This window comes from Mobula hypostoma, chromosome 2, assembly GCF_963921235.1.
Source record: "Mobula hypostoma chromosome 2, sMobHyp1.1, whole genome shotgun sequence".
NCBI classification, from domain to species: Eukaryota; Metazoa; Chordata; class Chondrichthyes; order Myliobatiformes; family Myliobatidae; genus Mobula; species Mobula hypostoma.
In genome coordinates this window covers 132,595,129-132,739,307 of record NC_086098.1, presented here as the reverse complement: position 1 = coordinate 132,739,307, position 144,179 = coordinate 132,595,129, and the positions used below count along the sequence as shown (strand labels likewise).

The 144,179-nt window shown below is 40.9% G+C and overlaps 1 protein-coding gene across 1 annotated transcript; it reads right to left on the bottom strand.

The window, feature by feature from the left end:
• Positions 1 to 47,500: 47,500 nt before the first annotated feature.
• On the bottom strand, positions 47,501 to 140,627 carry LOC134342488 (regulator of microtubule dynamics protein 2). The gene is made up of 10 exons (XM_063040686.1): positions 140,137 to 140,627; positions 103,321 to 103,540; positions 101,885 to 101,987; positions 98,693 to 98,753; positions 75,120 to 75,195; positions 66,648 to 66,725; positions 55,772 to 55,870; positions 50,248 to 50,301; positions 50,037 to 50,114; positions 47,501 to 48,371 (listed from the first exon to the last, which is right to left on the bottom strand). Exons 1-10 carry the CDS (start codon positions 140,592 to 140,594, stop codon positions 48,318 to 48,320), a joined length of 1,281 nt encoding a protein of 426 aa, XP_062896756.1. The 5' UTR covers positions 140,595 to 140,627; the 3' UTR covers positions 47,501 to 48,317.
• Positions 140,628 to 144,179: the final 3,552 nt, after the last annotated feature.

Here is a 144,179-nt window from a genome sequence, read left to right as displayed (position 1 = left end):
TTCCCTCTATGTATTTTAGGAAGTTATGGCTTGGCAGCAGCTATCAGTGGAGGAGCAAAGGAGAAGAAACAGGGATTACCAAAAAAGCAGAGAGAGAAAATACATGGTGAGGCAGAGTTAAAGGAGGAATACCTGAGAAAGGAAAAGCAAAGATGGAAGAAGAGAGTAGAGGATGGGAAGATAAAAACTATCAGTGATTTGAATGAAAGGGAAAAGAGGAGTAAGAGAAAGGCATGGAAACGTAGACAGCTAGAGTCAAGAGAGCATAACAGTAAGGGCCCAGAACGTCCAGAAACTCGCCCAAGATAGTCCATTGGATCAGACTATACAGGAGCCAGCTCGCAGTAGGTAGTCTATAGCAGGGGAAAGGGAAATAAAGAAAACAAGAGCAAGATACTTGAGAGAGATGAAAGCTTTGAAAAATAAACTTCAAGAGATAATAAATGATAGGTACAAACTGAAAAACCGTTGGCGGCGAGAGCAAACTAGAAATATGACAGATATATCTGCTGCTGTCATTAATTGTGGAGATTGGCTTGCAGTTATTTATGATGAAGATTGGTGGTTAGCAAAGGCTGTCACTGTGGATGCTCATCAACAAGATGTTCAAATGGAGTTTTTCCACCCTCATGGGCCCAACACACACTTCCATCCAAAACCAGATGGAAAGGATATGTGCTTTGTAACAGTTGAAGATATTCTGGTCAAACTGATGGAGCCATCATCACCGGGTCGTGCAAGCAGGACAAGGGAGATCTACTACCCGTCTGCTGAAGTCATGGACTTCATATTAATTGTCTACTTCCTGATAAAGCTGACAATGTTTTTGAAGATCTTCAAGCCCAGAAATGGATGGAATATTTTTTTGGTTCCTGGTGTGTTTTCTGATATTTATTCTTAAACATTCTAGTTGTACTGTAGTTCTTATTTTGCTGTTTACCGTTGTTAATATTTACAGAAGAATAAAATGTACATGACAAATTGTTATTTGTTGTACCAAATTGTTAAATAAAGTTGTTAAGCAAGGAAGCATTGACATGAGTGGTGAAAAGGTTGGAATTACTTGTTGTAATTAGGCCACTGCCACCACCGTCAGGTCTCCGTCACCACCGTCAGATGGAACTTTCTTTGTTTTAAATTAATATGCTTACAATCTTTTTCTCCAAAACAGTTGATTTATTAAAATAATTGACTCTTTAAAATTAAAAATGTGTTTTTATGCCCAAAATTGTTATTTTGTATGTTTAATGCTAATGATAAAAGTTGCATGATGTAAGAGTTTTTAAAGGAGTATATGTGAAATAGTATAAAAAATGAACAAAAGTGAATATTCAACATTTAACAGCATGTATGTGTGTATCTATGGTGTAGACACAATGATTTAAAAGCTCTAAATCTATATAAGACTAAATAAATAGGAATAATTAGCTTTTTATTGGTCTGACTGTGTTGACAAAAACTAAGTAATGACAGGAAAAACACATTTTTATGAAAAAAATTATAAAATCAGAAGGTTGCTCCAACATATTGCTTGATTGCTGAGATCTTGTTCTATAAACATATAAGTTTAGATTTCTTAACATTTAAATTTTTTTCTTTTCAAAATTAAAACCTGTTTTATCCAAATTCTCAAGAAACAGTGAAAGGCAAAGGTCTCACTCTAAGTAAACCCTAACCAATCAACGGTTGCAGAATTATAGCACATGGATAATGAGCTACTACTTAGCCAATGAGAAATGAAAAGGTATATGTTACTGCTATACTGCCTTCTGTCAATGTGGGGACTAACCACAGCATATTGTGCAAAATACATCAGTCTGTTAAAAAGTATAAATTATATCAGTAGAAAACTAGGATTAAAACTACAATTTTAGTCTTACATTATTTCAAGTGCATCTTATAAAAAGTATAAAAAAACCAACTCTAACATTATTCTACAGATTTTTTAAACCACAAGAAAATTAATTTCAGGGTTGGATAAGGTGATGCATATGTACTTTGATAGCAAATTTACTGTGAACTGTGAACTTTGATGCAAAGATAATTAGGAAAGTAAATTTTAAAGAGAACATAAGGAAACTACAAAGGGATATATGTAGGTAGGTAAGTGTAAAGGATATAGGCTCTGCAAATGGAATATGATGCAGGTAAATGCAAAATTCTCCATGTTAGAAGGAGCAAAAAATGAAACACGTTAGGCAAATAGTCAGACACAGAGCAAGCAACAGAATTTTGTTGTTTATTGTGAGCGAGTTGAATGGAAAAGGAGGTGAGTTATGCTTCAAACATAGAGAGCATTGGCGATGCTTTTTCTGGAGTACTGAATACAGTATTGACTGCCTGCCTTATCTGTGAGCAGCCTATCACTGTGTGGCTCGCTGTGGCAGGCAGGTAGGCCTCTGTGCTGATGTGGAGTTCCTCTCTTTCAACGATGAAAGGTGATGTTACCGTGATTCTGCGTTTATGGATTAGATTATTGCATTTATGGACTGTGGACTTTTTCACTCATGGTTTTTATATTCTGTGTTTTTTGTCTATTCCTTTTCCGTTTTGTTGTGGAGTGGGTTTGGGGGTTGATGTTCTTGTTAAGTTCTGTTAGTTTTTTTTGTGTGGGGAAGGGGTTGTCTAGGGGTTAATTATCTTGTGTTTTATGAAGAAGGAGGGGGTGGGGGGTCAATATTCTTGTGTTTTATGTGGGGGAGGGGTTTTGGGGCTTGATGATCAGGATCCATTCATTTTTGTGTGGGTGGGGGTGGGTTGATGTGTCTCTCTCAATGACTTTCATGTTCTTTCTTGGTTTCACGGCTATCTGGAGAAGATGAACCCCAGAGCTGTATATGATACATACTTTGATAATAAATGAACATTTGAACTTTTATTTAAAGAAGGATATTAATGCAGTGGAAGCAGTTCAGAGAAGATTTATTAGAAAAAGCCTGGAATAACTGGTTGTTATATCTGGAAAGGTTGGATAGATTAAGCTTGTGATTGAAATACAACAGATCCTGAGGTATTCTACTGGGGTGAATATGGAGACAATATTTTCTCTTGTGGAGGAATAGAGAATTAAGTGTCTCTGTTTAAAAATAAGAGAGTTCCCTTTAAGAGAGAGAAGAGTCATAACATTTTCCCTCATAAAGGGTCATGAATTTGGAATCTCTTTTCCTCAAAGGGTGGTGGGAGCAGAGTCCTCATCCTTTTTTAAAAAAAATATTCAAAGCCTCTGCTTCCATCACTTTAATCAAGAACCTATTTCTATCTTTAAAATATTCAGGTTTTCAAAAAGCAAGGGAGTAAATGTTACCACAGGTAGATGGAAATGTAGATTTGAGACTGCAAGCAGATAAGCCATTATTTTATTAGTGGGAGCTACTATTGCGTCATTGCAGATTCCTGCATCCAAGTTTCTTCCATTGCCTGTGTCCCATGAAACTCAGACAAAACATCCCTTTATTTCAAATTTGTCTGACGTAAATGGTTCATAGTTATAGTCATAGTGATACTTTATTGATCCCGAGGGAAATTGGGTTTCGTTACAGTTGCACCAACCAAGAATAGAGTATAGATAGCAATATAAAACTATAAATAATTAAATAATAATATGTAAATTATGCCAGGAAATGAGTCCAGGACCAGCCTATTGACTCAGGGTGTCTGACCCTCCAAGGGAGGAGTTGTAAAGTTTGATAACCACAGGCAGGAATGACTTCCTATGACGCTCAGTGTTGCATCTCGGTGGAATGAGTCTCTGGCTGAATGTACTCCTGTGCCCAACCAGTACATTATGTAGTGGATGGGAGATATTGTCCAAGATGGCATGCAACTTAGACAGCATCCTCTTTTCAGACACCACCATCAGAGACTCAAGTTTCATCCCCACAACATCACCGGCCTTACGAATGAGTCTGTTGATTCTGTTGGTGTCTGCTACCCTCAGCCTGCTGCTCCAGCACACAACAGCAAACATGATCGCACTGGCCACCACAGACTCGTAGAACATCCTCAGCATCGTCCGACAGATGTTAAAGGACCTCAGTCTCCTCAGGAAATAGAGACAGCTCTGACCCTTCTTGTAGACAGCCTCAGTGTTCTTTGACCAGTCCAGTTTATTGTCAATTCGTATCCCCAGGTATTTGTAATCCTCCTCCATGTCCACACTGACCCCCTGGATGGAAACAGGGGTCGCTGGTACCTTAGCTCTCCTCAGGTCTACCACCAGCTCCTTAGTCTTTTTCAGATTAAGCTGCAGATAATTCTGCTCACACCAAGTGACAAAGTTTCCTACCGTAGCCCTGTACTCAGCTTCATCTCCTTGCTGATGCATCCAACTATGGCAGAGTCATCAGAAAATTTCTGAAGATAGAAAGACTCTGTTCCCTTTTCCTATAAAATCAAATTTGGCTTGGAGTCATCAAATCAATCTATTAACAAATGGTTTTCCATCTTACTGTAACACAACTGCAGGTGTAAGTCTTGCTACCTTAGGTTATAAACAGACGTACTGTATTGTTATAATAATGCAGGACAGTGAGAGGTAATAAAATTTCCATGTAGGCCTACTATAAAGTAATTCACCCATGCATGTATGCCATTTTCCTTTGATCATGGAAGTATCAATAAATCATAGCAAAAATAGGCAAATGTAAACTCAGCAAACTGCAGCTGGTCTTTCTGTTCTCCTTAGTCTTTTATTAATTTGCTTACGTTTACCTTTTGAACTCTTATTGCCTTTACAAACTACTCACTGGGTTTATCACCTCCTTTGAACTGTAGCAATGAACTTGCCTTAATCCCTTTAAAACTGTACTCAGCTTATTATCATGAGGTCAAGTACTATATATTGAGGTACTTGGGTAATGCTGACGCACATTCCTTCAGATCCATTGCAGACTGATAGAGGAGACATTGTCAAGACTTCGAACAAATATTTTGTGTCCATCTTGTAGAAATGGTGGAGCACCCAAATTCGAATGGGAGTTTGCAACTTTAAATTATTCGCCTTAAAAGAATTGTTCGAGAACCAATGGCACATAACAACAACTTTTTTTGTTATAGAAACATAGAAACCCTACAGCACAATTCAGGTCCTTCAGCCCACAAAGCTGTGCCAAACATGTCCTTACCTTAGAAATTACCTAGGGTTACCCATAGCCCTCTATTTTTCTAAGCTCCACATACCTATACAGGAGTCTCTTAAAAGACCCTGTTGTTTCCGCCTCCGCCGCCAACAGCCCATTCCACACACTCACCACTCTCTATGTAAAAACACTTATCCCAGACATCTCCTCTGTACCTACTTCCAAGCACCTTAAAACTGTGCCCTCTCATGCTAGCCATTTCAGCCCTGGGGAAAAGCCTCTGACTATCCACATGATCAATGCCTCTCATTATCTTATACACCTCTATCAGGTCACCTCTCATCCTCCGTCGCTCCAAGGAGAAAAAGCTGAGTTCACTCAACCTATTCTCATAAGGCATGCTCCCCAATCCAGGCAACATCTTTGTATATCTTTTCTGCACCCTTTCTATGGTTTCCACGTCCTTCCTGTAGTGAGGCGACCAGAATTCAGCACAGTACTCCAAGTGGGGTCTGACTAGGGTCCTACATAGCTGCAACATTACCTCTCAGCTCTTAAACTCAATCCCACAATTGATGAAGGCCAATGCACTGTATGCCTTTTTAACCACAGAGTCAACCTGCGCAGCAGCTTTGAGTGTCCTATGGACTCGGACTCCAAGATCCCTCTGATCGTCTACACTGCCAAGAGTCTTACCACTAATGCTATATTCTGCCATCATATTTGACCTATCAAAATGAACCACCTCACACTTATCTGGTTTGAACTCCATCTACCACTTCTCAACAACACACATCAAAGTTGCTGGTGAACGCAGCAGGCCAGGCAGCATCTGTAGGAAGAGGTGCAGTCGACGTTTCAGGCCGAGACCCTTCGTCAGGACTAACTGAAGGAAGAGTGAGTAAGGGATTTGAAAGTTGGAGGGGGAGGGGGAGATCCAAAATGATAGGAGAAGACAGGAGGGGGAGGGATAGAGCCGAGAGCTGGACAGGTGATAGGCAAAAGGGATACGAGAGGATCATGGGACAGGAGGTCTGGGAAGAAAGACAAGGGGGGGGGACCCAGAGGATGGGCAAGAGGTATATTCAGAGGGAGAGAGGGAGAAAAAGGAGAGTGAGAGAAAGAATGTGTGCATAAAAATAATAATAAGTAACAGATGGGGTACGAGGGGGAGGTGGGGCATTAGCGGAAGTTAGAGAAGTCGATGTTCATGCCATCAGGTTGGAGGCTACCCAGACGGAATATAAGGTGTTGTTCCTCCAACCTGAGTGTGGCTTCATCTTTACAGTAGAGGAGGCCATGGATAGACATGTCAGAATGGGAATGGGATGTGGAATTAAAATGTGTGGCCACTGGGAGATCCTGCTTTCTCTGGCGGACAGAGCGTAGATGTTCAGCAAAGCGGTCTCCCAGTCTGTGTCGGGTCTCACCAATATATAAAAGGCCACATCGGGAGCACCGGACGCAGTATATCACCCCAGCTGACTCACAGGTGAAGTGCCGCCTCACCTGGAAGGACTGTTTGGGGCCCTGAATGGTGGTAAGGGAGGAAGTGTAAGGGCATGTGTAGCACTTGTTCCGCTTACACGGATAAGTGTCAGGAGGGAGATCAGTGGGGAGGGATGGGGGGGACGAATGGACAAGGGAGTTGCGTAGGGAGTGATCCCTGCGGAATGCGGAGAGAGGTGGGGAGGGAAAGATGTGCTTAGTGGTGGGATCCCGTTGGAGGTGGCGGAAGTTACGGAGAATAATATGTTGGACCCGGAGGCTGGTGGGGTGGTAGGTGAGGACCAGGGGAACCCTATTCCTAGTGGGGTGGCGGGAGGATGGAGTGAGAGCAGATGTACGTGAAATGGGGGAGATGCGTTTAAGAGCAGAGTTGATAGTGGAGGAAAGGAAGCCCCTTTCTTTAAAAAAGGAAGACATCTCCCTCGTCCTAGAATGCCACTTCTCAGCCCAGTCTTGCATCCTATCAATGTCTGCTGTAACCTCTGACAGCCCCCCACACTATCCACAACACCCCCAACCTTGGAGTCATCAGCAAATTTACTAACCCATCCCTGTACTTCCTTATCCGGGTCATTTATAAAAACCACGAAGAGTAGGGGTCCCAGAACAGATCCCTGAGGCACACCACTTGTCACCGACCTCCATACGGAATATGACCCCTCAACAACTACTCTTTGCCTTCTGTGGGCAGTTCAGTTATTTAGCACTATTAATGGTTACTCACAGTCACACTGATGTAATTGGGGTTAGTACAGAGATGATAGATTCATTGGTAATAATCCTGCACTATTCCAATGTCTCTGTATCGGTTCCACAGGATTGATGGAAAGCAAATCTATCATTGTTATTTAAGGAAGGAAAGAGTGCGAAGTTAGGGATTTATAGACTAGATAATCTCACGATTTTGGAAAATGCCTAAACCTATTATTGGGAAGGTAGCAACTGGACTCTTACAATCAATGTGGTTGTTTGAAAGGAAGATAATGTTTGACAAGACACAGCTTCTTCAAAGGCACCAGTGGAGAGGTATGAATGTTGTGAATGTTGGAGTTGTGGTTGAAATCCCATAGCAGGGATTGGAGTTTGATCTGAAATGTCGGCAATCTCTTTCCCACCCGCCTGCCCCCCAAGGTGCTGTTAGACCCACTGAGTTCCTGCATTAGAGGTACACAAGATCATGAGGGGCACAGACAAGGAGAAAGCACATAGTTTTTTTCCAAGGAAGGGGTGCTAAAAATAGAATTGCATATGTCAAAGTCAAAGTTTAAATTGAGTTTATTGTCATATGCACAAGTGGGTACATATACAGGACGCACAGGTACAATGAAAAATGTGCTTGCAGCAGCATCACAAAGCAGAATTCACAAGAGAAACATAAATTACAAACACTCTTTTCTAGAAAATATAATTAGAATGAAAATAGCACCGTTAATTTTAGTGCAAGGTGGTCAAAGTGGGTCTCAGCAGTGCTAAACTGTAGTGATAAGGGTTTTGCTGCTTGGCTGAAGAACTGAATGGTTGAAGGGAAGTGGCTGTTGAACACGTTGGAGTGGGACGTCAGGCTTCTGTCTCTCCTTCCCAATAGTAGCTGCAAAAAAGAGGCATTGTCCAGTTCATGACAGAAGTTGCCGCCTTGAGGTTGCACCTCCTGTAGGTACTACTTAGAGTAGGGAGCAATGTTCCTCTACTGTATTGAGTAGGATTCACTAGTCCAGGGATTCCCGACCTTTTCCATCCCATGGAGCCTTACCATTAACTGAGGGGTCTATGGACCGCAAGTTGGGGGTCAGAGAGCCTGATTCCATGCTGCATGACTTGATGACCCTCTGAGTCCCTCCAGTGGATTCTCGTACTCACAAAAGGTTGTTACACAAAATCTATTTTAGAACATAACATTTCTGTCAAAGGTACAGAAAGGAGCCTTCAAAAAGATAAAAGACCATAAAACTGACATCTCCTTGCTTCTGCAGTGCTTTGATGTTCACTTTCTGAGTTTGCCATTGAAGGTGAGAACTGTAGTGTTATTCTCTTGAGTGCCTTTTTAAAGCACCAGTGCATTTGTAACACACTGCATCAAGAGACAATGACACATAAAGTAATCGACCAGGTATGATAATATTCTGATTATTAGACTACCAATGAATTGTAAGCATATAATTAATAAACAAATCCAAGAACTATTTCACAATGTAGATATGTAAGTGTTTTAAATTTTCTATTCCTTCTAATAGATAGCCATTAATGTTTTCTTGTATTTACATTAAATCATTACCACACATCAGTCAAAGCCACAATCTTAAGCCTTCCTGTGAATATTACCGTCTCATTAAATCACGTCAATCTCCACATTAGTCATATAGATTCTTGGTTTAACCTAAAATCAATTTATAATCCAGCAACTTTTTCACCTGGTGTGAGAAATAAAATGAACACCAAAATGACAGGGAAGTTCTCCAAATGGACCCTGTAGTTTAATTACCCCTTCAGAAAAAAACATCTATTTTATATAATCTTATGTTCTCAATGATATGTTAATACATTTGGCCAATCTGGCAGCAATTGTAGGTAGGTTTAATTCTCCCGATTCCTTCTATTGTGGAAGTTTACCTAATACTTTCTGAAATCCAATTATACCCTAGTTGTGGTTCATTATGTCAACTAAGAAGTAATCTCAAAATAAAGCAGCCTCTCACTAAAGCAATTGGTTTTCTTTGTCATGTCATCTCCACACTTGAAAACGTCTTTGTAGCCGCTGCAAATGAGAAACTGCTGGAAAAAGTTAGCAGTGCAGACATTTTATAGCACAATGCATGTTTTTTAAAGCAGAAGAATGGCAGAGTTCATCTCACTGATGCTACTACGTAGTACATTTAGTGCTACCAGTGGCCAGGATCACACACAGTTTCCACATGAATGTTCTGTTATGAAGCAGAGAATGCTGGAAAGCTTGGTTCAGACAACATCTGTGGAAAGATGAGTGCTGAGCCTTTCAAATCTGGAACCCTTCATCAAAACTGGGAATGAACCCATTTGGATAACTTACCCTGCTTTGCTCCCAAATAGAAAATCCCTAGCTTGCTCAACCTTTCTTCATAAGACATTTTCTCCAATCCAAGCAGCATCCTGGTAAATCTCCCCTGCACCCTCTCTAAAGCTTCCACATCCTTCCTATACTGAGGTGAGCTGAGATGAACACAAAACTGCAAGTGTGGTCTAACCAGAGTTTTATATAGCTGTAATATTATTTCATGGCTCTTGAACTTAGTCCCCTGACTAATGAGGGCTAACACATCTAATGCCTTCTTAACCAACCAATCAACTTGTGCATCATCTGTTCCTCCACATCACGAAGAAATTCTGCCATTAACCATATATTCTGCCTTTAAGCTCAACCTTCCAAAGTGTATTAAGGAATAAAAGCATAGACTATTTTCTAACTGGTAAGTAAACTCAGAAATCAGAATTGCAAAGGGACTTCGGAGTCCTCATGCAAGATTCCCAAAAGGTTAACCAGCAGGTTGAGTCAGTGGTAAGAAGGGAAATTACAATGATAGCATTCATTTTGAGAGAACTAGAGTATAAAAGCAAAGATGCAATGTTGAGGCTTTATACACATAGAAACATAGAAACATAGAAAATAGGTGCAGGAGTAGGCCATTCGGCCCTTCGAGCCTGCACCGCCATTTATTTTGATCATGGCTGATCATCCAACTCAGAACCCTGCACCAGCCTTCCCTCCATACCCCCTGATCCCCATAGCCACAAGGGCCATATCTAACTCCCTCTTAAATATAGCCAATGAACCGGCCTCAACTGTTTCCTGTGGCAGAGAATTCCACAGATTCACCACTCTCTGTGTGAAGAAGTTTTTCCTAATCTCAGTCCTAAAAGGCTTCCCCCTTATCCTCAAACTGAGACATTGGTCAGATCACACTAAGAATATTGTGAGCAGTTTGTACTGGCATTGGAGAGGGTTCAAATGTATACAGGAATAATCCCGGGAATAAAAGGGTTAACGTATGAGTCGCGTTTGATGGCTTTGGGCCTGTGCTCTCTGAACTTTAGAAAAATGAAGGGTGGGGGTTCTCGGTGAAATCTATCAAATATTGAAAAGCCTGGACAGAGTGGATATGTTTCCTATAGTGAGAGAGTCCAGAACCAGAGGGCACAGCTTCAGAATAAAAGGATGTCCCTTTAGTACAGAGATGAGAAGGAATTTCTTTAGTCTGAAGGTGACAAATCTGTGGAAGTCATTGCCACAGGCATCTGTGGAGGCCAAGTCATTGGGTATTTTTAAAGTGGAAGTTGATAGATTTCTGATTAGTAAGGGTGCCAAAGGTTACAGGGAGAAGGCAAGAGAGTGGGGTTGAGGGGGGGATGATAAATCAGCCATGATGGAATGATAGAGCAGACCTGATGGGCTGAATAGCCAATTTCTGCTTCAATGTCTTGTGTTCTTATGGTATCACTTTAGATTTTTCTGCATTGAATACCACAGCCCAGCTCTGCCTTCTGTCTATGAGCTTTTGTAACCTACCACAGGCATCTACACCATCGACAATACCGCCAACTTTCACATTAACCCCTACCACTTCTGCATCCAAGTCATTTATAAAAATCACTAAGAGCAGACATCCCAGTGAAATGTCTCATTGACTTCTAGGCAGAGTACATTCCATCTACTCCCACCCTCTGCTTTCTGTGGGTTAGCCAATTCTGAGTCCGCGGTTTCAAATTTTCAGGGACTCCACGTCTCATCTTTCTGGATTAGCCTCCCATGTCAAATGCCTTACTAAAATCCATATACACCACATTGATCACTCTACCATCATCAATTTGTTTTGTGCAGAACAACTCTGAGTAAAACAAAACACCCCTTGGATCCCCTCTAAAAATAGCACAGTGGTTAGCACAGCGCTATTACAGCGCGGTGTGTTCTGGAGTTTGGAGTTCAATTCTGGCACTGTCTGTAAGGAGTCTCTGAAAGTCCTCCACGTGGAATACATGGGTTTTCCCTGGGTGCTCTGGTTTTCTCCCACAGTCCAAAGACGTACTGGGTAGGTTCACTGGACATTGTAAATTGTCTGATAATTAGATTAGGGTTAATTGGGGTTTGGGATGGCTGGGGTGGTGTGGTTCAAAGACCGAAGGTCCTACTCCGTACTGTATTGTTAAATAAATAAGTACACCTCTTCCTAAAACTATGTCCTCTATCTTTTGATATGCCTACCATGAAAAAATGGATTCTCATAATCTTAAATACGTCTATCCACCAAAAATAAAGGCTTTTTTCCAATGTTCCACTTCTCTATTGCATTTTCATTTTCCTAATGCCAATAGCTAACTCACAACTCTTCCGACAGAACTACGTAGAGTGAGTGTGCCAAGCAGAGGCAAGGCTAGGTAGGTTTTTCAAATGGCACAGGAACAAAATAGGAAATGTTTAAGATAAATTTGCTTATGCTGAGTATTATCTTTTCAGTTCAGTACATCCTGAACTTTATAAGCCAACCTTCAGATTGTCGTTGCGTGACAACATGAAATATGTGCAAATACCGATAAGCTTTTTAAAAGGTTTTGGTTCACGCAGCTATTGTGAAAAGAACTGAGGGCAGTAAAAGTTATCACGTACTTCAAATACAATAAATAACAGTGGCATAGAAAAGGCTGTTTGCATTTGAAGTCAATTAATTTGCAAACATTTGTTGGACCTTCAGCAATGTGACTGCTGAATGTAGCTGTAGAATTTGGAAACTCAAGTCGAATCAAGAAATGTTTATTGGCACGTTTATCTGCAACTGGAGCAAGCCAAGGTGAACATTGCTCCAATATTGAGCTGGATTTCAAGATTTAAAACACATATCAAGAAAATAACTGTCCCTGTAACAATAGGGTTACCTATTTGAATCCTAGATTTAATGTTATTTTAAACTACGCTTTTGCAAGATCAAAGAGTGGAAGAGAATCAGTAAAGTTTTCAAAATGTCTGCTGTGACATGATGTACACAAAATTTATTCTCTCAATGACTGATATGATTCCAGTGATCAGCCAATGATCAATACACTGGTATATGCCTTAATATGTAACCAAGAGTTCCGAAGGTAGAGGGGCAGTTTTATGAATGGTTAGCACTAGTTCAAGTTGATAGAAGCAAGACCACTCCTCCCTGATACCAGAAATCATTCTGGAGGACGCTATAGTTACTTGGAAGCCATAACGGAGCATGTGTGAGACAAGAGCCCTTCAGCTTATTACAAGACTCTGGCCGTAGTGGATGAGATAGATAGGTGTCATCTCTACAGATACATAGCCAAGCAGCAAGGGAAGGTGACAATCTTCAAAGTCAACATCAGGAGTAAAGTCTCAAGGATGTGGGCCATGTATCGCAGGAACTTTAATGATTGCACTCAGGAATCCTGGGTTGGTGAAGACGTCTTCAAATCCTGTCTACTATCAGGTGCACCAATTTTGTTATTTTGTTCAATAGAATGCCACCACTCATGGAGTCACAGTTTTAGAGCACTTTGACTTATAATGTTAATGGCAACCTTTTTATCCATCCTCTTTAATGAAGTAAATACAATTGTTTAAATACCTCTTAAATGTAGTAAATGCAGCCAATTTCATTATCTCCTCTCGCAGTGTATTCCAGATATCAACCACTCATTGGGTAAAAATCCTATTCACCAGGCTCCCTTTAAAATTCACTTTATAACTATGCCCTCTTGTTTTTGATACTCTACCATAAGAAAAGAATATTAGATTATCTAACCCATCTCTGCAACTCAGAATTTTGTACATGTACTTCTGTCAGATCACCTACTTATCCACCAATAATCAAGTCCCATATCCAATATACTAATTCTTTTATTTTCCTAAACTCAATACTTAACACATAACTCACCCTTTCCACTTGACCAGATCATTTAAATTCAATGAGGGTTGCCTCCCTCTTTCAGAAGAATATAGAGCAAATCTTCAGCACCAGCAAACTAGCAGAGGACAAGAATGGGTACAAAGCTTATCCTGCTGGAGGAGAAAATATTAGCCATCACTGGAGTGATCATCCAACTCTGTAGACTGCGGCAGCATAGATATTACTGAAGATGATTGTTTGCATATTCTAATCCACTTCCTCACCTCTCATATTCTCTACATCCAATACCGACTTCTAACTTGCAAGCCACAGCTGATGACAGTTCACATCTCTTTCTCTCCTCCCCTCCATCAACACATCCCTAACCTTGTACCTTTCTCCTTAATAGGTCAAGAAACAGGGTTTTAGTGAGGAGGCACCAATGATGAACATTTTTGTACAGAACTTTTTTTTTAAGATGGAGCTGAGCTGCAGTCTCCATTGAGTCCGCAGCTCAGACTTAGATTTTTATTGTGGTTTGTGGTTCATAGGGATTGTTTGGGAACAGGGAGGGGAGTTAGGGGTCAGGTAAAGATTTAGAATTGGGGATGTTGGGTATTAGAGGACATGCTGGAGTCTAAGCCTCTGCCCTGTGTTTGAAGGCATGGTTGGATGGTGGGCCTAGAGACCAATGAGGAGGTTTGGGGTCCCACCATTTGTGAGTCTACTGTCTGATGCCTGGAGTTCATTGAGGGTCCTCGAACATCATCATTTATAAGTTCTGCATTGATACCGAAGATTAAGGTTGATGAAAGGTCCAGCTTGAAGCCCAAAGGTCGATTGGAAGGCCAGATAAAAGCACAAAGGTCAATCAGAAGTCTAGAAGTTTAGGCCCTCTGGCTGGAGCCTGATTCTGCAATTCTCTGCAGGTCCACTGGAGGGGTTGAGGTCCAGGGTCTGCTAATCCATGAGTCCAATGGAGGCTGTAGAATTACAGCCTGTCCTGGGGTAGGAGGGAAGGAGGAATAGGTCTTGTTTTTGTTTTGTTGTTTGGTATGTTCTGTGTTGTCCTGCCGAGCATTGTGGGCATGCTATGATAGTACCAGAATGTGTGGTGATACTTAAGTGCTGCCCCCAGCACAACCTTGAGTGTGTTGGCTGTTAACGCAGATGACACATTTCAGTGTATGTCTCAAGGTACATGGGGATAAATATATCTGTATCTGAAATCTGAAAGCACACCATCACATCATCTGTCTCTCTCATTCACCAGTTCGATGCTGGTAGACACAATAGTGAATTTGGAGAGCATCCTGAAGGTGGAATTCTGCATAGGGTGAGACCCTGGGCACAAATGGATTGCAGGCAGGAAAGATTATCCCAGTGCAGATGGATGAAGACTTCAAAAGGGGCAGCTTACAGAAGGTCAATGAGCACAGGAAGGCTGATACTGGGGCAAAGGCAGGTCTGATTAAAATGTCGCAGAAGATGGGGAAATTAAATTTCAAATCTTCCCAAATCAAATCGATCCTCAATGTGATCAAAACGAAAGAGCTGGTCATTGACTTCAGGAAGAGAGGGTGGTCCGCATGTTCCTGTCTACATTATGATGTTGAGGTTAAGAGAGTCAAGAGCTTCAAGTTCCTAGGAGTGAACAGCACCAATAGATTGTCCTGGTCCAACCAGATGGACGCCATGGTCAAGAAAGCTCACCAAACTCACCAAAGCCTCTAATTCCTCAGGAGGTTAATGAAATTTGGCATGTCCTTGTCAACCTTTACCAATTTTAATCAATGCAACATGGAAAGCATCCTATCAGAGGATGAGAGGTGTATAAGATGATGAGAGGCATTGATCGTGTGGATAGTCAGAGGCTTTTTCCCAGCACTGAAATGGCTAGCACAAGAGGGCACAGTTTTAAGGTGCTTGGAAGCAGGTACAGAGGAGATGTCAGGGGTAAGTTTTTTTTTAATGCAGAGAGTGGTAAGTGTGTGGAATGGGCTGCTGGCGACGGTAGCGGAGGTGGATACAATAGGGTCTTTTAAGAGACTCCTGGACAGGTACATGGAGCTCAGAAAAATAGAGGGGTATGGGTAAACCTAGGTAATTTCTAAAGTAAGGACATGTTCGGCACAGCTTTGTGGGCCGAAGGGCCTGTATTGTGCTGTAGGTTTTCTATGTTTCTATCTGGATGCATTGCAGGTGATATGGCAACTGCTTTGCACATGACTGCAAGGAACTGCAGAGAGTTGTTGACACAGCTCGGCACATCACGGAAAGTAGTTTCCCCTCCACAGACTCTGCCTCGGCCTCTCACTGCCTCAGCAAAGCAGCAGGTCCCACCAACCAAGACATTCTCTCTTCTCCCCTCTCCCATTGGGCAGCAGATTAAAAAAACCTGGAAGTACATACCACTAGGCTCAAGGACAGCTTCTATCTCACTGTTTCAGGACTGCTGAATTGTTCCCTGGTATGATCTTGCATCTCATTGTTTAGCTGCACCATGTTCTCCCTATATCTGTTGCATTTTATTCTGCAATGTCATTGTTCCACCTCAAAGCTCAGTGCAGTGATCTGATCTGTACGATCAGTAAGCAAGGCAAGCCGTATCTTAGTGCACGTCACAATAATAAACCAATTTCAATTCAAATTCTCTTTCAAACCTCAAGTATTATGTCCTGTTATGATCACCCAACTATAGGAAATTTGTTATTAAACTGGGAAGAATGAAGAAAAAATTTACAAGGATGTTGCCAGGGAGAGTTTGAACAGGCTAAGAGGTCATTCTTGGGAGTGTAGGAAACAGAGGGGTGATCTTATAAAGGTGGATAAAATCATGAGGATGAATGCATTCAGTCTTTTTCCCAGGGCTGGGGAAACAATATCTAGAGGGCATAGGCTTAAGATGAAAGGGAGCTTAATAGGAACTTGAGAGACAGCGCTTTTTACACAAATGGTTAAAAGTACAAAGTAAATTTAATATTGTCACTATATACTATCCTGAGATTCAGATTCTTGTAGGCATTCACAGTAGAACAATGAAATACAATAGAACCAATGAAAAATTACACAAAAACTGACAAACAATCAATATGCAATATAAGACAAATTAGGTCACATCTGGAGTATTTTACACAGTTCTGGTCATCCCAGTACAGATTCCTTCCATTTATCGACTCCATCAGGAAGAGGGCCTGTTCCCCCTCCGTGATATCGTCTGACTCCAGGCTGCCCTCAGGTCAACTGCTGCTAGAAACCTCTTTCTGAATCCCAGTGCATCTTATCATCCAGGCAATATTCCACTGGGCATAGTAAACACTCTCCAAGTGTCATTATCCATGCATTAGACCTACACTGGCCCCTGGATTTTAAAGCCCCCGTGTTCACCTCTCTCCACAGCCTTATCCCTCTGCTCTCTGGGATCACACACATCCCAGTTTTAAATATTCCAACAATGGCAGTCATTCCTTCTGCCTCTTGGCAAATTCTTGACAAATGTTTCCATCTCCCTGTCATTGTTTGTTTATTTTTAAAAGGAGCTCATTAAAATGTATCAATCACTTCAACAAAGTTTGTAGAACACCTGAGGACACTTTGTTCATTTAAAGCTGCTATGTAAACACAAGTTGTTATTTGTTATTACACAATTCATCAGTAGTAGGTGCATTTGATGTTAATATGAGAGCTTTGTCCTTTTGATGGACATCTAGGAAAAGGCAAGGCCAAATATATTCTGTCAATAGGATCCAGGTCACTTCATGGTCCTCAGCACTGAATCCTGGTGGCATGGTGCGTACAGGACGTCACAATGTTGCTGCGTGCCTCAGTCAGAGGTCAGGAGTACGAGCAAAGTCTGAAAGGAAATGAGGAAAATTCCAGCTCCTCAATAGCAATCAAAACTTGATCAGCGGAACTTTGGACAGAGTTTGATTTCAGCATACCAGCAGTTGAATTAATGCAAATAAGATTAGCTTTATCTGTCCTGAGTACTTTGAAATAGTTTTGCAATTTTGGAAACTGTGTGTTGTGCAGCCAAGGAAGTCCAAATCATCAATACACATGCAGTGCCTAACCCTTGGTAACTCCATTCCAAACAATCACGCATAATGACATCCTCTTTCTTTTTGGAACTCAAAAAGCAAATCTAAAATGAATCAGAAGATGCTGGAACTATTCAGCATGTCAAGCAGCCACTGTAGGAGGAGATGGCTTCAATGTTTCACGCCAGAGACCTTTGTCAAGTAGGATGAAGGGTCTCACTTTTTGGTTTTACTTGTCAAATTTTCTACGTATACTGCAAAGGACAGTTATTATCCACAGGAATTAATATTGACAATCTCCACGTGGGTATGACTTGGAAGTCCATACATAGCACATTAACTGCTCCTCCCTCTTTGACTCTGTTTTTTGTTAATCAATGGACAATAGATGCAGGAGTAGGCCACTCGGCCCTTCGAGCCAGCACGGCCATTTACTGTGATCATGGCTGATCATCCACCATCAGTACCCAGTTCCTGCCTTCTCCCCATATCCCATGACTCCGCTATCTTTAAAAGCTCTATCTAACTCTTTCTTGAAAGCATCCAGAGAATTGGCCTCCACTGCCTTCTGAGACAGAGCATTCCCCAGATCCACAACCCTCTGTGTGAAAAAGTTTTTCCTCAACTCCGTTCTAAATGGCCTACCCCTTATTCTTAAACTGTGGCCTCTGGTTCTGGATTCCCCCAACATCGGGAACATGTTTCCTGCCTCTAGTGTGTCCAATCCCTTAATAATCTTATACGTTTCAATCAGATCTCCTCTCATCCTTCTAAATTCCAGTGTATAGAAGCCCAGTCACTCCAATCTATTGGAGTAACTTATATCAGCTCCATCATGGGTACCAGTCTTTGTAGTATCCAAGACATCTTCAAGAAGCGATACCTCAAAGAGGTGGTGTCCATCATTAAGGACCCCCATCACGCTGGTCATGCCTTGCTCTCATTGCTACAATCAGGAAGGAGGTACAGTGCCCAAAGAAAAATTACAACCCCATAAGTTTCCATGTTTTATTGTTTTACAACATTGAATCAGTGGGTTTAATTTGGCTTTATTTTTGACACTGATCAACAGAAAAAGACTCACGTGTTAAAGTGCAAACAGATCTCTACAAAGTGATCCAAATTATTTTGAGTTTTATATTGGTAATTAATTGATTGCACCTGTTTTCACCCCCTTCAAGTCAGTATTTAGTAGATGCACCTTTAGCAGCAATTACAGCCTTGAGTCTGTGTGAATAGGTCTCTATCAGCTTTGTACATCTGGACACTGCAATTTTCCCCCCATTCTTCTTTATAAAACTGCTCAAGCTCTGCCAGATTGCATGGGGATTGTGAGTTAAACCAGTCTTGTGTAGCTTTGGCTTTATGCTTGGGGTCATTGTCTTGCTGGAAAACAAATCTTCTCCCAAGTCACAGTTCTCTTGCAGACTGCATCAGGATTTCCCTGTATTTTGCTGCATTCATTTTTCCCTCTACCTTCACAAGCCTCCCAGGGCCTGCTGCTGTGAAGCATCTCCACAGCATGATGCAGCCACCACCATGCTTCATGGTAGGGCTGGTGTGCGTTTGATGATGCACAGTGTTTGGCTTATGCCAAACAGAGTATTTAGTCTGATGGCTAAAAAGCTCAATTTTGCTCTCATGAGACCATACATACTTCTTCCGGCTGAACTCAGAGTCTCCCACATGCTTTCTGGCAAACTCTAGACAAGAACTCGAGAATTTTTTCCCCCCACCAACAGTGGCTTTCTCTTTGCCACTCCCCCATAAAGCTGCGATTGGTGAAGCACCTGGGCAACAGTGGTTGTATGTGTAGTCTCTCCCATCTCAGCCACTGAAGCTTGTAATTCATCCAAAGTTGTTATAGGTTTCCTAGCAGCCTTCCTCACTAGACCCCTTCTTGTAAAGTCACTCTGTTTTTGAGGATGGCCTGCTCTGGGCAGATTTACTGCTATGCCATGTTCTTTCCATTTCCTGATGATTTACTCAGAGTGTACTCTGAGGTTTATTCAGTGACTTGGAAATTTTTTTGTATCCATCTCCTGACTTGTGCTTTTCAATAACCTTTTCACAGAGTTGCTTGGGGTATTATTTTGTCTTCATGGTGTAGTTTTTGCCAGGATACTGACTCACCAGCGGTTGGACCTTCCAGATTGTTAGAGAATTTAGTACCGATCAAACACAAAGTAGGGAAAGACCTCAAAGCTTGTTACTGCCTTTATTTTGTGAATTCTTGGGGAGCTGTTCCGCGCAATGGAACACAAGTTACAATTCAAGTTTATATTGTAACACACATAAAAGTTGCTGGTGAACGCAGCAGTCCAGGCAGCATCTCTAGGAAGAGGTGCAGTTGACGTTTCAGGCCGAGACCCTTCGTCAGGACTAACTGAAGGAAGAGTGAGTAAGGGATTTGAAAGTTGGAGGGGGAGGGGGAGATCCAAAATGATAGGAGAAGACAGGAGGGGGAGGGATGGAGCCAAGAGCTGGACAGGTGATAGGCAAAAGGGGATACGAGAGGATCATGGGACAGGAGGTCCGGGAAGAAAGACAAGTGGGGGGGGGTGACCCAGAGGATGGGCAAGAGGTATATTCAGAGGGACAGAAGGAGAAAAAGGAGAGTGAAAGAAAGAATGTGTGCATAAAAATAAGTAACAGATGGGGTACGAGGGGGAGGTGGGGCATTAGCGGAAGTTAGAGAAGTTGATGTTCATGCCATCAGGTTGGAGACTACCCAGACGGAATATAAGGTGTTGTTCCTCCAACCTGAGTGTGGCTTCATCTTTACAGTAGAGGAGGCCGTGGATAGACATGTCAGAATGGGAATGGGATGTGGAATTAAAATGTGTGGCCACTGGGAGATCCTGCTTTCTCTGGCGGACAGAGCGTAGGTGTTCAGCAAAGCAGTCTCCCAGTCTGCGTTGGGTCTCGCCAATATATAGAAGGCCACATCGGGAGCACCGGACGCAGTATATCACCCCAGCCGACTCACAGGTGAAGTGTTGCCTCACCTGGAAGGACTGTTTGGGGCCCTGAATGGTGGTAAGGGAGGAAGTGTAAGGGCATGTGTAGCACTTGTTCCGCTTACACGGATAAGTGCCAGGAGGGAGATCAGTGGGGAGGGATGGGGGGGGCGAATGGACAAGGGAGTCGCGTAGGGAGCGATCCCTGCGGAATGCAGAGAGAGGCGGGGAGGGAAAGATGTGCTTAGTGGTGGGATCCCGTTGGAGGTGGCGGAAGTTACAGAGAATAATATGTTGGACCCGGAGGCTGGTGGGGTGGTAGGTGAGGACCAGGGGAACCCTATTCCTAGTGGGGTGGCGGGAGGATGGAGTGAGAGCAGATGTACGTGAAATGGGGGAGATGCGTTTAAGAGCAGAGTTGATAGTGGAGGAAGGGAAGCCCCTTTCTTTAAAAAAGGAAGACATCTCCCTTGTCCTAGAATGAAAAGCCTCATCCTGAGAGCAGATGCGGCGGAGATGGAGGAATTGCGAGAAGGGGATGGCGTTTTTGCAAGAGACAGGGTGAGAAGAGGAATAGTCCAGATAGCTGTGAGAGTCAGTAGGCTTATGCTAGATCAAATGGTCTCCAGTTCTGCAATTTACACATTAGCACCTATACAATCAGTTCCTCATTGATCTATTGTTAATTAGTACAAGGAGGATAGACCTATTCTGTTTTGTTTTAAATCATGCTCTCCCAATGATTCTGCCAACCCCCAGTCCTCAAGCTTAACCCCTTTCTTCCACAGTCCCCTCCTTTTTGTTCAGCAGATCAACCCCACACCTCCTCATCTTCCGGATACAGGGCTCCATAAGCTGGGGCAGAGGCCGCATGCTTAAGCGAGCGTCTTCATCATACTCAGGATCAAATTATTCTGGTTTCATTTGAGGAAACATCCCCATGGGTCTGGGTTGGGACTTTGGCATTAAGGCGCGAGTGAATTGGATTACCAGTACCAGTATTACAATTAACACCAATATCAGCCCATAATCTGTGATAGTTCCCCACCATCCTCCAAAAATATTCCTTAGTGACCACCAAGGCCCTGGGGAATTATAATTATGAAATTCTTCTCTTTCCTACCTTTATCTTTTCCAGTTTTTCCGTAATGTGTTCTGTCAGATTAGTTATATTCTTTGACTCACACTGATACTAGAAAGTTTGTGAACCCTGTAAAACTTTCTCTTTCTGCATAAGTATGACCTAAAATGTGCTCAGATCTTCACACAAGTCCTAAAACTAGATAAAGAGAACCAAATTAAATAAACACAAAGACATTATACTTGTTCATTTATTTATTGAGAAAAATGATCCAATATTACATGTATTTGTTGGAAGTAGTATGTGAACCTCTGGGATAAAGCCTTCTACAAAAGCTATTTGGAGTCAGGTGTTCCAATCACTGAGATGAGATTGGAGGTGTGGGTTGTAGAGGTGCCCTGCCCTATAAGAAAAGACACACAAAGTCAGGTTACTGACAGAGCCTGCTCTTCTCAAGAAAGATCTGTTTGTGTGCACCATGCCGCGACCAAAACAACTTTCAGAGGACCTTAGAAGAGTTGTAGAGATGCATGAAGCTGGAAAAGACTACAAAAGCATTTCTAAAAACCTGACTGTTCATCAGTCCACACCAAGAGAAATTGTCTACAAATGGAGGAAACTCAGTACTGTTGCTACTCTCTCTAGTGGTGGGCATCCTGCAAAGATCACACCAAGAGCACAAGATGCAGTGCTGAAGGAGGTGAAAAAGAAACCAATGGTAACAGCAAAAGACCTGCAGAAATCTCTAGAACTTGTCTCTGTTCATGTGTCCCATGTGTCTACTATAAAAAAACACTGAACAAAAATGGTGTTCATGGATGGACACCACAAAGGAAACAACTGCTCTCCAAAAAAAAACATTCCTGCACTTCTCAAGTTTGCAAAGTATCACCTGGATGTTTGACAACACTCCTGAGGTAATGTTCTGTGGACAGTTGAAACAAAAGTTGAACTGTTTGGCAGAAATGCACACAACTATGCTTAGAGAAAAAAGGGCACTGCACACCAACACCAAAACCTCAACCCAACTGTGAAGCATAGTGGAAGGAGCATCATGGTTTGGGGCTGCTTTGTTGCCTCAGGCCTGGACAGCTTGCAATCGTTGACGGAACAATGAACTGAAACACGTATCAAGACATTTTACAGGAGAATGTCAGGGTAGCAGGGTATCTGAAGCTTAATAAAAGTTGGATAAAGCAACAAGACAATGATCCAAAAGAGAAGAGTAAATCAACAATGAAATGGTTTAAAAAGAAGAAAATTTGTGTTTTGGAATGGCCGGATCAAAGTCCTGACCTTAATCCTATAGAAATGTTGTGGAAGGACCTGAAGCAAGTAGTTCACGCAAGGAAGCCCACCAACGTCCCAGAGTAGAAGCAGATTTGTGAAAAGGAATGACCTAAAATTCCTCCAAGCCGATGTGCAGGACTGATGAATAGTTACTGGAAACATTTGTTTGAAGTACAAGAGGGTCACACCAGTTACTGAAAGCAAAGGTTCACATACTTTTTCCAACAAATACATGTAATTTTGGATCATTTTTCTCAATAAATAAATGAACAAGAATAATGTTTTATGTGTGTTATTTATTTATTTGGGTTCACTTTATCTAGTTTTAGGACTTGTGACCAGATCTTCATGTATTTTAGATCATATTTACACAGAAATAGAGAAAATTCTACAGGGTTCACAAACTTTCTAGCATCGCCTAAGTACTTGGCATTCCTGTCCTATGATGGCACAAGTGCCTTCTGTCTCAGCTAACAAACTCTAGGGCCATACCATTCTGCAAAGCCACAGTTCTGGTAGCTACTATTTCAATTCTTTTATCTGCAGTTGCATACCCTCCAGGGCCAAGGTAGTGTCATTAGCTAAGTTTGAGGGCTGAAGCCATCCTCGTCAATTCTTGAGCTGCCCTGCCTGCTCCACACATCGGAAACATAATCATCCAGAACGCTGCTGTATCCGTAATTGCCCTCTTCCTTTGCGCATGGGCAAAGGGGTACGAGTCACGAGAGTGACGTACCCGCAGTACTACAAATCCAGGGTAACGACATCTGGTCCGGTGAAGAGGTAGCCAGGGATAATTTGGATCCCCAAATATCCACTATGTGCCATTTAATAATCGCGGGGACCTTTCAGAGGTGCTGTGGCTGCCCCATGATAAATCTGCTCCTACTCCTTCCCATTAACTGACCCGTCTTGTTTTCCCAGCACCAGTACTTTTCAGCTGTTTGAGTAGCTACTTGCAATCTAGGCACATTATGATTTGTTAAATTATAGTTAGGCATCATCCCTCAAAGCAACATCCCTTAAAGAATACCAATTCGATTGACATCCATGTAGCCTTGTTCTTCTGTTGATTATACCTATTCCCTCCTGTATCCAGTCCTTCCCGTATCCATTCCTTCCCTTTGTCTGGCCAGTAATAGCTTTAAAACCTGCTGGTTATTTTATCGAAGGATTCTCGCTGCTTCTCATTGAAGGGAATTGGCCATAAGGGTACACCTCTTGTCCCATGTATAGGAATCCCCATACACATCCAACAACTAACTGCATTAGTCCATGTGGCACATTCATGATATTCTTATAGGTTCTCCCTAGCATAATAAACCCCATTAGTCCACACAACAAAAAGCAATTTCTTCACAACTCAGTTTTCCATTTTCCCTTCTTCAGGAGAAGATAACTTGCACTTGGTTCCATGTGACAAGAATACACATATATTAAGATGTAGCTGTCCTGGGCTGGCACCAGTGGAATCAGCAGTTGGTCTGCCACCTGTCTTCAGGAGAGAGAGAGATAAGGAAAACAATGAGGCAGCATTTGGAGATGTTAATGAAGGGACGGGAGAGAGAGTAACAGAAGGAGTGAGCTATCAAGAACGGTTCCCCCTTTGAACCCTGAACTGTTTGAAGTGATGGACAGGCGATACCCCAGCAGGGGGATAAAAAGGGACAGGTTCGCTAAGGCAGGACACGAGGTAACGAGACCCTGGAAGCGGTGCGTCTCTCACAAGTCGGTGGGAAGTACTGGGCCATAGACGCACAGAGTGGAAAGGCACGATTGGCGGGAACCTGGTGTGTGTCCACGCTTGCCTGGGTGCCAGGGTCATCGCAGGGAAACGATCGTATCTGGAAACGGAGGGGTCACAGTCGGTGACCTCAGATGACATCACAAAGGACTCGCCCGAAAGCTGACTGCGAAGGTCTGTGTGGAAGCCTTGAATATTCATTTGTTTTTGCTCTCTCTCTCCTTCCCCCCACTGTCCATCGCCACGGCAGCGATTACTGCGAACTGAACTGAACTAAATTGAACTGAACTTTGCGTCACTTTGAAACTGGTCATTTACCCCTAGACAACGATAGAGCTTGATTGATCCTGTTATCTGAATTCTGTGTACATGTATGTTTATCATTGCTGAACTGTTGCATTCATTATCCTTTTGATTAGAGTACTGTGTTGCTTGTTTCTTTAATAAAACTTTCTTAGTTCTAGTAATCCAGACTCCAACTGAGTGATCCATTTCTGCTGGTTTGGCAACCCAGTTACGGGGTACGTAACACCGTGTATCCAGTCAGACTTCCCCTGGACATTCACAGCAGTCCTTGTCACTCGGATCACCTGATAGGGCCCTTTCCACCTAGGAGAAAGAGAATCTTAAGTCTCTTTATATAGACAGTCCCCAGGTTTAAAGGGATGAGTGTTTTACTCCCCCAGCTGAGATAATGTAGCAGCTACCTGTCCTCGGTTTGCTCTTATTGCTTAGCCTGCGCCTTTAACAATTTCTATGGTTTTCTCATCAGTCCAGATCAGGAACGCTTGTGCACTGGTCAAATGGGGCCAAGACCTCGCCGGCATTGACCTTCCCATTAACACCTCGAAGGAAGTCAGTTTAGTTGTCCAGCTCACCTGATTTAGAGTGTATAATGCCATAGGAAGAGCCTTTGGCCATTCCAATCCAGTTTCTTGACATACCTTTGCCAATGTATCTTCTCATACTCCATTCATTCTTTCTACTAGTCCTGAGGCCGGGGGCTGATATGGAAGATGATATTCCCAAGTAAATCCTAATGCCTGACCCAATTCCTTAATTAATTTACCTGTGAAATGTGTCCCTCTATCACTGTCAAATGTGTATGGAACTCCAAATCTGGGAATAATTTCCTTCATTAATGTCTTAACCACAGTTTGACTATCAATTTTTCTAGTGGGAAACGCCTCCACCCATTTGGAGAACATGTCCACTATTACTGACAGGTACTTATAACCCCCACTGGCAAGCATGTGCACAAAGTCCATCTGTAATTTAGCAAATGGTGCCTCCGCGGGTGGCAAATGCTCTAGCGGCTGACTCTCCCTGGCAAGTCTCACAGCTTCGCACAACCTGCCCCGCAATTACTGTTAACCCAGGTACAAACCATTGCTGTTGTATTTGATGAATAATCCCCCCCTTTCCCAGGTACTAGTCGAACAAAGGCATGTAGGAGATTCCCAGGACACACAGAATGATGACCCGGATGCCTCCACACCCCCTCAGAGTCCCTAAAACTCTGCTTTTCCTTCCATGCTCCCTTCTCCTTTTCTGGGGTGCTGACTTGGGCAGAAATTAAAACTCTCAGATTTGAGGTAGGGGTTACAGGGGGGCATTGTACCTGCATATGCACCAGCTGCTTTTCTAGCAGCTGTGTCGGCAGCAGAATTTCCTTTAGCTATGGGGTCAGAGGCATTAGTGCGAGCTTCGCACTTAAGGACAGCAATTTGTTCAGGCAACTGCACTGCTTGTAGCAGATTTTTAATGAGATACTCCTGCTGGATGGGTTTACCCGTGGACATAATGAACCCCTAATGTTGCCAAAGCAACCCAAAATCGAGCTGAGGGTCCTGATGAGGGCACTTTTGCTGTTTGCGTATTTCATTTTTCCTCTTCTTGGGTTTAACCTTTGGAGGCCGGTGTTGCTTTAAGGCTGGTTTATACTTGTGCGTACCAGCTTACACCGTAGCCTACGCAAGTGGGCTATGCCGTTGTGAGCATTCATACTTGTGCGTTGGTGTGTCTGCGTCGCTCTGCAATTCACCACCAAAATGCCAGTTGGCGGTGTTGTTTCTATGCCACTCTGTTGAGTTTCTCCGTGTTGAAACTCAACATGAAGAAACTCAAACTTCAAACAATGGCGACTGAAACTGAAGGAGGGTGAATTTTCTGTGCTTGACCGGCCACTGAGAGACATGGTCGAGGAAATGGATTTCAAATATTTTTGGATGTCAGCAGGTAGATTTGACGATTTGGTTCATCGTCTCCAGCCATTTATTTCTCATCAGTGTACGCACAGTATACTCAGAGACTGGCAATCACCATTTGAGTTTCAGCTTCAGGTGGAAGTCAACAGGCTGTAGCAGCTAGCTACAAACTGGCGTTGGGCACAGGGTCCTCCATAATTTCGGAGGTCTGTAAAGCTTTATGGAAAGCATTGCAGCCAGAGTTCCTTCCCTGCCCTTCAGTCGCCCAATGGGAGGCTATTGCAGCGTAGGAGGAAATGCGATGCTACCAAGCGGACCAATCACAGTTGTTGTGGTCTGCATCGCCACGACGTGTAGTTACATTTTTGGGAAGGTGCGTGTCAGGCTATGGCGTAGGGTATGTCGTAGGGTATGCAGCTACGCCATACCTACGGCGTCGATTTGACGCACAAGTATAAATCAGCCTTAAGCCACCTCTTCCCAATTGTTAAAACAACATGTCATATACGCTAAATCCCAATGAGGATCTCCGCCCCCAGTTTTTGTTTTGTTTTTCCAATTCTGAACCTTTCTTAGATCAAAGAATCCGGTATAAAGCTAATCCCCACATCTCCACCCACAGAGATCCTGCTATCACAGAGTACCTGCTATCTCCTGTTTTCAACCAAACCTCATCCACAGGTGACCTCGGGGAACCAACAGGTCCCTTTAAGGGCTGTTTCATCCTCCTATATTTTTTCTACCTTCGTTCTGGTGTTTTTGTTTTTGTTGTTAGGGGATCAGCAGACCGAGTCCTGGCATGTGGTGTTGATCCAGTACTGCTTTTCCGTTTCCCTTACCGCTTCTGTTATCCATCTTACCAACCTGTTAATTGTTCTCTGCAAAGGACGTAAACACTTCAAGTCAAGTCAAGTCACTTTTTATTGTCATTTTGACCATATCTACTGGTACAGTACACAGTAAAAACGAGACAACATTTTTCAGGACCATGGTGCTACATGAACAATACAAAACTACATTGAACTACGTAAAACAACACAAAACTACACTAGACTACAGACCTACCCGGGACCGCATAAAGTGCACAAAACAGTGCGGGCATTACGATAAATAATAAGACAATTGGCACAGTAAAGGGTAGTAGGTTGGTGTCAGTCCAGGCTCTGGGTATTGAGGAATCTGATGGCTTGGGGGAAGAAACTGTTACATAGTCTGGTCGTGAGAGCCCAAATACTTCGGTGCCTTTTGCCAGATGGCAGGAGGGAGAAGAGTTTGTATGAGGGGTGCATGGGGTCCTTCATAATGCTGTTTGCTTTACAGATGCAGTGTGTGGTGTAAATATCTGTAATGGTGGGAAGAGAGACCCCGATGATCTTCTCAGCTGACCTCACTATCTGCTGCAGGGTCTTGTGATCCGAGATGGTGCAATTTCTGAACCAGGCAGTGATGCAGCTGCTCAGGATGCTCTCAATACAACCTCTGTAGAATGTGGTGAGGATAGGGGGTGGGAGATGGACATTTCTCAGTCTTCGCAGAAAGTAGAGATGCTGCTGGGCTTTCTTTGCTATGGAGCTGGTGTTGAGGGACCAGGTGAGATTCTCTGCCAGGTGAACACCAAGATATTTGATGTTAAGACGTACAAAGGTGTACACTCAAAAGCATACAATTTTATACTTTATTTAATCCCCTTATCCTTTTCCATTGGCCAGTGGGGCAGGTTCTAATCTGGAGGTATTAATTGCCTTCGTTGTCGTACCAATTTTTAATCAGAGCTCCCAAGCCCCATCTTGTTCCATGTCCAAACTTATGGGTGATCACCGGCCGGTATGGGGCAGCTCTGCTCCCTACCCCACTATTGTCTTCTGTCCTTCAAGCAAGACTCACTGGTGGGTACCCTGGTCCCTACACCTGAGCGCTGGATTGTTGGCATGGACACTCTGTGTGCCAAAGGGCTTGTGAGATTCTATAACATGTGCAATAAAGAGACCTTTGGGTCCCTGCAGATTGAAGGAGACATATTTTGCCTAATACCACTACAAGTTTCTCGGATAGGTTTGTTGGGATCCTGTAATGTTATAATTCAAATTTATATAGAAAATCGAATCACACTAGGTCTCCAGACACTGTTTCCCCAATTTACACATTAGCACCTATACACCGGTTCCTCATTGATCAAAGTACCAACCAAGCTGTTAATCATGTTGCCTGTCTGACGGTTAGCACCTACACAATCGATTCCTCTTTGATGACATAATCTATTGATAGTGCCAGGAAGATGGATGTATTCTGTTTTTTCCATGATTCTGCTAAACACCCAGTCCTCAAGCTTAACCCCTTTCCTCCACACAGATACAGTCGTATTTTACTACAATCAATTGAAACACCTTGGCTGCACACAGGCGATCTCCATTTAACTAATTATGTGACTTCTAAAACTAATTGGTTGCACAAGGGTGACTGATGATTTGGTGAGTCATATTAAAGGAGTGACTACTTATGAAATCAATTATTTTGTTGTTTATATCTGTAATTTAGATCACTTGGTTGAGATCGGTTTTCACTTTGACACGAGAGTCTTCCTTTCTGTTGATCAGTGTCAAAAAAGCCAAATTAAATCCACTGTGAAACAATAAAACGTGAAAACTTCTAAGGGGGATGAATACTTCTAATCAGCTCTGTACAGAAGCATGAAGGCACAGACTCAAAGATTCAGGAACAGCTTCTTCCTCTCTGCCATCCATTTTTAAATGGATGTTGAACCCATGAACACTACTTCTCTACTTTTATTTCTATTTTTGCACAGCTTATTTAATTTAATTATTTCATGTATAATTCACATTTTGTTCTATTACTATGTATTGCATTGTACTGCTGCTGCAAAGACAACAAATTTTGCGACATAGCCGGTGATATTAAACCTGATTCTGATTACTTATCAGGTAACGTAATTCTGACTCAGATGGATTAGTTGTGTTATTAACAAGCCTTTACCTTCAATCTCATGCAGAACAATCTGTTAATCAATTTCCTTTGCTCTTCCCCATCACACCTTCGTTCTCTCCACTTCTCTACAACTTAAAGCATGTCTGATTCCTAACTTTTTCTAGCTCTGATAAAAGGTTATTGTACTGAAACTCTGCTTCCCTTTCCACAGGTTCTGTCTTGTATGCTAATAATTCCCAGCATTTTGTGTTTTTACTTTGAATTCCAATTTACCCATATTAAATTTGATCTCAGCCCCTGGAAACTGGCCCTTCTCCAGTTGAATGTTTTCACATTGCCGTGGTCAATATCTTTTTCCATATATGTTCTAAACATGATGATTGCTGCTGTCTAGGTGTGGTACTGGCTCAAGTGGCCTGACTTCCTTCGCAAAACCAATTTATGAGAAGCAGCTTCCTCATTCCACCAGAAAAGCACAGATTAAGCTCCTCCTCTCTTTATTGCATACGTTATAGAATCTCACAAGCCCTTTGGCACACTGAGTGTCCATGCTAACAATCCAGCACTCATATGTACTGATGCTGCACTAATCCCATGTTATCCTCACTCCAATCCCATCAACTGCTTATGGGCAAAACATCGAAGTGGTATTAGGCAAAATATGTCGTCTTCATTCTGCAGGGACCCAACTCTTTTTGTCTAACACAACTTTACAAAGTCAAAAGGCAAATTTATTGACATCTGCACAAGTACCTGCATGTACAGGTGCAAAGAAAAACTTAACTTTATACTTTATACATTATTGTCACCAAACAATTGGTACTAGAACGTACAATCATCACAGCGATATTTGATTCTGCGCTTCACACTCCCTGGATTACAAATATTAAATATTAAAATATTAAAAATAATTAAAATTAGTAAATATTAAAAACTTAAATTATAAATCATAAATAGAAAATAGAAAAATGAGAAGTAAGGTAGTGCAAAAAAACCAAGAGGCAGGTACGGATATTTGGAGGGTACGGCCCAGATCCGGGTCAGGATCCGTTCAGCAGTCTTATCACAGTTGGAAAGAAGCTGTTCCCAAATCTTGCCGTACGAGTCTTCAAGCTCTTCTTGCAGCAGCATCACAGGCGCAGAGCATCAGGTAAGCAGCAGTCGCAAGAAAAACTTAAACATAAGGTAAGGCAAGTTTATTTGTATAGCACTTTCCAAACACAAGGCAGTTCAGTGTGCTTTACTTAGAACAAGATATAAAATTCAAACATCAAATTTCAGACAATATAAAAGAGAACAAAATCACACAAAAATAGATATAATAATCAGATTAAAAAGGAATAAAAGTTAACACAAATTAGACAACTTTTACAAGAAAGAACATACTTGAAACAAAAATGTCCATTGTAGTGCAAGGCGATCAGAGTGGTCAGAGTGTTACACAATGAAGTAGAAACTACAGTTGCTTCAGCTGATTCAGAAACCAAATTTTAGAAGGGAAGTAGCTGTTCGTGAACCTTTTCTAGAACTCAGTGAATGACTAGTTCAAGTGCCAACATCTTGTAACTTTTTCATTATAGTATCTCCCAGTAATGGCCTAAAATCAGGTCGCTTGCATCCTATCTGAGCAATCCCATTCAATGGACCATGAAAATAAAGGTCACTGACCAGGCTATCATCTTTGTATTCCACTTTTCCACTTATCTAGCAGCAATGTTCCATTCATTTCCCACCTCAGATTTACACAGATTCGCTTGAGATCAGTCTCTGGTTTCTAAGACGCTAAATATCAAATGCTACTGCAATGATTTCTCCTTCCAGTAAACAAATCTGCCCTCCCTTTTCTCTGTTACCCACACTGACCTTTTACCTGTTCTCACCTGCCTACCACTTCCCCTTGGGTTCCTTCCTCCTATGGCCCACTCTCCTCTCCTACCTTGATTCCTCCTTCTCCATCCTTTTACCTTTCCCACCCACCTGGCTTCACCCACCACCTAACTATCCTCCTTCCCCTCCACCCACCTTTTTTTATTCTGGCATCTTCCCCTTCCTTTCCAGTCCTGAGAAGGGTCTCAATCCGAAATGTCTTTGATCATTTCCAGAGATGCTGCTTGACCTGTTGAGCTCCTCCAGTATTTTGTGCGTGTTGCTTTGGATTTCCAGCATCTGCAGATTTTCCAGTGTTTATGATTTGCTAATGGAAGATTTCTTATTGAACAGTAATACACAGAAGAGTTGTCTATTTGAATTTTAATCTAATTTCCTTTCTGTTGCATTTCTCTCAGCTTCTGACTCTAAGAAACTTTCTTCTTCTTGCCCATAAATCTGCATCCCTTTACTTACAATCTGTAGTTCCAATCCACTCTGACTGATGTCTTACACTACACAATACAAAGACAATGCGCCCTCCTCCCTGACGTGTAGTTTGTCAAAAATGATGACCAAAGGTTTGAATAAACGAGTCAGAGGAAGTCATTGTGCTATCTTTAGTTGAGTGCTTAAAATCCTGAAAATCATGCATATAAGTTCCTGCAGAAAATACTTACAGATCTCCCAGCTTTTTATTCTTTACCAATTTTACTGCAAAATCTGATAAACCATACTTATCATAGAATCTTAGAAATCTACAGCACATTACAGGCCCTTTGGCCCAAAATGTTGTGCTGACCATGTAACCTACTCTAGAAAATGCCTAGATGTATCCTACTGCATAGCCCTCTATTTTTGTAAGCTCCTATTTTTCTATTGTATCCGCCTCTACCACTGTTGCTGGCAGTGCATTCCATGCACCCACCACTCTCTGTGTGTAAAACAAACTTACCTCTGGCAACCCCCTCGTATCTACTTCCAAGCACCTTAAAACTGTGCCCCCTTGTGTTAGCCATTTCAGCCCTGGGAAAAAGCCTCTGACTATCCACATGTTCAATGCCTCTCATTATCTTACACTTCTCTGCTTTATGTTCTGTCTGCCACATGTCTACCTAGGGAATATATCTGGATCCCTTGCAGTCCCTTGCATCCTCCTCAATGTTTGCTTTCCTGGACAACTTGCATGTATTTCTTTTGGGTTGCTATCCACATCATCAATATTGATTACAAATAGCTAAGCCCTGACCTTTGTGGTTATCTTATTTACTTTATCCCATGATAAATTATATTGATAAGCGGAGTATTTGCTTTGGCACAATTGTTGTTTAAAAATACTTTTTGGTTAACACACAGACATTTCATTGCACAGCAAGCTTTTCAGGATCGAGTTTTCAGGTTAGCAAGGCATTTCTTAAATGTGGAGACATGCTATGAGAATTCAGTCTGTAGAACTGTAAGAGAGAGATATGGAGGGAATAAATCTGTTTCAATTGTCCCTGAATAACAGGAAAAACTTCAGAACTTCTGTAAGAACAAATTGCCATAACTCCCAGTGAATATGAGAATGACTATTTTAATTGTTTTTCTAATGTTTTAGCAAAGATTTTTATTGGCTATTTAATGTCTCTCCTAAATCTAATTGTTTCATGAATTAACTGTCTAGCCACTTTCACTGAAGTCACACATTGCTCTTGGCACCTCTGAATAACTATGGTCATCGGGGAACTCCTGCTGCAGAGTCAGGATGAGTTTATGGATTTATAGCTATACCTGACATTACATGGTCTCCATATGAGTGAACTTTATGCAACACTCACAAAACGCTGAAGGAACTCAGTAGGCCAGGTATCTATGGAAAAGAGTACTGATGAAGGGTCTCAGCCCGAAATGTTGACTGTTTACTCTTTTACATAGATGCTTTCTGACCTGCTGAGTTCCTCCAGCATTTTGTGGGTGTTGCTTGGATTTCCAACATCTGCAGATTTTCTCTTGTTTGTAAGTGAACTTTATGATTCTTTACGCAGGATAAACAACAGGCAGCACAAAATAAATTCCTTAATGTAACATAACCAGCACACTGGGGACAGGGTAGATCTAAGCTAGGCAAAAATTAAATCAGAATTTAAATGCATTTGACGTCAATTGAGTTGACAGGTCGGATCAACTGTGCTTATTAGATTAGTTTGACTAAAATCTGAGTTTTGGTATAAAGAAGAAATGATGAAAAGTTTGGCAGGGTCAAATTGACAATGCTTATAGGATTAGACTGATAAAAATCTGAGTATTTGTATAAAATATTGAGAAATAAATCCAACTCATTGATTTATGTGCACATATGACTTTTTGGCTCCACCCCTAAACTGGCACAATGCTCCACGGTTTCTATGCAGACAAGTTGCATCATGTATCACATGCTCTAACTTCTGGAGGAAGCTTGGGATCTAACTTGTAAAATATGTAATTGAGATTTAATTTTGCCCCAAGTGTGACTATTGCAGGGCAAGGCAACCCTGAGGCTCGTCATCTCACTATGATTGTGATTGGAAATTATACCATGACAAGATATGAACTATTCACTCAACACCTCATATGATAACGTTGTACGTGGGCACATCATAATTCACAATAATGTCAATGGCAACCTTCAGGAGGTCCAATAGCACACAGTATGTGCTGAGAGAAACATTTTTAAAAAGTTTTTAGAGATACAACACAGTAATAGGCCCAATGAGCCCTCACCCCCCCCATTACACCTGTGATGCTACTTAACTTACGAACCAGTACACCTTTGGAATGTGGGAGGAAACCACAGCACCTTAAGGAGACAACCAGATCATGGGGAAAACGTACAGACTCCTTACAGACAAGCGGTAGGAAATGAACCCGGGTCACTAATGCAGTAAAACATTACATTAACTGCTACTCTACCATGCTGCCCAAACATTCATTAACATTTAAAAAGTTGCCCTCTCATTCAGACTAACTAAAGATTATAAATTGGGGGCACAAAAGGGAGAATGAAGAGAGCAGATGAGTTCATCTGTGATATGTTGGATAGCAAGAGATTAAGTGATAACATGCGGAGATTATTCAAAGTGAGAATGCAATAATGTAGATTAAGAGAAAGGTCACTGACCTGAAATGTTACTTCCATTTCTCACCTCACAGTTGCTGCTTTACTTGAGCATTTCCAGCATTCTCTCTTCTGACTTTAGACATCAACCACTTTCATATGTTTCATGGTAATCAAAGGTTCAATGGACACTGTTTAGCATTACTTTCCTGGAGATTAAAATGTGGGTATCTTAACCGGTGCTGGATGAACTGAAGTGTACTCTACATGCAGTTTGAATTGCCCTTCAACAAAATAGTTCACTATGAACATTAATTAGAACTGAATACTTTAAAATAGTTAAAGTCGACAACAGATTTTTTACTCTTTATGGCATTAGCAATATTTAGTCGTAAGTGTAAAGCACTACTCCAGTGCCACTTTCACGTTTGCTGGTGACACCATTGTTGTAGGCCGATCAAAGTGGTGACGAATCAGCATGTGGGAGGGAGATTGAAAACCTTTCTGAGTGGTGCCACAACAGCAACCCTCTCACTCAATGCCAGCAAGACCAAGGAGCTGATTATTGACTTCGGGAGGGGGAAATCAGAGGTCCATGAGGCAGTCCTTGTTGGAGGATCAGAGGTGAAGAGGGTCAGCAACTTTAAATTCTTCAGTGTTATCATTTTGGAGGACATGGCCTAGTGCAATTATGAAGAAAACACAGCAGTGGCTCTACTTCCTTAGGAGCTTGCAGCGAATTAGCATGACATCATAAACTTTGACAAACTTCTATAGATGTGTGGTGAAAAGAATATTGACTGGGTGCATCAAAATCTAGTATGGAAACACCAATGCCTTTGAATAGCAAATCTTACAAAAAGTAGTGGATACAGCCCAGTCCATCATGGGTAAAGCCCTCCCCACCATTGAAACGTTGTTGGAGAAAAGCAGCATATATCATCAGAGACCCCACCTCCACCTTCGCCACCCAGGCCATGCTCTCTTCTCACTGCTGCCGTCAGGACAAAGGTACAGGAGCATCAGGACTCACACCACTAGGTTCAAGAACAGTTACTACCCCTCAGCCATCAGACTCATGAACTAAGGGGAAAAACTTCACTCAGCTTAACTTGCTCCATCATTGAAATGTTCCCACAACCTATGGACTCCCTTTCAAAGACTCTTCATCTCATGTTCTCGATATTTATTGCCTATTTGTTATTATCATTTCTTTTTTTTTTGTATTTGCACAATTTGCAGTCTTTTGCACATTGGTTGAGTCCCCAATTTGGTGCGGACTTTCATTGATTCTGTTATGGTTATTATTCTATAGATTTATTGAGTATGCTGCAAGAAAGTAAAGATCCGGGTTGTATATGACAAATATGTACTTTGATAATAATTTTACTTTGAACTGAATATTAAGCAATAACTGGCTCCTTAGCAGTACATTGTTCATACTTCTAGAGAGAAGACATGTGAAAATATACTTTAGGCTTTTGTTTTGAGTTCCTAAGGATTCAAACAATGGAAGGAGAACACAATCCCAGCTTCTCCTGTTACCGCGAGCAAATCTAGTTTGAGCACAATGTGTTGCAGTGATAGCAATTAATGTAATCACTTGGCACACATGCAGGTCTGCATCACAAACCTATGTAACATAAGCAAAGGTTTTAGTTCTTGCTTAGCAACTCTTCTGATATTTTGGCAACTAAAATTAATTTAAGGAGAAACCATGCTTGAAATGTTTGGATTCAGTCAGCCTCTGTGCAGAAGGGTACTGTTAACTATTCATATCATTACTAGGAAGGGCTACAGGGAGAATCCAGGGAACTAAAAGCTGGTTAGCGGGAAAGTATCTGGAAGGGAATCTGAGGAACAATATTTACTTGTACTTAGAAGGGCAAGAACCACTCCCTCAATGTCACAAAAATGAAGTAGCTGGTTGTGGATTATAGGAGGAATGACATCAATGGATTTGGGTTTTGAGAGGGTAAACAGCTTTAAGTTCCTCGGCATCCACCTGGCCGAGGACCTCACGTGATCTGTACACACCAGCTGTGTGGTGAAAAAGGCACAATAGTGCCTCTTTTACCTCAGACAGTTGAGGAATCTTGGTATGGGCCCCTAAATCCTAAGAACTTTCTACAGGGGCACAATTGAGAGCATCCTGACCGGCTGCATCACTGCCTGGTATGGGAACTGTACCTCCCTTAATCGCAGGACTCTGCAGAGAGTGGTGCGGACAGCCCACTGAATCTGTAGATGTGAACTTCCCATGATTCAGGACATTTACAAGGACAGGTGTGTAAAAAGGGCCCGTAGGATCACTGGGGACCCAAGCCATTCCAACCACAATCTATTTCAGCTGATACCACCCGGGAAACGGTACCGCAGCGTAAAAGCCAGGACCAACAGGCTCTGGGACAACTCCTTCCACCAGGCCATCAGACTGATGAACTCACGCTGATTTGAGTGTACTCTATATTACATTGACTGTTCTATTTATTATAAATTATTATAAATTACTATGATTGCACATTGCACATTTAGATGGAGATGCAACATAAAGATTTTTACTCCTCATGTATGTAAAGGATGTAAGAAATAAAGTCATTTCAAAAGAACAGATTTAGGATTGTCAGCGCGGCTTAACTTTTGGGAGATCATGGTTCACAACTATGAATTTTTTTCAAGATAGGACCAAAGGGATTGATATGGGCCAGGTGGATGGTGATGTCAGAGTCCTTGCTTTTGTAGACAAGATCCCGCATGGTAGGCTGGTCTAGAAGGTTAAATATATATATAGTGGCACAGTAACAGCAGTTATCACAATGAAATTACAGTACCAGTGAGCAGCATTTGGTATGTGGTAAATGTCACACCACTGTTGAAGAAAGTAGGGAATTATAGACAAGTTAGCCAAACATCAGTTGCGAGGAAAATATTGAAATCTGTCATCAAGGAAATAGTACAGGTCAAAATATATAAGGCTCTGATGAAATGGTATACGGAATATATTTTCCAGCATACTACAGAAAATAAGACTTGCAGCAGCTCGTAATTGAAGATGATCAGGAAGTATTTAGGAGGGACAGGGATCACTGCTGTTTAGCTCTGTATAGGTTTTGTGCTATACCTGAGTTCATGATCTTCAGATGCTCTTTTTCAGAAAGCCATAGCTATGCTTTAGCAACCTAGTAGCTATAGATTAGTAACTGAAAACCACTAATTACTAGGCTGAAGTATTGCTATCATTCTTGAAGTATTGGGTAACACTGTTGCTCTAAGGATATTAGAAATCAGAGGTTCCATCCTTTTTGATGCCATGGACCTCTGCCATTAACCGAGGGGTCAGTGGACCCAGGTTGGGAACTCCTGTTATAAATGGTTTGTTAGCCTTACATTGAAATTCGAATGGTAGTCCATGAATTGGAATTTAAAAGAAGGACTGATTTTGAGGCCCCAAACACACAAATGTTCTCAGATGCTTTGGGCAAGGGAAAATCAGTGCATTAAAATTGTCTATTATTAAAATGCCTGATGAATGCAGGATAAAACTTCAAGCTAGTGAAGGGAAGAGGCTATAGGAATCGTAGAAAAAGGCCAGGCATAAGTGGGAAATCAGGAGGGCATAAAGAGGGCACTGGATGTATTTGGCAGGCAGGGTTCTTCAGTTACATTAAGAGTAAAAGGGTACCTGGGTCCTTTTAAAGACCATCTGTGCTGCCTATGTGTGGAGCCACAGGAGATGGCTGAAATTTTAATGTCTACTTCTCCTCGGTGATTACTAAGGAAAGTATCATGGATGCTAAAGGAAATGATAGTAATAGGCAGTGAGGACTTGGATCATTTGTAAATTATGAGAAAGAAGGTATTTGCAGCCCTGAGATGCATTAAGATGGGCAAATCATCTGGGTCTGACTAAGTGCACCTCTGAATCTCTTGGGAGGCCAGAGAAGAAATTGCGGAGACCCTGGTAGAGATATTTGGGTGTTACAGTAGTGTAGTGGTTAGCGCGTTTCTATTGCAGGTCAGAACATCGGAGTTCAGAGTTCAATTCTGATGTCATCTGTAATGAGTCTATACAGTATGTCCGCCCAGTGGATTCCTTGCGTTTCCTCCAGGGGCTCCAGTTTCCTCCCATAGTCCAAAGATGTACCAGTTAGTAGGTTAATTGGTCATTGTAAATTGTTCCAATATTAGGCTAGGGTTAAATCAGGTGGTTAATGGTCGATGTGGCTCTAAGAGCCGGAAGGGCCTATTTTGAGCTGTGTTTCAATAAATAAATATTTGCTTTGTCGTTAGCCCCTGGTAAAATTCCAGAAGACTGGAGAGTGGCTAATATTGCTCCATTGTTTAGGCGGGTAGCAAGTACAGGCCAGGGAACTACGGGCCAGTAAACCTGACTTCAGTTGCAGGTAAGTTATTGTAGGGAAACCTGAGGGACAAGATCTAACCATCATTTGGATAGTCAAGGCCTGATCAGGATTAGTCCGCATGGTTTTGTGTATGGGAAGTCAAGTCTGGGGAACCTTTGTTGTTTTTTTAAAGAGGTCACTAAGGGAATAATGAAGATGGGGCAGTGGATGTTGTTTACATTGACCTTAATGAGGCCTTTGACAAGGTCCCACATGGCAGGCTGATCTGGAAGGTTAGGTCATATGGTATTCAGGGGGAGCTAATGAGATGGATTCAGAGCTATTACCTGATAGGAAGCAGAGGGTGATAGTTAAAGTTTGATTCTTCGACTGGAGATCTGTTACCAATTGGGTTACCCCATGAGTCAGTGCTGGGACCTCTGTTACTTATTATCTGCGTAAATGATTTGGATATGAACATATAGGGCATGATTAACAAGTTTGTTGATGATAGTAAATCATGACTTTTTGATCGTGAAGCAGGTTCCAATGAAATGTGAAGGAACCTTGAGCAGTTAGTGAGATGGGCTAAGGAAGGGCAAATAGTTTTTAACTTTTAAGTTTGAAGCCATGCATTTTGGACAATCAAATCAGGGTAGGACTTGTCTGCTGAATGGCAGGGCATTGATGAGAGTTGTGCGATGAGGGACCTTGGAATACAGGTGACCGGCTCACTGAAAGCCACTGCACAAGTAGACAACATGATGAAGAAGGCAGTTAGCATGCTTCCGTGGAATCGATGAGTCGACGTTTCCACGGATGCTGCCCGACCTGCTGAGTTCCTCCAGTGTGTTGTGAGTGTTGCTTTGACCCCAGCGTCTGCAGATTATTTTGTGTTTACACTGAGCTGAGGAGTAGAGGCATTATCTTGCAGTTTTGTAAATGAGGCCATGTTTGGAGTGCTGTGTACAGTTCTGGCTACACTGTTTTAGGAAGTACATTGTCAAGCGGCAGAAGAGATTCATAAGGATGCTGCCTGGACTACAAGGCCGCGTTAAAGGGAGAGGTTTATTCCTGGAGTGCAGGAGAATGAAGGATGACCTCATAGAAGTTTATAAAATTATGAGGGGTATATAGACAAGGTAGATGGTCATAGTCTGTTCCACAGAGTTGGGGAGTCCAAAACTAGAGGACACAGATAAGATGGGAAAGATTAAAAGAGATCTGAGAGGTAATTTGTTTACACCGAGTATCAAGGAGGGTATGATTGCAACATTTATGAAGGCATTTGTATAGGTACATGGAGGAGAGGGGCTGCATGGTTATGAACTACACATTGACAACTGGGACTAGCAGTGAGGATGCTGTGGGTAGGATGGACCAGTTGGGCTGAAGGGTCTGTTTTCATGCTGTATGATGCCAATACCAGGCTGAAGGGAAACGAAAGAGGAAAACTGAACATATGAATGAATAATAAGGGAGGCAAGAACAGGAGCAAGTGTAGAGCAGCCGGAGTTTAAAAAGGTTTTTTCATACTGTCAGAAGATCTTACTAATTATTGGGTCAAAGTTAAACTGTCCATTCAGCTTGCACAATATACACTTAAAAGCTAGGATCATACTCAGTCATAAAAATCAGACAAAAGAGGGATTTGGTGAGATTTCAGAAAAAAACAGGGCAAAGAATAAAACATTTTACAGTATAATGTATCATAAAAAGTTACGAAGAGTAAACAAAGAGAGTTGTAGTAGTTATCAGTGATCATACAACAATATTACAAAAAAGATGCAGTTTTAAGTAAGACCAAAAATAGAATCCAGATAGATAGAGGTAAAAAATAGTAACAAATCAAAGACACTAAAAGGTATAGTTTACAAGCCACTTGGTAAGTTCGAAGAATGAGGGATGATCTCATTGAAATTTTCCAAATTGTTATCAAGTTTGACAGGATGAAAGCAGTAAGGAATACTTGCTGTGAATATTAGTTCCAGTGAGTGAGTAGTAGTAGTAATAATGATATCCTGATAGTAATGTCTACAACTGGTATCATCTCAAAGGCACTACACAATAGCATTGAACAATTAGGGCTACACAGCAATATCTATGTAAATCTTCAGACTAAATGCCACTAGAATAGTCCAAAAATTCTTAGCAATTGACAAATGAATGTTCTTGGCTATGCCCGCACCTCAGGTTTTACCAGCCTGAGCTGAGAAAAATTAAATTACAATAACAAGATTGATAGCAACAACTTATTTATAGAGCACTTTTCAAGGTACTTTACAATAAGATAAAGTGCAAACATGAAAATAAAAGATAAAAAGATGTCAGTTAAAAGCAAGGTTAAATAAATAGGTTTAGAGCTGGTACTTAAAAGTGTCAGCCGAGTCTGCATCCCTTATAGTTTTAGGTATTGAGTTCCACAATTTAGGAGCACAGTTCAAAAACGCTGACCTGACAATTATCTTCTGAGGGAGATTGTTTTTAAATTTAAGAGACTGACTGAAGACAATCTAAGAGCTCGAACAGGATTATAAAACAAAAGTGATTCTGTGATGTACTCTGGTCCCAGACAATAAAGAGCTTTAAAAACAAGTATGAGAACTTTAAAATCAATTCTGAAAGATACAGAAGCCACTGCAGAGTAGTCTGGATGGGAGTGATATACTCTCTCATCCTGGTTTTAGTTAAGTCTGTCTGTCTGTCTAGGTACCATATCCGATGCGGACTTTGGTGACCATGGTTTTCCATGTAGGTCTATCCTTCACTTTTTGGATGACTTCCATTTCCTCGATGTGTAGCCACCTGGCTATGCTTTTGATGTACATAAGCCGAGGTCTTCCTTTAGGTTTGCTCCCCTCAATCTTTCCAGAGAGTATGAGTTTTTCTAGTTCATCTTTTCACATGATGTGTCCTAGGAATCTGAGTTGTCGTTCTCTTATTGTTGGTTTGAGTGATCGAACTGCTTGGGCTCTTCTGAGAACTTCTTCATTTGATGTGTGTGTGGTCCATGATATTTTTAACATTCTCCAATAGAACCATAATTCAGCTGCTTCTAGTCTCTTTTCCATTGCTGGAGAAATGGTCCAGCATTCACTTCCATAAGTCAGGATAAAATAAATGTAGCCCTGCAGTATTCTGTTTTTAGTGTACGTGCTCATCTTTCTGTCTGTTAATATGGTCTTCATTTTGTGGAAAGCTTCCTTCGCCATTGCTATTCTGTATTTGATATCTGTGTCACACCTGCCATTACTTGTTATTAGGCTGCCAAGATATCTGAATTTGTTGACTTGTTTGATGTTTGTATTTCCGATCTTGATCACACATTGTGGGATGTTTGTCTTTCTGGAGATGACCATGCTTTCTGTCTTCTTGGTGTTGATTGAGAGGCCTCTGCGATTACTTTCTGCTGCCACTATAGTGAGCAGTTCTTGAAGTTTTGTTTCTGAGTCAGCTATTAGTATGATGACATCAGCATATCTGATGTTATTTATATTATGGCCTCCAATTGTGAATCCTTTGACGTCTTTGATAATTCTCAAGATATTTTATCTCTACGGGTTGAATAAGTCTGGCAAGAAGACACAACCTTGCCTGACTCCTCTCATGATATTCACATACTCACTCACTTCTCCTTCTATTCTGACGGATGCTGTCTGGTCCCAGTACAAGTTTCTTAAGAAATGAATATCTTTCCCATCGATGTCTAGCAGCAGTATTCTGAATGAGTTGAAGTTTGTCAGTAGATTGCTTTGGAAGGCCAGTAAAAAAGTGCATTGCAGTAATCTAGGCTATTTGATATAAAGATGTGAATAGTTTCCCAGCATCAATACATGACGGAAATGAATACACCTTTGCAATATCTAGTCACCTTCTTTATTTGGGATTTGAAATCCAAATCTGATTCAAGGATAACAGCCAATCTTGTTCCTTCTGATTTTACAAGGGTAGCCAAGTTCTGAAGTTTATCTTTTTTGGCTTGGGGACAAGCTAAACGTATTTCCATTTTATCTTCACTTAGTTTTAGGAAATTATTGCTCATCTATTTGTTTATTGCAGCCATTGAAGTCAGAGAAGATAAAGTGTTATCATAATCAAGTTCAACCAAAATATACAATTGTGTTATCTGCATAACTGTGGAAATCAAGTTTATACTCTCTAATGATGTCTCCTAAACAGAGATGAGTATAAGGAGAAGAGCAGGTGACCAAGACAGCTTCCCTGAGCAATACCAAAAGGTACACTGTACCCTTTAGAAATATTGATCTCCAAGACAGATAAAAAAATTCTCTCTAAGGTGCACTAAATATGTGAAACAAAATAGGCACTACCAAAGAGACCACCCCAGTTCTCAAGGCGATCTAGAAGACCGTTGCAGTCAAATACATCAAAGGCGGCACTTAGATCTCAGAGAATTAGAACTGGGACCCTGTTGGCCTAAGATCGCTGACAATTTTGGTAAGGGCCAATTCCATTTTGTGGTTTGCTCTAACCTGACCAAAACTTTTCTAGAATATTGTCCTCATTCAGAAAGTTGGTTGGTTGAAAATGACTAACTCAAGAACTTTACCCAGGAAGGGAAAATTAGATAATAGATTAGATTAGATATTAAACCCCTGGTCTCTGAGTAAGTGGCAGGCTGTTTAAGTCTAGGATGAGGAGAAATTTCTTCAAAGGATGTGAATCTTTAGAATTATCTATCCTGAAGGGCTATGGAGACTTAAGTCAGGGACTTTATTTATAAACAGAGATCAATAGGTCTCTAGATATTCAAGGAATCAAGAAATGAGAGGATATTTCAGGAAAATGGCTTTCAGATGGATCATCTATAACATAAACAGTGAAAGCTGGAAAAAACAGCTAAATTGAGCAACATCTGCTGAAAGAGAAATAGTCATGGTTTTGGGAGTCTGATTTTTCAAAACTGAGCATCATTGTTTAAGAGTTGTGATCTTGATAAATGGGGGAGGAAGCTCTAAAAGGACAAATAGCATGCTCTGGCTCCTTATTTCATTTGTTCTTTTGTTAGAGAGTTGTAGGACAATTTGGTGAAATAGTAATAATAATACAAGATTTCAACTATCCTGATATTAATTGAACCAAAAAAGTTAAAAAGGAATAGAGGTATGAAGTACTAACATCAGATACAGAAACGCTTTCAGATAAGAGGTTAATAGGTAGGCAAGTATAATAATACTTTTTATAATACAATACAGCTTTTCCAGACATTATGAAACATATCCCAGGAATTAATAAAAGTTAACGCCAGAAATCTTGCCAATAGCTGAAGTAATGTTTCTGTTTACAGAGGGGAATAGACTACGTCCAGAGAACTATGAACTGGTCAAATTAACCTGCTGATGGAAAATCTAAGGGAATTCTTAATAGAAAGTAACATCTAAAAATGAAAAGTATAATGGAAAATAATCAGCATGGATTTCAAAACAAAAATCTTACTTGGATAACCTTAATTTTTTGAGGAGGGTATAAATAAGACCACAATAATACTGAACCTTTAGCTGTTTGGTGTTGTCAGACAGGTCAACTTTCCGGACTATCGCATGTAACTCCTGCTAACACACAGACATACTTTTATCTCACTTAAAAAAAAATATTAATGGGTTAATTCTTTTTTTCAGTGAACACAGTGGGTTTAAAGGGAACAGGGTATTGAATCTGATGAGTTTCAGCCTGTAAGCTTCAAATTGCCTTAAATTTTCCTCACTCTAACTCTGGTTTTGGTTGCACAATTTCCTCTGTCGTGATCCTCCCTCACATTCTGGATCAATGCCTAACCACTGGAATTTCAGAACAATCACTTTTCCAAATTATCCATCAAAATGTAACTTGCTGAGATTTTCTAAAAGCATTTTTGTCTTGGGACCATTGCTAATCATAATCATTTGGGAAAAAAAGAACATAATTTTTAAAATTGAATTTGATATGAAATTGGGATGAAGTCACTGTGGGCGGAATAGTTAGCACTGCAACAACTTGTGTCCAACAACAGTGCCCAAGAAGAACGTGATAACCTACCTCAATGACTATCATCCAGTAGCACTTACAGCCACTGTGATGAAGTGCTTTGAGAGGTTGGTCATGAAGCACATTAACTCATGTATCAGGTGTGACTTGGATCTGCTCCAATTTGTCTACTGTCACAATAGCTCGAGCAGCAGTTGCCAATTTATTGATCCTTCACTCCACTCGGGAACATCTGGACTCTGTGAAGATGTAAACATCAGGAAGTTCTTCATTTACTACAGCTCTGCATTCAACACCAACATTCTCTCAAAACTAATCAATAAGCTCCAATAGCTAAGCCTCGGTAACTCCTTAGGCAACTGGATCCTCGATTTCCTCACTTACTGACTCAGTCAGTACAGACTGGCAACATCTAAGTTTGCAGATGATAAGGTGGTGACAAATCAGCATATAGGAGAGAGGTTGAAAATCTGGCTGAATGGTGCCACAGTAAGAACCACTCACTTAACGTCAGCAAAACCGAAGAGCTACAAGAGGAGGAAACCAGAGGTCCATGAGCCAGTTCTCTTCAGGGGATTAGAGGTGGTGAGGTCAGTAACTTTAAATTCCTTGGTGTTATCATGGTAGAGTATTTATCCTAGGACCAGCTCGCAAGTGCCATTTTAAAGAAGGCTTGGCAATGCCTCTATTTTTTTTTTCCAGACACTGTGGAGTTTCGGCATGTCATCTAAAACTTTGACAAATTTTTATAGGTGCACAGTGGAGAGTATCCTGACTGGTTGCATCATAGCCTGGTATAGAAACACCAATGTCCAAGTATGGAAAAGCCTATAAAAAAAGTGGCGGATACAGCTCAGGAAAAACACCCCCCACCTGACGAGTATCGCTGCCACAAGAAAGCAGAATCAATCAAAAACTCCCCACTCCTCTTCTCACTGCCACCATTGGGAAGGAGTTACGGTAGCCTTGGGTGCCACACCACCAGGTTCAGGAACAGTTATTACTCTTCAACAATCAGGCTCCTGAACCATTGTGGATAACTTCACTCACCTGAACACTGAACTGATCTCTGAACACAACCTATGAGGCTACAACTCATGTTCTTAGTTTTATTCATTTGTTTTTATTTGTTGTATTTGCAGTTTGACTTTGCACATGGTTCGTGTGTGATTTTTCATTGCTTCTATTGTATTTCTCTGTTCTACTGTGAATGCCTGCGAGAAAATGAATCTCAAGATAGTGTATGGTAACATACAACTACTTTGACAATACATTTACTTTGAACTTGTAAGGAGGACATAAATTTACAGAAAGGGCCAATGATGGCTAGATTTATCATAGATAATTGTGAAGTAATACATAAAGGTAGGAGGAACAGGAAGACCATATCACCCAAAAGATGAGAATCCAGGTGAGGTATAGGAACAAAGTGATTGTGTAGTCTAAATGTATCAGTCATTGAAAGTTGTGTCATAGGTACTAAACATAATCAAACCAAGCATTAGCTTTTAGTTCTAGATGGGTTGAATTAAGCAGATGTGACAATGCCAAAGATATATCAAGCTTTAGTTAGACCACATGGAGTAATACATATGGTTCTGAAAAGGGTGAATGTTAATGAAGAAGATGCAGGGAATATTTACAAGGATTGTATCATAAACATAGTTATACATATGTAAAAAATTATACACAGTCAAGGTGATATTCTCTTGGGAAAAGGCTGAAAGGTGAACAAATAGTAGAGCTTAAAATGTAAATGGTTTTGAGTGAGTGAATACGGAATGTTGTATTGAGGAAAAGGCATGACAAGAGGCCACACATCTACAATGATCATCAGAAGATCATAATGAGTCTGGAATAAACTTGGCCTAGGGTGCTGAGTGTTGAGAATGTGGGTGAAACAAATGAGTATGATTGATCTTACAGAAAACTGCACAAGCAGGGAAGAGGGTTAAACATAAACATTTAGAGAAGGAGTGATGAGAAAAAGCTCTAATGAAGCAGAAATGTTGGCATAGTTTGAATGGGCAGAATGGATCATTTATGTGTTCTACACTTTACATAATTCTGTGTAACTGCATTCTAATGTCATCGTGGTTAATATTTTCATTCAAATTCTAAAATATAAATGAAAGCCAAATACAAAAGATAAAGTTATCAACTTTCAAGGTGCTCAGCCTTAACAGGAAAATAATAAGGTAAATTCTTTAGTGGGATATTGTATTACGAACCCCTCATAGCCAGAATCATAATTAATGTCACTGGCATACAGTATGTCTTGGAATTTGTTGTTTGCTGCAGTACAGTGCAAAAGATAAACAAAAACTATAAATTATAATAGGAAATATATGATTTTTATCATAGGATTTCAACAAGACAGTTATTCTAAGAGCATGGTCACTTACAGCTTAGCTGCTAAAAAGTCAGCATTGTAAGTAAGAAATATTTTGATGTATTTTTTCTCTAAAAGGCTGGAGACAATAAAATTAGGATTATTTAGCTTTTATTTAACATGTATTCACTTTTGAAGCATGTATGTATCAGAGAGGTACACAAAAAATTCAAAATCAAGTCAGTCACGGTGATGGGTGCACTCCCGTGAATTTGACTTCCCACAAACAATAAATTTTATCATTTCATAATTATTTTAAGCAGGAGATGTGAAAATTAACTTGTGATGATAAACTTGAATTTGAATTGTGTAGTAAAGAAACCTTCAAATTCTCTCTCCTGCACACAGTTTTATTGTTTATAACATGAAAAACAGAAACTTTGGAACCAGTGAAATCTTTATTAATTTTTGTAAAAATTGATTAAATAAAATCAAAGTAATTCTTTTGAAATCAATTATATATGTTCATATTTGTGTTCTTTCAATTAAAATAAAAAAAGCAAGCTCACATTTAGACTTTTTCTTACTTTGGACCGCTGGTAACATTTATAGTAAAAGGCAAGTAATGGCATCTGCAAATTATTAAAAAATCTCACAGATGTTATAAAGATATTATAGATATATTAGAGTAATTATAGAAATTATACAGTAAATACAATTAAAATTGTTTTTAAATATAGTCCATAATTCTTTTGAATTTGTAACTGTTATAGCATGGATACATTCACTTTTGTGCTTTAACAGATTAAGGTTAGGATCAACAAATTTAGCATGATTCAATAAATAAATCTATAAAGCAAAATTCAGTGCCAGTCAAAAGTAGTGATCCTCAGTGCTGGTTTTTGAATGTAACAATTATGTCCCTTCCCACAAAGACAAATTATAGTGCAGTTATATCATTCAAACATTTAACCCATTTTCAGAATTGTATTCAAAGGAATAAAATTCATTGCTTGAGGACAGAGAGAAGGCTTTCGAATTCTTCTTGAAGTTCTTGTTCCTGTGGAGAAGGAAAGGAAAATACCCATGAGAATATTCTAGAAATGCCACTTCCTGTGAACTGGTACTTTTATACCTGCTTCTCCTAATATTAAATTTTGCCAATCACCCTATATGTGTTAGGGATTTAAGGAGTGCAATTGAAGTAATATTGTGGGAAGTAAGAGAGGGAGCATGCTGAAAGGTCTTAAGGAATTATAATTAACAAGAAAATTGTCTGAAATAGAAGCTGAAAGTAGAGTTATTATCAAGAGTCTAGGGAACTGAGATTTTGTTGAGGTATGATATGGAAAGATAATAAAAAGCACTGAGCATCAAATTACATAAATCATTAACATAAAAAGTTCAAAAGCTTCCAAATTTCTGCAGAAGTTTTGGAAATGTATATTGGAAGGAACACTGACTACCACACACTTGCTATGCATTGTGAAGGAGTAGGCAGGGGTTTTATTAAGGCCTTAGTAAACAATGTGAACTAAATACTTAGTTATACTGATTAATAAAAGTTATACTTTTAAATAATTAGAAGCTGCCACATTAAAATTGAACACTGCTTTCATCAACTATTTTTTGTTTTGATCACTAAGACAAAGGGGAAATTTTCAAGGCATGAATCAGTCCTTGATTAGTAAGGATGTCAAGTTTACAGGGAGAAGGCAGGAGAATGGGGTTGAGAGGGATAATAAATCTGCCATAATGAAATGGCAGAGTAGTCATGATTGTCGATTGGCTTAATTCTGCTCCTATAATTAATGCTGATATGGCCTTAATTCTTGGATTTATCTCAAGAGCCAAATTATTTAATTAAAAGCAGAAATTTTACAAACTGAGGCTCTACATGCACCCTTAATCAGAATATAACTTGCTATTACTTCCTTCTTCCCTTTCTCCTGTGGTCCACTCTCTTCTCCTATCAGATTCTTTCTTCCCCAGCCCTTGACCTTTCTCACCCATCTGGCTTCACTTATCACCTTCTAGCTATCCTCTTTCCCCATCCCTCCTCTTTATTCTGACATCACCCCCCCCCCATTCCTTCTCAGTCCTGAAGAAGAGTCTTGGCCTGAAAAGTCAACTATTTATTCACTTCCATAGACGATGTCCGATCTGCTGAGTTCCTCCAGTATTTTGCGTGTGTTGCTTTAGATTTCCAAGATCTGCAGACTTTCTCATGTTTTTGTGGTTAATATTAAAGGCACCTCAGCAGCACAATGCAGCTGCTGGCGTAGATCAGTTTCGGTCACAAACATATCTAGATTCCCTCGGAATCTGCCATCCACATTCACAGACATACATTGTCATTATGCACTGGGGATTTGGGAAAGCTTTCTCTCCCTAAAAGTTCTTTCAAAAGTCAATTACAACACCATTGTTGCCATGCAAGGGCACGTGCGTACTTCCAGTCAAAGGAATTTGATTCTCATTAGGTCAATCTCCTACAGGTCATCAAACTCAACAGTAATACTGATGCTTCGTCCTCAGGAGGTCAGACCCAGGTATTGATAAGATCATGTCACTGTATCACAAAGCACACCATAAACAACCTCAGATCAAATTTGGCTTGCAAAATATAATTAGAGTCAGTTCATGTATTCTCACAATACTTCATGTATATACAGGAAAAGGTTAAACTGCTTATTTTAGTGGCATTAATTTCAATATCTAGTACCTCTACAGCATCAGGAAAGGAAGCAGCCATGTCGCACCATGTTTGTGCGTTAGTGTTCTGTCCAAGTTCTTTGTAACACTGCAAGTAAAACACAGGGAGGATGTGCAATGTATCACAAACAGCATCGGGAATCAGTACGTACACATAGTTGGGAAATTTAAAATGGCTCTATAATTATACCTCGATGACATAAGGAAATTATAGTACCTACCTTTGTCAAATAAATACAGTTAGCTTTGGAATATCTTGGGTGTATTTCCTCTACCTAGAAAATTCAAGACCAAACACATTTACATAAAATTTAAACTGAAAAGGAAATAGTTAATTTGAAGAATGAACAATGAGACTCCACTAGAGAGACTAGTAAATTGACCAGCAGATCTCTCATACTGATGCCTACGGATCGGAAGATAGCTGGGTTGTATACAGCACAGACTTCTATTATCTCATTAATGGCAGCTATGCTTTCAGCTGCCTAGGCTTTATCTCTTTCAAAATCCCTGTCATTACCTCTCTTCCTTCTTTAAATCACCCTTTTTCCTTAATTACAGATGTCGTGGATTGTCTTAATGATACCTTATTGTGGGTTAATTTTTTGATTGAAGACCTCTCTATGAACAGCTTTGTAATGTTGCTAGTGCTGAATGGTGGGGGGAGAGACGGGTAAGAGTTTAAACTAGAGTTGCAAGGGGATAGGAACCAGAGCACCAGACCAGACAGTAAAGTGGTTGTGGAGCAGGATGTTGTTAAGCCTACATACAAAGTCAGAAATCAAAAGATTGAACATGGTGGGACTAATATCCAGAGCTGCATATACTTCAATGCAAGCACTATTGTTGGAAAGGCGATTGAGCTTAGGGCATGGATCTGCCAGTGGAATTATGACATTGTAGCACTACTGAGACTTGGTTGCAGGAGGGGCAGGACAGGCCTCTCAGTGTTCTGGGGATCTGTGGTTTTAGACATGATAGGGGTTATTAAAAGGGGAGGGATGGCATTACTAGTCAGGAAAAATGTCATAGCAGTGCTCAGTCAGGACAGACTGAACAGCTCGTCTAGTGAGACTTTATGGGTAGAACTGAGGACGAAGAAAAGTATGACCATGTTCATAGGATTATATTATAGACCATGCAATAGTCCACAGGATTTAGGGGAGCAAATTTGTAGCAAGATCGCAGACTATTGCAAGAAACATAAGGTTGTGATAGTAGGTGATTTTAACTTTCCACATATTAATTGGGACTCCTATATTGTAAAAGGACTGGATGGGAACGAGTTAGTCAAACTTGTTCAGGAAAGATCCTTAATCAGTACATAGAATCCCAACTAGAGGGAGTGTGATACCAGATCTCCTATTAGGGAATGAGGGCAGGTGACAGAAGTTTGCATGGGGGAACACTTTGCATCTCATGATCATAATGTCATTAGTTTCAAAATTCTAAGCTGGAGAAATTGGAGTTTTTATGTTCCTGTCACGATAAAAGGCAAGGATAAAAGGATACAAGTTTTAGGGAACCTTGATTTTTGAGAGATATTGAGAATTTGGCTAAGGAAAAGGAGGTGATGCATAGCAGGTATAGGCAGGTAGTAATGAATGAGGTATTTGAGGAGTATAAGAAAGACATGGAAGGGAATACTACAGAAGGAAATCAGGAGGGATAAAAGGAGAGATGTAAGGTTGCTCTAGCAGACAAGGTGAAGGAGAACCCCAAGGGTTTACGTGAAGAGCAAAATGAGAGCAATGGACCAAATTGGTCCTCTAGAAGATCAGAGTGGTAATCTATACGTGGAGCCTAAAGAGATGGGAGAGATCTTAAAAGGATTTTTGCATCTGTTTTTACTCAGGTGACGGACACAGAGTTTATAGACCTGAGGCAATGCAGCAGTGAGGTTATGGACCCCATTCAGTTTACTGTGGAGGACATGTTTACTGTCTTGAGGCAAATTAGGGTGGATAAATCCCCATGGCCTGACAATGTGTTCTCTTGGACCCTGTGGGAAGCTGGAGAAGAAATTGTAGGGGTCCTAGCAGAGATATTTAAAACATCCTTAGCAATAGTAAGGTGCCGGAGTATGGGAAGATAGCTAATGTTGTTCCGTTGTTTAAGAAAAGCTCTAAGAATAAACTAGGAAATTAGAGACTATTGAGCCTGACATCAGCAGTGGGAAAGTTAATGGAAGGTACTCTAAGGGACTGGACATTAAATATTTGGAAAGACAAGGACTGATTAGGAATAGTCAACATGGCTTTGTGGAAAGTACATCACGTCTAAGCAATCTTATAGAGTTTTTCCTGAAATTACTTGGAATGTTGATGAAGGCAAGGCAGTGGATGTTGTTTACATGAACATTCACGAGGCCTTTGACAAGGTCCTGCGTGGGAAGTTGGTCAAGAAGGTTCAGTCGCTTGGCATTCAAGAAGAGTTTGTAAACTGGATTAGATATTGCCTTCTCAGAAAAGGCAGAGAGCGGTAGTAGATCACTGGCTCTCGGATTGGAGGCCTGTGACTAGTGCTGTGCTGCAGGGATTGGTGTTGGGTCCATTGTTGTTTGTCATCTATATTAACAATCTGGATGATAATGTGGTAAACTACATCAGCAAAGATTGGGGGTGTAGTGGACAGCAAGGAAGACTATATCAAAACTTGCAGCAGGATCCGGACCAGCTGGAAAAATGGGCTGAAAAATAGCAAATGGAATTCAATGCAGGGAAGTGCGAGGTGTTGCACTTTGTAAGGACCAACCAGGGCATATCTTATACTTTGAGTGGTAGGGCACTGAGGAGTGCAGTAGAACATAGGGATCTGGGAATACAGGTCCATAATTCATTGAAAGTGGCATCACAGGCAGATAGGGTCGTAAAGAAAGCATTTGGTACATTGTCCTTCATAAATCAATGTACTGAGAACAGGAGTTGGGATGTTATGTTGAAGTTGTATTAAGACATTGGTGAGGCCTAATTTGGAGTATTACGAGCAGCTTTGGTCACTTACCTACAAGAAAGATGTAAATAAGATTGAAAGAGTGCAGAGAAAATACATAAGGATGTTGCCAGGACTTGAGGACCTGAGTTACAAGGAAAGGTTGGATAGGTTAGAACTTTAATCCCTAGAACGTAGAAAACTGAGACGGATTTTACAGAGGTTTGCTAAGTTATGAGGGGTATAGATAGGGTAATGCAAACAAGTTTCTTACCCCCACTGAGGTTGAGTGGGACTATGCTACATCAATGACTGCATTGGTGCTGCTTCCTGCACACATGCTGAGTTCATCAACTTCATCAACTTTGTCTCCAAAGTCCACACTGCCCTCAAACTTACCTGGTCCATTTCCAATACCCCTCTCTCCTTTCTTGATTTTTCTGTCTCTATCTCTGGAGACAGTTTATTTACTGATATCTTTTATAAACCCACTGATTCTCACAGCTACCTGGACTAGACCTCTTCCCACCCTGCCACTTGTAAAAGTGCTAACTATTTCTCTCAATTCCTCTGTCGTCGCCACATCTGCTCTCAGGATGAGGCTTTTCATTTCAGAATGAATGACATGTCCTCCTTCTTCAAAGACAGGGGCTTCCCTTCCTCCACCATCAATGCTGCCCTGACCCATGTTTCTTTCATTTCGTGCATGTCTGACCTTACACCATCCTTGAAATAAATGCATTTGCCTTCTTAACCTTTTGGGAGTCTTGCACTAGGACTCCTAAGTCCTTCTGCACCTCTGATGTTTGAACCTATTCCCCATTTAGATAATAGTCTGCTCTATTGTTCCTTTCACCAAGTTGCAATATCATACATTTCCCAACACTGTATTCTATCTGCCACTTTTTTGCCCATTCTTCCAATTTGTTAAAGTCCTGCTGTAGTCGCATTGCTTCCTCAGCACTACCTAACACTTCATCTATCTTCGTATCATCTACAAACTTTGCCACAAAGCCATCACTTCCATTATCTAAATCATTGATAAACAACGTGAAAAGTAGTGGTCCAAATACTGATACCTGAGGAACACCACTAGTCACTGGCAGCCAATCAGAACAGGTCCCCTTTATTCCCACTCGTTGTCTCCTGCCTGACAATCATTCCTCTATCCATGCCAGTGTCTTTCCTGTAATGCTATAGGATCTTATCTTGTTAAGTAGCCTCAAATGTGGTACCTTATTAAATGCCTTCTGAAAATCCAAGTAAATGACATCCACTGACTCTCCTTTGTCCACTCTGCTTGTTACCTCCTTGAAGAACTTTAACAGATTTGTCAGGCAAGATTTCCCTTCACAGAAACCATGCTGACTTTGACTTATTTTATCATTAGTCTCCAAGTACCCCAAAACCTCATCCTTAATAATAGACGCCAACACTTTCCCAACCACTGAGGTTAGGCTAACTGGCCAATAATTTCCTTTCTTTTGCCTTCCTCCCCTCTTAGAGTGAAATTTGCAATCTTTCAGTCCTCTGGAACCATGCCAGAATCAAGTGATTCTTGAAAGATCATGACCAACGCATCCGTTAATCTCTTCAGCAACCTCTCTCAGGACTCTGGGATGTAGTCCATCTGGTCCAGGTGACTTATCTGCCTTAAGATCTTCAAGTTTGCCTAGCACTTTTCCTTTGTAATAACAATGGCACTCAATCCTGCTCCCTGATACTTACAAACCTCTGCTATACTGCTAGTGTCTTCCACAGTGAAGAATGATGTAAAGTACCCGTTAAGTTCATTGGCCGTTTTGTTTGCCTGGCCTGCCGAGTTCCTCCAGCATTTTGTGTGTATTACTACAACTAGAGATCATGGATTTAGGGTAAAAGGCAAAATGTTTAAGGGAAATTTCTTCACTTAAGGGGGTGGCGAGAATGTAGAATGAGCTGCCGGTACAAATGGTGGATGTGAGGTCGATTTCAACATTTAAGAGAAATTTGGATAGGTACATGGATGAGAGGGGTATGGACGGCTGTGGTCTTGCTGCAGAAAGATTGGACTAGGCATTTTAATGGTTCAGTACATACTAGATAGACTGAAGGGTCTATTTCTGTACTGTAGTGTTCTTTGACTTTATGTTCTATCTTCAGTATTTAAACACAGCATATTCTATTAGTTTTGAATATCTGCATATGATGTCAGCTTGAATTATATAGACCATTAACTGTAAAACTATGGTTTCAGAGTAAGTGAAACCAATTTTCAAGTTCGTTTACTGTTGTCAAGGCATATATACAGAGGTATAGATGCCTAAAAATTAGCCTTTTGCAAAAGCAGCACGCAAGATGAGGACAGTCATAAATTAACATAAATTATGTGTAACTTGCACAACAATGACACAACTGCCAGAAAGCATAGGTTTCAAGCGTATAATTAATTATATGAAGATCATAATTTCACTAATGACTGGAACCATCAGCCACACAGAATGTTAAAAATGAAACAATGAGCTAGCAACAAAAATCTTTTCTGAAATGCCCATTTTTTTGTCTTGTATTGTTATATTTGGAACAACTGAACAGAGTCCTGTAACTCTTGTTGGAATGCACATTTGGGGACTGGGTCAGGGACTATAAAAGCTCAAAACTAAAATTGCAGATATCGATACACAAAGCATAGGCATTTCAATTTATCTTGCTGTCTCTATCAATTAATCCCAGTCTTCATAATTGACTAATACAAGTAATACACTCCCCAGTATAATTGAGCAACCTAAATTGCTCATAGGATACTGAAAATTGAGTAACTGGTTGGTTTATTACCTTGAGAAAACATTGCAATGCATCTTGTATGGTTGAAGTTGGTGGCTCTCCAAACAAGGCTGTAGCTACTTTTCTTTCAATCCATGTCAACTGAGAAGCCTGCAAACCAAGCAACACAATTCTTATAAAGACAAGCACTGAAATTAAATATTAGTATTAATTTTGGAATCAGCTTACAACAACTCTAACCCTTGACAGAGAAAACCTTTTAAATTCATTATACAGAAGTAAAACATGAAACCAAACCAATATCTAGGGAGATGTTATGGTGAGTGACAAAAAGCTTGGCCGAAGAGGCATTTTTCATGATACGTCTTTGAGAAATGGAAGCCTAGAGGCTAACAAAATTCGTGGGTAATTCTACAGCTTAATGTCTTGCCAACCAAACAAATGCTTGGCAAGAGTGTAGCAATAAATCAGATCTGTTGAGGGACAAGTGTGAGGTGTTGCACTTTGGGAGTTGCATGGTAGGTCTTGCACAGTGAACAGCAGGACACTGAGAACTGTGGTAGAACAAAGATCTGGGAATACAGATGCACACTTCCTTGAAACTGGCGTCACAGGTAGATAGCATTGTAAAAAGAGCTTTTGGAACGTTGGCCTTCATGAATTGGAGTACTGAGTACAGGAGTTGGAATGTTCCGTTAAAGTTGCATAAGAGGTTGGTGAGGCTGAATTAGTTGGAGTATCTTGCATGCTGTTCTGGTCACCTACCTACAGGAAAGATGTAAATAAGATTGAAAGAGTACTGAGAAGATTGACAAGAATGTTTTGGGACTTGAGGACCTGAGTTATAGGGAGAGATTAGGATTTATTCGTGCAAGCATAGGAGAATGAGGGGAGATTTGACAGAGGTATACAAAATTATGCGTGTAGATATTATAAGGTGAATAGCCTTTTTCCCCTCAGGTTGGGTGAGACCAGAACTAGAGGTCCTTGGTTTAGGGTGAAAGGTAATTAAGAGGAACCTGAGGAAGAACTTCTTCACTCCAACGGTGGCGTGAGTACGGAACAAACTGCCACGGAGTGGTGACTGCACGTTCAATTGCAACATTTAAGAAAAGTTTGGATAGATACATGGATGGAGGGGTATGGTGCGCGTCAATGGGACTAGGCATAATAGCACTCTGTGATACTATTTGAATTGCAAGTCAAGATATCTGACAGAGTTGTATTACTGAAGTTGTTAATGAATCTATTGAAAGATTTGAAAACAAAAAAAAAACATTTATAAGTGAGCACAGGTAATGTTCCTGGTGCAAATAGTAACACAGGTAACAGTCTATTGGATGACTGCAGACTTATGGAGAGTAAAATGGGTGTGTGACCTACAGTGTGTTATAATTATGGGTTATCTTTGCCACTTTCCAAACTGAAGGAACTGTTCCATAAACTACAGCACTTTGGAAGAATGTCAGCAAATTTATCCACTATTTCCAAGGCTATCTTTAGGGTGGAGATTATTAGGCCCCATGGATTTATTGGCTTTCTGCATCATTAATTTTTCTAGGACTTTTTATGTTTGTACTAATTGCCTTTATTTCTTCATATAAAGACTCTTGGCTTTCTCACAACATCCATCATGAAGGACTCTCACACCCAGGCCATGCTCTCTTCTTGCTACAACCATCAGTCTGGAGGTATAGGAGCCTTGGGTCTCGCACAACCGGCAACATTTAGTATCCCACCACTATCGGGTTCCTGAACTGTGGATAACTTCATTCACCTCAACTTTGAACTGATTCCACAACCTACAGAATCACTTTCAAGGACTCTACATCTCATGTTCTCATTATTATTTATTTGCGCAATTTGCCTTCATTTGTTTTGCCAGTCTTTATGTATGGGTTTCCACAAAATAACTTGTATTTCTTCATTTTTCTGTAAATGTCTGCAAGAAAATTAATCTCAAAGCTGCATCTGGTAACATATACACAGTTAGATAATAAATTTACTTTGACTTTTCCAACATTGTACACACTAATTTGCTACTTAGTACCAATAACAAAAGAAAAGTTTAAATTGCTGATATGACATCCAGAGCATATCCATGATGTGGTCCGTTTAAGAGAATAATGAAAAGAAAACATTTCTGGGAAAAATAATTTATCTATAAAGGGCTTTGTGTGAGTCTGCCAAACGAGGAGCTGATACAGCCAGTCTGATGAATGACTTCATTGTCAATTTCAAAGTTGTGCAAGGGAACACAATTGAGGTATAAGAATAAGTCAACAACTATAATTGATAGTTTACTATCATACCCTTAGATCTGCTATTAGGATGGCCAGATACAGACTGCCTAATGTAGGGTCGTGCATTTCCATTACAATTTAGAGATACTCACTTTCAGTGCAACTTAAAATAAATTGTCACTAGACACCGCTTTGTGTTCCTCCATCAATATGATACAGAACCAATAATTTTGTGTTTTTGGGCATTGGACAAGAACATACTGTCACATACCCCGTGACGGGTTAAAGAACCAGCAGAAATGGAAAACACCTTGGAGTCTGGTATTGCTGTAAACTAACGGTATTTATTAGTAACTATGCAATACAGCAATATAAATACAGATATATCAAACAGGTTAGCAATGGTTATATATACATATATATATATACACACACACATATATATACATATATATATACACACACACATATATATACATATATATATATACACACACACACACACACACACACATATATATATGTGGAAATATATAAAAACCAAGCTTCTTCTTCAAGCCTAGGGGATAAATGGATACAGTCTTACAATGATGAGTAAAGGGAATCAGTTCAGTTCGTAGTATTGAGTTGAGTAGTGATGGAGAGAGAGGTGTTGTGGTTGTCTGAGTAAGCTGATGCCGTCGATTCTTCCCGTTGTCCTCCGAAACTTCCAAGTTAGCCAAACTTGACCAACTTAAGAGCACCGTCTTCAAGTGATAGTCTACCAACCCAGGCAAAGGTTAGACACACTAGCAGACTCCACCGGGTCGCTCTTTCACACATTAATAACCACAGATCGATCCCTCACAATCGATCCTCAGTCCCACACTCGTGGGCACCTGAACAGGATAGTGGTAACTTCACCACACCTTAGTGCGTCTGCGTGTCCTGGGAAACAAGCAATTACGTTGGTTTAAATACTGCTGTGCTGAACACCAGCTGTCCACCAAGTAGCTCCTCCCTTCTCTCTCTGTAGGAACTCAGAAGCAGGCAGTGTCCTTGCAGAAATTCCAAACAAACTGTGAGCAGTCTTTGCCTCTCTCGCACTCAATAACAAGTTGTTTGTGCTGTACAGCTCTCAGCAGTGCCTCCACCAGCTGCACGCTCTCTCTCTTTCTTTATAAAAGCACAGTTCATAAGGGATAATTCAGAATCCCATCACAATACGTAATTAGGAGTAGTATGTCACCAGGCACCTTAAGTCTGCCTCAATATTCTATAACATCATGGTTGATCTATGGTGGCCTCAACCCCTCTATCTTGTTGGTTCCCCAAAACCCTCAATTCCTTGACCACTTTAATTTCTATTTTAAATAATTCAAATGATGTTGTCTCCACTACCTTGGTGGGGGTGGGGGCAGAGAATTCCAGAGCATCTCTACACTCAGAGAAGAAATGTTTATGCACCTCAAACTAAGCAGCCACTTAGTTTGTAATTATGTCTCCTAGTTTATGACTTTCAACATCTACGTTACCGTGAAAACATTTCAACATCTACGCTATTGATCCCTTTGGGATTTTATATATTTGAATAAGGTCATTGTTCATTCTTCTAAATTTACTTTGGACTGCCTCCAAATCCAAAGTCCTTCTTCAGGTAAGGGATCCAAAACTGTGTACAGTTTTCCATCCATGGCCAAGGTATCACTTTTACAACTGTAACAAGACCTCTCAGTTTTTAAATTCTAAAACCTTCCAGCAAAGGCCTTTTATCTTACAAAAGGAGATCGTGCCAACAATCAACACTACCAATGGTGGAGTCCTTTAGACAGTTCACAAAACTATTTCTTTTATATCTTCTTCTTCTTTCAAATATAATTCTGCTACTGTTTGAACCTGTGATTTACATTTTTGATGGTGCGTTTTTAGGCCAGTTGAGCAAATCTGGCGCTTTGCAGTCTCTGAGGGAGTTCAGTGAGGTTTGGAGCAGGGGTGTGATTACTGGAGACGGGGTGAGAGCTGCTGCTGGAGAAAGATGCCTGTGTTTGATCAGTCTCTCCCTTCCTCTCACTCGATGCTGCCGGAATCTTGGGTCTTGGGGAAAGTTTAATCGATGTGGATTGGATTCTGTAGTTCATGTTTTGATGTGTTTCTGGTTATTCTTTTACTAAATTGCTATTTTGTGCAATTTTGATCAGGGTGGTCTGCAGTCAATGAATGACACAACGCTAAATTGAACTGAACTGTGGTTTGATGTTTTCCATTCTGTGTTTTTCACTCACTTTTTGCAATTTATGCGATATGTTTGCATGTAGGGTGCTTGACATTTTCTTTGAATGGTTTCTATGGTGTTATTTGTTTTGTGGCTGTCTGTGGGAAGATAAATCTCAGGGTTGTATACTGCATACATACTTTAATAAATTTAGTTTCAATTTTTGGTCGTACAGTTCTCTTCCTGTTCACAGGGTAATTGAATATCTAAAAATATTTTTTAAATATTCTATGTTACTTTTTTCATGCTCTTTCTGCTTTCTTTTTAAAAAAATTCCCGTCATTCCATAATGAATGTGGTTCCCACTTCTGCTCCTGCTCAACAAGTTTCATCCCCACTGCTATCGGACGCCTGAACCTCTTTCAGATCTCCTTCCCAGTGATGTGAAGCTGATGTGATCACAATGGCTAACGCTGACATTTCCTGCATATAAGAATGAATGAATTCAGCTTTGTGTTTGGGATTTAGCTGGCAGTACAATGCTAAAACAAACCTTTGTACTAGATCATTCACCCATGACTTCACCATATCTAATTGACCATCACACCCTCTGCAGTTTGTCCTAGTGAGTTTTCTATGCAGTGCGTTTGGGCTAAGGGAATGGTATGGATTGTATACCACTGTCCTGAATGGCCCACTCCTTTTGAAGTTAAGAATCTAGGTTCTGGGCACTCCATTTGGAGGAATTATCATCCTCATGGTTACTGCTATTCTGTGTGTTTCAATGGGATTGCCTCTCATTAAGCATCATAGACTTATACTTTTGCAACCCCTCCTCTTGTGTCCATGCTGACCATAGAGTATTCAAAGCTAATCCCACTTACCTGCACTTAGTTCCTATCCTTTCATGCCTTGGCAGTTCAAATGTTTGTCTAGATAGTTACCACTGACTCAAGTGCTAGATCCCCATAACCCTCAAAGGCTACAAGAGACAGCTAAGTGGGTGACTGTCAGGAGAGGGAAGGGAGAACTTCAGATAACGGAGAGCACCCCTATGGCAGTCCCCCTAAACAGTAAGTACTCCATTTTGAGTACTGTTGTGGAGGGGATGACCTACCTGGGGGAAGCAACAGCGGCCGTGCCTCTGGCACTGAGTCTGGCCCCATGGCTCAGAAGGGTTGGGAACTGAAGAGGATGGCAGCAGTGATAGGGGACTCTATAGTCAGGGGGACAGACAGGTGATTCTGTGGATGCGAAAAAGAAACACAGATGGTATTTTGCCTCCCAGGTGCCAGGGTCTGTGATGTTTCCGAATGCGTCCATAATATCCTGAAAAGAGAGGATGAGCAGCCAGAAGTCGTGGTAGATACTAGTACCAACGACTTGGTAGAAAAAGGGAGGAGGTCCTGCAAAAAGAATATAGGGGGTTAGGAAGGAAGCTGAGAAGCAGGACCTCAAAAATAGTAATCTCCGGTTTCCTGTCATGCCGCGTGACAGTGAGGATAGGAATAGAATAAGTGGCAGATAAATGTACGGCTGAAGAATTGGAGCAGGGGCAGGGATTTAGATTTCTGGCTAATTGGGACCTCTTCTGGGGCAGGTGGGATCTGTACAAAAGGGACAGGTTACACTGACCAATATTCTTGCGGGCAAATTTACTAGAGCTATTGGGAGTGGTCTAAACTAATATGGCAAGGGGATGGGAACCAGTATGATAGAGCCGAGGATAAGCCAGCAGGTTTACAAGTACAACAGGAATTCTGCAGATGCTGGAAATTCAAGCAACATACATCAAAGTTGCTGGTGAACGCAGCAGGCCAAGCAGCATCTATAGGAAGAGGCGCAGTCGACGTTTCAGGCCGAGACCCTTCGTCAGGACTAACTGAAGGAAGAGTGAGTAAGGGATTTGAAAGCAGGAGGGGGAGGGGGAGATGCAAAATGATAGGAGAAGACAGGAGGGGGAGGGATAGAGCCGAGAGCTGGACAGGTGATAGGCAAAAGGGGATACGAGAGGATCATGGGACAGGAGGTCCGGGAAGAAAGACAAGGGGGGGGGTGACCCAGAGGATGGGCAAGAGGTATATTCAGAGGGACAGAGGGAGAAAAAGGAGAGTGAGAGAAAGAATGTGTGCATAAAAATGAGTAACAGATGGGGTACGAGGGGGAGGTGGGGCAAATTTTCCGTCTGGGTAGCCTCCAACCTGATGGCATGAACATTGACTTCTCTAACTTCCGCTAAGGCCCCACTTTGTGGATGGAGTTAAGAAACTGAGAGGGTGAAAAAAACATATGGGAATCGTATATAGGCCTCCAAATAGTAGTCAAGATATGGGGTTGAGATTGCAAAAAGCTGGAAAAGGCATGTAATAAGGGTAATGACACAATTGTAATGGGGACTTCAATATGCAAAGGGATTGGGAAAATCAAGTTGGTGTCGGATCACAAGAGAGGGAATTTGTTGAATGCCTGTGACATAGGTTTTTAGAGCAGCTTGTGCTTGAGCCTACTCAGGGAAAGGCTATTTTAGATTGGGTGTTATGTAACATCCCAGTTCTCATTAGGGAGCTTAATGTAAAGGAACCCTTAGAAGGCAGTGGTCATAACGATTGAATTCATACTACAATTTGAGAGGGAGAAGCATAAGTCACATGTATCAGTATCGCAATGGAATAACTGGAACTACAGAGGCATGAGAGGGGAGCTTGCCCAGGTGGATCATAGGAGGATACTGGGAATAATGGGAATTACAGAGGCACGAGAGGAGAGCTTGACCAGGCGGTTCGGACGACGATACTGGGAATTACAGAGGCATGAGAGAGGAACTTGCCCAGGTGGATTGGAGGAGGATACTGGGAATAACGGGAATTACAGAGGCATGAGAGAGGAACTTGCCCAGGTGGATTGGAGGAGGATACTGGGAATAACGGGAATTACAGAGGCACGAGAGGGGAGCTTGTCCGGGTGGATTGGAGGAGGATACTGGGAATAACGGGAATTACAGAGGCATGAGAGGGGAGCTTGCCCAGGCAGATTGGAGGAGGATACTGGGAATTACAGAGTCCCGAGAGGGGAGCTTGCCCAGGTGGATCGGAGGAGGATACTGGGAATAACAGGAATTACAGAGGCACGAGAGAGGAGCTTGCCCAGGTGGATTGGGGAAGAATACCGGAGGACTTGACAGCAGAGCAGAGATGGTTGAAGTTTCTTGGAGTAGTTCACAAGGCGCAGGATAGATATGTCCCACAGAGGAGGTAGTTCTCAATGGCAACTGTGGCTGACAAGGGAAGTAAAGGACTGCATAAAAGCCAATGAAAGGGCATATAAGGTAATGGGAAGTTGGATAATTGGGAAGATTTTAAAATCCAACAAAAGGCAACTAAGAAAACTATAAGAAGGGAAATGATGAAATATGAGGGCAGAGTAGCGAATAATATAAATCAGGATACTAAAAGTTTTTTTCCAGTTATGTAATGAGTAAAAAGGAGGTGAGAGTTGATTTTGGACTACTGGAAAATGATTCTGGTAATGTAGTAATGGGGAACAAAGAAATGGCAGATGAACTTAACGGACACTTTGCATCAGTCTTCACTGTGGAAGACCTAGCAGTATGCCAGAGGTCCGTGAGTGTCAGGGAGCAGTAATGAGTGCCATTGCTATTACAAGAGAAAAAATGCTAAGCAAACTCAAAAGTTTTAAGGTGGATAAGTCACCTGGACTAGATGGACTACATCCCAGAGTCCTGAGAGAGGTTGTTGAAGAGGTAACAGATGCATTGGTTGTGAATTTTCATGAACCACTTGACTCTGGCAATGGTCCCGGAGGATGGTAATATTGCAAATGTCACTCCAATCTTTAAGAAGGGAGGAAGGCAAAAGAAGGAAATTATAGGGCAGTTAGCCTAACCTCAGTGATTGGGGAAGTGTTGGAGCTTATTATTAAGGATGAGATTTTGGAATACTTGGAGTCTGATAATAAAATAGTCAAAGTCAGCATGATTTCTGTGAAGGGAGATCTTGCCTGACAAATCTGTTAAACTTCGAGGAAGTAACAAGCGGGCTGGAGAAAGGAGAGGCAATGCATGTCATTTACTTGGATTTTCAGAAGGCATTTGATAAAGTGTTACACATGAGGCTGCTTAAGAAAATAAAATCCTGTGGCGTTACAGGAAAGATACTGGCATGGATAGAGGAATAGCTGACAGGCAGGAGGCAGCGCGTGGGAATAAAAGGGGCCTTTTCTGGTTGTCTGCCAATGACTAGTGGTGTTCCTCAGGGGTCAACATTGGGGCTGCTACTTTTCACATTGTTTATCAATGACTTGTCCTCACCTACCACCCCAGCAGCCTCCGGGTCCAACATATCATTCTCCGTAACTTCTGCCATCTCCAACGGGACCCCACCACTAAGCACATCTTTCCCTCCCCCCCTCGCTCTGCCTTCCACAGGGATCGCTCCCTATGCGACTCCCTTGTCCATTCGTTTCCCCCCATCCCTTCCCACCGATCTCCCTCCTGGCACTTATCCTTGTAAGCGGAACAAGTGCTACACATGCCCTTACACTTCCTCCCTCACCACCATTCAGGGCCCCAGACAGTCCTTCCAGGTGAGGTGACACTTCACCTGTGAGTTGGCTGGGGTGATATACTGTGTCTGGTGCTCCCGATGCGGCCTTCTATACATTGGCGAGACCCGATGTGGGCTGGGAGACCGTTTCACTGAACACCTACACTCTGTCCACCAGAGAAAGCAGGATCTCCCAGTGGTCACACATTTTTGATATTCTGGTATCCTATCCACGGCCTCCTCTACTGTCAAGATGAAGCCACACTCAGGTTGGAGAACAATACCTTACATTCCGTCTGGGTAGCCTCCAACCTGATGGCATGAACATTGACTTCTCTAACTTCCGTTAATGCCCCACCCCCCCTTCGTACCCCATCAGTTATTTATTTATTATTAATTTTTTTTTCTCTCTCTCTTTTTTCTCCCTCTGTCCCACTCACTATACTCCTTACCCATCCTCTGGGCTTCCCCGCTCCCTCCTTCTTTCTCCTTAGGCCTCCCGTCCCATGATCCTCTCATATCCCTTTTGCCAATCAACTGTCCAGCTCTTGGCTCCATCCCTCCCCCTCCTGTCTTCTCCTATCATTTTGGATCTCCCCCTCCCCCTCCCACTTTCACATCTCTTACTATCTCTTCTTTCAGTTAGTCCTGATGAAGGGTCTTGGCTTGAAACGTCAACTGTACCTCTTCCTAGAGATGCTGCCTGGCCTGTTGTGTTCACCAGCATTTTTTATGTGTGTTGCTGGATAATGAAAATGATGGCTTTGTGGCAAAGTTTGTGGATTATATGAAGATAGATGGAGGGGTAGCTAGTGCTGAGGAAGCAAAGGGATTGCAGCAGGATTTAGACAAATTGTAAGAATGGGTAAAAAGAAGTGGCAGATGGAATACAGTGTTGGGAAATGTACGATGTTGCATTTTGTTAAAAGGAACAATAGAGCACACTATTATCTAAATGAGGAAAAGGTTCAAACATCAGAGGTGCAGAGGGACTTTGGAATCCTTGTGCAAGACTCCCAGAAGGTTAATTTATGGGTTGAGTTTATGGTAAAGAAGACAAATGCAATGTTGACATTTATTCCAAGGGGAATAGGATATAAAAACAAGGAGATAATGCTGAGCCTTTATAAGACACTAGTCAGGCTGCAATTGGAGTATTGTCAACAGTTTTGGGCCCCATATTTCAGAAAGGACATGTTGTTATTGGAGTGAGTCCAGAGAAGGTTCACAAGGATGATTCCGGGAATGAAAGGTTTAACACATGAGTAGTGTTTGGTGGTTTTGGGCTTGTACTCACTGGAATTTAGAAGAATGTGTGGGGGATGTTGAAAGGACTAGATAGGGTGGATGTGGTGAAGATGTTTCCTATGGTGGGGGTATCCAGAACTAGAGAGCACAGCCTCAAAATACAGGGGTAACCTTTTAGAACAGAGGTAAGGAGGACTTTTTTTTAGCCAGAAAGTAGTGAATCTGTGGAATGCTCTGCCACACACTGCGGTGGAGGCCAAATCTGTGGGTGTATTTAAGGCGGAAGTTGATTGGTTCCTGATTGGTCACGGCATCAAAGGCTGTGTGAGAAGGCAGGGGAATGGGATTGAGTAGATCCGGGATCAGCCATGGTGGAATGGCAGAGCAGACTCGATGGGCTGAATGGCCTAATTCTACTCCTATGTCTTATGGTCTTATAGCATCTAAGCCAAATATATTCATCGTTAAATGAAGAGATCTAAACTGCTCACAGTACTTTACATGTAGTTTCTGAAGAGCCCTATACGTGAGTTCACAAGAAAAGTTCCTCCAAATAATAAAATATTATTGGTAAAGGAATGCAGAAAGTGAAAAGTACAAAGACAGAGTGAAAGACTATTGCACCTCTGCCTCACTGAGCTACATATTATCCCAAAGGTAGGTTACAAAGTTTTCCAACTTACAGCATAGCACCATCTTCCTAGAAGATAGTGCAGATTGGGATCTTGTGGCCTCAGTTGAATTGCTTTATCGATATGTTCCTATTTTAAAACAAAAAGGAAGCAACTAGTTAGTGCAGAATATCGATGTGCAAATATTGCCTTAAATATAAACCATTTCAAAATATTTAAAAAAAAAACAAATCAAATAAAATAATTCCACATTCTCAATCAAAATTCTTTTCTGTAATTTTCTGGTCTACATTACATAAAAAAGCTGGAGGATGCCATCTGGTTCTCTGAGTCTTTTCCACCATTTATTATTATGATTGATTTACCTAAGCACCATCTTCTAGACTTCCCTATTCTTTGATTAATGTCCTGAATGAGAGGGGATCTCATTGAAACATTTTGAATGTTGAAAGGCCTGGACAGAGTAGATGTGGAAAGGATGTTTCCCATGGTGGGAGAGTCTGGGACAAGAGGGCACAGCCTCAGGATAGAGGGGTGCCCTTTCAAAACAGAGATGTGGAGAAATTTCTTTAGCTAGAGGGTGTTGAATTTGTGGAATTTATTGCCACATTCAGCTGTGGAGGCCAGGCCGCTGATGCAGAGATTGATAGGTTCTTGGTTGGACATGGCATCAAAGGTTACAGGGAGAAGGCTGGGAAGTGGGGTTGAGGAGGAGATTTGAAAAAAAGGATCAGCCATGATTGAATGGTGGAGCAGACTTGATGGGCCAGATGACCTAATTCTGCTCCTATGTCTTATGGTCTTATATTAGGCATCTATCAATCTGTTTTCAATGAACACAGCAGAGCCTTCACACTGCCACACAGTAAAAATTCCCAAGGTTCTCTACACTTTGCATGAAGAAAGTTCTTGTCCTCCCAATCCTTAATGACTCACCCCTAATTCTGAAATTGAGCCCCTGATCCTAGACTTCTCATCAAGGGGAAAGATCTTTTCTGCATCCTGCCTGATAAGCTGGGAAGTATGACATGTAGTCTCTCAGTAAAACTATTCACATGGACCGTGAATAAGACCATAAAACACAGCAGCAGAATTAAGACATTTGGGCCCATTAAGTCTCCTCCCCATTTGATCATGGCTGATTTATTAACCCTCTCAACCCCCTTTTCCTGCCATCTCCCTGTAACTTTTGATGCCCTTACTGATCAAGAATTATCAGCCTTCACTTTAAATATACCCAGTGACTTGGCCTCCACAGCCATCTGTGACAATGAATTCCACAGATTCACCACCCTCTGCGTAAATCATCTCTGTTCTAAAGAGATGTCATTCTATTCTGATGGTGTGGCTGGTTGTTTCTGATTTTCTGCATGTGCCCGACTCTGACCTCACCCAGAACGAGTGCCGTCCCCAGGCACCTAGCAAAACGCCGTGAAAGAGGCTGTTGCCCCCTTGATCATAGGCAGATTCTTCACCACAAGCCCCCACCTGGGAAAATGCTAAGGATGCTCAAGAGGCTTTCAAATCAGTTAAACTACAATAAAAAAAAATCAGACATTTCACTTTACATCCCATTCTGATTTGTTTCCTGGCTGACTACAGGGTGAGCTTTACCATATCTAACCCATACTGTCCCTATATTAGGAGATTATATTTTATATATGTATCAATGTGAGTGTGCGATGGAACAGTTTTGAGGGAGCTTCACTCTGTATCTAACCCCTACTGTCCCTGCCCTGGGAGTGTGTGATGGGACAGTGTAAAGGGCACTTCATTCTGTATCTATCCAATACCGTCCCTGCCCTGAGAGTGTGTGATGAGACAGTGTAGAGTGAGTTTAATCCTGTATCTGACCCATGCTGTCACTGCCCGTGGAGTACGTGACAGTTCGATGTAGAAGGAGGTCCTCTCTGTATCTAGCCCACACTATACCTGACCTGGGACCGTTCGATGGGGCATGAGATGTTCTAGTTCAAATGGAGAACCAATAATTCCTGTTACAGACTTTGAAAAGTACTGTAGGAAAATTCTTGAATGGAATGATGGAGAGTTGCTATCGGGACTCAAGCACCAATGCCTATGATAACTAACTAGTCACTGACCACCAACTTGAGAATTAATTTATTCTTGATAGTGCATTCCATCATATTCCCTACCAATGAGAGATTAGTAGTCCCTTGTTTTCTCCCTCCCTTTTTGCATAAATAATTGCATCCCATCTGGTACCTTCTGATCAGGAGTGAAAATTCTGCAACCAATAGAATTCTAAAAGCTAATAACCAAAGAATCCATTACCTCTAAAACTATCTCATAATAGATCATTAGATGTTTGGGATTTCATGCAATATATATTAGTCTATTTATCTCTCTTTCCATACTTATAACTAGAGCATGACTTTGAAATTGTGCCTTTATCCTACAGGATAGTAACGTTTCTAATTCTATAAAAAATGTGCAATATGACAAAAAAAACTAGTCTAAAACGTATTGACGTAACATTTCAGTTCTCAAACAAAACTTAAAAACTATCATTTCAAAAACCATTTCCAACTTTTCATTCTGAAGACATCCACTGCAATATTCATTTTTTAAAATAACCACAATTTAATTGTTGTAAAACCTCACACACAGTATCTTGGCTGAATGTCCACAGCTTAGTCAAACTCCTTGATCTGAAATTCAAACCATGCAGTATCTGAACTCTCATTGACAACTCCAGCAACAGCACCTAAATACCTCACTGTTAACAAAGCTCAAGAACTCATCTGCCCTGGCACTAATATCACCTCCCTGAAAGAAACATAGTAAGATGGACAGCTCATAGAAAAATATGGGGAGTACAACAATTTCTTCTGAAAGGACAAACAGGAAGAGGAACACCATCTTTAGGGAGTGAGTTTTACTGTCAAGAATAAAATTAATCTAGCCTCCCAATGATTCTATGATAGAAGAATTCACTCATGGTGCTTGGTTCAGTAAATGAAGAACCTCGGGAACAAGGTAGAGCAAGATTTTCATTGCAACCTTGAGAAAACTGATCCTCCAGGGCAATTCAATGCCAGGATTGGAAAGGAAGCAACGTCCCCTTCCAATCATGCCGTCCAGGTGTATGGAAAACTAACCAGTGAATTTCTCCTTCTGGAAAACTTCTTGAAACATGACGCTCTCTTAACTAATAACATTTTTGCTAGAGAGACAAGCTTAAGACCTCATGGCAATACCTTCCTTTAAGATAGCAGCACATGGGCGCAGAGGCATCTCTGGGTCCAACCAAAGGTGTTACTGCCTTTTTAAAATTTGTGTATGTGATTCTTGAGCATAGTGTTCATCAAAGCTACAGTTCACTAGAAGGGAGTTAAAGCTACAGTTTTTATAAACTGTGTTGCAGCAGTACATGGTACTTTTTTATGTAAACTTAATATTATAGGAGCAGGTATTGACCACTGTTGGATGTTAAGAACTTCAAGTACTGCAGGTGTACTCCATCAAAGGAGGAGCTGGACTTGGTGTGGAACGTGTTGCTGCCTGCTACAGAAAGGCATCGGAGTCAGTGCATGAGGGCGGTGTGCAGTCTAACAGCGAGTGGTGGTCCTGGCTGTTTTTCTTGTGATCGCAAGACCCTGTTGGACATTGGTAATGTAGAATATTGCAAGACCGACGGTGGGGGAGCTGCACGGCCTTGGTGTAATGCAGACTAGGACTCACCGCAGGGTTGCCTGTTGCAGCCACCCAGGAGCGGAGATGCTGGAGGCAGAGTGGTGTGGTGTCCACACTGGATTGGGGACTGTCCCCTCCCACCAGTGTTCACTCAGTGGAAGACAAGCTAGACTGCATTTGTCTATGGACTGCTGTGAGCTTGTTCTTGCCAACAACATCAATGCACCATCGATCTATATTATAGACTTGGGCTATATTATATTTTTATGTGACTGTATGTTTACTGATATGTGCTTTGTGCTGTGTATGACTATTGGTATTGTGTTTTGCAGAGGACCACCGTTTTGTTTTGCTGTATTCATGTATGGCTGAATAATATTCAACTCAAGCTTGAATCTTAATATAGGTACTAGCACATTTTAGACTACAGCATCATCCAAGCAAGAATCCACAAATATCTCATTATTTGAGCTACGATTTACTGAGAACTGCTGTGCTGACCATTGCCTAATCTTTTGGATTATCTCCATCAATCTGGCCCCAAAATAACGTCAGAACAGAGAGCTCCACTGAGACAGCAGCCAAACGCCTCCCAACCAAAAGGAGCTGAGCCAGTCTTATAAAGCTGGCTGAGACTCACAGAGCACCACTATGTAAAACATTCTGAAAGTTTACTGAGAACTACAAATACTAGGACATGTTACAAAAACTACAAAAGAATGTTATAGGATGACATGAAAGAAAATATTACAAACTCTATTTTCATAACCTTTGACCCCAATGATTTTACCCATCTTTGAATTCCTTATTGCAATGCAATCGTCTCTAATGCTGATTATGAACACAACTCATTCTGCAAATGAAACAAAGTAATTGTCCCCTTCGATACTGATTAATTTGACTGGTTCAAAGCTTTTTTTAAAAAATCAATGTGGTCCAATAATTGAAACTATTCTCCTTACAACATGAAAGAACGATACCTGAATAACACAAATCTTTTCCTTGACAATTCTTGTTTGCGTGCCCACTTTACTTCTTTCAAGTTCATCCATTTTAATCCAGTTAGTCCCTTGACATCAATTTTCACCAAAATGCTGCGATGGGGAAGAACTCTGAGCTTATCAATTCCTCGGAAAGTTGTTTTTACTGAAGGGGAAATTCTGCTGACAGACTGCAGTGTCAGTGAAAAGAACTGATGATGTAAAGTGCCCTTGTGTTAGTATTCAGCTTCCACTCTGATTATTTTAAAGTGCTTTAAAATGTTCCATAATCTCTCATAATGGGTGGCGGGGTGGAAATACAACTCTATCAAAGGAGGTGTCAGATGCTCCTTCCCTCTGCTAGCCTGCAGGACACCCTTGGGCAAAGTGTAGCACCTGCATCAGGGTCTTGTGAAGCCATGGGAGCAGGTAGTGGATGGCCGTATGAGCAGCTGGTGCATATCACAAGTTCTGGTTATGTGACCACTTCAGGAAGACAATCTCTGAAGAGTATTGATAATGGCTGGGGTCACCTGTCTTGCAAAGACTCTGCTTAGAAGAAGATAATGGCAAAAGACTTTTGTGGAAAAATTTGCCAAGAACAATCATGGTCGTAGACCATGATCACCCACATCATATGACACTGCACATAACGATAATGAATCTCTTTTGGCATTTTGGGATAGGACCTTCTGTCAACTTTTGACCAACGTTAACTTATCGGGAGTTAAATACTACTGAGGATATCTGCTTAGTGTGACCATAGCGCTTGGCTTGTTTTGACGACAATGACTAAAGGAACTGGAGTTAATTAGCCACAAATGCAAGGAGTTCTTAGATGAGAAATTTCAATATGCCCCAAAGAGGAAAATACAGCTCCACAGGCACCGGAAGGACTACATCCAATAATAAAAAAATAGATGAAGGTAATAAACATCAAGGGACAGAAAACTTTGGGATGCTGCTTAGAGACCCACCAAACATAGTGGTGGTGTAGGGAATAATATTTAAGATAGAAATAAGAGATGCATGCAATTTGGATACAGTTGTAACTATGGGTGATTAATCCATATATAGATGGGGTAACTCTAAGTCACAGTCTGCAGACAAGGGGTAAGCCACACAGAACTGAGATGAAAAGAAATTTCTTTACCCAGAGAGTGGCAAGCCTGTGGAATTCATTACTACATTAGGGCACACTGTTAAATAGATTCAATGGCAGTTAGATATACTATAGTTCTTAAGGTTCAAGGATATATGTAGTGAAAGCAGGTACACAGTACTTTATTTGGATAATCATCATGATCATACTGAATAGCAAAGCAGGCTCAACAAGTTGAATGGTCAATTCCTGCTCCTATTTTGTTAAGTTTACATAGAAAGTACCATGTACTGCTGCAACACAGTTATAAAACCTGTAGCTTTAACTCACTTCTAGCGAGCTGTAACTCTGATGAACACAACAATCAAGAATCACATACATGACAATAGCTGTTGCAAATCTTTCCCTCTGAGAGTCCCTTCCATACTCAGTTTATTCCTGATAAGTTTATGTACATTAACCCAATCAGTGCAATTAGTATCATGAAATAACAGTTGCTTTGATGAGAAATGATTTTTGATGAAAATGTGAAAAGTTCCCACTCTACTGAAGTTACGCAGACAATCAGACTGTAAAGAAAACTGTCAATGCAAATTATGTCCTTGAGTAAATCTTGTTTGTCATTGAACTTTTCCTTTGCACCTTCTTCGATGTGCAGCCTATTTTTTTAAAGTGGCTTCCAACAAAGGTTTAGTGATATCTCATTGCATGCAAGGTACAAATCTGATCAAGCTTTGGTCGATGTCAGCCGATAAGAAATTACATCCACAACCTCTGCCCACAACTATTATACGAGGGCTGATTGATAAGTCCGTGGCCTCGGGGAGAGATGAGTTATACAGCTTTCGTTACATGCACATGCAGGTCAACTCCTTGAGTGATTATGCAGAAAGTTTGAAGTTAATAACTCATCAGGGGTGACTGATAAGTTCGTGGCCTAAGGTAGAAGGAGATGAGTTATTAACTTCAAACTTTCTGCATAATCACTCAGAGTTGACCTGCATGTGCATGTAACCAGAGCTGTATAACTCATCCCTTTCTACCTTAGGCCACGAACTTATCAATCACCCCTCGTATATGACCTTTCATTATTCTGCAAAGGCATTTTACTTTGTTAAGCAAGTGTGGTTGAGAAATCACCTTAAATTTATTTGAGGAATTCGACATTATTCTATTATGCTACATTATGGTTTGCAATCCGTGATTCTAAGAAAATGGTCTGGCAAAGACCCAATATCAATGCAGACCAACACAGCTGTGTTTGACCTCAATCACTCCAACCTCTTACCCAATCTTTCTTGCCACAATATTGTACTCTCCTCCAATCAGTTTCTTGCTGGTGTGGAACTATTCCACAGAACAAAACAGAGAAGAGAGCTTACAGTGAACATGCGTGGAGCAAAACTTCTCTACTGGTTGCCCCCATTGTTCCAACAATAAAGATTCAGACACGACCACAGGATATATGGATTATTTTCCACCTCTCAATATCCATGTCTCAGCAAAGGCAAATTTTGATGATGAAATTCACTCTACTTCCAGTGCACAAAGATAGCTTTTGGCTATTCAAAGAAGAGTGTTTGAAGTTCAAGACCTCAAACCCAATACAATGCTTATATAGTCTATCAAACAGCAGGGCACCATAGATTCTTCCCTGGGTCATGGGATAGAGATACGTCTCTACCAAAGGAGGTGTAAGGCGCTCCTTCCCTCCACTAGCCTGCAGGTCACCCTTGGGCAAGGAGTAGCACCTGCTTAGCCCCCCAGTCAGGGTCATGTGAAGCCATGAGAGCAGGTGGTGGATGGTCGTACGAGCAGCTGATGCATACCACAAGTCCTGGTTAGGCGAACACTGGAGCCAAGCAATGTCCGAAGAGTATTGATAATGACTGGGGTCACCTGTCTTGTAAAGACACTGCCCAGAAGACAATGGCAAACCACTTCTATAGAAAAGTTTGCCAAGAATAATCATGGTCATGAGAAAAGGATCGCTTACGCCATACAACTCAGCACATAACGCTGATGATGGTGATTACCTTTTCCACATTCACCAGGAGAGTAAAAAAACCGAAGTAACTTTCTGCTCCCAAGATATTCCCAGTGCTAAGGCTCCAAATGCTCACAGCTAACTTCAATAAGCCATATTGTTCAATGCCCAACATTAGACTCCTATAACAGACACTCTATTCTGAGCCCATTACGCCAAAAGATGACATGAAGTTCAGAGGAAATACTTTAAAGGCGTCCTCAAAGTCTCTCTAACAAATGGTAACATTGACCCAATGGAATTCCTGCCGCATGATCAATCAAAATGAAGTAGCAGCGTTCAGAATGGCTCTGTAGTATCACCTGTTGCAGAAATAGCGGATAGATTGCACATCTCCTAAAACTATCCAATCACACTCTCCATTCGAGCACCTCATTTCCCAGCAGTGGCAGAGTCTTCCCATCTTAAAATAGGTTTTGTTGTGGCTGCTGAGCCCAAAGAACAGGAGTAGACCCCAAAGGACTACCAAGGGTGATGCCTCAGAGATAGCGTAACTATCTTTACATATGATATATTGAAAACAGATCCTTTTTTTTTACACTACTTTAAAATTCAAATGTTGTCTTCAGAATTCTGTTCCAAACAAACCGAGTATTCCATCAATACAGCTTACTAGCTATTTCAAGACATCACACTTTTGGCAAAATATTGGACCACTTTAAGGTTAACTACATCGCCAATCTTAAAAAACAATGCTAATTAACTGAATAGTTTTCCAATCTCTTTGACTCACTTACCTTGAATAAAAAACCATCCTTTATTTTTGTCTGCACACTTCCATACCCGGAAAGATGGCCACAAGTAATTGCAAGCCTGCAAATATTAAAAATCTCAATCATTCAACTGAAGCATAAAATGTATAAATATTTTGACAGTCTAACTGCAAGAAAAATAACAGGAAAAAAAACATAAATACATAAATTAATACAAATTGCAAACAATAATATTTTAGTTATCAGAATGCAAGGAAAAAACTTCTCCAGCTGGTTCACTTAAGGCAACATAAATAATTTATAATTCTGTATAAAGGTAAAGCTATTTACAGCATGCACTTCTTCCCTTCCCTTTCAGTATTTCTAAGGGGCTGCTCTCACTCTGTCAGGACTTTCCCAAGCATCTGCAGAAGATTTACCCTTTCAGTTCTCCTTTCCTGCATTCTGGGGACCAAAAAAGTTCCTTCCAAGTGGAGTAGCAATTCCTCTGTACTTTAAAAAAAAAATCTGATTCTGATTAAATGCTCACAAAGTCATCTCCTCTTAGAAAGACTGGATGATTGACAAAAATATCTCCATTTCAGTTTGCAAAAATGACCCATTTGCCTGTTATTTTAATTCTTCATCCCATTTCCATTCTGACCTCAAGGTCTTTGGCCTCTCACACATTCTAACAAAGCTATATTTTGACTAGGCATTTTATAATTCAGGATTCATCATCTACTGTACTTCAATGATTTCAGATAGCCAGCTGGGATTGTAATGCCAAAGGTATGTACTGCCTTGTCCTAAATGGTGAAACCACTTTGAGTGTTGTTGGATCCCTTGTCCATTCGTCCCTCCCCACTAATCTCTCTCCTAGCACTTATCCCTGCAAGTTGCATGCCCATTCACCCCGTCCTTCACCTCCATTCAGGTCTCCAAACTGTCCTTCCAGGTGAGGCAACACTTCACCTGCGAATCTTCTGGGGTCAGCTATTGCATCCAATGCTCATAATATGACTTCCTCTACATTGGTGAGACCCAGCATCAATTGGGGGACCATTTTGTCGAGCATCTCCGCTCCAACCACCTAAAGCAAAACTTCCCGATGGCCATTTTAAGTTCAAAGTTTATAGGACATTTATTATCAAAGTATGTATACATTATACAACCTTGAGATTCATCTCCTTACAGGCAGCCGTGAAACAAAGACACCCAAAGAAACAACTATATAGATATAGATTATATATATATTCTTAATGTCAAGAAGGTGCAGAGGATGAAAACCACATAATGCCCATAAAAAAGAACCCATAAAAATAAAAAGTAACCCATAAAAAAGACAGTTGAACACCCAATGTGCAATGAAAAACAAATCATGCAAATAGTAACCACAATCAAATAGTGTTTCTGAACTAAAGTTTGCAAAGAGGGTGCCATAGTTCAGTACAGAGGTGAGTAAAGATCATAGAACAGTGATCTGAACCCACTCGGGCCCCAGTACCATGACCTTTTCAGTCGGGCCCAGTGTTTAACTCTCCATCTCAACGTTAGGTTCTGCTGCTTTGAGCAGTGATCAGAACCTTAACTCTCTATCCAGACAATGGGTTCCGCCACTTGGATAAGCTAGACTTCAAAGCCTCGATTCGGTCTGTAGATCTCTGTCTGAACATAGTGATCAATCACATCGATATGATTCCCATGCCCATTCTGACATGTGGCCTCTTCTTGTCTCTTGAGGACACCCTCAGAGTGGAGGAGCAGCACCTTATTTAAAGTCTGTCTGGATAGCATCCAACCTGATGACATGAAATCAATTTCTCCTTCCTGCAATTTTTTTTCCTTCCCACTTTGGCCTCTTACTGCTTCTCACCTGCCTATCACCTCCCCCGGTGCCCCTCCTCCTTCCCTTTCTCTTACAGTCCACTCTCCTCTCCAATCAGATTCCTTCCTCTTCAGTCCTTTATCTTTCTCACCTGCCTGGCTTCACCCATCACCTTCTGGCCATCCTCCTTCCTCTTCCCCCACCTTTTTATTCTGATATTTTCCTCCTTCCTTTCCAGTCCTGAAGAAGAGTCCCACACTGAAACATAGGCTTTTTGTTCATTTCCATGGATGCTACCTGACCTGCCTGCCTGGATGCTTCCCTGGTGTCATGGATTCTTGATTACCTGACTGGCAGACCACAGTATGTGTGCTTGCAACACTGTGTGTCCGACAGAGTGATCAGCAGCACTGGGGCTCCACAGGGGACTGTCTTGTCTCCTTTTCTCTTCACCATTTACACCTTGGACTTCAACTACTGCACAGAGTCTTGTCATCTTCAGAGGTTTTCTGATGACTCTGCCATAGTTGGATGCATCAGCAGGGGAGATAAGGCTGAGTACAGGGCTACGGTAGGAAACTTTGTCACATGGTGTGAGCAGAATTATCTGCAGCTTAATGTGAAAAAGACTAAGGAGCTGGTGGTAGACCTGAGGAGGGCTAAGGTACCGGTAATCCCTGTTTCCATCCAGGGGGTCAGTGTGGACATGGTGGAGGATTACAAATACTTGGGAATACGAATTGACAATAAACTGGACTGGTCAAGGAACACTGAGGCTGTCTACAAGAAGGGTCAGAGCCGTCTCTATTTCCTGAGGAGACTGAGGTCCTTTAACATCTGCCGGACGATGCTGAGGATGTTCTACGAGTCTGTGGTGGCCAGTGCTATCATGTTTGCTGTTGTGTGCTGGGGCAGCAGGCTGAGGGTAGTAGACATCAACAGAATCAACAAACTCATTCGTAAGGCCAGTGATGTTGTGGGGATGGAACTGGACTCTCTCATGGTGGTGTCTGAAAAGAGGATGCTGTCTAAGTTGCATGCCATCTTGGACAATGTTTCCCATCCACTACATAATGTACTGGTTGGACACAGGAGTACATTCAGCCAGAGACTCATTCCACCGAGATGCAACACAGAGCATCATAGGAAGTCATTCCTGCCTGTGGCCATCAAACTTTACAACTCCTCCCTTGGAGGGTCAGACACCCTGAGCCAATAGGCTGGTCCTGGACTTATTTCCTGGCATAATTAACATATTACTATTTAACTATTTATGGTTCTATTACTATTGATTATTTATGGTGCAACTGTAACGAAAACCAATTTCCCCCGGGACAAATAAAGTATGACTAACTAACTAACTAACTAGAGTTCTCCCAGCATTTTGTGTGTTTTGCTTCAGATTTCCAACATCTGCAGAACTCGCTGTGTTAATATTACTCCTACCTTGGTCTATGGCTAGAACAGTGAGCACAAGCTTTTGATAGTATCCTTGGTAAAGTAACGGCATTGCCTCTCAATCAGCAGAAGGGCTACATAATGGAGCTCTGTGAATGTGCTCTCCTCCTTTTATGGTAGTTAATTCCCCACCCAAAAAAAGAGCAGCAGCAGTGAAAGAGCAGCAAAAACTTGTATGCAATCCAATTAGACTTAGTTAGACTGAGTGTGAAAAATATCCTCTTAGATGCCCTCAGTAACTACAAATTGTAAACCTGAAAGTAACCTGCAAATACAGAAAAATACTTTAAAATAATACAAGGAAGGAGACGTTTATTAACATCATATTTCAGTGAGGAAGTTCAGCACTTCACTGAATTGTAGGCGACGTCAAAAATGAAAATGGAACATAAACTACTTCTCAACATTCCCTGTACCGAACTCCTTAAAATTAATTTTCTTTCTCTTGAGAGAGCAGGCGTAGATGTCTCACATTTTCCGAAGTCAACATCTACTCCAATGACTCATGCATTACGTTGTGCAAGTGGAAGCTGTTCAGTTATAAGCTGGGCACTTTGTAATGGAGCCATATATGAAAAATCAAACATTAAGGGAGTAAAGTGGCCCATAATTCTTAGCTTTTATTGGGTAATTGTGTTACAGAGTTAGGGGTTCATCTGCGTACTCCTTTCCACTATGGTCAAAGGTGAGCAGATTACTTTTCAGTTAAAGGACAGAATGACATACAGACATGGAACATGGGACAGTGCAGCACAGGAATAGACCCCATGGCCCACAATATTGTTCTCAACTAACTAAACTAGTGATGAAACACCCAACTAAAAGAGACATTTCTGCCTACATAAAGTCTACCCTCCATTATCTGCATAAGAACTAAGAGAAAAAGAGTTCAATTGTACCACACATTCCTCCTTCAATAATATTGGATATTCATGTCCTCTTACACCTTGCACATGACTACTTTAATGGGAAGAGCGCTCTTTTTCTGGATCTAAACAACAAACCATTAGATTAAATACTGTAATTGTTAGCTATTTGTCTGAGGCCAATGTGCAGCAGCCTTCAGGAGGGTGAACCCACGAAAAGCATCCAGCCAAGGACTAAAGACCTGTGCTGATCAACAGGCTGGAGTGTTCAATGAGATCTCTAACCTCTTACTTCGACTGTGTGTGGTACCCACATGCTTCAATTATACTGGTGCCCAATAAGAGAGTGGTGACCTGCTTCAATGACTATCGCTCAGTAGCACTTACATCCACAGAGGTTGATGTTTATCATCTCCTGCCTGTGAAGTGACTTAGATCCACTCCAATTTGCCTACAAGAGCAATCGGTCCTCAGCAGATGCCATCTCACTGGCTCTTCACTCAACCCTGGAACAACTGGACATCAAAGATCATCAGGATGTTCTCTATTGACTACAGCTCAGCATTCAATACCATTAATCTCTCAAAACTAATCAATAAACTCCAAGACCTTGGCCTCAAAAATGCCTTGTGCAACTGGATCCTCGCCTCAGAGAGGCGGCGCCCATTATTAAGGATCCTTCTCCCCCCCCCACCCCCCACAATTACCCAGGACATGCCCTCTTCTCATGTATTGGAGGGGTCGTGACCTATGTTCCCTCTAAACTGTGCGCGTGTGCGCGTGCACACACATTTTTCAACCAGCGCACAAAGGAAATTAATGTGCGCACAAAAGGTTAGTTACCTAAAATAATGTAGTAATTAATAATTATACTTATTGAAAATAATCTTTCAGCTAAATGTTTCTGTTAACTAGTTAGTCGGTTTTTCAAATACCACAGTGCACGTCACTAATTTACATCACCTCACCTATCCTGTTCTGGGATCTGGGAGACAATGTTTTGTGGAGTGACAAAGTTAAAGTTTTGCTAAGCCAACAACGTGAAAAAAACATCACAGTAGATACAAGTTCGCTGTTGACCTTTATAAATAGTCTGTTTTCATTTAGAAGAAAGGTTTCCTGAAGATGAGGTACAAGAATGGTCAGCTTTTGATTTCTCCGCAATTGCAGATTGTGACTCCACATTTGGCGATGAACAAGTTAATGCCTTATGTCTAAAATATCATGATTTTCTAGCTGAAAATACTGTAATAGTTAGAAAGTTTAATTATTTCAAATTTTCTGTGCAAGAAAAAATTAAATCCAAACTGATTTCAAACTTTGCTCAAATGGTGGCATTTGTACTTCAAAATGAACAGTTTTGTGACCATGCACAGTTGATGGACATTGGGAGAACCTTTCTTGCATCTAGTGCGGACTGTGAGCGAGGTTTTAGCCTCATGAATCAACTCAAAACAAGCTGAGAAACCCTTTAGGTGAATGTCATTTGGATATGTTAATGATCGAATCTGTTTCCTCACTTACATCTCACTGTTACCATCAGGAGGGAGGTACAGAAGCCTGAAGGCACACACTCAGAAACAGCTTCTTCCCCGCCGCCATGCGATTTCCAATAATTTTGTGTTCCTACTGTTTCAATGTAACTATTTAATATACATATATATACTTAATGTAATTGATTTAATTATTTTTTCCCATATTATCATGTATTACATTGTACTGCTGCCGCTAAGTTAACAAATTTCACAACATATGCCGGTGATATTAAACTGGATTCTGATTCTTATTTCATTTTCTCACTTGCAGACGCCAGTCAGTTTGGATTGGCAACATCTCCTCCATGATCTCCATCAGACAGGTGCTCCCATAAGGCTGCATGCTTAGCACCTGCTCTACTTGCTTTACACTTACAACTGTGTGGTAATCTCCAATGCCATAGTCAAGTTTGCTGACGATACCACTGTCGTAGGCCAAATCAAAGGTGGTAATGAATCACCATGTAAGAAGGAGATTGGAAATCTGGCTGAGCAGTGCCATAACAACAATCTCTTTCTCAACGTCAGCAAGACCAAGGAGCTGATTATTGACTTCAGGAGGGGGAAACTAGAGACCCATGAGCCAGTCCTCATCGGAGAATCAGAGGTGGAAAGAATCAGCAACTTTAAATCTCTTGGTGTTATTAGTTCAGAGGATCTGTCCTGAACCCAGCATACAAGCGCATTATAAAGAAAGCACAGCAGCCCCTCTACTTCCTTATGAGTTAGCAGAGATTTGGAATGAAATCTAAAACTCTTGACAAATTTCTTTAAATGTGTAGTGGAGAGTATATTGACTGGCTGCTTTAGAGCCTGCTAGGGAAACACCAACGTCCTTGAATGGAAAATCCTACAGAAAGTAGTGTGTATCACAGGTAAAGCCCTCCCAACCAATGAGCACATCTACATGAAAAGCTTTCACAGGAAAACAGTATCCATCATCAGGGACTCCCACGCTTCTCATTGCTGCTATCGGGGAGAAGGTACAGGAGCCTCAGGATTTACTGTACAAGAACAGTTACTACCCCTCAATCAACAGGCTCTTGAACCAACGGGGATAACTTGTCCAATCATTGAAATGTTCCCGCCACCAATGGACTCACATTTAAGGACTCCTCATCTCACGTTCTCGATATTTATTGCTTATTTATTTATTATTATTTCTTTCATTTTGTATATGCACAGTTTGCTGTCTTCTGCACAGTGGATGAACACCCAAATTGGGTCGTCTTTCATTGATTCTGTTATGGCTATTATTCTATAGATTTATTCAGTATGCTCACAAGAAAATAAATCTCATGGTTGTATTTGGTGACATATATATATTTTGATAATAAATTTCCTTTGAATTTTGAAGCTCATTATCAGGAATTATTAATATTAATCAATATTAATTCTGCTGTGATTTTCTGCTAGGCTTTGATTTTGGTTAAAAATAGAAAATCCACCCACCTGCTTCCTGTAAATATATGCACTACTGTGTACGTTTCATTCTTGCTTTTCTGAGAATAGCAGACAAATGAAGCATTCAGCTTCATTAGCATTGAATATATCCGTCAACATGTCAGTGAGTGCATACAATATCATTCTGCAGGTGCTACGTGTCAGCTCAGTCTTGTTTGTGAACTGAATTATTCTAGTCACTCAACATCCAGCTGATGTATGGTCATTGACAAGGAATCATGTTCAAGGTAAATTTATTATCAAAGTAAATTAACGTCACCACATACAACCCTGAGATTCACTTTCTCAGAGTTGATTATTGCCTGAATTTCAGATTGGCATCATGTTGCCTTATTTCTGTGAAAGTCACCTTGCTTGCGTTCAGTTTTCAGATCTCCCATCCCCAAAGATGTGGAGCTTAAGAAGCTAATTAGTTAACATAAAATATCTTCAGTGGGGGGCAGGAGAATCAGGGAAGGGGATGTGTTGATGGGCAGTGAGAGAGTATACATGTCTGGCTTTCTATCCATTAACAGTCTTTATCTGCAAAAGAAAGTATGTAAACAATTCCAATTCCATACTGGAGTTGGGTCAAGCATGACTGTGCCATCAGACCATTCCTTCCCTCAATATTTCTTGCTGCAAAAATATATCAGGACTCCAGTAAAGCTCCCACTTGAAAGGTGATCATGGAGAGAACGACATCCTAAACATTGAACAAGTCAGGATTCTTTCCAAGCTCAATGTCCCTGGCATCAACACTCCCACCACATTCAGCCAGCACGATGGAGCATGAGATATCAAGGAATTCACAGAAAATGCACCAAGGAATTCCTTGAATAGAATCTTCACCAATTCATGGGAAATCCTGGTTTGTGACTGGTCAAAATAAAGGACCATCCATAAAGTACAAGCGTCTCAAGTCTCTACAACAGCAGCAATGGAAGCCACAAACACGCCACGGAGGAAGAATTAAATATTTTGCTTGTTCTATCTACATGAAGAACAGCATCCCAGCTGTGCTAGAGTTTGCAGATCTTGCACGGAACCCTCAGACAACAGAAGTTTGATCTGATGCCTGTGCCAATCTCTTGTTAAAAATCCGGACGAGACAATTCCTGTTGTGATTCAATCCATCTTTGGTTTTTTTTGCTAATCATGTTTCTCTTGCATGGCTTGTTTTAATGACAAATTAGTTTTAAAAATTTTTTACTGGGGGCCTTCAAGATTTAGTTACAATAAAATAAGGAATTTGTGATACTAAAGCACATTTATCCTGCTTGATTTAAAAATACAACTAGAATATCAGAGTCAAAGAAAAGAACAGCACAGAAGCAGGCTCTTTGGCCCATCTAGACCATACTGAACCATTTAAGCAAACAGCCTACTCCCATCACTATTACATTTAAAAAAATACCTGAATGTGTCATCCCTCTTGACGCAGAGAGGGCATTTGATCGTGTGGAGTGGAACCATCTTTTTACGGTTTTAGAAAAATTTGATTTTGGACAAAATTTTATTACATGGATTAAATTGCTATATTCATGTCCCAGTGCTTCTGTTTTGACCAAATCAGCAATCCCAACCTTTAACATTAAACGTGGCACCCAGCAAGGGTGCCCTTTAAGTCCCTTACTTTTTGATCCGGCCATACAGCCATTGGCGATTGCGTTTTGTAGCTGTTAAAGTAGTAATTAATCAATTTACTTACCTCGGTATTACAGTAACAAGGAACTTCAAGCGCCTTTTTCGAGAAAATTTCACTAATCTTTTAAATCATACAAAACAGAGTTTGGCACACTGGTCACCTTTGTCTATATCTCTGGTAGGTCGAATTAATGTTGTTAAAATGTATATCCTTCCTAAATTTTTATACTTATTTCAATCTTTACCAATTTTTATTTCTAAAGATTTTTTTGATTCGTTAGATTCTATTATTTCATCCTATCTACAGAAGGGCAAACATTCCAGACTTACCTTAAAAGGGAAGGTGGCATGGCCTTGCCTAATTTTCACTTATATTACTGGGCAGCCAATATACGTTGTCTTACTTTTTGCTCTTTCTTTTACAATCAGTCTGACTGCCCAAAATGGGTGGCAAAGGAGTTGAACTCTTACAAGGATTTCTCCATTTCCGCACTTCTTGGTTCTGCATTTCCTTGTCATTTGCCCAAACTAATTGTTAATCCTCTCATTAGACATACTCTGAGAATATGGGCTCAGTTCAGAAGATATTATTGGTCTTCACGGTTTCTCTCTCTCTAGTCCTATTTTATATAACCATCTTTTCTGACCTTCTATGTAAGACTTAACATTTCATGTCTGGTCAGGCGTTTTGAAGATCTTTTCATAGATAATTGTTTTACAATTTTTGAACAACTGTCTGCAAAGTTTAACCTACCTAATACTCATTTTTTTTTAAGATATCTTCAAATTAGACATTTTATTAATCCTTTAATACCAAACTTTCCTGAGATGCCCAAAAGAAAACATTGTGGACTTGTTTCTTTGTATAAATCCATTGGGTAAAGGTTTAATATCTACTATTCGCGATAACAGACAATAGACAATAGGTTCAGGAGTAGGCCATTCAGCCCTTCAAGCCAGCACCACCATTCACTGTGATCATAGCTGATCATTCACAATCAGTACTCTTTTCTTGCCTTCTCCCCATATCCCTTGACTCCGCTATCTTTAAGAGCTCTATCTAACTCTTTCTTGAAAGAATCCAGAGAATTGGCCTCCACTGCCTTCTGAGGCAGAGCATTCCACAGAACCACAACACTCTGTGTGAAAAAGTTTTTCCTCAACTCTGTTCTAAATGGTCTACCCCTTATTCTTAAACTGTGGCCTCTGGTTCTGGATTCCCCCAACATCGGGAACATGTTTCCTGCCTCTCGCGTGTCCAATCCCTTAATAATCTTATATGTTTCAATCAGATCCCCTCTTATCCTTCTAAATTCCAGTGTACACAAGCCCAGTCGCTCCAATCTTCCAACATATGACAGTCCCACCATCCTGGGAATTAGCCTCCTGAACCTACGCTGCACTCCCTCAGTAGCTAGAATGTCCTTCATCAAATAAGTTAGCTACCTTGAGGCATGCCCCCTTTGATAAAATTAGAACTGCCTGGGAGCATGATTTAAATATTTCTCTGTCCAATGAGGTTTGGGATTCAATTCTTAAGTCAGTTAATTCAACCTCTTTATGTGCTCGCCATTGTCTTTTGCAGTTCAAGGTTGTTCGAGGCTCATATGTCTAAAATTAAATTATCGCGGTTCTATCCTGATATTAGTCCCTTTTGTGACAAGTGTAAAGGGGGTGAGGCTTCTCTTATTCAGATGTACTGGGCTTGTCCTCGTTTGGAAAAATTTTGGACAGAAGTATTTTTAACTTTATTCCATATTCTTAATTGCCACTAACCCTTTGATTGCTCTTTTTGGCACCTCGGGTGAAGTTGACATGCATTTGAGTCTGACTAAACGTCGAACATTATCTTTGCCTCTCTTTTGGCTAGACGTTTAGTTCTTCTTAGGTGGAGAGATGTTGCCCCACCCACTCATGCTCAATGGCTTGGAGACATTATGTCCTGCTTAGACCTTGAAAAGATTCATTATTCACTTCTTAATTCGGACATAAAGTTCCATAAGGTGTGGGGACCTTTTCTTGAGTATTTTCATAATTCCTCTTTAGATTAAAAGTTTATCCTTCTTTTTTGTATTTTATTCCCTTGCTTTCAGTTGTTTTTTTCTGGTTAAGTTTTACGGCTTTTTTCATGTGAAATATATTACAGTTTAGGTAGTAGGCAATATACTTTTTTTATATTTACAGATCTGTGGTGACAAAAGCTCTGTTTAACTTTTTTTTACATGGAAATGGTTGGCTTGGAGTTGCGTAGTGGGAGGCTGGGGAGGATACTAACTATATATGATTTTATTTTGGGTGCTTTTTCTTTCATCATCATCATCATCATCATCAGGTGCTATGCCCAGTTTGAACTTTAACTGCCATGGCCCACACACTCCTGTTTCGGGTCAAGTGGATCAATTCATTGGTATTCATTTCCAATTCTCTGGCTGCTGTCTCCATCATCATTTGTCTTTGTCTTCCTCTTGCTTTCTTCCCATCAATCTTTCCCATAATTACCGTGCATTCTAACTCCTCTTTCCTAATCACATGTCCAATGAAGTTATGTTGCCCTTTCATGATCTCATACATTATTTCTCTTTTTGTGTTTGCTCTGTTCACGACATCCTTGTTAGATATTCGTTTCATCCATGATATTCTTTGCATCCTCCTCAAAAACCACATTTCTGCTGCTACAATTCATTTCCTCATGTTACTTGATATTGTCCAACATTCTGAGCCATATAACATAACTGGATAAACGTAACATTTCAGTACTCTGAGGGGGGTTGTCATGCCTGGTTTAGTATTGGTCAGTATACTCTTCATTCTCGTAAAGGTGTCTTTTGCCATCCCTATTCTTCTTTTGATGTCCAAGTCACACCTGCCATCTGATGTCACCCAGCTTCCTAAGTAGCAAAAGTTCTGTACTTGTTTTATGTCTTCCCCGTTTATTGCTCCAGCTTTCTTAGGAAGAGTGATAAATACTGATTTTTTCATCTCTTCTGGTATTATTCCAGTCTCATAAATGTCATTGATTAAATCAGTAAGTTTTTCAATTTCATAATCTTCAAGGGCAATAATTTGTTCTATTACTAATTCATCAGGACCTGCTGCCTTTCCTTTCTTCATCTTATTTATTGCATTATGAACTTCAGATTTGAAAATACTTGGACCTTCAATGTTTTACTTAATTTCTGGTTTTTCGCCTCAATCGTCTTCTTTTTCTTTACTGTTATGAACTGTGTATTAGACATATTTGTTTTGCACTGTGTAGATCTCTTTTTTGCTGGTGGTTTTTTTTTGTTGTATTGTAAATGGGGTATATGGGGTGTCAGGGAGGGGTAGTACCTCTGGCGGGGGAACATGTCGCATTCTTTTCAAGGCAGTTAGTCCACCTTTGGTCCCCACCTGGCACTCAGCTCTCACCTGTGGCTCCCCGTAGCTGTTTGCATGCGACAGCGGCCACACCCCGGGCAACAGCTTCGACAAGCCGGCTAAACCAGGTGAGGGTAGGCGACGGGTCTCAAACCCTCGGTGAGATAGGGAGTTGTCTATCCCAGCATGTGAAGACAGACTCCGACAGATTGAGTGGACGAGACCAATGGAAGGTGCAACAGTCAAGAAGGCAGTCTCTGCAAGCATCGTGGAACGTGTAGAGCAGGACAAGACACAGAAGACGTCCTGGTCATCCACTGCGCCTAGTCCCATCTCCAGCCGTCTCGACTCTGTCTTGCCACTGGATCCAGATGGGAATTGGGAAGAGGGAGTGAGGCTGACGCTGCGCAACTCTCCCTCACTTAAATCCAAATCACGCGCTAGTCTCGACACCATAATGGTGTCGAGGTTCTCATCGACATTGACGATGGACGAACCCACATATTGTAGGAACTCATAAAAAAATTAATAAAAAAAATAAAATGCTCACCGATTTTCTACATATTTTGTTATATTAAGAATTCTGTCATGAGTGAAAAACCCATTCAGAAGAACCATTATTGAAACATGTTCTATGCGTGCCAATGATGGTTACTTCTTGGGAAATGATGTAATAACTTCCCCAGCAACATTCCAATGATTATCAGCCTGACAGCAAATGAACTGGAAATCACATCATCAGCACTGGAATGAGTAACAATTGAAATTTCTCAATTAGTTATCTGGACTGGTACAGTTTAACATAGATGTGGGAAAGAATGAATTTTCAGCTGCATGGCTCTTGGGGGGGGGGGGTGGGGAAGCAGCAAAATTCAATTTCTTGGCCAATATATTTACAATGCCGCCAAGTAAATGTCAAAGAAACCTCAGACATAAAAGTGCAGTGTTTCAGTTGGATCGTAAATGAAATATTTCCACCATTAATGCTCAGTATGTTCTTACAAATACATTAGTAATAAATTTAGTTTGTAGCACTGAACATTATTAAATATATTTAACTTTTTCTGGAAGTTACCCATCACTTTAGTAGACTTTGAATACGTATTGCATGTATGAACAAGACAAGGCTGTACCTAAAGCCAACAGCAGAAAAATCTGATGAAACAGTTTAGCAGATTTTAAGTCATGTGGTACTCAAATTATAATTTATGATCAACAAAGGTTTCTGTTGAGGTCTCACCCATCACCTGCTGTTGGGTTCATGTTCTACAAAGCCCTTAACTCAGGAGATTTTAAGGCCTCATCTGGTATCTGCAGGTACCCTCACTACAGGGAGGTTTTACTATTACCATCCTCTTTAAAGACCAGCTTTCAGGGGTAGAAGCACAAACTGGCAGGTGATAGGCAAGATCAGGTGAAGGAGAAGGTGGGTGGCTGGGGAAGGGGTGATGACGCAAAAAGCTGGGAGGTGATAGGTGGAAGAGATAACGGACTGAGTTGGAATCTAATAGGAGAGGACAGTGGACCATGGAATAAAGGGAAGGAGGAGGGGAACCAGATGGAGGCGATAAGGGAAGAGAAGGGGTGAGAGGGTAACTAGAATGGGGAGTAGAAAAAGAGAGAAGGCTGGGAGGGAGGGGAGATATAATTACCGGTAGTTAAAGAAATCGATGTTCTTAACAACAGGATGGGGACTACCTAGACAGAGTATGAGGTGTTGCTTTTCCAACCTGAATGTGGCTTGTGAAAGCAGACGAGGTCACGGACAGACCTGATGGTATGGAAATGGTAAGTCTAAATGAAATGGATGGCTACCAGGAGATTCTGCTTTTTGTGGCAGAGCGAAAGCTCTCTGCCACCCAACCACCTTACCCCTCACCTAATCATCTGTCAGCTTGGGCTCCTCCCTCTCACCCCATCTTCTTATTCTGGCGTGCCCACTCACTTTCCAGTCCCAGTCAAAGGTCTCAACCTGAAACGTCAACTGTTTACTCCCCTCCATAGATGCTACCTGACCTGCTGAGTTCCTCCAGCAATTAGTACGTGTCTGAGATTCCATAGCTTTCGAGTAGAGAATTCTAAAGGTTCATCACCCTCTAAATGACAAAATTTTCCTCATTTTACTCCTAAATGCCTGACCTCTTTTCTTGACTACATCCCTTAGACTCTTCAAAATTAAGGGAAATATCCTTGCTGTCAAAACCTATTCTGTATGTCCCAATGAGGTCAGCTCTCAATATTCTAAACTATCCTCTAATCTCTCCACATATCTCGGTTGTAACATCTCAGTCCAAAGAAGCAGCTGGATTAGTCACGTAAATATTATGGCTACAGAAGCAGGTCGGGGGCTGGGTATCCTGCCACAAATTGCTCATTTCCTGAGACCACCCCCCGAGGCCTTCCGCATCTAAAACAGCCCGATGGAAGACTCTTTACATGTATGGATGAGTACAGTGCCAGCAATCCTCAAGAAGATCAACACCAAACAGGGCAAATCAGATTACTTGATTGGCTCCTAATGAATCACGCCAATTTTTTTTTGATTTTCATCCTAAACATTCCCTCCAACTCAAAACACAGTGGGTGTAGCATGCACCATCTACAAGATGCACTGCAGTTACACATCCAGGTTACTCCAGTAGCACCTTTGAAAGCCCTGAACTGCAACACTGAGATGGAAAAGGGCGGTAGATAAATTGGAACAGACCCTGAAAGGCTTCCCTCCAACTCTCATACCATTCTGACTTGGAAATATATCACAATCACAAGAAGCAATAATAGGCTACCAGATCTTTCAAGCTTGCCTGCCATTCATTATAATGATGGTTGATCTATTCTGGTCTCTTCTCTACCGGTCCTATTATCCTAAATTCCTCGATCTTTTAAATATTTATCTACTTCCACCTTAAATCTATCTAAAGATCTGATCTCCAGCACATCCGGGGGCAGAGAATTCCAGAGATTCACTTGTCTTCTGAGAAAAGATATTTTTATGCACCTTAGTGTTAAATGCTGGCTTTTATTTCATAGCCATCTCCCCTTGTTTATGGTTCTCCCTCTGGCTGAACTACCTCAACATCTATCTTGCCACATCCTCTTAGGATCCTCATGTTTTAATAAGGTCACTCCTCTTTCTTCTAAACTCTAAGGAACAGAGACTCATACTGTCTAATCTCTCTTGACAGGACCATTCTCTCATCATAGGAATTAGCCTGGTGAATTTTCTTTGGAGTGGCTCCAATACAGCTGTGTCCTTTTATGGGCAAGGAAACCAAAACTACACACATATGCCAGATATGACCTTACCAATACCCTGTACAACTGTAACAAAACTTCTCATTCTTAAACTCCAAACTCTCCGCAATAAAAGGCAACATGCTAATTGCCTTCTTAACAAACTAATATTTTGTGATTCATAAACTGGAACATCTAGATCCCTCTGAACTGCACTCATTTGTAATCTATCTCTATTTAGATAATAATCAGTTTGTATATTCCTCCTATTGAAGTGTTTGACTGCGCGCTTAACCACATTTAAGCACCTTTTGCCCAGTCACTCTATCCTGTTGCTGAAATGCCATGCCCTCATCACAGCACGTTTATTTTCATATCGTCAGCAAATTTGCAAACCTTGCATACTGTCCATTCCTACAACGTCGAAAAGTCAAAGTCCTGTTTATTGTCAAATGGACAAGTGCAATGAATGGTTGAAGAGAAGAAGCCATTCTTGAGCCTGATGATGTGGTGATGTCCTTGAACCTGAACCTCAGGGTTCTGTACCTCCTACCTGATGGTAGCTATGAAAGAATGATATTGATGATAGATGTTACCTCTTGAGGCAATCCCTGGCGTACTCCGCAAGTTTCATCCTTCCAGCCTGAAAAATCACATTAGTCCAACTTTGTTTTCTGTGACACTAGTTTTAAATCAATGCTGACACACTTTCTCAAACAGTCTGGGTCTTTAATTTATGCACCATCCTCTTATGTGGCATCTTCTCAGATACCTTTTGCAAGTCTAAATATGTTACATATACAGATTCCCCTCTGCCAACTCACCCTTCTAAAATTACAGAAGAATCATTCTACAAATCATCGAAGAAAATGAAAGCAGAACCTAGTAACCATGGTATTTAAAAGGTGCTCTATTATTACATACTTTTACGTGGAGGCACATTTAAATGTCTAAACATTTTCTAAGAAGATTTCAAGGATATATCTTTGGGAGTGAAACCTATGTGATGGATGATTCACGGATGTAATGTCAGTAAAACATCATGTACAATGCAAGGGGGCTCTGCAAATGAGCTGTGTGATACATTTTCAAGCTTTACTTCAACTTGCTTCTAAAGATTTAATGACTAAGACTCCATTAATATAACCATGGGTAATTGGTGCCTCTGAGTGATTACAGCATTGACATAAAAATAGCATGTGTAAAGTGTATAATGCACACCTTAGCAAGTCTGGAGGGATCACGATAAGGCACTGTTCCATGCTACAGGATACCTACATAAAGGCACTCTCCTTTTAAGAACTAGCTGTGCCTTTTCATTTCAACAACACATTAAAGCTTCGATACTTAACTGCACATGTTTGTCGATGGTATACCACGGTCACATCTGGTCCAGCTTTGCAAAGAGCACTGTGATCATAAGTATTGTGAAATCAGGATATATTATTTTTGTTGGTTTCCATGCTCGTAATGATCATAACGAGCACTTAAGAGATTATTTGTGTGATTGTGGCTGTATTAGTTACAGAGTGTAGTCCTCATATGGTTGTTCCATTTACCGCCATACATAGCTTAAATATTTTCAGACTATTACCTTATCAGCAAGATGTTTATACTGACATGTTATTATTATAAAACTTGTATTTTGTAAATAATGAACACATTTCTTTTTGCATTTTTGGTTTGGATCTATAGCACATTTTCATGTAAGGTGATTTGTACATAGTTAAAAGTGAAGACTGGTAACATTCAGATGCATCCTAATAATTTAAGGTTATTGAGTAACCTTATATTAGGTTCAAACTATATGTCTAATGTTGCTGAGCCAAATATAAACACTAAAGTTTTGTTTTTGTATGTTCTTAAAGTGTACTTCTTGGCAAATGCTTTTGATACTTTGTGCCAATAGCTTATCTATCACATAGCTGGTAAAATATTTTGTACTTTCTGATCCACTGTTATATTTAATAAAAGTTTTACTACTTAAAAAAAAAGGAAATACCAAAGTCTCCAGCAATGGTGTGGGGAGCTCTTCCCTTTGGCCTCATGCACTGCCATTTTTCAACTAATTCAGCAGAGGTCAGTGTTGTTTAGATCCTTTAAAGGGTTGCAATTCCAACACTGTAACCATAACCTCACTATCTCACTTTTTTACAAAAATATACAGTATTTCTGTTTATTTATTACTGTATATATTTTTTTAAATATACAGTATTTCTGTTTTTGCACTTTTAAAAAATCTATTCAATGTAAGTAATTGATTACCTGTTTAATTATTATTTTTTTTTCTCTTCTATACTTAGTTTAGTCAGTTTAGTTTAGTCATACTTTATTGATCCTGAGGGAAATTGGTTTTCGTTACAGTTGCACTATCAATAATTAAATAGTAATAAAACCATAAATAATTAAATAGTAATATGTAAATTATGCCAGGAAATAAGTCCAGGACCAGCCTATTGGCACAGGGTGTCTGACCCTCCAAGGGAGGAGTTGTAAAGTTTGATGGCCACAGGCAGGAATGACTTCCTATGACGCTCTGTGTTGCATCTCAGTGGAATGAGTCTCTGGCTGAATGCACTCCTGTGCCCAACCAGTCCATTATGTAGTGGATGGAAGATATTGTCCAAGATGGCATGCAACTTGGACAGCATCCTCTTTTCAGACACCACTGTCAGAGAGTTCAGTTCCATCCCCACAACATCACTGGCCTTACGAATGGGTTTGTTGATTCTTTTGGTGTCTGCCACCCTCAGCCTGCTGCCCCAGCACACAACAGCAAACATGATCGCACTGGGCACCACAGACTCGTAGAACATCCTCAGCATATTCCGACAGATGATAAAGGACCTCGGTCTCCTCAGGATATAGAGATGGCTCTGACCCTTCTTGTAGACAGCCTCAGTGTTCTTTGACCAGTCCAGTTTATTGTCAATTCATATCCCCAGGTATTTGTAATCTTCCACCATGTCCACACTGACTCCCAGGATGGAAACAGGGGTCACCGGTGCCTTAGCCCTCCTCAGATCTACCACCAGCTCCTTAGTCTTTTTCACATTAAGCTGCAGATAATTCTGCTCACACCATGTGACAAAGTTTCCTACCGTAGCCCTGTACTCAGCCTCATCCCCCTTGCTGATGCATCCAACTATGGCAGAGTCATCAGAAAACTTTGAAGATGACAAGACCTGTGCAGTAGTTGAAGTCAATGTGTAAATGGTGAAGAGAAAGGGAGACAAGACAGTCCCCTGTGGAGCCCCAGTGCTGCTGATCACTCTGTCGGACACACAGTGTTGCAAGCACACGTACTGTGGTCTGCCAGTCAGGTAATCAAGAATCCATGATACCAGGGAAGCATCCACCTGCATCGCTGTCAGCTTCTCCCCCAGCAGAGCAGAGCGGATGATGTTGAACGCACTGGAGAAGTCAAAAAACATGACCCTCACAGTGCTCGCTGGCTTGTCCAGGTGGGCGTAGACACAGTTCAGCAGGTAGACGATGGCATCCTCAACTCCTAGTCGGGGCTGGCAGGCGAACTGGAGGGGATCTAAGTGTGGCCTAACCACAGGCTCCGGAGCAGCTCCAGAACAAGTCTCTCCAGGTCTTCATGATGTGGGAGGTCAATGCCACCGGTCTGTAGTCATTGAGGCCGCCGGGGCGCGGCATCTTCGGCACAGGGACGAGGCAGGACGTTTTCCACAACACAGGAACCCTCTGGAGACTCAGGCTCAGGTTGAAGATATGGCGAAGTACTCCACATAGCTGAGGGGCACAGGCTTTGAGCACCCTGGTGCTGACACTATCCGGGCCTGCAGCTTTGCTTGGGTTGAGACGTTTCAGCTGTCTTCTCACCTGTTCAGCTGTGAAGCCCACCGTGGTGGTTTCGTGTGGGGGAGGGGTATAGTCATGAGAGCAGGGTGGGGGACTGTGAGGAGGGGTAGGAGGGGAGAGTGGAATATGTGCTGGTTGGGGGCCAACAACAGATGACTCATGTGGGGGATGGACAAGGGCCACAATGTCAAATCTGTTAAAGAACAGGTTAAGTTCGTGGGCCCTGTCCACACTACCTTCAGCTCCTCTGTTGCTAGTTTGCCGGAACCCAGTGATGGTCCTCATCCCCCTCCAGACCTCTCTCATGTTGTTCTGCTGGAGTTTCCACTCAAGCTTCCTCCTATACCTGTCTTTAGCCTCCCTGATCCTGGCTTTCAGGTCCCTCTGTATTGCCCTCAGCTCCTCCCTATTTCCATCTCTAAACGCCCTCTTTTTAGTGTTCAGGATGTCCTTAATGTCCTTTGTTACCCATGGCTTGTTATTTGAATAACAAAGGACAGTTCTTGTCGTAACATTGCAGTCCACACAGATGTTGATGTAACCAGTTGATGCACTCTGTGAGCCCATCAATATCCTCTCCATGTGGCTCACAGAGTGCCTGTCAGTCTGTCACCTCAAAACAACGCTGGAGCACCTCACAAGCCTCCTCCAACCATTTCCTCACTGTCCTCGAGGTTGCAGGTTTACTCTTCACCAGCGGCACGTAGCAGGGTTTTAGATGCACCAGGTTGTGATCTGACCTTCCCAATGGGGGGAGGGGAGAGGATCTGTATGCATCCTTAACGTTAGCATACATCATATCCAGAGTCCTCTCCCCTCTGGTTGTGCAGCTCACATACTGCGTGAAGTTGGGCAGTGTTCTAGCCATGGTAACACGGTTGAAGTCACCCGAGATGGTAATGAGGGCACTCGGGTGCTGCGTTTGTAATCTGGCTATGATGGTGTAAATGATGTTACATGCCGACATCAGGTTGGCAGAGGGAGGGATGTACGCAACAACCACAATTGCATGTGAGATTTCCCTTGGCAAATAATATGGCCGGAGTCCAACAGCAAAAGTTCAATATCCGGGCTACAAACACGTTCCTTGATCGTAATATGACCAAGATTGCACCATCTGTTGTTTACCAGAACAGCAAGCCCCCTTCCTTTACATTTATCGCTCTCAGTGCAATTCCGGTCAGCCCGAATGGCCTGGAAGCTCCCTATGGAAACGTTTTGACCGGGTATGTCCTCGTGCAGCCACGTTTCAGTAAAACACATAACACTGCTCTCCTGAAATGTTCTCTGACTCCTGACAAGCGCCGTCAGTTCATCCATTTTATTACCCAGCAATCTCACATTGCCCATAATGAGAGAGGGGAGACACGGCTCATAACTTCTCTTCTCCATAAGCCTCTGTTGTCTCGACCCGGTCCTCTTCCCTCGCCTTTTTGATCCCCCTCTGCATCCTCTGTGTGTTTTCCTCCAGATTTCAGCCGGGGTGTCTGCCGCTCTGTTCGCTAAACCGGCTGGCATAAGCGCAATCAGCTGGTCCCTGGAATAAACAATGCGACCATACTGCTGCCACGCTAATGAGACGTGTCCAAATGTAACTATTTCCAGCGCTAAAAACCCAAATAAAACTCTCTCCACCAGCATGTTAGAGAGGGTGCAGGTTCAACGTGTTACCGTGAGAAAAAAAATACAACAAATAACGTAAGTTAAAAAATTTAAAAAGTAAGAAAAGTAAGAAAACTAGACGGAGCAACTGTAATAGGTTGCATGCACGACCGGCGCATGTGCACTTACCATATTATGTTTTGCATTGATCAATATGTATTATCAATGCATATTATGTATTGCATTGATCTGCCACCACTAAGTTAATAAATTTCATGTCACATGCGGGTGATAATAAACCTGATTCTGAACCATAGCTTTCTATTCAGTCTTCCCTCATTTGATAACTTAGCCTCTGCAGAGCTCATTATTCTATTTGCCTCCTTGAAAACCCGTGATTTCGACCAAAGTTTCCCTTCAGGTTGCACCCAATCCTGAGTTGGAATTATATTACGGTTCCTTCATCTTTGCTAGCTGAAAATCCTAGCACTCTCTTCCCAGCATCAGTGTGCAAGTACTTTCCCCAGAATGACTGCACTAGTTCAAATGGCAGCTTTGAACAATTTGGGATAAGAAATAAATGTTGACCTTGGAAGTGACACCACATCCTGAAAAATAACTGGAAATTTATATGTTCTTACAACTGTTTGTATAAAGAGTTTCTTCTGAACTCTCTATTTTATTTCCCAGTTCCTTTCTTCAACTTCCACTAGTTTCAGAAATTCTCATGTGGAAGTGCTTCTTCAAATCTGATGCAAAAAATATTCACTATTTTAAAGATCAATATCAGGATAATCCTCAGACTTCTTCTTAAAGAAGACAGCCCCATCCTCTGCAACCTTTTCTGACTTATTTACGTCATTTTAGATCTTAAGTCATACCAATAATCAGCAATTAAAGTGCAAGAATACAAAGTGTAAAATTTGCAAATTGCAGAGCTCTAACTAGCAGGTCAAGCTGTGCTAATGGGGACAGAATAATGCAGCCAACATCGTAGATCATGACCTAGAGTAGAAATGGTCATTTCTGATGCACACAGAGAAAGTGAAGCATCTGAAATTATAGAATTTAATATTATGTGCAGATATAATATCTGAAATCATTGCAACTTTGTTTTTACAAAGAAATTAGTCAAAGTGCATAAAGGAATTTAGAATTACATTTTCAGCATGATTTTCAAAGCAACGTTGATATTTAAATGACACTAATTTGCACAAAGCCTGTAAATGGGATCAGTGTAAATAGATATAATGGCAACATTGACATGGGAGAGAGTGTGAAGGGATTATTTGTATGATGTCTGTGTCTGACTCTTTCTGAAGCATATTATTACAGATATTCATTACGGGTACATGATTATATTAGTATTTGGAGTTCCGGTGGTGTAGTGACAAAATTCACCTGCAGAGTATGATAATGAGATGGACAGACCCACATGTCATTCATTTGTTTTAGTGTTCCAAATTCCATTAATTACTGAATTATTTGGGATTCTACAGCATAAATACACATGCTAACATGAAAAACTAAAAGGCAATATTTTGAAAATACTCCTGCTAATATACATTTCAGCAATAATTAAGTGTTCAAAAGTGTTTAGGAGTACACACTAATATAAAATAAACCTGGTCAATGAAAGTAACCAGGATTAATACCTAATGAACATTTTAAATTCTATGAGTATTATTATTAAAATACTAGTATCTTTGCTTAAAGGAACCAAAGATCTCCCTAAATCTAAGTAAGCAAATATGTTAACCACCAAATATTTAATTAAAATGAAATTCAGTTTTAATTAAATTAAAAATTAGAAAATATAGGTTTTAAAATGAGTTTTAGGAAATTACATAACAGTTACAGGACAGAAACTGCTCATTCACAAGATGCAAGAAAATAGGTGCAGACATAGGCCACGAGCCCCTTAAGTTTACCCCAGCATTCAACATGATAATGGCCTTGGCTCTGTTTTTGTGCCTTTAATTTCTCAGTCTTCAAAATATTTATCCATCCAGTGATCTGTCCTCCACCACCTTAAGGACAGTGAATTCCAAACTTAAGGGCAATGATTTTCAAAGATTCACTATCATTGATGAGTAGAAATGTCTACGGAACCTCAGAGCTCTTAGTCTGGTATTCATGCTCCACAAGCATCAAAAACCCTTAGTTCAACTCATTCTGAAATTTCCATCTGTTACTCCTTTCTCTCTGTTAATATCTGCTGAAATGTATATTCATTACAGTATATAACTCAACATTGTGGCACTCCCATCCATATAAATGGCTGTTCAATGTACTAGAATGCAGCAGCACTCCAATGCTCCTATTTCAGCTCCTTAGATAAGCTTATTCCAAAGTCTTAAAAGCATTCTCTTGAGTTTTCAATTTAAAGTAAAAACATTTATATGATAAGTGCTTGAAATATTCAACAGGTCAGGCCACAAACATGAGGAGAGAAACAGTCAACATTTCAGTTTAGAGAACCTTCTTCAGAACCTGATATTTGTATTACAATTACTGACAGAATTCTCTAGCAATGCTCCCAATAATGTTGATCTTGCTAGAAAGGAGGCAAGAAGTATAAAGTACGAATTAAAATAAAAATTTGATACAAGTAGCTTCCTCAGTTCAGATCAGTTTCGGATGAGTTTATTGTCATGTACCTATGTACTAGGGTGTCTTGCTTGTGTGAAGCGCACAGTGTTATAACACAATTTCGAATTTCCCATGCTCAAAAACTGTCCATAACTTTAGAGTTTTACATTAATTTTGGTATTTATATCATTCTCATCCAGTAATGACAATGGAGTGAATCAGACTTACCACATGTGGCTATCAGCACACTCTGGGCTGAGATTAACAGCATTCAAAGCAAACTCTTTACCTGAAGAGAATATTATGAAAACATAAATTACACTATGTACAGAATTTACCACAGATGTAACTTTTAGGATTTATGTTAACAGAAATGAAACAAAACCAGAATAAACAATAGATGTGTTTTTAGTTACTCGAACACAATATATTTCAAACTGTGATACAGAAAGACTTTCAGTTGGGCACAAATGTCATGTTTTGCTCAATTTAATCTAACTTAATTTAAGGTAATCGGCATGGCATCTAAAACTTTGAAATACTTCTTATAGATATGTAGTAGAGAGTATATTGATTGGCTGCATCCCAGCCTAGTATGGAAACACCAATGTTCTTGAACGGAAAATCCTACAAAAAGTAATGGACATGGCCCAGTCCATCCCAGGTAAAGCCCTCCCCACCACCGAGCACATTGACATGAAACAGTGACGCTGGAAAGCAGCATCCATCATCAGGAACCCCCACCACTCAGGACATGGTCTCTTTTCGCTGCTGCCATTAGGAAGAAGGTACAGGGAGCCTCGGGACTCACACCATCAGGCTCAGGGACAGTTATTATCCCCCAACCATCAGGCTCTTGAGCCAAAGAGCTTCAGTTGCCCCATCATTAAAATGTTCCCTTGAATCTCATTCAAGGACTCTTCTTCACATGTTCTCGATACTTATTGCTTATTTAATTTTTATTATTATTTCTTTTGTATTTGCAGTTTGTCTTTTGCACACTGGTTGAACACCCAAATTGGTGCAGTATTTAATTGATCCTATTATGGTTATTATTCTAATATGGAATTATTGAGTATGCCCACAAAAAGTAAATCTCATTTTGTAGATATAATCTCATATATGTACTTTGATAATAAATTTACTTTATAATGAATGCACTTAAAATTAGATAGCAATTAGGGGCTAAAAGGTTTGAGTAAACAGAGCATAACAGGATAAAAGTCATAAAATGTAGAGAAAGGAAAATTATAAATCAAGATTTTGTATCTGTATGTCTGAAAGAGTAATGAAAGAATTGACTGCAATCACATATACCAGCCACAAAAGTGATATATAGTAGATAAGAAAGGGGGGCAAAGATCAGGCAAATACACTATGAGAGAAAATGAGAACGTTCATTTTTAATTTAGTAATGGATAATTAATCCGAATGGTTAAAGTTGTGGAGCTCTGATACACAGAGGATCTGGTTATCCAGTGCATGATTTATAAAAACTATAATTCATTGCAGGTTCAGCAAGTAATTAGAAAAGTAACAGAATGTCACTCTGCATTTTTAGTGCACGTGAGACTTTGGTGAAATGACATTTCAAGCAGTATGTCTGGTACTGCTTTCCCCTTTCAAAGTCAAAGAGTGACAGAGCAACACAGCACCGCACCAAGCCCTTCTGTCCACTTTGACCATCAAACACCCAGTTTTACACTAATCCCACTTTCCCCACCTTCCAATTAGCATCTCCACCCCAGGTTCCATTACGCAGCCTAACGGACCCACTAATCTGCACATTTTTGGGATGTACATAGGAGGAAACTAGATCACTCAGAGGACCCTTATGCAGCCACAGAGAGAATGTGAAAACTCCACACCAGAGGTCAGTATTGAACCTAGGTCGCGGGAGCTATGAAAAGGCAGTTCTGCTTGCTGTTTAAGGCAGACTACCTGCCATTTCAGGTAGGAAGTAGGTCAAAGATGGTTTACTAGATTAATACCTGAAATGGCAGATTTCCTTAAAAGGGAAGTCTGAGCAGGCTAGTCTTATATTCACTGGAGTCAAAAGTGAATTGATTAAATGATAGAAGATTCAAAGGGAAATTGACAGCTGAATGTGGAGAGGGTATTTCATGTGGGAGAGCCCAGAATTATAAGGCCATTGTTCAAAAATAAGGGTTGTCCCACTTAAGATTGAGACAAGGCAGATTCCCCCCCCCCCCCTTTCAATTGTTAAGTTTTTTTTTGGAAACTTCCTTTATCAAAGAACAGTGGAAGCAGAGACAATCAGTATTCCAGACCGATTCTTCATAAGCAAAAGAGTAAAAGGCTACCAGACACAGAAATGAATGTGGAGTTAAGGGTGCAGTTAGACCACACTTGATACTAAATGACAAAACAGACTCATGGGATAAAGTGGTCTATTCCTACATCTAATTAAATCTTTGTAGATTTAGATGTTGATGCAGGAATACCCATAAATCAGAAGTACTGTACTCATTCAATATTGTAATTAAATCCAACTCTTTCCTGAATGAAATCAGCTCAGAGAACCTCTGTTGTCTCTAAAGGAGAAATTCTTTTTTGATCTGCAAATCAACTCCTTGCTGTATCACAAACCCGAGAAAATCTGCAGAATGCTGGAAATCCGAGGCAAAGCACACAAAATGCTGGAGGAACTCAGCAGGTCAAGCAGCATCTATGGAAATGATTAAACAGTCGAGACCCATGAAGGGTTCTGATGAAGGATTTGGCCCGAAACATCGGCTGTTTATTCATTTCCACAAATGCTGCCTGACCTGCTGAGTTCGTCCAGCATTTTGTGTGCTTTGCCTTGCTGTATCAATATTGTACCGCAAGGTGAAAAATAGACTAAAGTGTGTCATTCAATGACTTTATAACCCTGTTAAAAGGAAATTAATAAAAAGGAGCATGGATCTTCCTGAACGGGCAGCAATACAAGCTTTGAGATAAGAGGTGATAGATAAAGTGAAAGTATTCTCCCAAATCCATAAAAGATGGGGGGAAAAAATCTAGATTTTATTTCAGAATCAGGTTTAATATCACTGGCATAGGTTGTGAAATTTATTAACTATTTCTATTGGGGAAGTATTTGGGAGTACTGTAACCGTTTTTGTATGTTAGCCTTTCACTCATCTGGTAATCACAAGCAAATTATTTCTTGATGCATTGTCAAGGGATATAGGCAAAACAATTGTCAGCCTTGCTTGGGATATTTGATAAGCATAAATGTAAGACTCTGCTCTGGGCATTCTACTTTATAACTGCATCTTAAAAGCTGTGATGATATTATTCAAGCTCAAAGACACACTTGTTCAACTAAAAAACTCTTAACAAATAACAAAATTCAACAAGCTCTAATTTTTCAAATTAAAGAACACAAAGAAAAATTTTGTTTACATGCCTTACCAATCATAGCATAGTTTTTTTTCTCTTCTACATCCGATGCAATGTCATGCATATCACTGTATGCCCTTGCTAATCGCCACAGAAATTCCACTTTGTCCCAGAACTTGAAAAACAAATATTTATTTATCATAAATAAAATCTAAAAATGCAGGAAATGTTTAGCAGCATTTCTGGGGAAAGATACTTAGAAGATCCTGATTGATGACCTGTCTTCAGAAATGGGAAAAGTTAGAGTGTAAATTCATCTAAAAGCTGCAGTAAAGGAAGGAAGGACAAATAGAACAAAAGAAGGGTGTATGTTAGGGGGTAGAGGAGGTCAGACTGAGAGAGTACTTTGCATCACCAAGGAGAAGGATGTGGTTGATGGTGAGATTAGGAAGGGTATGTTTATATTCTAGGACATGTCAATATTAAGGAGAAGGTGACATTGGCTGTCTTGAAAAACATTTTGGTGGATAGGCCTTCAGGACTTGATGGGGTCTTTCTCAGGATACTTAGGGAAGCAATAACAGGAGCAAACCGGGAAATTATAGGCCAGTTAGCCTTACAGCAATGAAAGGGAAATTACTTCAGAAAGTTCTTAGGGCAGGATTTACTCTAATTTGGAAAAGCATGCACGTATTAGTGATAGTCAGTATAGCTTTGTGTGGGAAAGGTCCCGTCTCATCAATTTGATTGATGTTTATCGAGGAAGTGACAAAGATTATTAACGAGGATAGAGCAGTAGATGGGGACTTTAGTAAACCATTTGTCAATGTTCCTCATGATAGGCTGATCACATTAAAACTAAGGCACAAAGTAGTGATACAGGAGAGATTTTCTGATGGAAAATGGTGACAATTGGTGTTTCTCAAGGATTAACGGTGGACCACTGTTATTTATAACATATACATTAATGATCTGGATGAACGTGCAGGTGGTCTGACATTTGCAGATGACACAAAATGATGGAATATATTATTAGATAGAAATTGATGTCTAAGACAATTTGGAATTTTAATGTTGCTGATGTTTACCTTGAAACATTAAACATCTTTCTGGTTTTAGTCATTTGTTTCATTTTTTAAAATGTTGAAATGTTTGTAATTTTCATAAGAAAGAAATGAAGTTCTTTAATTGTTATGTATGTAAAATACTCCAAATATTCAGAAAACCATGGACAGATTTGGAGAAGTGGACAGACTGGATTGCTTTTGCAGGATGTGAGTATGGGCTTGAGGAGATGATTGGCCTTCATGTGCAACAATTTTATGAATCTGGATTCCTGCTTTCAGTGCACAATTGAACTACATTGCTGTAAGCAAAGCTTACCAGCAATGTTTGTATTTGATAATTTTGTATTTGAGGATAATGAGCACATTTTCCTTGACCAAGTGCTAGTCAGGATTTACCATTTAACACAAGATATAACAGAGTACACAGTCGTTTGCACCTACCTGGTCTTTTTTCTCAAGCAGTAACTGGAATCCTTCTCTTTTCTCTTCCATGAGGCTGCCATGCAGCTGATCTGCTTTCTGCATCAGAGCATCAAATTCACTGGTCTCATTGTCCTCACTAGCATCTTTCAGTGAAGCTTCAAATACAGAGTTCTCAGTGCAATGTTTCAATCTGTCCTCTTCAGATTCATCTTCTGTATCTGTGTGTGCGGTGATGTAACTGCAAATTAAAAGTTTATTAGTTTATTCTACCGAGTGTGCTATTGACACCAAAGCAAGCATCATTACAAAAACATGGTGAAATTAATTGAAATGACCCTGACTGGTTAAACCACTGCTGTGCCCAGTATGAGTCAAGGGTGAGATGTCTAAGTGACCTTGTTCGATAAATAGCCACAACTCTTTAAATGTTTTTTTATGCTTTATTTGTTGCTTTTGCATTCACTTTTAAGTCACTGCTAAATTCTATGACAACCATCAGCAAGTTATTCTTTAAAAGCAAAACAAAACTCTATTATGTATTACACAACAGCTGTAGCTGGGGTAATTAAAGTGCTAGAAAAATAAGCCAGTTAGGCAGCACTTTGCACAGAGAAAACCAGAGATAATGTTTCAGGTCAATAGTTCTTTGTCAGAACCACAGAAGTGAGGAAATAAGTTTGTTTAAAGCTGCAGAGAAGTAGAGAACAGGTCAAAGACATAACAATGAAATGTTGGAAAGACTGAGAAACAGTAAATGTGGAACGAGAAACAAGATAATGTTTCAGATCAAAGATCCTTCGCCAGAACTAAAGGATTGTCTATGATAACATGGAAACTAAGGTTGTCCTGGTGGCATAATGTTTTTCGAGCCATGTAGTCATGAGGACAATTGGAGAGGGAGAAAAGCAAAAGGACATGCTGCAATTTGGCAGAACATTGTAGGCCTGCTTGGTATTTCCAGCACTTTGTTTTTTTTACTTCAGATTTTCAGCATGTTTATTTTATGCTTTTTCGCAATAGCTTTTGTTGGATTAACCAAAACTCAAATAGCACTACATATACTGACCAACTGCAGGAGGAGGGCTTTAATAATTTGTCAGGCAAAGGCATTGTAGAATCACTTATTTTCTGTAATGCACCTTCCCGCATCCATGACACCTCTTGTTACACATCTTTCCTCAAAGCCCACTACAGGTAGTTCATCTAAAATCTAGAAATGAAGCAGCTAAGGAGATTATCAGTACATCTGTGGTCATGACTATCAAAAATAGAGGAACACAACTCCAAAACTGGATGGTGACAAGAATTACATAACAGAAACTAGATTGACTTACGCTTACTTGACCATAGGATCAAAGGAAATTATAATCATATTAATGCTGCTAAATAGCAACCTTTCTGAACACATCATTAGCTCTTAATCATCTGATATCACCACACAGAGAACAGATTGCAAGGCTCATGATTTCTCTGAGGGCCTAATACTTTCTCAGAATAGATATATGGCAACCAAATATTAGGCAGATACAAAAACCTCTGGGCCTCATTATGACTAAATGTGTTCCCCTGTTAACACACAGGTTATAAGTTAGCTTGAGTGGAGAGTGGTGGAAGATGCAGTTGTGAAGAGTCCACGTCAAAGAACATGTTCTTCTTTAAGTTTGCTTAGCTGGACATAGATGCTGGATTCTGGAGGCTTTAGATGAAAAAAAACACCATAAGTGGACAGCAGATAATACGCAAGTTATTAGCAGTCCTCCAATGTGGGTTGTATGGGGTGTCCAGGGAGGGGTAGCATCTCTGGTGAAGGGGCTTGTCACGTCCATTCCGGGGCAGATCACTCACCTTTGGTCCCCACTGGACACTCAGCTCTCGCCCGTGGCTCCAAATAGCAGTTTGCATGTGACAGCAGTCACACCCCGGTACAATGCTTTGACAGGTGGGCTAAACCAGGTGAGGGAAGTTGGTGGCCTCCTGCCCCAGTGAGGTAGGGACATCCCTGCCCTGACATGTGAAGTCAGCTCCAGCAGTTTGGATGAAGGAGATCTGCAGTGAGATCCAGCGGCTAGGAAGGCGGTTCCACAATGCTTCACGGAGAGCAAAAGGCATGGCAAAGCACAGAGGATGTCATGGTCATCTACTGCAACCAAGAAAGACCCCACAGTTTGTGAGGCTCGTTTGTACCACTGGCTACTTCTGAGGTCGAGGGAGTGGGACTGCCCCAGTGCAACGACTTTTCCACTTTAAAAACCTCTCCTGCGCAGGTTTCCCGTCATCATCGGACACGATGGACAACCACCACCTCCAATTCACACCTTCCATAACAACCAAGAGAACAGTCCGGTAAAAAAACTTCATGAATTGCTGCAACACAATTTCACAAGGATATTGCCCAGGGATACGTTGCCAGTTCGGGAGAAGTGCGATCATAGCAATCTAATTCATTTATGTAGGTATCAATCAATAAATGATAATATCCGCATACTAAAAATGGTGGCAGAAACCACAGTTGTGACATTACAATGTGACGATATCTACGTGCGACTGCTCCTTTGCAGATTTGAACGGCGATGTGTTGAAAGGGGAATTTTGACGGAGAAGCATGAAAGTAAGTAGGTCCACTTATTGTTCCTATGTCTCATCCCACATTAACCCAATAAACCAATAACAAATAAGTTGCATCTTCATTTAATAGAGACTACCTCTTTACAGAGGCTGATAGAGCAGCTCGCATATTACAATTCCTCAGAAGTATCTCATTCGGAACAGGGATCAATGCAGAACCTTTAGAATTTATACCCGTTTTAAATTGGGCCAATTTGTGAACCACTGGCTCAGAACTGTATAACTGAAATACAAAGTTCAGGGTTGCGAATCCAACACTGTGTTCACTTTGTTTTGCTGCCTTCATCAAGGGAATGCGGTGCCAAGCAGCAATGGGCCCAGCACATTGCTGGATCACAAATGCTGTAGAAATTCCAAACTTGTGTAGCATGTCGGTTTTCATGGCTTATTTCTATAATCACCCAAATAGTCAGGCACCAGCTGAGAGGACAAATTGATTTCAGGAAAAGTTTATTAAAAAACAATAATTATGGAATTAAGTAAATTTGCAGTTTGGAAGGATCTATCAAATCACTTAAGATGATAAATGTATATAAAGCTGATTTTAATTGTAGTCATGATCCACAAGAGGAGAGATAAGGCATTACACTCACTGGCAATTTTTGTAGCTTATCCATTTTGAAGATGATATTGAGGAGGTCACTTGATAACTGGTGAAAATCTAAAAGCTATTAAACTAGTGCATTTTTTTGCATTGCAAAGAAAAAGCCTACATTTATTGGGGTACTCCAGTTTTACTAAAATGTCCTAAGTCTTTTCATAACCTGCCTTTACTTTTCTAATCCAATTCCAAGGCATGGTTTTTCATTTCTTGCCCTTCACACATTATTGCAAAATTGCTGTAGGTACAGTGGGCATGCACCAACAAATAGTGTTGGACCACAGAAAGGAAAATTCTCCGGCTGTGCCGGAAGCATTTTTAAGAGCATATTAGAATACAGAAACTTTTTTGTCTAGAATATACACACAGTGGTCCCTTTATTAGGCATTTCCTGCACCTAATAGAGTGGCTACTAAGGGTATGTTCGTGGTGTTCTGCTCCTGTAACCCATCCACTTCAAGGCTCGACGTGCTGTGCACACAGGGATGCTCTTCTGTACGCCACTGTTGTAACGTGCAGTTGCTTCAGTTACTGTCGCTTTTCTGTCAGCTTGAACCAGCCTGGCCATTCTCCTCTAACTTCCCTCATTAACAAGGCATTTTTGCCCTTAGAACCACTGCTCACTAGAATCTTTTTTTGTTCTTTCCACCATTCTCTGTAAACTCTAGAGGCTGTTGTGCATGAAAATCCCAGGTGATCAGCAATTTCTTGGAATACTCAAACTACTGTGTCTAACACCAACAATCATTCTACGGTGAAAGTCACTTGGATTATATTTCTTCCCCGTTCTGATGTTTGATTTGCACAACAACTGAACCTCTTGACCATGCCTGCATGCTTTTATGCACTGGGTTGCTGCCACATGATTGGCTGATTAGCAATAATAGCAATAATGAGGTGTAAAGGTGTACCTAATAAAGTGGCTACTGATACATCTTAAAACAGGAAGTAATATTGCAAGAATAATATTTAAATAAATTAGAGAAAAAGGAAGAAGTTAACAGCAATATTTGTTAACAATAATATATTAGCAGTTAAAAGAAAAGAAAGCTGGCCGGTGGTGTAGTGGCATCCACATTGGACGTCAAGGTGAGCGGTCCCAGGTTCGAATCCAGCCAGCTCCGTGCACGCTTTCCATCCGTGCTGGATTGAGTGTCGAGCTAGCAACTCGGCCTCGTCAATAACAGACAATTGCTAATGAAACAGCAAAGTTGCCGCCCGATGTGCCACAAGATGCGGAGTGGAACAACAGCAAAAGAAGAAAACATGCGGTTATAAGGAAGGCAAATACAGAATTCACAAACGCAAACATGAGGAAATCTGCAGATGCTGGAATTTCAAGCAACACTGCCTGGCCTGCTGCGTTCACCAGCAATTTTTATGTGAAATACAGAATTCATATAGTTTGGCATAAAAGGTAATTAAGGATTATTCACACTAAAAGACATAGTCTATAGACCATCTAATGGTGGAAGGAGGTGGAAATGAGTCAACAATCAGCATGAGGGTTTTCTACTAGCTGGGTATTATTTGGACAAAAAAAAGGTAGGGACAAGGTGTGGGAATGAGATTCCTACCAGGGCTCTGATCTCACTTATGTAAAAATCTCAGCAAGACTCATCTGATGTATTAATGGGGAATGAATCAAAGCAGAGAAGAGACAGAGGGGAAAATTGAAGAATAGTGATCATAAAATAATATACTTTAACATGATACTCAAGAAAGCAAGTGTAACATAAATTTGGTTTCTAAAATGGTGAAAAGTTAACTTTTAGGAGATTGAAGATAACATTTTGAAAGATAAAATTGGGGTAGTTTTAGCGCTTGCTTCTTTCTGGCGGGTCTGCTTTAGATTTTGCCTTGGGGTCTTGGGCTGGGGGGTGGCGGGAGGGGCTTCACGTTTTAGTTTGTTTTTCTTTGGGCTATATACATTATTGAAGTACTGGTTGCGTCCTTTTCCCCGGTATCTTTTGTATGTTCTGTTTCCTCTCCGGGTTTGTGGGTCGCGCCTATTGTCAATCCTCCTTGTTGTGGGTTGACTTTAGGATTTATGGAGTCTATTATTAATTTTGTCTCCTGGAATACTAATGGTCTTAATCATCCTATTAAAAGAAAAAAAGTTTTTAAAGTGTTCCGGAGACTTAAAGCACAAATTTTATTTTTACAAGAGACCCATGTACGGAGGGGGGACAGACTACGTTTTTTCAAATTCTGGAAGGGACAACAATTTCATTCGAACTCCAATGCTAAGATTCGAGGCGTCTCTATTTTTATAGATTCCTCAGTTACTTTTATACAACAGGATATTATCTCTGATCCGAATGGTAGATTTTTATTGGTTAGTGGTTTACTATTTAATAAAAAAGTAGTTTTGGTTAATGTTTATGCTCCTAATATGGATTGTCCGGAATTTTATAAATCATTGTTTGATCAGTTTCCGAATTTGAACGAGTTTTCATTGATTTGGGGCGGAGATCTTAATACCTGTTTATCTCCAGCTTTGGACCGTTCGGCTCCTTTACGGACTTTACCTAATAAATCTGCAAATTTGATTAATTTTTTCCTTTCTGATTCTGGGTCGACGGATATTTGGCGTTTTCTGCATCCTCAGGAAAAAGATTTTTCCTTTTTTTCACATGTTCATCATTCCTATTCAAGAATTGATTATTTTTTTATTGATTCTCGTCTCATTCCTTCAGTGATTAAATGTGATTATGATTCTATAACCATTTCGGATCATGCTCCACTTAAGCTTTCTATTAAAATTATGGCCAATATACCAAACAATAGACAATGGCGTTTTAATTCGCTGTTGCTTCAGGACTCGGACTTTGTTAATTTTATGAATGAACAGATTGAGCTTTTTTTTATAATTAACCATACAGAAGATATTTCGGTGAACACTCTTTGGGACACTTTTAAAGCCAATATTCGGGGTCAGATTATTTCGTATTCCGTTGCTTTGAGGAAGAAACAGAAGCAGGAGGAGATGGCAATTGTGGACAAGATTAAAGAAATTGATAAGAAATATGTTATGGCTCCTTCTGAGGAGCTATACAAACAAAGAACTGAACTTCAAATGGAACACAGTTTACTACTCTCGTCCTCGATTGTAAACCAATTAAAGAAAACAAGAAGTGATTTTTATGTTCACAGTGATAAAATTGGCAAGCTGCTGGCTAATCAATTGAAATCTAATTATGTTAAATCTCAAATCAATCAGATTTATAACCAAAATGATCGATTGATATTGGATCATGTGGGGATTAATCAAACCTTTTGTGATTTTTATTCTTCTTTATATCAATCAGAGTCTCCTCGAGATTCTAAATATATGAATGATTTTTTAGATAAGTTAGACTTTCCTCAGATTTCACAGGATATGTCTTCTTTATTAGATACTTCCATTACAATGGATGAGATTAAGAATGTTATTTTTTCTATGAATCTGGGGAAAGCTCCTGGCCCTGATGGGTTTACCGTTGAATTTTATAAATGTTTTGCTTCTTTATTGATTCCTTGGCTCTATAAGGTTTTTGAGGCTTCTTTGAAACTTGGTAAACTTCCGGAATCTTTTAATAGAGCATCAATTTCTTTAATACTAAAGAAGGATAAAGACCCTGCTCAATGTGCATCTTATAGACCAATATCTTTATTAAATGTTGATTCTAAAGTTTTTTCTAAGTTATTAGCAAATAGACTAGAAAAAGTACTTCCTTCTATTATTTCGGAAGACCAAACGGGTTTTATTAAAGGTCGTTACTCTTTTTATAATATTCGTACATTGTTAAATATCGTTTATACTCCCTCACAAAATGTTCCTGAGTGTGTTATTTCTTTAGATGCCGAGAAAGCTTTTGATAGAGTAGAATGGCCTTATTTATTTAAGGTGCTTGAAATGTTTAATTTTAGCCTGAAATTTATATCCTGGATTAAACTGTTATATCACTCCCCTGTAGCCTCGGTTCGTACTAACTCTTTAAACTCACCTTTTTTTCCTCTCTTTCGTGGTACTCGACAAGGCTGTCCTCTTAGTCCCCTATTATTTGATATTGCATTAGAACCTCTTGCAATTGCTATTCGAGAATCTTCAAATATTACTGGGATAACTCGGGGATTAAAGTCCCATAAATTATCACTCTATGCTGATGATTTACTTTTATATATTTCTAATCCTGAGAGATCTATTCCTGCTGTTTTAGAGTTATTAGCACAATTTGGTCTTTTCTCAGGTTATAAATTAAATCTTAGTAAGAGTGAACTTTTTCCGATTAATAAACATCTTCCCTTATATTATAAATTTCCATTTAAATTGATTAATAATTACCTTTCATATCTTGGGATTAAAATTACTTGTAAACATAAAGATTTATTTAAGACTAACTTTTTACCATTAATAGACCATATTACTCAACTTTCATCTAAATGGTTTCCTTTATATTTAACTATGATTGGTCGTATTAATGCAGTTAAGATGTTTTTTTTGCCAAAATTTTTATATGTGTTTCAGGCATTACCAATTTTCGTTCCTAAATCTTTTTTTGATAAAGTCGACTCTAAAATTTCTTCATTTATTTGGCAGAATAAGAATCCGAGACTGGGTAAAATACATTTACAGAAAGCTAAGAGAGATGGAGGTTTAGCATTACCTAACTTTAGATTTTATTATTGGGCTATTAATATTCGACATATGAAATTTTGGTTACTTGACCGGGATATACTATCTATTCCTAAATGGGTAGCATTGGAATTACAATCTGTTCAGGGTTATACACTTGGTTCTATTTTAGGTTCATCTCTTCCTTTTGATTCGAAACGCCTTAAGCAGGTCTCTAACCCGATCGTTAAATATGCTTTGCGTATTTGGTTTCAATTCAGAAAATTTTTTGATCTTAATCAATTCGGGTTAGCGATTCCTATTTTAGGTAACATATTTTTTCCTCCCTCTTTCACGGATCGCGCTTTTCAAACTTGGAAGACTAAGGGTATTTTACGGTTTTTGGATTTATTTTTAGATGGTTCCCTTATGTCTTTTGAACAATTATCTAATAAATATAACCTATCAAGAATACATTTTTTTAGATATTTACAAGTTAGAAATTTTCTAAGTACTATACTTCCTTCCTTTCCAATGCTTCCTCCTATATATATTTTAGATTCGATAATTAACCTTAATCCATGTCAGAAAGGTGCATCGGCTATGATTTATAATATTATTATGAAACTCAGGAAAGCTCCATTTGATAAGATTAGGGTAGATTGGGAACAGGAATTGGGGCTTACCATTTCTGTGGATGATTGGGGGCAGATTTTACAATTAGTTAATACTTCCTCTATTTGTGCTAAACATTCCCTAATTCAATTTAAAGTGGTGCATAGAGCACATATGTCCAAAGATAAGTTAGCGCGTTTTTACTCGCATATTAATCCTTTCTGTGATAGATGTTCGGGGCAGATAGCCTCTTTAACTCATATGTTTTGGTCTTGCCCTACTTTGGAAACTTTTTGGAGAGATATTTTCAATATTATTTCTAAGGTATTAAATATAGATATCTCTCCTCACCCTATTACTGCTATCTTTGGACTACCTAAAATTTCTAGTAATCTTTCCCCTTCAGCCCGTAGAATGATTGCATTTCTTACTTTAATGGCGAAAAGATGTATTTTACAACATTGGAAAGAGCTTAATGCTCCAACTACCTTTTTTTGGTTTTCTCAGACGATTTTATGTTTGAATCTGGAGAAAATTAGAAGTAACCTTTATGATTCTTCATTTAAATTTGAACAGATTTGGGGACCTTTTATTCGATATTTTCATTTAATGTAATATTTACCCTTCTTGTTTTTTTTTCACTGTTTTAATGGAGGTCGGGATTGAGGACGTGATTTTAAGCTTAACTCTGTTTGGTTTTAAGTTAGCCCATTGCTTTGCCTTGCTTTTAGTTAGTTGCACGGTGGGTTTTTTTGGGGTTTTTTTTTCCTTTTTTCCATTGATATATATAAAATCTAGTATACTATTATGTTATTTTGGTTTCTTATGCTTAAATTACATTGTTTGTAGTATTTTCTTTTTGGTATTGTTATCTTTTGGAATTTTTATTATACTTTAACATTGTATTAATGTTTATATGGCTTACCTTTTTTGTATACTTACTCAATAAAAAGATTTAAAAAGAAAGAAAGAAAGAAAGATAAAATTAGTAAAAATATTGGGAGACAATAAATACAAACAAGAATAGGAATGTCTGAAACTATATCCAAAATGCAGGACAGGCATGTTCAACTCTGTGGAAAGAGTCACCAAACACACAATACTGCATGGATAACTAAGGATGCATAAGTAACAGTTAAGTGTAATCAAAAAGAAATATAGAAAAGTCATAAGTAAATAATTAAAGAGAATATTAGGACAATAGAAAAGGGAAAAATACATATAAAGGCAAGAAAAGAACTGTGAAGGTAATTTTTCAATAAACAAAAAAGAATCAGTGCACAGACTGCTGCTGTTCACAATTTAGCCTTTGGAATCAAAATCACTTTTAAATTAATGGCTGATATACTAAGTCAACTGGGAGATGTGAAAAGAGGCAATATTGAGGACCAGAAGAAATTATAGGAGATCCTTTAAAAAGCAGTAGATAGGTTGGCAAAGACCACAGTGGACAAAAGGCAAGCACTCTATCAGATACAATACCTGATTCTGAGCTAACCAGAAGTTACTCTTACTGTGGGATACAACGCCACCCACCTCAAACACTTGAGGAGAAGCCTGAAAGAACTGCAGCTCTATGTAACTCATGTACGAAGAATCAGCCAAATGTATGACAAACTGTTTCACAGATTTGTATTTGAAGCGATAAAAACACTTTACAAAAAGAAACGGTGTTTAGAGACAACAGTGCAAAAAAAAAAGCACATAAGTGAATTTGGTTCAGTATATTTAGCAGAGGCATAAGTTCTTAGGATCAGCTCCAAAAAGAAGTTCATTGTTGTTCTTTTCCTGACCCAATCTAGCTACAACTCAAATGTCATAAAAGTTTGTGAGAAGCTTTAGTTAAACCCTCCTATGCCCCACCATCCAGGTCATACTCTCTTCTCACTGCTGCCATCCAGAAGGAGGTATAGCAGCCTTGGGTCCCACACTGCCAGGTTCAGGAACAATTATTCCCCTTCAACCATCAGGATCCTGAACCAGTGTGCATAATTTCACTCAACTCAACACCAGACTGATTCCACAACTTATGGACTATCTTTCATGGATTCTACAACTCATGTTCTCAGTATTATTTATTTACTATTTATTTATTTACATATTACTATTTGTTTTATTTTGTATTTGCCCAGTTTTGTCTTCTTTTGGATATTGTTTGTCAGTCTTGTTTGCATGTAGTTTTTTTTTTCATTGATTCTATGTATTTCTTTGTTCTACTGTGAATGCCCACAAGAAAATGAATCTCAGGGTAGCATATGGTGGCATACATTCAGAGGCCAGTTTATTAGGTATCTCACTAATTAGCCAATCATGTGGCAACAACTCAATGCATAAAAGCATGCAAACATGACGTTCACAAACCAGAGAAAATCTGCAGATGCTGGAAATCCAAGCAACACGCATAAAATGCTGAGGGAACCAGCAGGCCAGGCTGCATCTATGGAAAAAAGTACAGTGAACATTTCAGGCCAAGACCCTTCTGCAGGACATGGGGGGGGGGGTGGAAGAGTAGATTTAAAACGTGGGGTAGGGGAGAGAGACACACACAAGATAATAGAAGGGGGAGGGATGAAGTAAAGAGCTGGGAAGTTGATTGGTGAAAGAGATACAGTACAGGGCTGGAGAAGGGGGAGTCCAATAGGAGAGAACAGAAGACCATGGAAGAAAGAAAAAAGGCGGGGGGGGAGCGCCAGAGGGAGGTGGTGGGCAGGCACGGAGATAAGGTGAGAGAGGGAAAGGGGGATGGGGAATGGTGAAGGGGGAGGGGCATTACCAGAAGTTGGCGAAATTGATATTCATGCCATCGGATTGGAAGCTACCCAGACAGAATACAAAGTGTTCTTCCAAGCTGAGTTGTTCAGACCAAACATCGAAATGGGGAAGAAATGTGATAGAAGTGACTTTTACGGAGTGATTGTTGGTACCAGACAGGGTGGTTTGAGTATCTCAGAAACTGCTGATCTCTTGGGATTTTCAAACTCGACAGTCTCTAGAGCAGGGGTTGGCAACCTTTTTGCCTCTGTGGGCCGGATCGCATAATAATGAGCGGACGGTGGGCCAGATAAATGCCGTAAAAACTTGAAATATGGGAATTATCCATTTAAATACATCTAGTTATGTTTTGCCTCAAATTAATGAATAGCGCATGCCAGGAAATCATTTGTGCATAAGGTTGCCTACTCCTGCTCTAGAGCTTACAGAGAATGGTACAAAAACCACAAAACACCCAGTAAGCGGCAGTTTTGTGGGCAAAAACACCTTGTTAATGAGAGAGGTCAGAGGAGAATGTTCAGACTAGTTCAAGTTGACTCAAATAACCACACCTTAAAACAGTAGTGTGCAGAGGAGCATTTCTAAACGCACAACACATCGAACCTTGAAGTGGATGAGCTGCAGCAGACTACGTGGCATAGTTTATTATGGTGCAGGAGGGTACCTAATAAAGTGTCCATTGAGTGTATCGGTACTTTGATAATAAATTTACTTTGAACTTTCATTGTAGTTAAGTCCAACATTGTAATTTATAATGGGATTAAAACTGTATATGCAGGTATCAATTACTGTAGAGATTTTTCTCACCAATAAGCACTCAGAAAAGGAAATGAAATGAAATGAATCACAGCTGAAGATTTGCAAACTTGGTAAGTTGGGCTGTAAAGCACCTGCTGTGCACCATACCTGTGCTCAAAAATAGTTCACAGACTAATAAGGAACTATTACAATGATATGCAGAGGACACCATCTTAGTTACGGCAGTTTGAAGAGCAGGAACCATCTATCAAAAAATGTGTGTGCAATGCCAATCAGATAACAATGTTGCCAATTTTGAATTCTATTTCCATGCTAATACAAACCACCCACAGCTGAAGATTAACTGCAAGGTAATAGAGGACCACTTTTGCTCTGCCACAGGCAACACATTTCCCTTACCCCACGCATACTTGTTATAGGAATCACAATTTATTCAAAAGAGTATAGTCAACGTTTCGGGCCGAGACCCTTCATAAGGTCTGGAGGAAAAAAGATGAGGAGTCAGAGTTAGAAAGTGGGGGGAGGGTCAAGATGGCACTGAGCTGCAATGTCTGTTGATGTTGGAGTTGTTTCTTTTAAGGTTTGTAGCAATGGGGTTAGCATGGAAGTTAGGGGTCAGGGACAGTGACTAGGGAGAGTCAGAGGTCGGGGGCCCATACTGTAAAAGGGCTGGATGGTTTGGAGTTTGTAAAATGTGTGCAGGATAGATTTTTGCAGCAATACATAGAGGTACCAACTAGACAAGAGGCAGTGTTGGATCTCCTGTCAGGGAATGAGATAGGTCAGGTGACGGAGGTTTGTGTTGGGGAGCACTTCCGGTCCAGTGATCACAATGCTATTAGTTTCAATATAATTACGGAGAAGGATAGGTCTGGACCCAGGGTTGAGATTTTTGATTGGAGAAAGGCTAACTCTGAGGAGATGCGAAAGGATTTAGAAGGAGTGGACTGGGACAATTTGTTTCATGGGAAGAATGTAATAGAGAAATGGAGGTCATTTAAAGGTGAAATTCTGAGGGTACAGAATCTTTATGTTCCTGTTAGGTTGAAAGGAAAGGTTAAAAGTTTAAGAGAGCCATGGTTTTCAAGGGATATTGGAAACTTGGTTCGAAAAAAGACAGCTATCTACAATACATATAGGCAGCATGGAGTAAATGAGGTGCTCGAGGAATATAAAGAATCTTAAGAAAGAAATTAGAAAAGCTAAAAGAAGATAATGAGGTTGCTTTGGCAAGTAAGGTGAAAATAAATCCCAAGGGTTTCTACAGTTATATTAATAGCAAAAGGATAGTGAGGGATAAAACTGGTCCCTTAGAGAATCAGAGTGGACAGCTATGTGTAGAGCCAAAAGAGATGGGGGAGATTCTGAACAATTTCTTTTCTTCGGTAGTCTTTACTGCTAGATAGTGGAGTCACTAACAAGAAGGATATTGAATTGTGAAAGGGAAACAGGTAGGGAAGTTATGGAAACTATGATGACTAAAGAAGAGGAAGGAGGGAGAGAGTGTAGCACCTCACCTTTATCAGCATTAAACTCCATCTGCCATCTTTCAGCCCACTCTTCTAACTGGCCTAAATCTCTCTGCAAGCTTTGAAAACCTACTTCATTATCCACAACTCCACCTATCTTAGTATCACCTGCATACTTACTAATCCAATTTACCACCCCATCATCCAGATCATTAATGTATATAACAAACAACATTGGACCCAGTACAGATCCCTGAGGCACACCACTAGTCACCGGCCTCCAATCTGACAAACAGATATCCACCACTACTCTCTGTCGTCTCCCATCCAGCCACTGCTGAATCCATTTTACTACTTCAATGTTAATACCTAACGATTGAACCTTCCTAACTAACCTTCCGTGTGGAACCTTGTCAAAGACCTTACTGAAGTTCACATAGACAACATCCACCGCTTTTCCCTCGTCAACTTTCCGAGTAACCTCTTCAAAAAATTCAGTAAGATTTGTCAAACATGACCTTCCATGCACAAATCCATGTTGATTGCAAGTTAGCATGCAAGTGCAACAAATGGTTAGGAAGGCAAAAGATCTATTACCTTTATTGCAAGACCTGTTACCAAACAAGGAATTGTTATTACAATTGCACAGGGTACTGCTGAGGCTACACCTGGAGTACCATGGGATAGACCCTGTCTATCCAGATAATTATATATACCATCTCTAAGAATACTTTCTATCAATTTACCCACCACTGACGTCAAACTCACAGGCCAATAATTGCTAGGTTTACTCTCAGAACCCTTTTTAAACAATGGAACAACATAAGCAATACGCCAATCCACTGGCACCATTCCCGTTTCTAATGACATTTGAAATATTGCTGTCAGAGTCCCTGCTATTTCCACACTAACTTCCCTCAAGGTCCTAGGGAATATCCTGTTAGGACCCGGAGACATAGCCACTTTTATATTCCTTAAAAGCGAGGTTTAAATTGGAGCAAAATTCCAAAATCGTCCGCTAAGACATCTTTAAAAACATGCTCGCAGCAAGCAAATTCTTCGAGTTTTTTTTCCTGAAACATTTCCACTTACAGGTACATCGAAGCCCGCGATGGGCTGGGTTTAAGCGCAGCCGTTTTCAGAAGAAAAAACGATTTTAATAAATATCCGGCCCCCAATGAGGTCTTGTCATTAGGACAGCGAACTGTTTACCTGTGCTGTGCACTTTATATGCATTTTGAATTACACTTTATTAAATAATATGGTAATATATTGTTTTATGTGGTGTGTGTGATATATGTATTGTGGCTACACTGTGGTGTGGACAGAGGTTGTTTCGTTTGTGGACAATCAGCCAGATGACAATAAACTTGAACTTGAAGATATAGAACTTCTAAATCACTCATTTAAAATCCCCCATTTCAATGTAAAAAAGTAAGTTCTGATCCCGACTACTGCGGGGGGGGGTGTGTGTGTGTGTGTGTGTGTGTGTGTGTGTGTGTGTGAGAGAGAGAGAGAGAGAGAGAAAGTATGGATGAATATGCGATCGGACGTTGTCTGAATGGACGTTAAGCAGCGCACACCTGTAATAACGATACACCTTATGCTTTTATTTCTTTTAGGAACACAACATATCAGGGAGGCTAAGCACAGGGAAGGCTGCTCAAGTATTTCACAGTTCTTTTCAGCAGAAAACCAAAGTCTGACAGAGAAGGTCACTAGAGCTGAGGTGTACTTTACATCTTTCATCGTTGAGTATAACCTGCCATTCCAGGTGTGTAAGCACACAGGCAAGCTATTCAGGAAAATGTTTCCTGATTCAGAAATAGCAAAAAAACTATGCCTGCTCATCAACCAAGACAGCATCTTTTGTGAACATGGCACATTAAGACAGAATTCAGAAGTCAGCTGTCTCAAAAATACTTGTGAATCTGATGTCTTGCAAAATCAACAAATTCATTGAGACTTCCGGTTGAGACCTCCCTGAAATGAGGTTGAGAACTCCCTGAAATGAGTTTTTGCAGGGTGGGATGTCTGCTGTAAACAGACTAGCCAGTTCATTAGCACAGGTCTTTACTATTTGACAGGAACGCTGTCTGGGTCAGATACTCTCTGTGCATTCACCCTCATAAGATGCTCTTATGTCGGCCTCAGAGACTGAGATCACAGGGTCACTGGGGACTGTGGGGGTTTGTGAAGGTGCCTCCATGTTCTGTCAGTCACAGTGACCATAAAAGCCACTGAGCTCATCTGGAAGTGAAACCTTGTTGCCTTTTATGTTACTTAGCTTTACCTTGTAGGAGGCGATGGCATTCAAGCTCTTGTATAGCTGTCAAGTGATTCAAGTTTAGTCCAGAATTGCCACTTTGCATGCGAGATGGCCTTTCAGAGGTTATATCTGGACTTCTTGTTTCCCAGATCACCAGTCCTACACAACACCAATCTAACCCACAGCAGATTGCCAATCCCTAGATTCTTTCAGGACTTCTTGTTGGGGAAGAATCTGTTTTGATAAAGTACATAACAACATGATGAGTTTTTAAAGATGGCCCAGCCCACCAACTCGAAGCAGTTCCATAGTTATTCCTCTACTTCCTGTGACCACCCCTTTGTTTGCCTTTCTTCTGGCGCCTCTCTCTTTAATCTCTGCCATATGCAGGTAGGAAGAGGTCTGCCAGATGGTCAGATTTCCCAAAATGCAGTTGAGGGATGGAACAGTAGGCATTTATGATGGTAGTGTAACAGTGGTCAGATGTGTTGGGTCCTCTGGTCCTGCAGGTGACGTGCTAGTGGTAGTTGGGTAGAGATTTCTTCAAGCTAGCCTGCTTGAAGACACCAGCATGGATGTGAAAGGCATCAGGGCAGGCAGTTTCTTGTCTGTTAATCAAGTCACTTGATATAACAAGTGCTAGCGTGATATCTGCCTCTGTCAGGATCATAGTGGAAAACTCTCTTGGTGAGTAGAATGGTTGACACTTAATCATCAGGTGTTCCAGGTTGGGAGATGAGACTTCTGAGCACCACAATGAGTTTATCATGAATCAGATGCTGCCACCTTTGCCCTTTCCTGATGCCATTGCCCGCTGGCATGGAAAGTGGGGGGTGAGCCACGACTCAGTGAACCAGAGGATGCAGCAATCCCTCATTTCCATCTGATACAGCTATCTTTCCATCAATATTCACCAAAGAAGAAGATATGGATGAAGATGAGACTAGAGAGGGGCATGTCCCTATGTGTTAGCCAAATACTGCAAGTATAGTATTGAGTACAATGCATCTCGGGTTTTCATCCTCTTCCCTCAGTTCTGGGTAGCTAAATGAAAAATGGGACGAAGTCTATGTGAAGAAAGAACATGAATTGGCTATTTGCAACTCATCCCATCAGAGACTTGGCTATTCCGACATGCCTTCATCCCTTTCCTTCCCTTTTCCCATAATGCATTTCTCTACCAACAAGAAATGCTGGAGGAATTCAGTGGATCAGGTAGCATCTATGGAGCGAAAGGGATCGTCAATATTTTGGGTTGAGCCCTTCAATCTAGAAGATACATGTTTGACTTTGTAAACATCCCGTATCACAAGCCATTCGGGTGAGGGCTTTTGTCACCCCTCAGTCAAGTCAAAATTCTTCAATGATGTCAATGGCACCCTAGCATTATTCATTATTAATGGGATAAACCTAGCACTTTCTGTGGAAAAATTATGATAAATCTCAATATTCATGATTATTTATCACATGTACATTGAAAAACAGCATGAAATGTTTCATCTGCATTAACCACTGACATATTGAGGACATCTGGGAGTAGACCACAAATGCTGCCACACATCCCAGCACCAACATAGCCTGCCCACAGTGCCTGGCAGAATGACACAGACTACAACAAGCAACAAAACAACAGCAAAACAAGTCCATTCCTCCTTCCTGCCCATGCACATACACAGTCCTCAACACAGGCAGTCTTCTCCAGCCTCCAACCTCCAGTGGACGCAGATTTGGACTCAGACGTGCAGATATTGGGCCATCGACCATCTTGGCAGAGATGCAGAGATTCGTAGACCCAGAACAAATCAATGGGCCTTGACTTCTGGACTTTCAAATTGACCCTCGGTTGGCTTCCACACTGAGCCCAGGACGTGCCAATCAGCAAACACAAAGCCTTGAACTCCAGCATCACCAATGACGGGACCCTGAACACTGGCCTTTGAACTCCAGTCTCACCCGTTCTCGAAATCAGGGGTCCTCCTGCCCGCACAGATTTCTGACTTGGACATCGTGGGTGGGGGGAGGCACCAAACTTCACCCATGTTAGTCCTGACGAAGGGTCTCGGCCTGAAACGTCGACTGCACCTCTTCCTACAGATGCTGCTTGGCCTGCTGCGTTCACCAGCAACTTTGATGTATGTTGCTTGAATTTCCAGCATCTGCAGAATTCCTGTTGTTCACCCATGTTGATCTGCTGGCCTGACACCCAGCTTGAGATCGCGGCTCTTTCTGTGGAAGTCCTATGTCTGTGCGGGTCGCTTTCAAAAGTGAAGCAAGACTCCGACCTGTACTCTAACTCCCCCACATCACTGTCCCTAAACCCTCATTTGACCCTCTCTGTCCCCAAATCCATCCCCACAAACTAAAGAAAACACTAAAAAATAACTAATGCCAAGCTGCAACCTCAACGGTGGTCATAGCTTAATTGAGGGTCATATTCTGTTCAACTCCTCTACCATTTCCTTGTTCCTCACAGGTACCATCGCCAGATTCACTCTCTATAAGGCGAATGTTCCAGGTCAGCTCTGTGAGAAATTAGGTCTGTAGAACTTCATCGATTTTGCCAAAAATCTCGATATCAATTACACTCTTTCCCACAACAGATATCTCAACTTTCTCCATGCACAGTTAAATAAGCAAGCACTATTGTCCTTCTCTTGTTATCTGAAACAGGAAAATGTATCAGCAAGTATCAAGCATCGTGCTTGAATAATGGGATGCGATGATTGAAAAGTTGTTGGTTTATGCAAACTATGAGTCATGGTTGCAAAGCTTGCTGTGGGGCTAAGTGCTTGAGGGTGTCTTCAAGCATAAAAAGAAATGAAAAGCTGAATACTGTTAAATAACTTTTCCGAATTCTGATACAAGTTTATTTAACGTAAAAGGTTTACTCTATTTCTTCCTCCAACTTAACATTAGAAAATGCAGAAAACAGTTATTTAAGTATCCACAACACTTCAGCATTGAATTAAATTGCAGTGCATAATGGAGGTTATACAGCATACATAGGGTTGCCAACTGCCCCATATTAGCCGGGACATCCCGTATAGTGGGCTAAATTGGTTTGTCCCATATGAGACTGTCCTTGTTCCGTATTTCCCCCGCTAAGGTACAGCGTTCCTATGAAACCTTTTGTGCCGAAATGGCGTAAAGCAAAGAAGCAATTACCATTAATTTATATGGGAAAAATTTTTGAGCATTCCCAGACCCAAAAAATAACCTACCATATCATACCAAATTACACATAACACTTAAAATAACACTAATATATAGTAAAAGCAGGAATTATATGATAAATACACAGCCTATATAAAGTAGAAATAATGTATGTACAGTGTAGTTGGGAAGATTAAGCCAAAACCAATTTGTGGGAAAAAAAATCGGCACGTCCGCGCATGCGCACACAGGTGCCCGCGCAAGGCTTCATGATCATGGTAGCCTTTCTCGGGGTAACCCACTCTTCATATCAGCTCGGTGCCCAGAGTGATCCAACCTCGCACTCGGGCCAGTTGAACGAGCATTGGAACTCTAATTGCAACGCCTGTGCAACTCATCAGCTCGGCTCATCCCCTGAACTCGCCTCGCAGTGCTCGCCCCTTCACTGTTTGCAGCGATAATTTAACACAATTTACCACAGAGAAGGTATTTTTAAAGATGTTTTTAGTCAGATATCTTATCTTCTTGACTACCTGAAGCTGTCGCACACGTTCGGTTGCACCATCTTAACCATATGTTTATGTCGATGTTCCAAGTGAAAATCCTGCAAGAGGACCCCGGTAAATCTCTTGTCTCTTACCTTAAGTCTACAGTAGCTCCTTTAGTTTTAGACTCTCCTAAAACAACAGTGACCACCTGTCTCATCTACCCCTCATGATTCTACAAGGTCACTCTCAGGGAAAAAACTCCTAGCCTCTCCAGTCTCTCCTTATAACTCAATCCCATTGACATCCCCATGCATCTTTTCTGTATCCTTTGAAGCATAACGATATCCTAGAAGACCACAAATGAGTACAATTCTCCAAGCATGGTCTCACCAACGTCTGGTCCAGTTATACTTAAGGCCCTGTCTGATACAGGCAGGCATGCCAGGCTCCTCATTTGCCACCCTGTCTATCTATGACACCAGTTTCAGGGAAACAAAATGCCTGTATCCTGAGGTCTCTTTCTTCTATAATATTCTTCACAGCTCTATCACTTACAGTGCAAGTCCTACCTTGATTTAACTTACCAAAATGCAACTATTTGCACTTGTCTGAGTTAAATTCTATCTGTCATTTCTTGGCTGACTTTCCCAGGTCATCTAGATCGTGTTGTAATCTTAGATAACTGTTACTGTCCACTACACAACCAATTTTGGTGTCATCTGCAAACTACAGGCTGATTTATACTTCTGCGTCAAATGGACGCCACAAGCTACGTAAGTGGCCTACACGTGTTGTGAGCATTTATACTTGTGCGTTGGTGTGTCTGCCTCGCTCCGCAATTCGGGCACGTCGCACATGCGCACACACCGACTTGTGCAAGGCTTATAGTCATGGTAGTCTTTCTCAGGGTAAACAAGTTTAAAGCGAGCGTCTTTCCTCGTAAAAGCGAAATGTGTCCATAATTTCGGAGGTCTGTAAAGCTTTATGGAAAGCACTGCAGCCAGAGTTCCTTCCCTGCCCTTCAGTCCCCCAATGGGAAGCTATTGCAGCGTACGAGGACATGCGATGCTACCAAGCAGACCAATCACAGTTGTTGCGGTCTGCATTGCCACAATGCGTAGTTACATTTTGGGAGAGGTGCGTGTCAGGCTACCGCGTAGGGATCCGTGTAAGCTCTGAGTAGGGTTTGCAGCGACGCCATACCTACAGCGTTGATTTGACGCAGAAGTATAAATCAGCCTTTACTAACCACTGTTGTTGGTGGCACGGTAGCATAATGGTTAGCACAATGCTTTGCAGTACAGACAACCCGGGTTCAATCCCCATCACTGCCTGTAAGGAGCTTGCACAATCTCCCCATGGCTGTGAGTTCCTCCAGGAGCTCTGGTTTCCTCTCACAGTCCAATGATTTACCAGTTGATAGGTTAATTGGACATTGTAATTTGTCCAATGACTAGGCGAGGATTAAATCAGGAGATTGCTGGGCAGCGTTCCATGGTGTATCTCAATAAATAAATCATTAATATAACTGATAAACAACAGTGGACCTAGAAGTAATCCCTGTAGCACCCCACTGATCATAGGCCTCCAATCTGAATAATGATCCTCCACGACTACTCTCTGACTCCTTCCGCCAATCCAAATTTGTATTCAGTCAGCTAGCTCACCCTGTATCCCATGTGATCTACTTTTACATGCTAACCTAGCACTTACACTCATCCAACTACGCATCTTAACTTGCTGTGCTCTAATAGTACTATTCAGAAATTGTGAGGCACTTGTTATTTATCAATATTTCCAATTAATCCATGCCCTTCCTCTCACCGACAACCTCAGAACATATTTCTTTTAACTAGCAGCCTTATTAGTTCATGACACATTTGGGTTTGTGTCCTACCACAGATGCCCTTCTTTTTTTCCCAGTATGCTTAAAATCAAGAAGCAGGTGTGTTTCATCCCCAAGTCTTCAAAGGATTGGTCTGTTTTGTTAATGTTCAGAGGGAGATGCCGGTATGTACCTGCAAGGGATTTCAATCTAACTTGGCTAGAAGTGGCACTAGCTTGTTTTGATAAGTTTACTGTCAGGCAGTTTTCCAAGTCATTCTGTCAAACTAAAATAAATGCAATCAATGGTCTCTTTAAAACTTCTGTGTACAAAACAGGAAAAGGCTGTGAACAAGCTTGCATAATACTAATTGCACAAATATAGCTTACATCCACTTGCAGTTTTTTTGCCTTAATTTTAACAGTATCAAAATTAATTGGTGACTAATTCTGGCAACATTTGCCTTTTCATATTCTATCCAAAGAATAATTTTTCCAGTTTAATATTCATAATACTATTGTAATACATCAACTATATCTTATTATTATCCTTTCTCAAGTCTAAACCTACTTCTAGACGAAGCAAAATTTCTTCTAGACACTATTAACAGGTCAAAGTAACTTTTACGTATTAAAATTTAACTGCACATCAAACAGCTGTAATGTGATAGATTATTTTCATCTTTTTTGTGGTAAATTGCTGATAGTGCCATTGACACTATGAAGAGATACTGCTCAGTCTACCTGGATTAATCCACGTTGCACAACAGTTTGGGCACTACCTCTGGCCTCTTGATTTGTACTCTGTGTGTTAAATTCAGTGATGTTCTTGAGCTACTAAGTGAGATGGACTTGTAATGGTCAAACCTGTATTTGAGGAAAGCACAACACCTACAAGGACTGTGGGTGGAGTGAGTTAAATACAGAATATAAATTAAAACTAGTGAAAAAAATTTATTAAGTACAAAATGTGTCATTAAATTCAGTGACAAACAAAACAATGTTCAAATAACAAACATCTACACCAACAGTACTTTTCCAGACAACCATCAATAAATTAACTTGACCCACTTCTGATAGCTCTTTCCTGACGTAGGCGACGGAAGAAGAGTTCAGCGTCATGGCAGGTCCTGACCCTCCCCAGACCAGGACCACTCTTACTGCCGCTGGGTCCTATTGCTCATCTTATTCCTCCACTACCCTCTTTCCTCCCTGCGACTCCCAATCTTCCCCCTACCCCTCATCGCCCCTCCATTCCTCTGATCCCTCATCCTCCCCAAACCCCGCTCTCCCTGAATATCCCAACACCTCGCTCCCTCCTGAGACCTCCAACTCTTCACCCTCCTCTGACCCCAGCCCCAACCCTTGCCGTGTCTTCACCATCCCCTCTCTGAGGCAGAACATTCTGCCCTTAGCAAGGGCCTCACTTTTGTCCCCCTCCGTCCACACCTCAGTGAGTTCCGTGCCCGCCATGGCGCTGAACTCTTCTTCCGTCGCCTACGTCTCTGAGCCTACTTCTTTGGCAAGGATTCCCCTCCCCTACTGATAACCCCTTCTCCCGTCTTCAACCCTCCTCCTCATCCTGGACACCCCGCCCTGGCCTTCCACCTGCACTCAATCTTTTCATCTCCAACTGTCGCTGAGACATCAACCCTCTCAACTTCACCACTCCTCTCTCCTGTTCCAACCTCACTCCCTCTGAATGCACTGCCCTTCACTCTCTCTGCATTAATCCCAACCTCACTATCAAACCCACAGACAAAGGTGGTGCCGTAGTAGTCTGGCGGACCGTCCTCTACCTCACTGAAGCCAAACGGCAGCTCTCTAACACCTCCTCTTACTTACCCCTGGAACAGGACCCCACCAAAATACATCAAACCATTGTCTCCTGTACAATCACTGCCCTTATCAACTCCGGAGACCTTCCATCCTCAGCCACTAAACTCATAATTCCCACACCCTGTACCGCTCGGTTTTACCTCCTCCCCAAAATCCACAAGCCTGACTGTCCCGGTAGACCTATAGTTTCTGCCTGCTCCTGCCCCACCGAACTTGTAACTGCCTACCTGGACTCCATTTTGTCACCCATGGTTCAGTCCCTCCCTACCTAAATCCGGGATACATCTCATGCCCTCCACCTCTTCAATAACTTCCAGTTCTCCGGTCCCGACCGCTTCAATTTCACTATGGATATCCAATCCTTATACACTTCCATTCCCCATCAAGAAGGCCTCAAAGCCCTCCGCTACTTTCTTGACAATAGACCTCACCAGTTCCCCACCACCACCACCCTCCTCCAGTTGGCGGAACTGGTACTCATACCTAATAACTTCTCTTTTGGCTCTTCCCACTTTCTTCAGACCAAGGGTGTAGCTATGGGCACTCACATGGGTCCCAGCTATGCCTGCCACTTTGTTGGTTATGTGGAACAGTCTGTGTTCCAAACTGGTACTGCTCCCCAACTTTTCCTTCACTACAATGACGACTACATTGGTGCTGCTTCCTGCACCCATGCTGAGCTCATCAATTTCATCGACTTTACTTCAAACTTCCACCCAGCCCTCAAATTCACTTGGTCTATCTCGGATACTTCTCTCCCCTGTCTCGATCTCTCGGTTTCCATCTCTGGAGACAGACTATCCACTGACATCTTCTACCAACCCACAGACTCTCATAACTACCTCAACTAAACCTCTTCCCACTCTGCCACATGCAAAAATGCAATTCCCTAGTCCCAGTTCCTCCGTCTCCACTGCATCTGCTCCCAGGATGAGGCCTTCCATTCCAGGACATGTCAAATGTCCTCTTTCTTTAAGGATCGTGGTTTCCCTTCTGCTGTTATCAATGATGCCCTCACCGGCATTTCCTCCATTTCCCGCACTTTGGCCCTCACCCCATCCTTCTGCCACCACAAGAGGGACAGAGCTCCCCTTGTCCTCACCTACCACCCCTCCAGCCTCCGGATCCAGCACATTATCCTCCGCAACTTCCACCACCTTCAACAGGACCTCACCACTAAGCACATCTTTCCCTCTCCACTCCTTTCCGCTTTCTGCAGAAATCTCCGTGACTCCCTTATCCACACATCCCTCCCCACGGATCTCCCACTTGGCACTTATCCCTGTAAGCATAAGTGCCTCACCTGTGCCTACACCTCCTCTCTTGCCACCATTCAGGGCCCGAAACAGTCCTTCCAGGTGAGGCAACACTTCACTTGTGAGTCTGTTGGGGTCACCTATTGCATCCGGTGCTCCCAGTGCGGCCTCCTCTACATCGGTGAAACCCGACGCAGATTGGGGGACCGCCTCGTCAAGCACCTCCGCTCCGTCCGCCACAACAGACAGGATCTCCCAGCAGCCACCCACTTCAAATCTGCTTTACATTCCCATTCGGATATGTCCATACATGGCCTCCTCTACTGCCATGATGAGGCTAACCTCAGGTTGGAGGAGCAACACCTCATATGCAGTCGGCCCTCCTTATCCGCGAGGGATTGGTTCCGGGACCCCTGGCGAATTCCAAAAAACGCGGATGCTAAGTCCCTTATTCAACCTGTCTAAATGAGGTGGATCTTAGGACCCAGCAGAACCCTGGACCTTATTTAACCTGTCTCAGAGCGGTGGACATTAGGACCTGGCGGCGGACCTCTGAATCCGCAGTGTTTCTGTTCACGAAAATAATCACGATCGCGATTTAAAATAAAGTAGACATAATAAAGCGATCAGAAAGAGGTGAAATGCCATCGGTCATTGGAAAAGCGTTCGGCTACAGTCGGTCAACGATCGGAACAATTTTAAAGGATAAAGTGAGAAAAGCCCTGCCCCGATTAAAGCTACAGTTATTACTAAGCAATGCAGTGCTTTAATTATTGGGTTTTGGGGTTTTGGGTTTTTGATCTTTGATCCTCCACATCAACCCAGCAGGGATGGAGAGCGCTAGGGAGCAGTCTGTCACTGGATCGAACTCGGGAATTTCCGTTCCCAAGCCTGGCGCTGAAACATATGTTTCTTAAGTGTTTTACATGCATAGAAAGGTAAAATATATACTGTATACTAAGACAAACGTTTGACTAACTGATGCTAAATAATACCGGATGTACCTGTTCCGATTTACTTAGTAAGAGAACTTCCGTTTTTTTTTCGATCCCGATCCACGATAACCTATGCACATCCTTCCGTATACTTTAAGTCATCTGTAGATTACTTCTTATACCTAATACAATGTAAATCCTATGTAAAATAGTTGTTATACTGCATTGTTTAGGGAATAATGACAAGAAAAAAAAGTCTGTACATGTCCGAACAACAAGTGCTGGAAGAGCACTTCCAGGTTTTCTCGATTCGCGGTTGGTTGATTTCGCGCATGTGGAACTTGTGGATAAGGAGGGCCGACTGTACTGGCTGGGTAGCCTCCAGCCCCTTGGCATGAACATTGAATTCTCCAACTTCCGGTAATTTCCTCCCCCTACCTTCCCCTATCCCAGTTTCACTCTGCCCCCTCCCCCAGCTGCCTACTACCTCCCTTATGGTTTCGCTTCCTTCTACTACCCATTGTGCTTTCCCCTTTTCCTTCTTCATCTTTCCTGCCTATCCCCTCCCTGCTTCCCCTCCCCCACCCCTTTATCTTTCCCCTTACTGGTTTTTCACCTGGAACCTGCCAGCCTTCTCCTTCCCACCCTCCCGCCACCTTCTTTATAGAGCCTCTGCCCCTTCCCTCTTCAGTCCTGATGAAGGGTTCCGTCCCGAAACGTTGACTGATCGTTTCCACGGATGCTGCCCGACCTGCTGAGTTCCTCCAGCGTGTTGTGAGTACTACTGTGTCCCATGCATCTTCCTCTACATTGATTAGACCTGATGTGGATTGGGAGACCGCCTTGCCCAGCATCTCCGCTCCATCGGCAAAAAGCGGTACTTCCCGGTGGCCAACCATTTCAATAGCTGTCCCCATTCACATTCCGTCATGTTGGTCTGTGCAATCCTCTTCTGCCATGATACGGCCACTCTCAGGGTGGGGGAACAACACCTCATATTTCATCTGGGTAGCCCCCAACCTGACGGCATGAACATCGATTATTCCAACTTCTGGCAATTTTTTCTCCTCCCTCTTTCCTCTTCACTATTTCCCCACTTTGGCCTCTTCTCTCTTCTCCTCACCTGCCTATCGCCTCCCTCGATGGCCATCCTCCTCCCCTTTCTCCCATGATCCACTCTACTCTCCTGGAAGATTCTTTCTTCCCCAGCCCTTAGCCTTTTACATTTATCACCCCCCAACTTCTTACTTCATTCCCCTACCCCATCCACCTAGCTTCACCTATTACCTTCTAGCTGTTCCTCCTTCCTCTCCCTTCACCTTCTTATTCTGGCATCATCCCCCTTCCTTTCCAGTCTTGACGAAGGGTCTCAGCCCGAAACATTAACTGTTTAATCATCTCCATAGATGCTGCCTGACCTGCTGAGTTCCTCTAGCATTTCGTGTGTGTGTTGCTCTGAATTTCCAGCATCTGCAGAATCTCTTGTGTAAATAACTAACTTTGCTTTTATCTTTGAAGTCATTATCAGTGTACTTACAATGTTGTTAATATTTATCTAGAATGATTTCCCACAAATGCATGGATAATTCAGAAAGATAATGTAATGAGAAGGTAAAAATTGTTCTTTCTTAATACTGTACATCTTTCAACCTTTCTGACAAGTTGCAAGATCTGAAATATTCTCCTTTGCATGTTTACATTAACCAATCCGGAATTGTTAACCCTCTGTTGTACTCCAAACTGCAAAACTGGACAAAGAGTCTCTGTTTTTGAAAAGACAAAAGAAAAAGTACATGAATCAAAATCAGAACCAGGTTTAATATCAATAGCATGTCATGAAATACATGATAAATTAATATAGAGGAAAAAAACTGAATTACATTATGTATATTAAATAGTTAAGTTAAATAAGCCGCAAAAAAAAACAGAAATTTAAAAAAATAATGGGGTAGTGTTCATGGGTTCAACGTCCATTTAGAAATTGGATGGCAGAGGGGAAGAAGCTGTTCCTGAATTGCTGTGTGTGTGCCTTCAGGCTTCTGTATCTCCTACCTGATGGTAACAGTGAGAAGAGGACATGTCCTGGGTGGTGAGGGTCCTTAATGATGGATGCTGCCTTCCTAAAGCTTTCTCTATAAACTTAATTGACTCGAATTTATATGCAGGAGATGGCACTATATTTTTAAGATTTACAGCATTGGGCTAAAAAGTTTTAAAACTTAATGTAGCCCTGGTTTATACTTCTGATAATTTTGTTGAACTAGTAGAATTGATGTTTTCCTTTGTTGTACTTTATTGCTGAAATATCATTGTTTTTATTTTTTTTATTATCCCTAAACCTTTTCATTTTTTAAAATTCTTTGGTTTACAAGTTATTTCAATACAAAGCAAAAAATGGAATATTGTTATCTAACTAATAATTACGATAATATCCTTATGCAGAGGGGCAAATCATGATCATGTTAGCAGTCTTCTCCCAACAGTCAGATGACTGAATAATATATGATCAAAGACCAGATCACCCACTCAATGGAGACCCTATATAATATCCATATAATACACTGCAATTACTCACTTCATCTGCTACAAAGCACAGCCCAAATGCAGTCCTGTCAGGACAGCAGGGAAATGGGAACATAACTCAACTTGGAAATAGACCACTGTTCCTAAATCCTATTCAGCAGCTTTATGCAAGTACCTTCCTTGGAAGAAAATAGCAGGTGGCTTGCATAAAACACTGGCCTTGGCAGTGTTGTCCATATCCCCCAAAAAGTTAAACATGAAATGAACTTCCTAGGATGCCCTCCTTGAAGAACTTCAAGTTTATGCAACATAGCTTTGTTTGTTTCCAATACCATTCATTTTTACCCTATCACTAAGTTAAAAGATCTATTGGCCTTTTTCCCTTTCCATAAAAAACCTCTGCTAATTCTTTTTTCCATTTCTGATTTTATTTTGAATTGCTCCCTTCTGCTTAAAGCATGACTAACTAGTATTTGTTTTATGTACATCTTACTATGTGATAGTACTCACACCAATCTGATTTATTGAGGTACAGCGCGGAATAGGCCCTTCTGGCCCTTTGAGCCACACCGCCCAGCAATACCACCCAATAATCCTAACCCAAACACAGGACAATTTACAATGACCAATTAACCTACCAACTGACGTGTCTTTGGATTGTGGGAGGAAACCGCAGTACCAGGAGGAAACTTGCAAGGTCACGGATCAAAACATGTAGAATCATATAAATTTATAGCACAGAAACTGGGCATTTGACCTGCTGCAAATAAGCAGTAATGAAAGTGAACAAAAAATCCATGTAGAAAAATTAAATGATAAAATTCTTAAATGTTTATGGTTCACACCAATTGGATATAGTCGCTAATATATATCAGTTCCCAGTTGAACAATCTTATCAGTCTGATTTTTCCACTATGTACTTCACCGTAGCCCCGCAACACAGTCTCTCAGTCACATACTCTCAGTTTCACTTCAATTCTTTTGCTTACACTGGGGGTTACTTACAGCAGCCAACTGATCTGCCAGTACATTCTGTGGAAATCAGAACACCAATGGGAAACCCATGTAGTCACAGGAAGAGTTTGCAAATACCACAGAAAGCATAAAGCCAGGATGGAACTAAGTCACTGGAGCTGTAAGGTAGCAGTATTTAATGCTGCACCACCATGCCTCCCTGGACACTGCCTATTCAGCTAATGTAAAAATCTATTTATGAATGTAATCAGAGATTTTGTTCTGCCACTCCTGCGGAGAAGTAATGCTAGTGAAGGAATAGTTGAGGAATTTCATAATCCAAAGGGTATTCACTGGGGTTATTAGAAAAAAACCACAAAGAAAAATATCCAGAACTCAATTATCTTGCAAGAACGTCAATCACTCTAATAGAGGCTGCAATGCCTTTCATTGGAACAAATCTTTCCTTTGAATTGATGACCCCAAATCAATTTGTATTAACATTTGAGATAATAGAAGTATTACATTTCCACATTTTTACAAAAGCTCTTTCATGTTTTACTTAAATTAATATATTAAATTTTATCCACTACATTGATAGGCATGATCAGATCCTCAACTGGATCATGAATTCTCTGAACTGCACCTCGAAACCATGCTGGTGGTAGACCTGAAGAGAGCTAAGGTACCGGTGACCCCTGTTTCCATCCAGGGGGTCAGTGTGGACATGGTGGAGGATTACAATTACCTGGGGATACGAATTGACAATAAACTGGACTGGTCTAAGAACACTGAGGCTGTCTACAAGAAGGGTCAGAGCCGTCTCTATTTCCTGAGGAGACTGAGGTCCTTTAACATCTGCCGGACGATGCTCAGGATGTTCTACGAGTCTGCGGTGGCCAGTGCTATCATGTTTGCTGTTGTGTGCTGGGGCAGCAGGCTGAGGGCAGCAGACACCAACAGAATCAACAAACTCATTCATACGGCCAGTGATGTTGTGGGGATGGAACTGGACTCTCTCACACTGGTGTCTGAAAAGAGGATGCTGTCTAAGTTGCATGCCATCTTGGTCAATGCCTCCCATTCACTACATAATGTACTAGGTGGGCACAGGAGTACATTTAGCCAGAGACTCATTCCTCCGAGATGCAGCACAGAGTGTCATAGGAAGTCATTCCTGCCTGTGGCCATCAAACTTTACAACTCCTCCCTGGGAGGGTCAGACACCCTGAGCCAATAGGCTGGTCCTGGACTTATTTCATAATTTACTGGCATAATTTACATATTACTATTTAATTATTTATGGTTTTATTACTATTTATTATTGTATGGCGCAACCGTAACGAAAACCAATTTCCCCGGGATCAATAAAGTATGACTATGACTATGACTGTGACTATAAGCAACATGTTAATGAATATTGTGCACTCTTAATGAATGATGACATCATCCCCAAATCCAGTATGGAGCTTTACCAAATATTACTGGTAAACATTAAACTAACAGAACATATACTCCATGTAGTCATTAATGAATACCATGAAACTTTTTACAATTATTACCAGCTCAAAAATACTTGAAGAATTCTGTCATACATTCTCTGACCAGAAATGGAACTACTGAACAACTGAAAATGTATGGGAGAATTTGAGAAAAGTTGTATCTTCATAAGGCAAATCATTCGCAAATGAGAAAGCTTAACAGTTGCATGTAGTACTAATCAGAATTCACCTCCAGGTGGTATATTCTACATTGACAGCAGTTTCCTAAATTAAATCATGAATGATTAAATATGTTGAATTATGCAAACAAGTAATGGAGCCAACTGGGAATTAAGGAAAGAAAGATGGTTAAAACTATTTAGTCTGAATATGTGATAATATAATAGGACCACAAGTTAAAAGTGCAACAACATACTTATTCTAGATATCATACAAAGCCCTTGCATTCGGAAAGGAATTAATTAACTGAAATTTGTGATAAAGCATTTCCTATAAGTTTCAATTTAAAAATTCAGATCGCATTCTAGAGCTCAAGAATTTTAGTCAAAATATGTACATAACTGTATACAATAGTACAATCAAATCTTAAAACAGGATAAAAATTGTATACAATATTGTAACAAATTTACCTTTCCATCTAGACACCAAGTGAAATATACAAGACATCCCTCTCTCTTTCTTTATCACTTGCACACACACTTTGTCTCTTACCCTCTCCATCTATCCTAGTTCCAACTGCCTTTTTTCTCTCTATCCCTAGTCTTGCTATATCTTCCATCAATCTTGTCCTTTCCCACAACCACCACTCAACTCCACTCACTTAGGCAGATGTCCAGTCAGCTAGGACTTCAATTGCCATTTATTGCCAACATTAGGCGTGGTTTGTTATGGGGGAAAATACATAAATCAAGGAAGAATATCTAAGGAGTCAACTGGATTATAAACTTGCAATTAGCCTTCAGTATTCTTTGTAAATTGCAAGTGGTAAATTTAAATTAAAAACACAGGCTGCTCCACAGACTAAGAGATCGCATATGCATGAGCCAAACGTTAAAACAATGGGAGTTGTATTAATTAGATTGCATCAAACCAGGCAACATGGCTAAATTATTTACACCATTGTGATTTCAGTGAAAGTATTTGCACCATTGTGACTAGCATCCAGACAGATGTTGTCACTTAGCAAATCAAATGTGATCACAGGTATTGGCAATCAATAGTTTTTGAGTACTTACCAAATTTGTGTATTCAGAGACAACATTAATTTTGGGTGCACAGCTCTCTGTTGTCAAAAGTGTTTAAATATTTGTGTTAATTAGTTAATCTCAAAGGTGTTTGGACCTTCAGAGGCATTTTACCCATTACAATGTACTTCCACTATGTATATCAAAAGAACCATTTGTCAACCCAAAGTATAGAAGTACACAATGTCATTGTAAGTATTGAAATCCCCTACTATAACCTTTGATCTTAAGGGTATAAAAATGTGAAGTGCCTTTGGAATCCTCCTTGTTGTGCCAGATAAAGACTTGTATATCACCAGCTTCAGTGTCTCTCCAGTGACTTTGATCACAGTCACAACGTTGGAGAGTTCATCCAGGAGATGTTCATGACCAACTGAGTCTTTAACAACACCACCCCACTGTGTCCATCGTGTCCTTCTCCTGCAGGGTCTGCAGGACATTCTGTGTTGACCTCTGCCTGATGGCATTGTGGTCAAATGTGTTGTTCTGGAATAACTTTTCCACAAAGGACAGGCAGTGCGGCAACGTCCAGCTAACTGGGGTATTGTACGGGAACGTGGCTAGACCCATCCTTCGCAATAATGTTGACAGGTAGAACCTGGGCATGTAGTGGCACTTGGTGCCCACATATTTGGGTTCCATACACAACCTGATGCAGCCACACATGAAGCTGGTCATCAGGATGAGGGCGACATTGGGAACATTTTTGCCACCATCGTCCAGGGACTTGTGCATGGTGACCCGTCTGGCCTGCTCTATCTTAGATCCCCAGATGAACCTGTATGTACCGCGGGTACACATAGGTTAGTAACTGGGGAAGAGGTCTGAAGTGAAGGGTGTTTTTTGCTGCCCTACTTAATCAGATCCTCCTTAAGGTCTGGTCTTCTTGAGACAAATTTTTGTCTGGGGCCAAGAGGAGAATGTTAGGGAGTGTTTTGGAGTCATGTAAATATAGCAGATATTAATTCGAACAAGAACCAGGCTTATTTACATTTACATTTCTTACTGTAAATGCCAATAAGTTCCAGAAGCTTGCAAACAGCCCTCAGTTTTTCTTTTGCAAATTGCAAACGGTAAACTGAAGTTAAAAGCACAGGCTGCTCCAACAACAACCTTGCACCCATCATCAGCAAACCCAAGCAATTGATTGTGGACTTCAGGAAGGGGAAAAAAAATCAGGAGAACACACACCAATCCTCATTGAGGGGTCAGCAGTGGAAAGGATGAGCAGCTTCAAGTTGCTGGACATCGACATCTCAGTGGATCTATCCTGGGTGTAACCCACTGATGCAATCATGAAGAAGGGATACCGGCAGCTATACTTCATTGGTAGTTTGAAGAGATATGGTATGTCACCAAAGACTCCACAAATTTCGACAGATTTACGATGGAGAGTCATTCTAACTGGCTGTTATGGAGGCTCCAATATACAGAGTCAGCCAGCTCCATCATAGGCACAACCTTTCCCACCATCAAGGACAGCTTCAGACATATTTTGAACAAGGTGGGACCCATCCATCGTGAAGCACCCTCACCATCCAGGACATGCCCTCTTCTCATTACTTCCATCAGGGAGGGGTTATAGAAGCCTGGAGACTACTATTCAGTGTCTTAGGATCGGCTTTTTCCCCTCCACCACTAGATTTGAACAATTCATGAACTCATGAACGCTTCCTCACTAATGCTCCTTTGCACTATTCAATTTTTGCAATTTACAGCTTTTTTTTACGTCTAGCACTGTAATGCTGTCACAAAAACAGCAAGTTTTCACAACACAAGTCAGTGATGATAAACCTCATTCTAATTTTTAAACCGTCTCATGTTAACTCAATCTAAAATCTGTGGATTAAAAACCAGTTGTTATCTAGCTAAATTAAACTTACAATCAAATAAACGTCATCAATATATATCAGCAGGACCAAGAAATCGATTGTGGACTTTAGGATGGGGAAGTCGGGAAAGAACACATCAGTCCTCATGGGGGGGGGGGGCGCGGGGGTCAGCAGTGGAAAGAGTGAGCAGCTTCAAGTTGCTGGATGTCAACATATCAGAGTGCCTATACTGGGCCCAATACAAAGAGAACACACCAGTGGCTCTGCTTCATTTGAGGTGTGAGGAGATTTCGTCTGTCACCAAACACTTTTACAAATTGCCCTGAAGGAGGCAATGGCAAACCATTTCTATACAAAAATTTGCCAAGAACAATCACGGTCATGGTAAGACCATGATCGCCCATGTCACACAACACGATACATAACAAACGAATTAATGAAAGGTATTTAATTTGTCACTGACAGCCTTTAAAACTTTGTTCCTAAACACAAAAGAATTTGACATTCTTGTGGAAGTTAAATTACATCAATATGTAATTGGCACTTCAGCTACTCCATTTTGCCAAAAGTTATCACTTATATCTTCATTTCTAAATTTCACACTAAGTAAACCTTTAGTAATTATACAAGAGAAGCCTGTCACAGAGAAGCACAATTTCTCCAATTAATTATAGTCTCTAACAGGAGTATTTTCATTTTCAAAAAAAAAATTACTTGGATAAATATTTGTGTACCCATACTTGTTAATTCTTTAATCAGACAGACACATTATTTCTACCTTCTCACTCATAATTGGATAAAAAAAATATATGCACAGTATATGATAAGACTGATATTTCACATGACAATGTTCTATTGGCATATTAATTCTTCCCATTTCTCCTTAATCCTCATTCAGGTTGTCTACATTGCAGGATGGCCCCTGGACATTTCTAGTTGTGTCTATCTTTCATACAAATGCAGCTGGCTGGTGGCGTAGTGGCATCAGCAGTGGACTTCGGGGTGAGAGGTCTGGAGTTCAAATCCAGCCAGCTCCCGTTAAGAGCTGGTGATCTCCTAAAGAAAATTCACCCAGCAGAAGGCAATGGCAAACCACTGCTGTAACTTGCCTAGTACGCAATTTCCCAATACGTCAGAGCGGCGTGGAAGGAAGTCATCTGCTACCTGGAAATAATTCCGGATGCGACCTACCTTACCTTGCTTGCTTAAATCATGATAAATGTTTAAAATAATACTTTTGTTTCCTAATATAGCAAATTGGCACTACAAGTAGTGCAACCGTCTCATAGGTCTAGTGAGTGAGGTTCAATTTTGACCTCCAGTACTGTCTGGATAAAGTTACACCTTCTCCCTGTGACCTATGTATTTCCCTGGATTCTCCAGCATTGTGAGTGCTTGCTGACTGGTAAATCAACTGGCTGCTTTAAACTGCCCCAAATGCAGGTGGTTGATCAGAGAATTTGCTCATTTCATATAAAGTAAGTTACTGCATATTTTATCTTCTTAAGCAATTGTTCATTTAAAAATAATTCATGGTCCAAAGATCAATTTGCAACAGCCCAAGCCTAAGTGTACAAATGGCACTCGGTATTCCTCATGTTTAAAACTGCCATTATGACTAACCTGGAAATAGGCTTCTCCTATTATGCTTTCTCAAACAGCCTAGATTTAAATCATTCCTGACATTCCCCGACATGCCGTCAGCAGCTTTAACCTAAATCTTGAGGAGTTCTGATCTTAAACTGCTCTAACTCTTCACATTTCCAACGTTATCCTCAAAACCCAACTGTTCAAGCTTACAATCTGCTACAAAGTTGACGTCACGTGTTTAATGTGGAACTACTCCATTGAAGATCCTCAGGATGCTTTACTCTCTTATTTGTGCAAATTATTTTTAATAGGTAGATATAGACAGAATGTTGAAACTCATTATCTAAAAACATGATCCATAACAAGTCACTAATAAAAACATTGATTTAGATAGTGGCTTACTACCATCAAGACTGGTTTAAGTCTACAACATAAAAATACCCAAGGGACAGCTAGGTAATCTGCAAGGAAAAAGGGAAAAATATTATGTTGATAGGGATCAAAGTAGAACATGACAATGTTAGTGTATAAGTTACACTGTAGACCAGTTGAGTCAAAGTACTAAATTTTACACTGTATATTTCATATAATTATAGCTCATAATATTTGTGATATTCTCCAGTTCTGTCCCTAAAATAGACAAAGAATGACAGGAGTAGGAGACGTACAAGATAGGAGCAGTTGACTTCAAAGGGCATCCCCTTATTCTGAAGGGAAACATCCTCTCAACCTTTAGAGCCATTTGTCTTTTAACAGATATTCTTCTTCTAAATTCCGAACAGTACTGGCCCAGCCTGTTAATCCTCACATGGCAACAACCTAAGCTGTAATCAACCAGTGAATATTCCTTGACCTGTTTCAAATAGAAATATAGTTTTCCTTAAGGAGATGAAACCTACCACCACTTCCTGAATAATGACTAGATCTGACAAAAGATCGACAACTCAAACATAATATATTCCTCTCTTTGCGGATGTTACCAGACCTGGTAAATAAACCCAGAAAGCACTGGAAAAACCCAGAAGGTCAGGCGGCATCAGTGGAAAGGGAAAGTCAAAATTACAATTCTGCAACCAAAATTGTATTCCAGCCTATGTGCAGTTGTGCAGGGTTGTATATGGCAATAATGCATGATTTCTGCATTATCTAAGTTCAAAGTAAATGTTATTATCAAAGTACATATATGTCACCATATACAACCCTGAGATTTATTTCCTCATGGGCATATTCAGCAAATCTATACAATAGTAACTATGATAGGATCAATGAAAGATCAACCAGAGTGCAGAGGGCAACAAACTGTTATGCCCCGTCCTCTATGCCACCTAGGTTATTAATGGAAAATATATCTCTCTATACTCTATTCATTCTCCCATCTGTGCAAACTTTATTCTTTCATTCTCCCAGACAAATGCCTAGCATCACTTTATGGGCATACAATCAATGTATATAAGCTACTTTTTGTGATTATAACTATTGTGTTATTAATAATGTCTTTTTTTATCATTGCGTTTTTGTGTGGATCCAGAGTATCTATTATTTCATTCTCCTTTACACGTGTGTACAGGAAATAACTTGAAACAATCTTCAAACTTGAGTATCATATGAATGAAATATAGAAAAGCAGAGAACCATGACATTAGCCCGAGAAATTCTAATTAGCACATCACCAACACCGTCTCTCTTCCGCCACTCCACTCCCTAACGGACCCTATTAAACACATCCTTTTCTAAATGGGTTCATCTACCTTTCCCTTAAACAAATTTGCATCAATTGCTTCAGCACTTTAAGCAACCTTTAATACTAGAGAGAACACACAGGTCTCGTTAACACTTAAAGTGGCTACAAGGTGCAGTTGTGTTTGTCCCAGTATAATCATATTGCAAGACAAACCTAGTTTGAAAGTCCTGGAAATTCACCAGATAATGCATCCCGACAAAGAAAACTCCACTGTATGTGTAAAATAACAGCAAGCAGGTGTCTCACCCCTTTTCACTCTCCACTTCCTCGGAGCTGAGGGAACCTTGTCCAGCTGCTCCAACATCTGCGCCGCCTTCGTCCGAGCTCCGTGCGCTCTTCTTCCTCTTCCTGGACACTGTGTGTGCGGGGCTGTTTCTCTTTTGGGGACTTCGGGCCGGCCCGGCCTGACCGAGTTCTCTGTATACTCGCTTCTCCAGGCGTGGCACGGTCTCCTTCAGGCTCTTTACCTCTCTCTTCAGCTCCTCCAGGCCGCGGATCAGCCCGTCCAACTTGTCCACGATGTCCGCCTGCCGCAGCCCCCTCGAGCAGCTGACCGCCTCGGCGGACACCCAGGCCCAGCTTCTGCCGCCTTCCCTTTCCCTCCTTCGGCGGTACCACGCCACCGCGGCCAGCGTCAAACCGGCCGCCCCGATCCCGGCTAACAGGCCCAGAACCACGGCCTTACCCTCGGCCGTCGGCGCCATTACGTTGAGCGGATCGGCGCTCGAATGCGAACGGCTGCCGCGAATTCAAGGCTAATGGACGGCCGTAGCGGCCGCCTCTCGGCTCTGTCGCTCCTCGCAACCTGATCGCTTACTTTTTACTCCGCTGTCATGTCGGGATCGGGATCCTCCCGCCTCAGATTCGCCCCGGGTGCGGATAACACACTCTCTTCTGATCCAGGACCTCAATCGAAGATTATTTGTTTAACCGCACGGAGGCAGACCATTCGGCCCAACTCATCCATGTTGATCGTAATGCCTTCCCGAGCTGGCCTGTGTTGGTCAGTATCTCTGTATCTAAATCTTTCCTATTCATCTAACTGTCTATCTGCCTTTTAACCATTGTAATTGTACCCACCTCTAACCTACTCTGACAGCTGGTTCCACATACCCACCCCCCTTATGTGGAAAAACTATCACATTTAAACCTGCGTCCTTTAGTTTTAGATAACTATACTATAGGGAAAAAAAGACTATGACCAACCACCTATCAATACCCTTTATAATTTTATAAGCCCTATAAGATCACCACACAGCCTTATATGCTCCAAAAAGTTTCCAGTCTGTCCTTAGAATTCAAGCCCTCCTGTTCGAATCCTCATGAATCTTTTCTGCACTCTTGCATCCTTCCCATAGCTGTATGACCAGAACTGTAGACAATGCTGCAAGTGTCATTTCACCAATGCCTTGTATACAGTATATGCAGCATGACGTCCTAACTCCTAAACTCCATGCTCTGACTGATGAAGGCAAGTGTCTCAAATGTCTTCTTCACCACCTTGTCTCCAGGTGATTCCACTTTCAGGGAACTACGTACAGTACTTATACTCCTAGTTCTCTCTGTTATACAATACTCTACTGTGGAAGTTTACTGCCACAATATTGTATTTCCTTACGATATGGATAAAAAGAGACAAGCTGTGTTATGTAATTTTGAGCATTTTGATTAATGCACAAACCATGATTATGCCTCATGTGTCGCTGCACCCCTGCAGCCGACTCTATATGAATGCTGTGCTTACACCAAACAGACGGTGGCCATGATTGCTCACAATTTTGTTGATGATGACTCGTCTGACAGTGTCTAGTTCAGTGGTCCCTCCAGTGATTATTTATGGATCAGTGCACTGCTAAACATGTGTTTCTGTTGCATCTCTGCTCTTCCCATGGCTGCAATGCCATTCTGAGTGACTTAGTCCAAGCTATGCCCATGATTGATGATGTATGCTAGCCACAAACTTCAGTGAATAGCCAGACCCATCTGTCCACAAATAGCAACCCAACAGTTCTTTTCGTTCTTTCATGATTTGGGGTGACCTTCCTGCATTTGTGCCCAACTATTTACTCTCAAGATCAGGGTCTTGAACCAAAGGAGAAGGGATAACTTCACTCATTATCACTCACCCCTTCATCACTGAATGTTTCCTCTTCAGCTCATTTTTCAGTATTTATTGCTTAATTATTTACTATTATTATTAAATATTTATTTTTGTATTTGTACAGTTTGTCTTTATTTTGCACATTGGTTGGTTGCCCGTCCTATTGGAGGACGGTCTTTCATTGATCTGATTGTGTTTCTTGTATTTACTGTGAATGCCTGCATAAAAATTAATCTCAAGGTTGTATATGGTGCCATATATGTATTTTGATAATAAATTTACTTTGAATGTTGCACTTTGAACATAATTTTCCTGTACTTTAAAATAAAGAAGTCGACTTATTTCAAATGCACATCCTGGCCTGCAACAAATTGACAGTGGTGTCAATACACGTGCTTATTTTTGCTCTCTTAAGCAATAAAGATCCCTCAACAGTCCATGTCATCCACTTTTGGTGAGTGGTAAATGTTATTCAAAAACCCTATTTCTATTCCATTAACTGATTCCACCATGTCTATTGCACCTCACCTAGATTGTTTCATACCTGTGCTCCTTTGCATCCTAAGCAAATAGGAGAACTACCTTTGCTAACAGATACTTTCTTAAAGAACGTGCACCCAGTTCCAGCTTTGGATTAGGGTACTCATGTGGTCCCCATAACATCCAATGCCAAGCCTCCTGTCTTTTCCACTTTTGTAACTTACAGCCTTCCAGTTGTTCTCCTGTTGAATCATCTAACTGTGCCCACATGATCTGGCCATGAGGAAGACAACACAACCATTCCTATCCCTGAATTACTCCCTGCTCCGCCTTTGAATAGTGTCATGAATGAAACTGCATCATGTTTTTAAGCGTCATCTCCACATTAATTGGTATTCTGCCAACTCTATTAAGTGTCAGGTTCATTACCTCAAAAACTTCTGTCTTAATCCTATCATTGCCAGCCTAGATACTGTATTAAATTTCACCACAGTGTCTCATATAAAATATCTCGAAAATGTACTGCTTGCCAATGCCTTTAACCTGACTGCAGCGGCCAAACCAAACCAAAACAATTGCTGCTGCCGGCCACCCTACAGATTATTGCTCCAAAAGTCGAGAATATGTATTTGATCCTTTATTAGCAATTAGCAAACATACAATCTTGAAGCAATGAAACTTAAGCATGCCCAAGTGTAAGCTAAGTGTAATTGGGTGGTCAGCAAAAGATATACCATCCATCACCGCCAAGCTACTACAAACTGTGACTTATTCCCTTTGCTTTTATCATACCCACATGACTGATTACCGTAATAAACACGTGGTACAGAATACAATGCAGCTAGAAAACAGACGCTTGGCTCCTAAACTGACCACATATTTGTCATAATAAGACCTAAGAACTCTGAAAATACTCTTCATGCTGGAAAGCATCTGTGCAGAAAGAGTTAACTGTTGATCTGTTTTGCCTACTGCCTCTACTGATTACACATGCCAAAACTGTGACTATCTAAAAATCTGCTGGACTGAAATATCTCCAAGGTTTTTACATTGTCCTTGTAAGAAACCTCACTCTCATGGTTAAAAAGGCGAAAGTCTAGCCCAGCAATAAATCTTATTTTCTTACATGGCTCCATCATATATCTTCCGCCAGACCTCAATCAAGTCATCCACCCTCTGGAACAGTTCCACTCACTGCAAGGCAACTAGCTGATTAAAGTCCTAAGTTAAGACAACATGGTCCAACAGATCCACTATTCACCATCATTGCTTCTCAAAGCCATTCTCCATTATTTTCACACTTCATTATTGCCCCGCTACACCTCCGAGTGGCAAAGACACAAACTTATTATCTCTGTGGTGTCTGTAAGCTCTCTTGTGCAGTTGCAAATGCCAACAATGGAGGAAGTGCTACCAAAAAAAATCCAAGACTCAACTCACCATTAACAAAAACAGATAACACAATGATGAATCAAAAGTCATACCACATAGCATGCTTAGGTCATAAAGTCAAACCAGTTACATTTGACAAACTAATTTTTAAATTTAAAAGTAACAAATGAATGTCAGGATACATGTGGGTCTTCAAAAATCAGTCACAAGACGAGAGTTCGACTGAAGATGAGAATTAGTATGGAATAGATCAAAGAATTAAGAAGGTGAATAAGTTTTTACTGCAAGGGGTTTGGAGTAGAAATTTAAGGAAGTC

What these genes read in the sequence shown, in the direction of transcription:
- LOC134342488 (XM_063040686.1), bottom strand. Translation starts at nt 140,594, where the DNA reads ATGGCGCCGACGGCCGAGGGTAAGGCCGTGGTTCTGGGCCTGTTAGCC. An exon ending in TGCTTGAGAAAAAAGACCAG is followed by an intron (nt 101,988 to 103,320) that starts GTAGGTGCAAAC and finishes TTGTTTTTCAAG; the next exon opens with TTCTGGGACAAAGTGGAATT. An exon ending in ACTGTATTTATTTGACAAAG is followed by an intron (nt 50,115 to 50,247) that starts GTAGGTACTATA and finishes TTTTACTTGCAG; the next exon opens with TGTTACAAAGAACTTGGACA.